The 144,179-nt window shown below is 38.4% G+C and overlaps 8 protein-coding genes, 1 long non-coding RNA gene and 1 other non-coding gene across 23 annotated transcripts in view; 3 read left to right on the top strand and 7 right to left on the bottom strand.

Moving 5' to 3' along the window:
* The window catches only part of tg (thyroglobulin), a 43,424-nt gene extending 42,940 nt beyond the window's left edge, over window positions 1–484 (bottom strand). Inside the window, exon 1 of the mRNA XM_017477977.3 lies at window positions 1–484. This exon is cut by the window's left edge and continues 552 nt beyond it. The gene's annotated coding sequence lies outside the window, so the exon portion shown is untranslated.
* A 101-nt stretch (window positions 485–585) lies between these two features.
* phf20l1 (PHD finger protein 20 like 1) lies at window positions 586–19,980 on the bottom strand. 4 transcript variants are annotated; one of them, XM_017471957.2, is made up of 24 exons: window positions 19,827–19,980; window positions 18,649–18,782; window positions 18,393–18,564; window positions 17,840–17,935; window positions 16,555–16,645; window positions 16,381–16,469; window positions 13,809–13,974; window positions 13,584–13,709; window positions 13,388–13,440; window positions 13,026–13,248; window positions 11,697–11,831; window positions 10,834–11,019; window positions 10,571–10,630; window positions 10,154–10,444; window positions 9,651–9,863; window positions 7,276–7,332; window positions 7,080–7,181; window positions 6,504–6,647; window positions 6,220–6,404; window positions 4,160–4,259; window positions 3,792–3,987; window positions 3,005–3,254; window positions 2,550–2,715; window positions 586–1,963 (listed from the first exon to the last, which is right to left on the bottom strand). In XM_017471957.2, the coding sequence occupies exons 2-24, from the start codon at window positions 18,729–18,731 to the stop codon at window positions 1,821–1,823; spliced, it is 3,327 nt and encodes a 1,108-aa protein (XP_017327446.1). In that variant the 5' UTR covers window positions 18,732–18,782; window positions 19,827–19,980; the 3' UTR covers window positions 586–1,820. The 4 variants fall into 4 exon arrangements, with proteins under 4 accessions (XP_017327446.1, XP_017327474.1, XP_017327456.1 ...); XM_017471985.2 differs by having other exon boundaries at window positions 13,809–13,971; XM_017471967.3 differs by lacking the exon at window positions 19,827–19,980 and adding an exon at window positions 19,288–19,670.
* A 6,630-nt stretch (window positions 19,981–26,610) lies between these two features.
* On the top strand, window positions 26,611–29,484 carry LOC108267707 (cortexin-2). Its single transcript, XM_053682360.1, has 2 exons — window positions 26,611–26,945; window positions 27,964–29,484. Exon 2 carries the CDS (start codon window positions 28,062–28,064, stop codon window positions 28,293–28,295), a length of 234 nt encoding a protein of 77 aa, XP_053538335.1. The 5' UTR covers window positions 26,611–26,945; window positions 27,964–28,061; the 3' UTR covers window positions 28,296–29,484.
* A 2,327-nt stretch (window positions 29,485–31,811) lies between these two features.
* tmem79b (transmembrane protein 79b) lies at window positions 31,812–38,490 on the top strand. The gene is made up of 5 exons (XM_017472041.3): window positions 31,812–31,965; window positions 33,426–34,146; window positions 34,742–34,936; window positions 35,154–35,370; window positions 36,195–38,490. The coding sequence occupies exons 2-5, from the start codon at window positions 33,537–33,539 to the stop codon at window positions 36,394–36,396; spliced, it is 1,224 nt and encodes a 407-aa protein (XP_017327530.1). The 5' UTR covers window positions 31,812–31,965; window positions 33,426–33,536; the 3' UTR covers window positions 36,397–38,490.
* Window positions 38,491–41,096: 2,606 nt separating this feature from the next.
* On the bottom strand, window positions 41,097–48,612 carry cct3 (chaperonin containing TCP1, subunit 3 (gamma)). Its single transcript, XM_017472007.3, has 14 exons — window positions 48,471–48,612; window positions 47,829–47,890; window positions 47,685–47,735; window positions 46,863–46,925; window positions 46,673–46,769; window positions 45,141–45,258; window positions 44,778–44,964; window positions 43,972–44,121; window positions 43,749–43,881; window positions 43,547–43,628; window positions 43,260–43,440; window positions 42,896–43,141; window positions 42,561–42,692; window positions 41,097–41,512 (listed from the first exon to the last, which is right to left on the bottom strand). Exons 1-14 carry the CDS (start codon window positions 48,496–48,498, stop codon window positions 41,420–41,422), a joined length of 1,623 nt encoding a protein of 540 aa, XP_017327496.1. The 5' UTR covers window positions 48,499–48,612; the 3' UTR covers window positions 41,097–41,419.
* Window positions 48,613–50,551: 1,939 nt separating this feature from the next.
* On the bottom strand, window positions 50,552–58,200 carry pdia7 (protein disulfide isomerase family A, member 7). Of its 2 annotated transcripts, XM_017472020.3 has the most exons (13): window positions 57,885–58,200; window positions 56,281–56,359; window positions 55,887–56,004; window positions 55,668–55,775; window positions 55,080–55,209; window positions 54,856–54,969; window positions 54,490–54,615; window positions 54,173–54,355; window positions 53,684–53,792; window positions 53,441–53,569; window positions 53,275–53,354; window positions 53,104–53,161; window positions 50,552–52,718 (listed from the first exon to the last, which is right to left on the bottom strand). In XM_017472020.3, exons 1-13 carry the CDS (start codon window positions 58,040–58,042, stop codon window positions 52,629–52,631), a joined length of 1,482 nt encoding a protein of 493 aa, XP_017327509.1. In that variant the 5' UTR covers window positions 58,043–58,200; the 3' UTR covers window positions 50,552–52,628. The 2 variants fall into 2 exon arrangements, with proteins under 2 accessions (XP_017327509.1, XP_053537642.1); XM_053681667.1 differs by lacking the exon at window positions 54,856–54,969.
* Window positions 58,201–61,779: 3,579 nt separating this feature from the next.
* Window positions 61,780–88,068, bottom strand: gon4lb (gon-4 like b). Of its 8 annotated transcripts, none has more exons than XM_047156165.2 (31): window positions 88,052–88,068; window positions 85,392–85,600; window positions 83,959–84,063; window positions 83,609–83,838; window positions 83,394–83,468; window positions 83,225–83,275; window positions 83,079–83,129; window positions 81,700–81,798; window positions 81,473–81,595; window positions 80,967–81,134; window positions 80,433–80,646; window positions 80,088–80,195; window positions 79,913–79,953; window positions 79,683–79,795; window positions 71,848–72,049; window positions 71,523–71,609; window positions 70,664–70,838; window positions 69,622–69,772; window positions 69,245–69,395; window positions 68,898–69,014; window positions 66,433–68,652; window positions 65,862–66,195; window positions 65,529–65,692; window positions 65,195–65,392; window positions 64,740–64,883; window positions 64,229–64,525; window positions 63,967–64,080; window positions 63,417–63,591; window positions 63,017–63,344; window positions 62,581–62,683; window positions 61,780–62,422 (listed from the first exon to the last, which is right to left on the bottom strand). In XM_047156165.2, the coding sequence occupies exons 2-31, from the start codon at window positions 85,591–85,593 to the stop codon at window positions 62,309–62,311; spliced, it is 6,654 nt and encodes a 2,217-aa protein (XP_047012121.1). In that variant the 5' UTR covers window positions 85,594–85,600; window positions 88,052–88,068; the 3' UTR covers window positions 61,780–62,308. The 8 variants fall into 8 exon arrangements, with proteins under 8 accessions (XP_047012121.1, XP_017327405.1, XP_017327413.1 ...); XM_017471916.3 differs by lacking the exon at window positions 88,052–88,068 and adding an exon at window positions 87,270–87,356; XM_017471924.2 differs by lacking the exon at window positions 88,052–88,068 and adding an exon at window positions 87,163–87,228 and having other exon boundaries at window positions 63,444–63,591.
* On the top strand, window positions 86,513–89,230 carry LOC108267649 (uncharacterized). Of its 2 annotated transcripts, none has more exons than XR_006982695.2 (2): window positions 86,513–87,125; window positions 88,151–89,230. It is a non-coding gene; the product is annotated as an uncharacterized LOC108267649 (long non-coding RNA). The 2 variants fall into 2 exon arrangements; XR_006982694.1 differs by lacking the exon at window positions 86,513–87,125 and adding an exon at window positions 87,433–87,474.
* Window positions 89,231–92,012: 2,782 nt separating this feature from the next.
* Window positions 92,013–92,084, bottom strand: trnaq-uug (transfer RNA glutamine (anticodon UUG)). Its single transcript has one exon. It is a non-coding gene; the product is annotated as a tRNA-Gln (tRNA).
* Window positions 92,085–93,654: 1,570 nt separating this feature from the next.
* npr1b (natriuretic peptide receptor 1b) lies at window positions 93,655–142,609 on the bottom strand. 2 transcript variants are annotated; one of them, XM_017482935.3, is made up of 23 exons: window positions 142,176–142,609; window positions 141,739–141,982; window positions 139,358–140,155; window positions 128,297–128,484; window positions 127,032–127,145; window positions 118,985–119,120; window positions 109,599–109,693; window positions 107,109–107,244; window positions 106,801–106,885; window positions 106,551–106,671; window positions 106,345–106,419; window positions 106,096–106,173; window positions 105,673–105,777; window positions 103,777–103,848; window positions 103,357–103,516; window positions 102,124–102,279; window positions 99,224–99,392; window positions 98,833–98,979; window positions 97,175–97,298; window positions 96,871–96,939; window positions 96,452–96,626; window positions 96,104–96,202; window positions 93,655–94,704 (listed from the first exon to the last, which is right to left on the bottom strand). In XM_017482935.3, the coding sequence occupies exons 3-23, from the start codon at window positions 140,118–140,120 to the stop codon at window positions 94,556–94,558; spliced, it is 3,216 nt and encodes a 1,071-aa protein (XP_017338424.2). In that variant the 5' UTR covers window positions 140,121–140,155; window positions 141,739–141,982; window positions 142,176–142,609; the 3' UTR covers window positions 93,655–94,555. The 2 variants fall into 2 exon arrangements, with proteins under 2 accessions (XP_017338424.2, XP_017338495.2); XM_017483006.3 differs by having other exon boundaries at window positions 141,892–141,982.
* Between the last annotated feature and the right edge of the window lie 1,570 nt (window positions 142,610–144,179).

The raw sequence follows: 144,179 nt of genomic DNA, 5'->3' as shown, positions 1-144,179 counted from the left end.
ATCTAAAAACAAACATTCACATAAACCTATTATCCAAGAAGCACCCAATGAGTTCTCTTTAAGTCCTTATTATATGCATATTTTCCCCTTGTCCATGGGTATTATTTTAGTTAATGCTTTTATTATTTTTATTTATTTTAATTTTTTTTTGCTTGCCCCAAATTACTTTTTCTGTGATCAGTGTCATTAGTAGAGGTCACATTTTGGTGGCTATTTCACACTAACCTGGATAAATCCTACTGTGCCTCTTTATTTGTATGTTTAGTTACTGATTTTAGGATGTTTTATCATGACATTCTGCATGTTCCACTCATACACATTATACCACAATTTTCTTTTGATGTTTTGAGGCCCAAAAAAGCACCACATACAAGGAATAAACCGTATTGGATTAACAAAATGGAAAAAAGCATATACTGTATATCACTGTTTAGAATATCCAGCTCCTGCATGTGCACTTGAATGTATTGTCAAGATAATGTGAAAAAGCAAATCATACAAAACAAGTTCCTCAAATGTAAAGGCAGTCAGTAAACTAGAGCACAGTGAAGCTGATATGCAAATAGTGACAATGTCATAACAGTGAATAGTCAGAATATCTTTTATTGAAGTACATAAAGTTAGTTGCATCAAGATTTTAAATAAACTCTAATGTACAGCTGGTATCTCATCAAAATCAACTTCAGATTTTACAAAATCAACTTCAACACTTTTATACAGATTAATATAAATGTTGAATAAAACAGACATGTTCAAGTATATATTGTCCTACTATGCCTCGTTTTCTTTCCTGTTCTTTACAGTACATAGAAGCATGATAGACATTTAAAATAAAAGCCACGCTAACATCCTTGTAAAATATATTTGCCTTCAGCTCCACACTAGCTTACTGCACTGGGGACAATCAAAATGACAAAGCTTTCAGAAGCAAAAAGTTGGATAATAAGAATATAACAGAGGAGTTTGGGGGTGAAGAGACGTATACACCCATTCTGGACTAGGTGCCTGGACCAGATTACTTGTTGGAATGGATTGTTCAGCAGCACATCATCAGGATCAACTAGTACTGCAGACAACCATCTGAATAATTTCAAAATTATGTGGACACTGACACAGAAAATGTCCGAACCGGACAATCGACATATATATTGTAGGTTTTTTCATCTCAATTTTAATCTGTGGTGGTTTATCCTGTGTCTAAGTAAGTGTTATAAGTAACAATTTACTCCTCAAGTGTTACAAACATCACTTTCGCCCAAATACATTCATTCCAGTAACACAAACACATAGTATTTAAGAACCATTCTTTCTTTAACTTCTTCAGATGAAAACTCCAATGATGAATCAATTCTAAATATTCTGTTACAGCACAACTGGTGTGCCTTTTGGTGATACATTATTCTGAGAAGCATTTCTAACAAGAGATAAGAAAGAAAACACCACTTTGCTCATGTATTTTTTTATTTTTCAAAGATCGTTTCAATTATTTATGATTGCGAGTGGTGCAAGTAAACACACTATGTTGTTTTGAATAAGCTGAACATTGTCCTCATCTTCATGCGTTGTTGAGACAGCAAGCACTTGAACGCTGCATGGTTTAGACCTGTATTAGGAGCACAGCTCTTGCTCGTCCTGCAATTCTGTTAATGCACGGTGGAGGAACAACCACTGCGCAGGATCATCATCTACACTCTCTTTAATTGTGTTCTTTAAAAGTATGCACTGTGCATTAGGTTCTACAAGTATGTGCTGTTGTGCCCTAAAGTTTCTGACAAATACACACACAGCCCTTAAGTGTTTGCCTCCAACCTGTGACCATGTCACACAGAGCACATTGTGCTCATCTGTTGTACCTTCCCCAAGTCCAAAAGCAGCTGTTTCATTCGCCATTTAAGCTGAGGCAGTCTGGCCAGAGGATCTGGAGGCTCCAATTCTCCTGTGAAATCCAACCAGCTCTCCAACACTGAAGCCACAGCAGGAGCAAGATCAAAAACAACAAAATATGTAGTTAGCCATTGTCAAGAGTAAAAAAACAAACAAAAAAACCCCCCATTTTGCATGGATGATGTGCATGAAAAGAAACATTTTTAACAAGGCAGAAACCACATAAGCCAAACCAGTAGTGGACTGTTTGTGCATAAAGTGGGGCAGTGGGCCACATAGTTGGCCAGAATGATTACTGCACCAAAAAAACGTCATATTTAACATGCACCACTAATAAGCACATTATTCATTCTTTAATTTCATCTTTATCCTAGGCAAGGACACTGTGGATCCTGGGAACAGTTGCTGCAGGGCAGGAATACACCCTGGAGTCAATCTCAGGGAATCACACACTCGTACAATCTTTCATACCTCGAGTGAATTTAAACTAGCAATCCAACGGAAACGCAGGGAGAACATGCAAAACTCTGCACAGGCAGTAAACAAAAGATCAGGTTCAAACCCTGTCCCCTAGAGTTATAAGGCACCAGCAGGATCTGCTCTCCAATCATACTGCCCTAAGGAGAGTTATATAGTTATAGTAGAAAATATATTGAACAAATCACCATCTAGCTCTTTCTCGATGAGATCCATGCGGCCAGCCACCTGGTTCTGAACATCTTCAATGTGTGTGAGGAGGTTCATCTGCCATTGCAGACAGTTTCTCGCTGGCTCCACCTGCCCCGAGCTGCTCTCACTCACACAGCCAGACAATGAGATAGCACTGCTCACCTGCACCCAAACATACAGAGCATCAGACACTCATTTTGAACAGCAGAATCTTCTGCAATCTGTACCTGATACAATACAAAGTTATGAATTGAAAAAAAAGATCATCACTAGGACTTGGAGAGAAATCATACTGTGTAAGGGTGTATAAACAATTAACTCTAGATAGCTTCATAGAGGTTTGTTTTGCCATGGAGGCTGGTCTGTGTTATCATATCAGTGCTACAATAGAATGCGTTCCCCTAATTCTCCTTTACATTCATTTCTAGCCCACAAGCGATGTCAAACTAACCTCCTCCTCCTTTGGTATAAATGACAGTGTCTGAGAGGCAGTCTGGAAGCCCTGCTCATGTTTGTGTTGGTGGCCCACGCCAGAAGGCTTTTGGTAGCTGTGCTCACTGGTGATATAGGTCTCAGGATTTAAGTTCTGGCTGACGCGCTGCTGAAACATGATGCAGTCTGGAACTCCGCCCATAGGCTGGTCCTCGTCCGAGTTCACCCAAGAACGAGCCCACAAGTGTAAACTGGGATTGTGTTTATTCCTTTGGAGTAAAAATAAATAAATCGATGAATAACTAAATTAATACATATAGGATTGAAAAGTAAGAAAAGTTTCAAGCATTGGTCTGAGAGTAAGCAAAAACCACAAAAACAGACAAAACTTTCTCTCTAAATGCTTTCCAAATCTGTTTGGAAATGCTGATTAGTTAAGCAGGGAGTCAGAACAAGAACAATATGATAAAATGAGCAGTTTAATCAATTGCCAGAAGAAGTGCAACACTAAGAATTTATACAACATGCAACACTTTCTACTACAGACAAACAAAAGAATTTCTACGTGGTTTCCTGTACATTCTGCTTTGTAACATGACACGTAATGTGCAACTGATGTGTAACAGTGCATATGTTCACATTATGTGTAAGAGGTGTCTCTAGAACATCTACACACGATGAGCACACATGCTTGGAGAAATACAGACAGAACTATAAATCAGCCTTTGCTGTTCACAAGCTGTTCTTTCTCAGTTTTATGTGTTTGCCTCTCTCATTCACAGAGACTCAGTAATAAATCCTCTTACTGTAAGATGTCCATCTTGAGCTGTAGGCCATGAAGCACCTTTTTAACACTGTACACATCAGCGAGTAACTGATGTGTAGACACAATCTTCTTAGCGTTCTGATGCGAGTAGTTCTCCGTCAGTAAAGATAAGCCATACATTTGGCCCTTATATAGCCAGTCTTTATCATGACGATATTTGGCACTCCATCTCTGTCCTGATGCACAAACAAATTAGTTCACATTATTTTTAAAAAACAACAACAACAAAAAACATTAATGATGAAATCCAGAAGCAGTCAAGTGGTGAATTTTGTCCTAACTTACTCAGTGGTAAAGTTGCCTTTAAACTAAACACTAGTTGTGCATGCTTGTGGGAAGTTTATTTACCTGGTGGGTCTCTACAGATGTAGCAAATATACTGCTCAGGTATACTGTCCTCAAGCAGTCCCATACACACACTATGCTGCCAGCACATACACTCCTCACACTGAAGGGGAGAAACAAACATCATGCATCAAAGTGCACAGAACTGATGTAATTATTCATTCCCTTCCAAGTCAAAGACACCACATTTTAGCCAGAATGAAAATACTTAACAATAGATGGTCCAAAAGGAAAGACCTAGTGTGGACTTAAAAGCCTAATGCTCAGACAATTTTCCAGGTCATAATTAGCTAACAAGTCGGTGTTCTGTTCCCTATGGACAGAGTCAAAAACGGCTCGTTCAATGATCAGCTCTACAGGATTCGTTCTAAACTCCTCCTTTTAGAGCGCATACTCTGCTCTGATTGGTCAGATGTCCCTGTTGTGATTGGTCTACCACTGTCAGCGTGTGACAAAAAGGAAACGCGCACTACCATAACGAGTTTCAGCTCAGACTGGTCGCGAACAGACGATGAAGACCTGAGGTGGGGCTTTTTGTTACAAACCTACGTAGGCTAGGTTCAGCTGTTCAGGATCACTTCCTTCTTTTGGGAATCAATAACTCGGTTTGTTAAGCACTTCGATTTTTTAAACTTTACAGTTGTTTTTATATTCACAAACAGCTATGTATATAACACACTACATGAAAGGTAATATATGAAAAACCATAATAGGTGCACTTTAAGTTACATTATTAGATTATTAAGTTGAAGTGAAGTGACCCCTAACTGTTGAAAGTTGGTACTACAAGAGTCCTTAACTTGTGATGTGAAATGTGCACCTTGTTTCAGCACTGCAGGGAAAGCATGTGGTCATGGCTGCTGCTCTTCTTTGATTTTAGTTGTTTTTTAAGGCATTGTCAGTATGTTTTAAATAGGATCACTTTATAATTCTATAATGAAGATGTATCTTTAGTTGTTGACTATTTCTGTTATGTTAATGTGTCAAATTATTTGCTTCATTTTGTGAATTAGCTCTGCTGTTTCAGGGGATTGGAATTTGAGCTACATTTGATGTAAAGAGCATCCATTAGATTTAAATGAACATAATTGTTAACTTTTCCTATTTAGAATCCCATTTTTGTATTGTATTGGTTTTACCCGTTCCACTGACATCAGTAAAGATGTTAAACTGCTTGCTTGTAAGGCATTTGAAGCAGAGGACAGAACGGAGTTTTTAAAAAATTCAGGGTGGATCTTACACTATGGGCTTAGATCTCCCTCTAGAGACTATTTTAAATGAGAAAAAAAATCTTTTCCATAACCTGTTTGCAAGGACCTGTGACTCCCAAATCTGTGACATACAGTTAAATCGAGAATTACTGGATAGTAGGGGTGGGGGATATGACAAAAATATCATGATACATGAGGACATTTCGACGATACATGACATGCATCACGATATATCATTTAGCTAACAAACGGCCTGCAAAACAATAGTAAAATATACAAAAAAAGTTAAGCTGAGTTTGATGATACTTTACTTTAATGCCTACAGAGACAAAGAAGAATAAGTTAAAATTATGTCAAATTAACAGCATCCATTCAGTACCATTTAATTTGTAATTATTAATAGCATAAAAAAAAACATATCACCATACCAAGGATATCTCAAAAGTGTATCGCATAATCATTTATCACGATATCGATATTATATCAACATAATCACCCAGCCCTACTGGACAGGGTCACAAATATGTGTTGTTTTTGTATACTGGACCTTTTCCTGTTTCTGTGGCATTGTTTTAATAAGAACAAGACTTGCTGGTGACTGTCATCAGTTTACCTTACGACTGAGATGTAAACCAAATATACACAAATTATTTTACCAACTTCAGTTGGTTATTTATACTACTAAAATAGTTTCAATTACAATTTCAAATAGTTTCAATACCTTAAATTTCAAACTCAAAATCTAACTTAATAAGGCATCTAAAGGTGTTTTTGGTTATTCAGAGTAAAATGCTATGGGTTTTTTTTTTTTTGCTACAATGTGCTCTGACCCAAGACTTCACACACACCCACCTGAATCATGAAGCCATTCTCTTCATCCATTTCACAAATGCAACGGACAATCTCATTAGCAGACTCGTCCTCCTCATCCTGGAAATCCTCCATTGTGAGAGAGTCCAGATCCTGGTTGTATTCATCACCACTAAACAGCAAAGACTCTGTGGTGGAGTCCTCTAAGAAGTCAATGTCTGATAGGTCTGGCAAGACATAAGTAGTGATTAAGAAAAAGCAAACATTTGTTAAGCACCAGAAGACTTTCTATTTTTATTTTTTTTGCGTTGAATATGAATACTCACTCTCTCCTGTGAGATCGACCGACAGTATGGCACGAGGAAACTGGAAGGCTGAGTGCTTGGAAAAGGAGCTAGAGGAAGAGCGGTGAAGTAGATACGCTGGTCTCTCCAAGTAGGACATGGAGACATCTTCCATATCAGAGTAACCTGGGTGAAGATGATGAGAGTTTCGATTCCTAATTCTTGATAAGCGTATACACTGTTTAATGAGGTGACAGAGGGCTCAAGTGCCTCACACTGCAAGGCATGTCAGCAAAACCTGAAAGTCCTTCATACAAAGAGCTGCCTTGGCTTGGAGGTAACCAAAATGTAATGGTCTCTGATCAAACCTTTGCACTGTAACTCTCCCCAGCTGAAACGATTTATCAGGTTGAACGTGCAACAATTTAAACTGAAACATTCTGATGGTACTGCTATAGAAAAAAAAAAGTGTGTTGTTTTTTTTAGTCAAGCTTCACCTGTGCATAATATACCAAACATTTCAAACTATTTTCTTTAATAAAAACAATAAAACTGGGACACTGACAAACAGAAAATCTAGACTTCCTTTAAATGCTACAGAGAGATGCAATGTCTTACAGTACTGCTTCGATTTCTTCTTCTTCTTCTTCTTTTTCTTCTGTTTGAGTTTGAAAGGGTCTTTTTCTTTTCTATCTCTGCGTTCTTTATCCCTCTTTTTCCCTGACAAAGGAAGCGACATTTCATTAAATTATGAAAATGTGTGAGAAGATCAGTTCACTCAACACACAAAACACTGCAGCCCAAAAGAGCTTACCAATGAGCTGGCACTTCTCTTCAATTTTGAATTTCCTTTCAGGCTTCATACATAGTCCTGGGGGAAGAATAAGAAAAAAAGTTTCACATACACCTTTTAAGAGCAGTCTTGAACAGGTGCTTGTGTCTGTGACAGCTAGATACAGGGATCATACAGATTCTACATAATGAAATTCCAGGACTTTCAAGGACTTTCAAGGACTATACAGGAGGCGTGCATCCATCCATCTATTTCTGTACCCCCGTCGCAAGGAGCCTGGAGCCTATCCCGAGGTGGGGGACACCCTGGATAGAGTGCCAACCTGTCGCAGGGCACCATCACACTCTCTCTCTCTCTCTCTCTCTCTCTCTCTCTCACATACACACTATGTACAATTTAGAGATGCCTACAATGCATGTCTTTGGACTGGGGAGGAAATCGGAGTACCCAGAGGAAACCCCCGAAGCACGGGGAGAACATGCAAACTCCATGCACACAGAGCGGCGGCAGGAATCGAAGCACCTACCCAAGAGGTGTGAGGCAAACATAATAACCACTAAGCCACCGTGCCCCCCACAAGAGGTGTCAAACATTATTTATTTTTCGTTTTTAAATTCCAAAAGAATTGATTAAAATAATAATAATAATAATAATAATAAAACAATGTTTTTTTATATGGCATATTTCCAGCCATGCTGGACTAAATTTGCATTTCCCAGGCATTGCTTTGTCTTCACCATGATGTCAGTATACTCCAGGTGAGAGACAGCATCAGTGTTGCCAACAAATTTCCACTGAAAGTTGCTAAATGTCACTAGATGATGTAATGCACTAATTAGCATATTCAATACATATTCATTCAGTACTTTGTGCACTCACAAACTGTATTTTAATACAGAAGCCAAATTACCAATAAAGTTTTCATATATATATATATATATATATATATATATATATATCTGTTTCTGTTGTCAGAAAACGAAATGAGTATGAAATAGTGACTGAACCGCAGCCCATTAAGAGACTACATGTTCACCAGCGTTCACTTCCAAGTGGTTTACAAGTTGCTGCTCAGCACTGCTAAAATCCTTTTGTCCTCATCTGAAAAAACCACCATACACTTAAGTTAAATACAACAGCTGTGATCTCAGCTATATTTACATGTAAAATGTTCACTCCAAGAAAACTGGAAGTGAAGTGAATGTGCTGCTCCTCTCCTGAACAGAGTAGCCGCAAAGAGAGGGAGAGAGCTGTACCTGCAGCGGGAAAGCAGGACCTTGTGCTCACGGGGCACTACTGGCCACTCTCTTCTATGAGAAGTTGGCAAGGTTTACCCAGTCGATGTGTCACTAGGTGCTTTAAAAATAAATAAATAAATAAATAAATAAATAAATAAATAAATAAATAAATAAATCGCTACATGGGTCTGAGAAGTGGACTGACAGAGCTTCCTCTGTCGCAATGAGTGTGCCATGGTCTCCCCTTTAGGCAGCGCGCTTGTCGAGCCGGAGGGCGCGTGCACAAGTAAGGTACGCAAGTGCCCGCTCTTCGAATGTGTACAACCGTGACATTGTTGACTATGGACACGTAGTGGGGGGGGTGTTTGATATATATACCGCTTGCCTCCCAGTACACGGCACGGAGTATTAGAGATAGTTAGATAGTTAATATAGTCAGATTGATTTAGTTAATTTAAACATTAGATTAGTTCACTTTGTCCACACTGGCATTTTCCACTCCCAGTCTTAGGTTCCTGTTTCGTGTTCCATGTGTATGAACTTGTTTCTCGTTTCCTCGTCGTGATTTCTGCTTAGCCCAGTTTATGCCTGTTTGACGATTGCCTGACCCTTTGCCTGTCTTGACTATGTTTTTGGATTACGATTTGGATTTGTCTGCCTTTGTCTCCTTTAATTTAACTGTTTAACTGCACTTGCATCCGTATCCTACTCCCTTATGTCTCGCGAAGTGACAGAGTGAGTGAATAGCGGGAGGAGGGGGAGAGGCTGCAGCTGGGTTTCATATTTTGAGTGAAAGGATGTATTAGTGTTCTATCAAAAATAAACACTAAAGTTTTTTGCAATTTCATATTTATTGATTTGTTATAATTCAGGCACTTTTTAAGCACCACTATATAAAAATAAATTATTTTCAAGGTTTTCCAATACTAAAATTTCAACAAGCCAAATTCAAGCACCTTGTACGAACCCTGTAGATAGTAGAAAGACACAAATTGTTATAATAGTGAACGGAGTGATATCCCAAATAAGCAAGCTAGTGTTCTTCAACCAGTACAATTAAAAATAAATTAATCTGTATGTTAAATCGTACACATTTCGGATCTGGCAAATTAACGTGTGAAGTTTTCACACAGCTTGTAGTCTATATTTAATACTTACCTTGATCCAAGTGTTTATCTTTCTCAGTGACCCTCTTGAGGATCTTGTCATTAAAGTTCTCAAAAGTCTTTTCTCTGTGTAAAGGGGGCAGTGAGACTTCAGTGCTGTCAGAGCTGACAGAGGCAGACGAATGCTTCTTCCTACAGAACTTTGGGGGCTTCAGACAAGAGCCAGCACAGTCCAGCTGTAACATGTGGCCCTGAGAGGACAGAGCTGTAAAGAGGGACAGCAACGTTAAACTTGTAGGGTAGGTCGAGCTCATGCCTTATACCATACTGAATAGCGATAAACAACCTCTCAGAAGTAAAGTGTTGGAATCAGGATACAAGTTTTATGTGCCGCAAAAAATAATAATTAAAAAAAAACTTCTGCACTGTTATGTATTCTGACTACAAAAGGCATATGTAGATAAAGCTAAAAGAACATTTATTAGATATTTAGCTAAATAAACGGACAATGGAGTTCAAGCATATATTAAACTATGCAACTATATTTGCACATACAGGAGGAGGTGGAGACTGTCCTGCGCCTCTTGCTGTCCGGTATCTCCACTAGGCTGCTGGTGGGTACAGAAGTAGATGTGGCCCTGGTGCGACCTCCTCTTTCAGGTGAACACACTTCACTCTCCAGCTCTTTTTCATTATTGTGGTAATACTTCAGATGGTAATCTAGCAGCTTGGCTTTCCGAAAGGCTTTAGAGCAGCCTGGAATTTGACACTTGAACTTATTATGGTCCAGGTCAACCAGAGACTCATTAGGAGACATGGGGTCATCAGATCGCTTGGTATTTATTACTAGAAGAGAAACGGTGAAGAATCAAAATTAAAAGTACTATTCATCCTCAACCATCTTGATGCAAGAGAAATGATCAAATTGACTACTAAAAAGTTTTACATTAAATGTAAGGTCGCATTACATACTGGGCTCTCTGGCATGTTTGTTGGGTTTATGGGTCCTGGAAGCAGTTTTTGGACCAGTAGCTAAGGTGAAAGAACAGAGAGAGAACAAGAAATATAACTGTAAGTAAATTATAATCATCGGATATTTGTAACAATATAACCGACTGAACAAGATTTTTACTATTGAACCAATATTTACTATTAACTCGTTTAATCCAAACCACAGTGATTCTAAACTGAGAAGCTAGGTATTACACCATTCTGTGGTATCAGCACAAGCTTACCTGCTACAACAGCTGGCAATCTCTCTGCCACTAACGTATGACTGACGAGCAACACGTCAGTCATTCCTTCCTTCTCAGTGACTGCTGATTGAGCAGTTCCAGGAGAAGGAACAGACGATGGAGGAGTACCAGTGACTGGTTTGCTTAAAGAGGGTTCAGCTTTCACCAAGCAACTATTATCAGCATCTGAAAAACAGCATACTTCAAGGTAATTACATGGATATAAATAACAGAACCAAAACATTTTGGAAAAGCCCGATCCAGATATGTTTTCCTTATCCACCTCATTTACCTACAGAAAGCAGCTGTGGGTAAATACGCATGTACAAAAGTAAGATGAAGAGTTAACAGCTAAAGAAATGAATAACTACTCTTCCTCTTGAATTCCATATCACTCGTCACTTTTTATCAGCTCCGCAATATTAGATATCTGTGAAACTTTAATTCATGGCTTTGTGGGTTAAACGGAGTTTGAGAGCCAGACTTTATTACACTTCTGGCACTGGACATCTAGCTGTCCCTGGGCACTGATGAAGGTAAAATTACACAGGCAAACTTATTTTCTACTATAAAGGTTAAAACGATCGAGCACGGGTTTGGCATCAGTGCTGCTCGACAGAAAGATATAAACTCATAATAATGAGGAAGCACTGGAGAGGATGGCTTCGTAAAGGCAATGGCATGAATGTAGTACAATAAATTTGGGATTTGAATTGCCTGATGCAATGATATAAAACTCTAGTGAGGGTTTTACTGCATTTAAATGGAAATTTTCTGGTACTAGTAACGTTAGAGGGCCTTATTTGGCCAGATGGCCATCACTTGATCGTTGCTTTTGTGTGCCATGATTTTGGATCTTGTACCTGCTCTCTGACTACTGTCAGTCTGTGGCGTGGTGGGGTTGGAATCCCGGCTAGGTGGTGAGGGTGGACAGGTTGGGTCTAAGGAAGTCGCAAGACGCTGAGATCTTCTGCGCCTCTGAGGAGAGTTTGAAGTGGCTACACTCGCATGCACAGAAGAAGAAGATTGGAGGTTATTATATAACAGCATAGGGGGACTAAATCTGGAATGCGATGTTAAAAAAAAGAAAAGCACATGTAGGTGTGATCGTCAGGAATCCGGAAGCTTTTGTCCATAGTGTACATGCAATGAATCTCTCGCACACAATTAATAATATTAGTGAGACAGTCAGGTATGGCTCTTTTTTTTGTTGATGTTTTCAGTGTTTGTACTTTTTAATTTTGTTTGTTTAAAAAGAAAAAAAAACTGTGAATGATTGTTAGGTATGGCACTTTTCCACTGCATGGTACGTCTCGACTCTGTTCGCTTTTTTTTTTTTTTGGGGGGGGGGGGGGGGGGGGGTTCCCCACTGTGGATAGTACCTGGTACCTGGTTATTTTTTTAGTACCACCTCGGTCTCTCGGTCTCACTGTGCCTGAATAAATGTGTGTCATTTAATACATACTTTGTGTATGATGATATTCTATTAATCGAAAATTATTTATAATTTTCTCATTACAGATAAAATTACAACAAAAGGTATTGGTCATAGATTTTCACATCTCGCTTGTTACTGATTTCCAAACAGGCATTTATCGAAGTCACTCCTGTCACGGCTGAATCTAACGTAGTCATATCGAGCTCGATGTTGGTTCTAGAAAGCCGTTATTTTACATCCTTAATAGGGTCCATGTTCAGTGAACAGGAAAGGCGTTTGGAATATGGCCTGATCGTGTATTTGTACAGGGCTTTGATAACATTATTCCTGGCACTACACTGCAGTGGAAAAGCAAGCTCAGAAAAGTAAAACGAGCTGAGCCGAGTCGTACCGTGCAGTGGAAAAGTGGCTTTAGTGACGAACTATTCCTGGCAGACTGGCAGAAGTAATTCTTTGCTGGCTTTACTGGTAACATTATGGTAAACATGGATTAATGGGGTGCTGCATAATTAATGATCCTGTATTACACAGCATTTGTGTATATTATCAGTGTCACACTAGCCTAAAAATATACAGACAAATGTGGAGACTGTCCTGAGTCTCGTGCTCTCAGATAGTATATTTTTTTAATTGTCACATATTTCATATTGTCTCATATTTCCATATAAGCAAAACAACTGAGGTCCCTGGACATCTTGTCTTTACGTTTACGGTTAGAGCAATAAGCAGAAATAGACTCTCTGGATTTACCCACCTGTGTGTGCATCTGAGAGGGTGTGAATGGAGCTGGGTGAAGGTTTAGACTCTGCTGCTGTACTTGTGCTCAAGCTGCTGATAGTCGACTCTCCTGAATCATGCTTTAGTCTACAAGAGCGAGAGGGTCCTGGAGGTGTGTTGGAGAGAGATGCAGGATGCCTTTGGGTTACAGCAGACTGCAATGGCTCATCACCAGGGCAAGTTTCAGGTGCCGGACCACTCTAGGAGAATGGATACAAAAAAAAAAAAAGGCTAAATTATTCAAAAGCACACTGCCACAGCATTGATATTTTAAATAATGGCCTAGCAAAAGAAGCTTGGAATCCATCGTATAAAGATCAACTCGGTTGTATAACTCACCTGTGATGCCATGGGAAGATCTTCTCTGCAGTCACTGTCAGTTTTGGTACAGCCTAAAATAAAAAGTGATCCAAAGCATAAATGAAATAACGTTATACTTTACTTAACAGAAACACATGAGCTGTAACATTATCTGATAATTCAACATTAAAATTGGATATAAAGTGACCAACATATTTAAGTTGAGAAACTATACCTGCTGTTTTGTTGAGGCGCGCTCTTTTCACATTGTTAAAACTACCTGGTCTGCTGCTTCTTCTTTTTCTTTTAGCCATTTCAAGCTCCTCAGAAGATGGCTTGCAGTCTTCCTCATCAGAAGAGCCTTAACGAGGCCAGAGGACAGATGCATGATTATATGTATAATAAGTTATGAGAGATAATCACAGTTCATTTCTGGTAGATTAATAAACACTGTAAATACCAAGTCTGTCCGAGTCAGCGTTGTTATCCTCATCATTGAGTTCATCAAGCCTGGGCTCTGTTCTGTCCTCTCTATCTTTGTTGCTGTTGGCACTGGTGCGAGGCCTACAGCCTCCTTTACTCTTGGCTGCAGCTGTGGCTGCCTTTACGAGGGCAATCCAATCCTGCTTCATACATATAACATGTCGCTGGTCACGGCAAAGAGTAACAGGTGCAACAAAGGACATTGGGGTGGTTGGAATTTTTTTTTGGGGGGGGGGGGTGGGGGGGTTACTGGGGTGGACAATAAGACAGCAATTATGTCACGGTCCTTGAAGGCAGTTCTATAATACACTATGTATTTTATATATTATATACATATGTATGTTACATTTTTTTTTTTTTAAAGTTGAAAATCGTGTACAAAAATAAATAATTTAACACTGGGAAGGAGGAAAAAGAGTAATCAAAACACCAATAAAAAGACAGGTTATTAGTCCACTACTAACTCACAGAGCACTTTCTTAGGAATACCTATACACCTACTTATTCTTGCAATTAGTTAAATCAGCCAATCATGTGGCAGCAGTGCAATGTATAAAATCATGCAGATACGAGCCAGCGATTTCGGGTAATGTTCACATCACCTATCAGACTGGGTAAAAATTGGATCTCATTGACTTTGACTGTGGCATGATTGTTGGTGCCAGATGGGCTGGTTTGAGTATCTGTATAATTCAATTCAATTTTATTTGTATAGCGCTTTTTACAATAGACATTGTCTCAAAGCAGCTTTACAGAAATATCAACATGGTATATAGATATTAAAGGTACGAATTTATCCCAACTGAGCAAGCCACTGAGCGGCGACGGTGGCAAGGAAAAACTCCCTAAGATGTTTTAAGAGGAAGAAACCTTGAGAGGAACCCGACTCAGAAGGGAACCCATCCTCATCTGGGTAACAACAGATAGTGTGAAAATGTTCATTATGGATTTATATGAAGTCTGTTTGGCCATAGAAGCAGCCGTAGCCCCAGCAATCTGGAATTGGAGTAGATGAAAACTCCATCCAGAGGCAGGACATACGAAACGGATCAAATATATATAACCGATCAAACGGACCAAATAGATGCAACTGCTGATCTCCTGGGATTTTCAACACAACAGACTTTAGAGTTTACTCAGAATGGTGCAATAAAGAAAAAACATCCAGTGAGCAGCAGTTCTGTGGACAAAAAACGCCTTTTAGATGAGAGAGATCAGTGAAGAATGGCCAGGCTGGTTCGAGCTGACAGAAAGGCTACAGTAACTCAGATAAGCACTCTGTACAATTGTGGTGAGCAGAAAAGCATCTAATAATGCACATATTGAACCTTGAGGCTACAACAGCAGAAGACCATGGCAGGTTCCACTTCTGTGAGCCAAGAACAGGAGCCAAGTCTGATGAATCTCGATTTCTGCTGAGGCACACAGATGGCAGGGTCAGAATTTGGCACCAACTCCATGGACCCAACCTGCCTTGTGTCCACAGTCCAGGCTGGTGGAGGTGGTGTAAATGGTGTGAGGAATGTTTTCTTGGCACACTTTGGGCCTGTTAATACCAATCAATCGTCACTTGAATGCCATAGCTTATTTGAGTATTGTTGCTGACCATGTGCATCCCTTCATGGCCACAATTTACCATCTTCTAATGGCTACTTCCAGCATGATAATGCACCATGTCATAAAGCAAAAGTCATCTCAAACTGGTTTCACGAACATGATAATGAGTTCAGTGTTCTTCAGTGGTCTTCCCAGTCACCGGATCTGAATCCAGCAGAACTCCTTTGCGATGTGGTAGAATGGGAGATTCACAGCATGAATTTTTGCATCTGTAAAATCTGCAGAATTTGTGGTCATGCAATCATGTCAACATGGACCAGGATCTCAAAGAAATGTTTCCAAAATCTTGTGCAAACCATGTCACCAAGAAGTGAGTCTATTTTGAGAACAAATGGAGGCCCTACCCTGTATTAATATAGTGTTCCTATTAAAGTGTTCAGTGAGTGTATGAAAAGATATTGCAATACCACCAATATCTCAGAAAAGTGTATCGTGCCATAATGTATCACATTGTTGAGATTATATCATCATATTGCCCAGCCCCAGGGTCAACTTTATATAAAAGTATAAAAACACACAATATTATCTTCACTGTCAAAAGGGTTACTCTTCTCTCTAAAAACATTTCAGGTAGTTGAGCAAATCTAACAAATGATATGGAAAAGGAATAACACAATAACAAGTGGCCAAACAACAAAATAACAAAAATGCATGGATTTTAAATATTTCATGCAACAAAGACAAAAAGCATTTTTAGATGAAAGGCTGTTTTTTGTTTGTTATTACTTAATTCACCAATGATCTGATACCTTCTGAAAAAGGAGTGATGGAAAGTAAAGCTAATTTCTAATTAAAGAGTAAAAACTGTATTTCTCATTATGTAGCATTTTAACTACATAAAGGCACGTTCCTGAAAATGATTTTAAGGAGTCAAAGTGTTGCCTTGAATACAGGACATAATGAGGGAATGGACACCTTAAAAAGTCACTTACTTGTCCTTTGGCATCCTCTGGCATGGATTTTATATGGATTCGTTTCACACAGCGAATCACCCCGTCATAAAACTGGACTGTGTAGGTTCCTGTGAATAAAGACGTTGTTTTTAGGCAGGCTCTAGTACATTTAGTTGATGAAGGTAATATGACACATATGAAAATGAAACTTGCCCTCTTTGTTGACACTTTCAATCTTGGCAGGATAGTAGCGGCAATCTGTCCATCGGGCAAGAACTTCTTCCCCATCTTTCAGTTCCTGTAACTGAAGCAGACATACATGATTACTTAAAGAAACCACTTCATTGTGTTTCTTAGCACATATTATAAACATTCACACGTTTTCAGCAAGATCAGCATGGTTTTTTTGGTTTGCCAATAAAGTTTGAAGGCTATGATATCTGGATATCTGTGATGAAGGTAGAAACAGCAGAAATAGTTCTGATTATGCAAATTCTAGTTCTTCTCATAACAACGGGACACTAAACAGTACCCATAATATTATCTAACATTATAATATAGATTATATATTAGTCTGATTATATGTACAGAATAATCGGATTCTAGATGATTACAATTAATCTTATCAAACAGCTGCTATCAGTAATATTTCTAATACACGCACAAGGAATCTAAAAAGGTAGACTATCTGATTGAATATGGAATAATTTGTGGCCTGTACTTAGAGGAGTCCTACTGAATTTCTTTAAGGGATATTCCACAGCTACATTACATGATTTTAATGCAGGATGTGGTGGCAAAGAACCACCTGCTGCGAAGAGGAGTGCATAAAAATCATGTAACGTGCATCTAGCCATGGATTATCCCGCTTATACCAAGGTCACTTGCCAGCAGTGACAATTTAAAGCTGTCACTGATGTTTGCAGTGAAAAATCTGACTGAAAGGATCAAAACAACGCTAGTTTTCCCTTAGTTATATTATATATGCGGGTCGTTAGATCTAAAATTCTGCCCGCTCTAAATCATACACAGAGATAAAGCAGTGCGACAAGATAAGTCTATTATAATTCATTCAAATAAATGTAAATAGTGTACATGCATGAAGTACCTGCACCTGTGCTGCGTGTCTACTAATAATGTTACTATGGTTACGGTTGTTTATAGGTAGCGCATTAATTTAGAACGGAGATTAAACTGACTGGATCTACCTGTGCATTCAAACCGTATAATGCACACCTTCCAGCCAGTCAGAATCGAGACCATGGTATAAATTATATACATCACTAGGAACAAGCATCTCCATGCAAATTCAAGGCCACTACGGATCAATGTAATGGCATAGATCAAATTCAAACAAATCACCCCAACCTCAATATTTGTTTCTACAACAACATAATTGATGGAGGGGGGTTTTATAAAAAAAAAAAAAAAACACCCCCAAACAGTCATGAGACGTGCAGTTATTAGAAAGCCAGATCTGAGCAGTTGATGTGTGTACTTGTCTCTGTTGTGGCATGTCTTTTTGGTCCTCTGTGTTCTCTGTACAGCCAGGAAGCTCACGCAGGCGAGATGATCTCATCTCACCGAGTCTCTCCTGGTAGAAACGTTTGGAAAAAAAACAATATCTCAATTAACAATCTCATTAACAAATGGTTAATGAGATTAAGGAACACATTCTCATCTGCATAAGTAAACCGCTCATTTAACTCTTATCCAATTTTTGAAAAACCCCTAAATTTCCACCAAAAAAAAAACCAAAAAAAAAACACATCTTTCAAACTTTCACAAGAACATTCTTCGTGAGTGTACTGCACGTTTTGCGTAATGGAAACAAATATCCACTGTCAGCCCACTGTTAGAAACAAAAACACTAATGCAGGCTGGTTGTAAGCAAGGAACCAACAAGACCAGGTTAGCTTCTCCAGTACGTTTTTTGCTAGTCAACAAGCATGGTCATTGAATTCATCTCGGTCCAAGCTGATTTTCTGCATTTTTTTTTTTTCAGTGTGATTTACAGTGCATACACATTAATTTACTTTACGAAGACCTACAGTCACATCCTCCTCTTCTTTCAGCCCCTCTTTACGTAGTGTGGGTCGCTCTAGTGGACGTAGCCTGTTGCTGTCCCATAAAATCCACTCATCATATCGATGGCTCCAGCGGTCAAAATGGACAAGCATTTTCCCTTCATCGTAGTCAATCTTCTCTATACGTGAAGGGTACCTAAAGGGGGGTGGGGGTGGGGACATGTAACCTATACATAAAACAAAACTGCATAATTTGAGACTTTTTTTCTCCCCACTTTACCATTTTTGTAAATAGTCTTGAGCTTCCACTCGGGCTCCAACTTCAAAAGTAATTCCAGGCCTGTTAGGAGGTTTCTTACTCATGTTCAAGGTGATCTGCTTAACGCTTTCTCAGGACACACACACTCTCGCCTCCTGTAATTAAACAAATAATGAGGGTTGGGTTTTTTTTTTTATAGAAAAAGGTGAAATCTTACCCTTGATCAAGCAAGCACAGAAAAATGACACTGCAGTCGCAAAAAATAGCAAATCAAACAAACGATATATATTTTGATTATTATTATTATTTAACTAGACTTGACTAGATACTCCACAAAATGTCAACTCCAATAATGAATTAACCAGCTGTCATAACTGAAAAGTTACTCACTCATTTCAGCTGAGCAAACAAAACAACCCTTAACGTTACTTTCCACAAAGTTTAACTTGCACTATAAAGTTAATCTGTCGATCCGTTTATCAACTGAGCTGATCATATGTGCAGAATAATTTCACGTTATTAGGACAGCAACTCATTTTATCCAACAGCTTTGTACACATACGCGGAAAGTTTGCTAGCGAGACCTTATAAAGTGGCTAGCTTACGCACGTAGCCAGGCAGCTAACAGGACTTAGCATACTAGCTCTACTGCATAATTACCAGCGTCTGCAGAGAACTGGGATTCATTTTGGCTGTAGCTTCTGTCTGTAGTCAAGCTTAAAAGATTTCAAGTACGTGCAGCAGCATGGGTGTATTTTATAATCGCCCGCACGGTCTGAAGCGAATACAAAGGCATATAACCCCGTCCTGGGTCAGGTTTAGCTCGCTAGCCAGGAGCATTAAACTTACCAACTAGCTAGCTCGCTAACGCTAGCACTGCGGATATATGTTCACTTTTCCTAGCCTGTATTCGTAATTGCTAGTCAGTTAGTCAGTGATCTGCCATAGTTACAGAAATATAAAATATCAACCAGGAAAGTTTAGACAATCCAGTGAGCATCCTGAGACCGCAGCAGCTGATCTGATCAGTGGTGCTGGACTAGCGGAGGCGCTTCGAGGGGATTAAAATAACATTATGTGCAAAAATGACAGGCCAGTTTTTATACTCATTCATTACACAATAACGTCGCCTAGGAAAACCATTAGTGGTTCTGGCGTGCTATATACATATAGATTAAATACAACGCACTAGACTTTACCTTTGAAACTTCATTGAAGGTTTAGCTAATATTCCCTAAACTGCTGTCTCTTCATTCTTCTGTTCAGAGACATTTTAAACCAGCTAGCGAACCCAAACAGGGGGCGTCTACACGTACGGCAACCTCTGGTGTGACGCAATACGCACAGGTCACGTGAGAACAGACGCACGTTTATACCAGCGCCGTTGAAAAAGGCAGTGGATCGTACCATACTTACTTATTCGGGCTTTATGTTCTGTTTTTCTGTTTTTACACCTAGTGTGTCATACTTACATATATATGTATATAATCACTATATGTCTGTATGTATGTGTGTATCTGTATATATATATATATATATATATATATATATATATATATATATATATACACACACACACACACACACACACACACACACACACACATACATACATATATATATATATATATATATATATATATATAAAATCGTGCTGTTGAGAAATCATATATATAAAATCATATATACATATAAACACTATTCTATATATATACAATACAATTATGTTATAATTATATTATATATTATATTATAAAAATTAAATGACTCAATGATCACAATTATATATATATATATATATATATATATATATATATATATATAAAATCGCGATTGTTTTTTGTTTATTTGAGTGTAAGTAAATAAAGTAAATAAACTCAGAGGAATACTCCCCCATGAAACCCATCAAATATATGTATATTGAAATATTTGTGATCTGTGTAGTGATTCTGGTGTTAATTTGCTGGTCGGTCTGTATTTTCATTATTCCCGTGAGAAGTTAGCAGTTGTGTGCAGAACTGCCGTCACAGGGAGACATTACTAACACAGGTACGATGCCGATTAATAGGAGAGAAAAAAATCACTGTTCTTAAACATAAGGGTTAATGTTAGGATTAGTTTTGGTTGTTAGAGTTAAAACAAAAGAGCAAGAACTTTTCTCACTCACCATGATCCAGTGACATTCACTGTTAAATTAATGAGAAATCCAGACCTGAAGAAGTGGAAACAGCAAGCACCGGACTCAAAGTTCCAGAATGCAATGCAGCTATACAACATAGTTGTGCTGAGTTATAATTAATTTAGTTAGCTATACAAGAGATGACCAGCACAGTGGTGTCGATATGAATGTTGACGCTGTGGAAGCGTATCTGAGCAGAGTTTACAGATGAGGAGGTGAACGACAGACTATAAATGGAAAAAAAAATGTTGCTGCATCTGTCTCTTTATTCAGACATGAAACAAAGCCTAAATTCTACTGGCATCACTATCAGAAGGTAGTCGAATGGCATTGTAGGTAATGTAGAAAAACTGTTAAGAAAATGGGCCAGATACACTTTCCAGAAACTATGTAGCTATTTTATGGTATATATTGTTTTTCAGGTGACTTTGAATGTCAGTGCAGACTGTCAGCAAGTGGGAAATTACAGTAGGGTTGCACTGCAGAAACCCCTCATTAGAAAGACGAATGCACATTTAAGGGTTCAGTGCAAATGCCAAACACACTCTTCTACAGAGATGTAGACGAAAGTAATATTGTCAGATGAGTCATTCTTCACCATATTCTAATACAGTGAGTGAGTTCATGGAAGTTGTACACCAAGAGAACAGTAAAGGCCTGAAGGTTTAACCCCGCTAATGATTTTACAGTGATTTTTATACTGTGATGGGCATTTTAGACTGATATGTCAGACACAGCTCTCTCGCACCATCATCAAAACACCAACTGAAAGAATACTGTATCTTTTAGAAGAATGATATTATCCCTCCAGTACAGTTCCAGAGACCTGGATCTATGCCAAGACACATGAAGCTGTTCTGTCACCTGCCTGTACACTGTACCTCAGCAAACAAAGTTACACAGTGCACCAATTTGTCACAGGGCGTTGAAGATCTTGTAGATGATGTGCCCTCCAAATAAAGGTTCGGCTCTCTCAATGTCAGTCCCACTGATTATTGCAGCAACACATTCCCTGTCTCTGCTCCTGAATTTGACAATCATATTTCAGGTTTTGTCAACACTGAGAGGCACCATGCTGTGAGGAGTTTAATCTGTTTTAGTGTAGTCATATGCAAACTCGATGATGTTTGATTCATGTTGTGCAACGGATCTGAGCTTAATGATGGTGTTGAATGCTGGAAGTCAATAAGTGTCCTTTTTTTTAGTGCAGTACCCAAATTGGAATAAGTCTAGTGATTCAGACATGCTGCCCTTTATGTATGCCATGGCAAGTCCCTTAAAGAGGTGAATGATATAGGGCATATTGTTTTGAGATTGAGATTCGCCTAGTTACCTTCTTGTATGTGTGTGCACATATGTGTCACACATATAGAATCATTTCACTGTATTTGATACAGATACTGTAATATGGCTAATGTTTCCTCTTGTTCTTACCTCACAAGACCTAGAAAAAATTATACATGCTTTTATGTCATTTTGTTTAGATTACCGTAACTAGCTTTATCTTAGTATCAACAAAGCATCTGTTTATTAGTTAGTAGGTTAGTACAAAATGCAGCTGTGAAAAGACTCATTGGCACCAAGAAAAGAGACCACATTACCCCTATTTTAGCATCCTTGCACTGGTTTCCTGTCCACTATGGGACACAGTTATATTGTTAGTTTTTAAAACTCTTAATGGTTTAGCTCCCACCTACATAGCTGATCTGCTGTGCCAATGCTCCCAGGTCTATAAGGTCTTCAGAGCAGTTGCTATTGGCTGTTCCATGATCTCGGTAGGTTGTGGAACAGTGAGATGTGCTCCCTCTGTTACAGTTTTTAAATGAAGACTCAAAACGCCATTTACAAATTAGCATTTTGCTCTGTTTTGGTTGTGACATGCTTCCTTTTTTCCTCTCATTTATATTTCTTTCTTTTATTGTTGTCTATACTTATTTTTATGTGCTTTACTTGCTTCTGTGTAATCTTAACACATAACCATGACTAATGTACAGCACTTTGGTTAATTTTGGTTGTTTTAAATATGCTTTGTAAATTATTTACTACTAGCCTACTTGCTTACTTGTACAGAAGTAAGACCTCATGTCCACCTTGAGGTTATCCGCATAATAGCCTGTGACTATAGTGAGACCTACAGGTAACCTGTCCACCAAAGGTGGCAATAGCTATTATCTTCTATTCAGCTCAGCAGACTAAGACAGGGGTTCCCAAACTTTTCCAGGGCAAGGCCTGCCAAATGGCATTAACATTTGACCGAGGCCCCCCTTTTGCAAGATGTCTTTAAAACACATTAAAAATACAGACTTCTGAATATATCCCCCCTTTTTTAAAATGAATAATTACATTTTACATCTTTACATTATATTACATTAGGAATTGATTGTGTGTGGTTGTCTGAAAAAAAATCATGTAAAAAAAAAATCATGTATTTATTTTTCACACCAAATTGTTGAGGCCCCCCGGGCGCCCCCTGGCGGCCCCCACTTTGAAAACCACTGGACTAGGAGATACTCCTTAATGCAAGCACATTAGTACACAGTTCTTGTATGCTCTCAGGTGGAAACTGATCTGTAAATGGTGTACAATCTATCATCTGGATCCTGGCTTCCCCAAGAGCCCTGTGTGGAATCTCACCATTTTTCTGGAGTCCCTTAAATCCTCTCCATATGAGACCATGTAGGATGCCAAACTGAAATTCATCTCTTGAAAGACTGCATTTTCTTCTCGCAATCACTCTACCAAAAGTAGCAGGAGAACTACTGTACGTGCCTTGGAAATAAGTTCACCTTGCATGTATTGTCAGCCAGAGGACTGCACACTGACCGTGTAGTTGAACCCAGGATTTCTGCTCAATGTCATGTGACCTACTTTTTTTGGTTGTTTTGTTTTTTAACTAATTGATTAACGTCTTAGCATTCTGTGATGGGAAATCTGCTGAGTGTTCCTTGTTATGCCTATGTGGCCTACAGAGAGTGGGTATTTGGTCAACAGACCAACAGTTCATCTACCACAGAGGGAAGACACAAGGAGCTCCTGTGTTTAAATAGAGACTGGTTTACTGGGTTATTGATGTAATCTATTTGGGCTACAGGCAGGCCTCCACCGTGAAATGCCACATTACAAGGAGTGTCTCCACCTCAGGGGCATTACTTATAGATGTACCACACCAAAAATTCTGCACTGCTGCTGCCTGGACACCTTCCCCATTTTCTACTGGGTTAACATTGCCTTTCCCAGTGGTATGAGTGTGGCTGTCATCTCCCAATGCCTGTCCAGTCAGTCCTAAGGTGGATTGGTTTCATGACATGTGACATATGCTATCAAGTTGATATTTACCATTCCTGTAGGTTAGGATGGGTGAAGTAGAACACTAGATCCATATTTACCTATGGTTCTATGAACACTGGATAGTCACCAGCGTTCCCTGTCATTCAGAACCAGCACTGAACAGACGGGAACTCTGCAAGAAAGTTGCAAGAAAATCAGTTGCTATATGACAATGGTATTTATATCAAATATTATGCCATACAGTCAATTTGAAAATTCTTGACCTTGAAAAGGTCTTGGCATGCAAGTGCATAGGAGCAAGAAGGTATCCTGGTGATTCTGACCAGTTCTAGGGGTTATCTGGTGTTAACAGAGCAACAATTACATACACTAATAAGCAATTTCATTTCACCGGGACAATAGATGTAGTCTTCAAGCAGGTCAGGACAGCAGTTTGCACCAGACATAAATTGAGTGAGATTGCTAACTGATAGTCAGATGGTCTGTGTGCACAGCCTGAAATGCCATAATATCCAGCACCTATCTATGGACAGTGCAATCCTCTGGCTATTGATAGGTGCTGTGACACTCTGTTTTGCTTCTTGTTTTTGCTGTGTGCATCTGGCAGCCAGAAATTATTGGTTGTTACACTGGTGGCTTGGCTTGTGATGGCTGTATTTTCCTGTCACATGCATTTATAGATATGAGTTGTTGCTGGAATGGTTCCCTATCTTCAGTTTGGTTTTGGATATTTAATCCCAGTCTGTGGTTGTTTCTGTCTGCACTATGTGCTACCTTCTTACCTGATTTGAAAGTTGTCTGAAGCAACTGAACCTGATCCAGGGTTTTGGTTTGGTTGTGTGCATATCTTATTTAGCTACACTGACGTGTTTTATGATGTACTGCACTACAGATTCCACATTTAGGTGAGTTGTTTAGACGTGTTGTTTATATTTTGAATAGGTCCCAGTCAGCACATTGAAACAGTCCTGTAACACTGATTTGCTACCTCTGGTTATGACATACCAGATTCATTTCATTCCCAGTACAATGGTAGCAGAAAGAGTAGTATAGTAGGGTTGTGGGATGGCCTTATAGGCCTCTTGGATATTTGTGTACACTTCATTCAGCTTATTTTCATGCTTGTTGGGCAGATGTCATGCTGATGAAACTTTGGAAAACATGAAAAACTGAACAGTGTCTGCAGGGTTCTTGGTGCTCGTTGCATCATGGTGTCAAGCTCAAGTATTATTTGTGTGCACGCTGTATTGCTGACTATTACAGCAATTCAGTCTTCTATTTTTCCCATATAGCACTAAGAGTTACATTAGAACGCAATACAGTATGATCAGATTGCACTCTACTCTCTGAGTATACACATTTTCTTAGTATAGGTGACTTTAGGGATGGCAAGCTTTATCGGGGACTCAGAACATCCCTATATGTAAAATTATTTATTTTTCTCACCAAAATTTTTCTAAGAATTTGTTTTCACAGGAATTTGTAAAAAAATAAAATAAAAACATAATAATAATAATAATAAAAGCAACCCTTCCGGCCCTGTTTGTTTTATACTTGTAGAACCTGTCTTTCTGGGATTCATGTGTTTATTTATCTTCAAATAACTGTAACATAATCATCTACCATCATAATAACATTTTCAAGATCATTCTATTTTGTAGCTATTTTGGCTTCAGGTGGCACTTAATGAAACCTCAATGTTCACATTCTTAGAATGTGATAAAGCAATCACATGCAATTTTATTATCATAAGTGACAGAAATGTTCTGCGTGTGTGCCCTTTGTAGGAAGTGCATGTGAAGATAAAGCTCTTTCTGTGACATGGGGTAAAAGACAGGCCTTACTTGAACACAGCAATAAATATCATCTTCCATTTCCAGCATTTATAATCATATTGTGTTTAAGATATTAATCCAGCCTGTCAGTAAAGGAATGATTAAAACGATGATGTATAGCACAAAAAGACTGTAAACGTAAACATGTCGGGTTGGCTTTGACTTATTCTACTTCAAAGAATTCAAGCACTCTTGAATTTGGATAATAGGTGATGTTACAGAAGTGCTCAAATCATAAAATCCAAAACACTGGACAGTAGAGGAATTTGACTCTGTTTACTTTCACCCTGGTTTCGTGTGGAATTTTATCCCTTTAACTGTATTAAATTAAAAAATGCCATTTGTATTCACAGCAAATTAATTTCATACAAAAGTTATTAACAGGATATTAATAGCTATAAAAGATCAATGATAGCTCACATTTTGATACAATTTTGATACAAATCATTTTGATATAATTCTGTGAAGCTTTGTTTGCTTTTCTTTGGTCACCAGAAAACAAAGTTGAATTTTACTAAAATATTATATGCTACTAATATCTGAGACATACCAAATGAAAATGTATTACTATTCTGGCCATGGCTCCGGTCAGAGATGATGACTATGATGTGTTGATATGACACAATCCTAAGCCCTTATTGAATCTTCATGCTTCACTGAAACAGTGATTTGCACAGAGCCTCGGCTGGATCACGCATCACTCTCACTCGCCCAGCGTTCAGTGAACACACTTTGAGGAATTGCTATGGCAACTGGTTGCTATGGGTGATATGACACCACCACACACTCATCTGGTAGGGGGGAGAGGGAGTTGCACAACAAAAGCCAGGAATACAAGCAAGGAACAGAAGCTATTATTTTGATTTCTGAATTAACTAAGGGACTGTGTTAAAAAGTTGAGAAAACGTATGGTTTCAGGCAGGGAGTCATAATGGATGCCAAGACTTTCTCCGTTTATTTTTGGCTTCCATCAGCTTGCTTCTGACGGATCTATTTTAGCTGCTCGTCCACAACAGGTAAGTGAATGATTGCATTGCATTCCAAACTGCTAGTGACATGGAACACGAAGCTCCCATCTACACAACTCCATAGATGTATGAACCAGAGACAGGTTTATCTTATATACAGTAAAATGCACATTTATAATACTAATCAGTATGAAAATATACACGGTAGGACACTGCCCATATTCCTGCATGTACAATATAATTATGTATATATAACATATAATGAAATGTGAGTGAGTTTTCTGGATTTAAAAAAATAAATAAATAAATTTGCTTTGTAAACATGTGTAGTCATGTTAGTATGTAGAATTAAATTCAGAATAATTTTCCTCTTATAGATATGAAATGAGTTAAATATCAATAGTTAGAGTTACAGGTGCGACACATGCAAAATGCTCCTACATTATGAATTCGTGAAATTTCACAGGGAGTGCCGGGTCTATTATTGGGTACTGACATCAAAGATTGTAGGGTCACCACCCTCCAGTGGAGTCGGCAATTTTAACATAACATCAGCTCGCCTTTTCATGCTATTCCACTCAATTTTAAGCCGTATATTAAAAATGTGTTGAAGTGTTTCCTGATTGAGAGATTAGATGTGAACGGCTAATTGCAATGTGGATATTTGTGCACAGAGTGGAACATGATTATAGACATATGTATTTTTCTAATATATACTAATGATTTGTAGGGTTCACTATTCAAAGCATCTAAATTCATGGCTGTACATGCTGAAAATAAGCAGGCATATGGCATTAGATATGAAGCCTTGCGCTTTCACTCAAAGCAAATATTTATTTGACATGTTTCCTATGTTATTTTTAAACTTGCAGTATTGTTGTAAAGAGTACAGCAGTAAGGAGGATGGGGTATGACATGACACTGTTCTATTTTTAGTTACAATTATTTTATTTCTTTCTAGAATCCTCTCCCAAATTAAACTCCTACCATGTTTTCATAGTGCTTAGCATTTTCTGTTTGAAAAAATAAATGACCCTAAGATCATTTATTAAAATGCTTCTGACAGGAAACTTGTTGAATCTGAGGCTCGACGTGATGGCTACATGCCACTGAGGCCGTAGTGAGGGAGGCTTGTGGGTTGTAGAGTGCATTGACAAGCCGAGGATGGCGGAGCACCTCCACAGCAGCACACTGTCTGCGTCTGGGGCCAATCAGCCCATCCCTTTTCTCACCCTTGAGCAAAAGGCAGCCTTCGTCTTTGTGCTGCTCCTCTTCATTTTCCTGGGCCTGCTGATTGTGCGCTGTTTCCGCATTCTGCTGGACCCCTACAGCAGTATGCCTTCTTCCACATGGACAGACTATATGGAGAAAGACACATTTGACTACCGCATCGCCTGAGGGACTTCCTGAGCTTGGCTGGTCATGGCGCCACATGATGGCTACCTCACGGTCTCCACCACAGAGTCAAATAACACCTCTATGCTGGTGGTGTACATATGGTGGCATGATGTCTCATTTTTGAAAAAAACAAAACACATGTTCTACTATACATTTCTTCCATTTATACTTATGGGATAATTTACTGCCAGCACAATACCTCACATATTTCACCACAGCTGATGTCACATCCAGGTTTCCTGAAAATTATTAGCGATGACACACCCAGAGCTAAAACTAGCCAATTACCTGTCATAAGCAGTTTGGATGAGCTATTTATCTCATGCTGATGCGGTGTACATTATTAATTCTCACAATGAGGGTAAATCCTTTACTGAATTTATTACTCCACTACCTTTATAGAACTTAAAGTGCTTTGGGTTAGGGATGTAAAAATCCTCTGAGCTATTTGTTGAGAAAGTCCTGAGCCTTTGGCCTTATGATTCAGTGTGTTTACAGAGCTGCCAGGAAGAAAAAACTGGCCTCAATGTTATTAAGCTAAATGTCAATCAGTGTAATGACCGAGCTGCCTCCTAAGGCATCCGGATGAGAGCTTTGACAAGTTCCTCCTCTCTTTCTGTTTCTCTCTCTCTCTCTCTCTCTCTCTCTCTCTCTCTCTCTCTCTCTCTCTCTCTCTTTCTCATTCTGTCTTTTTCTCTCTGCAGTGTGCTTTAATAGGGTGTGTCTGATGTGGTGCAGATCGTTCAACAGTATTTCCTAATTACAGAAATGAACTATTCATTCAAATGATGTGAATTCACTGTTGTGCACAAGCTATCAGTGCATTATTGATTTCGCAAATGCTCTGGTGCAAAGCTGTGATTTGCTTAACTACATGTTTTTAGATCCAGCTCACATAAACAAGAAATGTGTCTATGGTGTGCAAAAGATATGAATTGCCATTTCAGTGCCTGTTTTTATTTCATTTTACTACCTGCTATTGATTTATAGTCTGTATAGTTGAGATCGCTCTGTTTGAAACTGTCATTAGAGGCAGTTATTGCCACAGCACATTAAGCTCTAGTGTCAGGAATTACTATAGTCATTACAATGCACATTGTGTGTGTGTGTGTGTGTGTGTGTGTGTGTGTGTGTGTGTGTGTGTGTTTAGTATATTAGGTACTTAATACTGAGACACATTTCAGAGAGACCATGTGCCATATGGTTTACAAGTAGGTCTTGCATTTGATGTGCTTTTTATATTTGTTTCCAAATAAATATAAATGTATTTCTTCCAAGTTACTAAATGATAAGTTTCTGTCAAATTATTTGCTATGCTACATGGGATATAAGCAGGTGCTATCCTAAATTTGAGATATTTCTTTGTTAAAGCATAATGCTGTCAGAAATGTTGTTTTTTTTTAAATTACAAATAGTCTTGAATTTGTTACACAAGATGTGTATTTTATGTAATTAGTTCCTGAATAGGAAATGTCATAGCTCCCAATCACCAATATTACAGTTATGAAAACAGATATTAGCCCATAAATTTATTTTCATTTCTTTATTATACAAGGTGCCCCCAAACATCTAAATACATAGGGGACTATGTATGGTACCACCTTGATTATGCCTTCGTCTGTGGATGCTTGTGGACATTCTCTGTTGATCAGCAACACTTCCAGTCTTTTCGGATTGGCTAATAAGTTTGGCAGTGTAGTGTGTGGTGGTGGACAGTGTTGTGTGTGTGATGTGCTTGCCATGTTTCCTGTTAAAGTCCACCTCAACCGTCTCAACCGACAGCTTCCTGATCCAGCCATGAGAAGGATTTCAATATGTTCTTCTTTTGTGAAAGTCATTCTTAAAGGTGATCAGAACGAAATATATAATCTGAACTAAGTATGAAAATCTTCGGAAGACATTTTGCTAAAATGTGTGATTTCCCCTATGCATGGAGACTTTTGGGATCACCCTGTAGAACAATTGAAAATTCACCTTTTCTGATTTAATCACAGAATTACTTTTAGGAGAGAACATTTCTATATTTTACCACTGTCTGATTTCACCGAATCAATGTATATGGAACAGCAGTGGTTATGTGCTAAAAGGTTATGTGCTTAAAGTAATATTTATACATTACTTGCTTAATTGTAGACATGAGAACTAAAACTATTATCTCCATTAATAAAAATATAAGGATATTAATGTAAAAATGTAGCAAGAAATTCAAAGCCAGAATACCTTTTTCATTTCCTTATATCAGTATGTACAGATGAGCCTTCACTTCACATAGAGAGGAATGGTTTAAAGACGCACAGGCCGGTGTGACATTTAGCACAATATTAGCAGTGTCGACCAGTCCATTTAGCCATATTAGGACAGAGAACACATTATGATACAGAGCTCAATTTTTTTTTAAATGTATTCTTACATTAACATTGACCAGTTGTGTTACTAAAATGAAAAACAGTCAGCATTTTAATATGTTAATTATTTTAATTATGAAAATGGTGATGATGAAGATGATGGTGATAATGATTATTATTAGCATTAGTATTAGTATTAGTATTAGTAATATACATCCACCTATCCATTTTCTATACCGCTTTTCATACAGGGTCACAGGGAACCTGGAGCCTATCCCAGGGAGAATCAGGCACAAGGCGGGATACACACTGGACGGGGTGCCAATCATAGTAATATACACATAGCCAATATTTATTTTAGTCTTTCCTTTTCATTAATCAATCTGAATTCAAATGTAAAGCAATAGACCAGTAGTTAACAAGCAACTGCCTGCTAATTCAGTGGAACTATTTAAACAACCATAATGGAATTTTTACCATTCAGGAGTAATTTTAATGTGGGCTATCTAGAGAGAAATTTCTCCAGGATCAGAATATCACCACCTGAGAACATTTTTAAAGCCCTCTGAATAAGTTGGCTAATGCATGACACTAACATACACTGTAAATAACTACAACAACAACAACAAAACAATAATAATAATAACTATAATTATTATTATTGTTGTTTTTTCATATAATTTCACATTTTACTGAATTAATCAAAGTATGATGCCCATATTTTCTGAAGCAGTAAAGGTAGATCTGCCGTTTATTTTGGGGTGTCATACACATACACATTTGGGGTGAATTCTCTATCTTTTTTTCAGGATAGACTCTGGATTTACTGTGGTCCGGACCAGAATAAAGTGAAAATGAATGAATAATGATATTAATATCATCATCATCATCATCACAGCGATCATTGACAATGAAAAAATAATAAATGAAATATTAAACTACGAGTTCTGTGTCCTAATGAGGCTTAATGTAACTGCTTCACAACAACAACAACAACAACAAGATTCATCCGTGTTAGCCTTTTGCCCCCACACATAGTGGCTTTAAGTCTTTATGTGGGAGATAGTGCTAGGGAAAATTCCAAAAATAGGTCTTTGTGGGAGAAAAAGTCAAACTTCAAATGAGAGGATTAAATCCGACATGTGGGTTTACATTGCAAATGTTCTACAAGCGAGACACAGCCAGTAGAAGGCGCATGGAGCCACACACACGCACCTGGACACACCTGAAGTTCCACTTCCGGAAAATTCCTAAATAAGACCCGGAGCATGTTTCGCTAGGAAAACTGACCAAAACTCCAGGAAATCTATTCTACTGAATTTTGGGTAAGTGTACTGGAAATGTATAGTACTGATTTACACCTAACTTTTCACTGGTGTCAAATTACTGAGTTTGCTTGTTGACTTCCGGGTTGTTCTGTCAGTATTATCAAAAGACCTGTCCGTAACATTAGGCTATATAGCCTATGGGCCTGTGACTATTCTCTTTTTAACTAAAAGTATGTCTGTACAGAGCGATTATAATAAAGAGGGTCGCTTGCTTTTTCTCCGTTTTAATGTTTAATGTTGAAGATGTTGTAATCAGTAAGAAATGAAAATGCGTGGCGTGTCGAGCTGTCGCACTAGCAGACTGAAAGTTCCTCAGTCTCGCGACGCCGAACAGCAATTTGCTTATGGTGTATCAATATGTTAATACGCTTAAATTAAAATACTCTAATATCATTATTACAACCTAATGTCACACTAATCTTGCGTTTTTAGCTCCTATCCAATCATTTTTCACATTTGGTTAATGACTTCAGAGTGCACTCTTGGTCAAAAATGTTCCAGATAACTAAAAAGTCCTTGGTTTTATAATAGTTGAATCTATTTGGTTCCCTAAAAGGTTCTTTTAAAGAGCCACATACAACAGGTCCCATATTCTATATGTCTAATGTCTGTGTGTGGGACCAAAACAGTAGGAAACGATACCATTGCATTGTTCTTCGTTGCATTGTTTGAAATTGGACTTCTTCTTCTTCTTCTTCTTCTTCTTCTTCTTCTTCTTTTTAATTTTTTTTTTAATTTAATAAATTTGATATTGACATTCATGCTATCATACCTGATGTTATTTCGACTACATAATAGACACAGTTACATGTTGTTATCTAGGTGAAGATATTAAAATACAGCTGGCACATGTGTTGCATTCCACAACAGTTTCACATGATGATGATGATGATGATGTACCATAAACAGAAATATGTTAATATAATAATTAGGAAGTGGATTTTTAATTCATCCATTAGTTTTCTGTTGTTAAAGTTTCACAGATTTTTGTGTCTGAAGATGTGCATCATGGTAGTAAACCTAAGTGCGGTTTAGTCAAAATCAGCAATGTTAATTTACTAAAATATCAGTTTAGATTCCTTTAACTCAAAAATATCCTTAACAAATATTTGGCATACCAGTTTACTGAGTTTAATGAGTAGATATTGTTCACATCATTTTTAAGTAAAATTAATTATTTATACAGTTGAGATGCAAGGGAGAATGTAATGACTGACCCTTTGGAGGCAAATGTCACATAATTTGAAGTACACATAAATAAATATTTTCTGAACTGCAAAAAAAAAAAAAAAAAAAGCTTGGAGACCTTTGGAGAACACTCTTTTCTATGAGTGCAGTTCAATGTGACTTCCTTAACAGTTTGATTTAAAAACAAAAACAACAAACCTTTATTGTGGTATGTTGTTTAAAATATACCTTACTGACCTACTGCATTTTTTTTTTCTTTCTCTTTTCAGAAAGGAGAACTTCAAATGTGATCCCTGTTCTGAGAGATGACCTTTCATGAACACTGGGATGGTATTTAATGTGCCACTACATAATAAGTCTAAAATATTTTTTAATTCAAGATGTCTGAGGATCTTTCTACGGACTCTGTGCCAATTGTCAAAGCTCCTCTAGTTCTGACACCAGAACCAGCTGTTCCTGACTGGGAAATGGAAAAGAAGATAAATACAGACATGAAAAGAACAGAAGAAAAGATCAGTGATGCGGATACGCAGTCAAGCACACTGCCCTGGTCTGGAGACAAGGCTGATCTCAAACTAGAGAAGAGCGGAATGGATCTTGTAGGAGAGAAAGAGAGCGAGAGATCAGATAGTGGGTCCATCCGTGGAGGAGTAAGCAGGACGGAAAGCGAGAGAGAGTTTGGTGGGCGAGAAAAGCAGGCAACGTGCGAAGACTGCCTGGAGGGAAAGCAGCCTGAGCTAAACGAGAAGGCTCCACACTTGGAGATTGAGGTGGAGGAGTTGAACAGTATGCCAGAGAAAGCAGCCGGGGTCTTCAATCCGAGTGTGAGCGTCCTTCGCTCTACCAGCTTGCCTGATCCGCCCAAGTACAGGTCAGAAATGTGGCCGGAGGAGAATCATGCCTTGATTAGACAGCAAGAAACTGTTCCAGATGGCTACCATGATTTCCATGACTACCACGACTATCCCAAACAGAGCAACTTGCAAGTCTGTGAGTGGGGGGAGAACAACCCTTTTTTATTTTTATTTTTTAAATTTTTTTATTATTATTATTTTTTTTTATATAAACGATTTGTTACTATAGGTGTGTTGAATAGGCTGACACAAGCATCCAGTCCACTCCCAAATGATTGATAACCTTGAATAGAATGGGAAAACTAATATAAAATAAAGATTACACGCAATTCTTTGAATTCTTAATGTAAACAAGTGGAAGAGATGTTTCTTCATTTTTATTAGAAAAAAGTCTCGTAAGTAGGCCTGTTTGATTCCCGTGTCTTCTGAATAATATTTAAACTGGGTTTTAAAAAAACCATATCCTGCTTTAACTAATAATGTGTCTCTCTCTCTCTCTCTCTCTCTCTCTCTCTCTCTCTCTCTCTCTCTCTCTCTATATATATATATATATATATATATATATATATATATATATATATATATATATATATATATATATATATATATATATATATATATATATATATATATATATATATATATATATAATTTTTATTTATTTTAATATAATAAAGCATTCCAGTGTCTCATGGCTTTTTTTAAATTTATTTATTTATTTTCCTTTCAAGGTTCATGTGCTGGGACATATCGTGATGCGCTGAAAATGGCCGTATCTATACTCATGTCAGCTCTGGTCTTCCCTGTCCTGGTCTGGGGTGGCTATACTTTCTTACCCTTTGATGCTCCTCTGCTGGATAACGCCCCTCTAAGATTGGTCTACACGCTGCGCTGTTCAGTCTTTGCAGTTATACCGATTGTTCTGGGTAAGGAGGAAGTTTTCTGTCAAGACATTGACTTGATCACTGGTGTGTGTGTGCGTGTGTGTTGTTGTTTTTTTTGTGTGTGTGTTTAATTTTTAATTCATACTTGTTGCCAGCACCTCTTTCCTGATGATGAAGAGACGATCTCTTGTATAGTGTTTACCAGGTGCTGTATGTCTCAGCCTTGTATTTGAGTTAGTGCTGATCTTCACTCTTTCAGGTATGTTGGTGCTGGGTGTGTCCCGTGTGCGCTACCGTTCTCTGAAACCTCATTGTGAGGGAGAGGTTGAAGAGGTGAACATCCACCGCCGCTACGTTGATGACTCCGTCTCACTCTTTCTGCTGTACTTCCTTCAGCTGGGTGTCATGGCTGCTTATCTGAACCAGAACCTTCTCAAACTGGTGCCTCTCCTCACTATCATCTTTGCCACTGGCAGGTAACATAATCCCTTTATCCTAATTAATGTATACTTTGCCGAAGATGTGAGGGTGCGCAATACCCATGACTTTTAGGATTTGTTTTAACTGAAGCTGCAACTGCTAAAATATTATTATTATTATTATTATTATTAATAATAATAATAATAATAATAATAATAATAATAATAATAATATAGATAAACAAACTAGTAACTAACATTCACATTGGGAAATGTCTCCTAAGAGAAAACTTCACCATATCAATGATTATATGCTCTGTCTTTGTTAAACAATTTATTATTTTTTAAAATCTCATATAACATAATATATTAGTTTTATATTAATGAGCTCATTCTATCATTTATGTTAGGGTCATAACAATTGACAGAGCCGTGCTTTAATAGAAAATTAATGAACACCTTCTGATTTGAGAATTATCTGCACTGTGGTATAAATCAGTGTAAGCAACACACATTCTCTCTTGAAAGATAAATGATTTGGGTGTGACACTGAAGCTCATGCCACATGTACGCTGCATAAAACTGCTGCACCCCCATTGAAATACACCTTCCCATTCCCTGTCCATTGGGTAACACTTCACAAGGTTGTAGTTGAATATGTCTAAATGGAAAATCCTTTAAGTCTGGGACTACAACGATACTAGATATTAGGAACTAGATTTATGTTTAAAGTAGATACAGAAGAAATGTGTAGCATACTCTCATCCTGTTGTTTGCTTTTCATGCATGACATGTCAGTGTGTGTGTGTCTGTGTAACTCATTCACTTGGCAGGCACACATAAACAGCAATGGCCTTCAACAGTGTTTGTGTAACCCACAGGCTGGTGTACTGGATTGCAGCAGCGTGGGGAAGCAGCTTGAGGGGTTTTGGGTTCGGGTTCTCCTTTTTGCCTATGCTGACCATGTTGGTGGCCAACTTGTACTTCATCTTCATGGCTGATTCTGCTGGCTCAATCTTTGCCCAGGATGACCAGGAACAACCCAACCCTCCTCCAGAGTACAGGAAGAGGCTGTGGGGATAGAGTGAGATCAGATACCCCAACAATGAGGGAGAGTTTCTTCAACTGTGCCTTTGTATATCTCTCATTTTTGCTAGCTATATAGAACACTGATCAAATGCTTACATACATGTAAAATGTAGTTTTGAGGCAAATACATATGAATTGTGCATGGAGCTCATGATGTGATTTTGCCATTTAGTTTAGAATGATTGTCACAAGATTCCACATCTGCAATTTGGCTTGACAGATTATATTGGATAAAGGGGTGAAGAGACTATATATGGTTGCCTTATTTAAGACGTGTAGTAAGAAGATACCCTACTGTGATAGATCAGTCTATGTTGTTAGTTATGTGAATAGTAGTGCTAATGAGTAAATTCCAGAGTGTAATCGAGCAATATTTAAATATTTAAAAGTGACAGCAGGTTGCTTAAAATAAATGGCCTATGAATGAAACAAAGGCAGATGTGGAAAGATTTATTTTCATAGACTACTTATTTTCTTTCTAATGCCAAAAGAACAGGCTGAATATTTCTTTTCTTGCTGAATGGAGTTTAAAAATATGTTGAAATAACCTTATAGCATGTTTTGTGTAGTTTGTATTTGTGTGAATTATACAGTCCCTGAAGTGGGTCCATTCATTCTTCATTAAAATGGTAGTAAGAGGGAGGTCTTCCAATCCTTATGGAAGCTTGGTATGGATTATTTGAATGTGTGTGAGGGGAGGGGGGTGATTGAAAGAAATGTCAAGGACAGAACAAATGTGTTAAAATGTCTTAAGTTTGAATGTTATTTTTGGATACTTTTGTATTAACTCTTGTAAATAAGATGATCAAATTTCCATTTATTTTCTCTGAAATCATGTCATTATATCCTAAGACACTCATAACAGAAGACTACATGCACAATGGGGGTTGCATATGATTTGAGTAGAGCACTACCAGGACAGTTTCCTTCAGAATTAGTGAAGTTTTCCATTTGCTTGTTTTATATAATGTAATCTAGCCTATAAAGGGTCCCCCTGCTCCATCACACTCATTCTCTGGCTGTTCTCACCAACCGAGAGATCCAGGTGGTCCTGTTAGTGTACACTTGTAGAACTATGGTTGCTATTCTTCCTTTCATTTCTGACTGGCAGGGTGGTTTCTTTCAGATGTAATGGAGGCTGTGTATCAAAATCATCACAAGGGTTTATAATACAATCGAATCGTGCACCCTGCTGGACAATAACAGCCAGGATTGATAAATAGTGCAAATATCAGACAGAATCACTCCGGTGAGGTGCAGCATTCTCAGTTTTACAAGTGTGAATGCTGTTGCCAGATGTAGAAAGTCTATTTATGGGTAGTGTGTGATGACTGTGTGATAACTAGTCGTTTTCTTTAATCCATCACAAAAGCTTGCATAGCCCATAAGATTCATGCCCATGAGCTGCACAGTTTGCCCATGTGTCATGGCTCTTCTTGTATTTGTCTTTCAGTGCTAGAGCTTCCACATGCAAAATCAGGAGCTCTGTCTGGTTTGTAACTAGCTGATGGGACTGTCCCCACACACAGCCCGGTGATCATGCCTAGTCCTTTCCCAAAACTGCTTTCTTGTGTGGGTTTATATATATATATAGTGTGTGTGTGTGTGTATATATGTATATGTGTATGTATTAATTTTTTTTTTTTTAAAGAAATGAGGCCTCCTATAGGCTAAGATCATGTTGCAGCATTATTACCAACATTGTTACCTATTATACTTGGCAAGGAAATAAGCAATTGGAAAACTCCACTAGTTTTTCTGAAGGAAACAGTCCAGTCAGTCTGGAACAAAAGTAAATACAACTGCACCTGCTCTCTTTTTGTTTTCTAGAAACCTTCCATTGACTGTTTCTATTTATTTTATTTTTTTATCTCTGCTGAATAATGTAGCAAAGAATGCACTGCATTATAGTTTACATGATTCATTTGTTCCCAGTGTAATTCTATATTATAATTCTGTATAAAATCCAGACAAAGAACAACATGTATAAAAATCTCTAAGTCTGTTGAGTTTAAGTTGTATTGTGTATTTCCTTTTCGCACTTATATACTGTGCACTAACCTTAATAAACTGGAAATAATATTTTTAGCTTGGCCTATGCTTCTGTAGATTTTCACAAGTGACTTTCTCACGTTTTCATGCTGCTACTGTCACTGTTTCCAACACAGCAAAGAATACTGCAACTATGACTGTGTTACCGGCATGGCCTTGATCCTGCAAAACGTGTTAAATTTGTCTATTTACTTTTGCACTAAAAGCATACAAACTTGACAAACATGATAGGAACCAATGCCAATACAGGGTTCTCAAATGACACTTAAATATTTAACATAAAACTATTGAAATAGTTTTGTACTAAGTGTTCTCACAATTTCACTACTTATATAGTCCTCATATTTAATATTTTATAGTCTGCTAATAAAAAGCTTCAATTTGAGGTCTGCAGGATTTTTGATGCAGCGTTACATTAACACTAAGTCTCTGCATTCTCACTCCAGTAAATGTTATCCAATATAATTTTATACCAATGCCGAGATTGTGTTGCATACTGTCTGCTATGCAAGTAAGTAATACTTTAATACATGGAATTATGTCATTTTCATTGGTTATATAAACGTTTGGATTGAGTCAAATCTCTGGCAGATGTGACTCAGATAAAAACAGTGATTCAAGATCTGAGACCATACACTCTGGAAGCTTGTCTTTTTCAGTAATCTTTCTAACAGTTTAATGGCCAGCCATCCTTCTTGCCTTTTGTCATGGCAATGTAACAATGCAATGACTACCACTGCATCTGGGAGATTCTTCCAGTGTGATAATGATCACAATCCAAATAATATCTGGTCACAGCTGGTCTCTTTCCAGTGATGGAAAGAGTAGAGGTCTGTTCATAATTTATGCACATTAGCAGATTAACTACAGTAAGTAACTGCACACCTCAAATGCACCTATAGGTTTACCTGAGTTAGGACTGATTTTTAATACAGCCTGCTGTATGCAACCAATTCTGTATACACTCACAGTCCACTTTATTAGGAACACCTGTAGACCTACTCATTCATGCAATTTTCTAAACAGGCAATCATGTGGCAGCAGCGCAATGCATAAAATCATGCAGATACGGGCCAGCAGCTTTGGTTAATGTTAGCATCTTTCATCAGTGATTCTGACTGTGGCATTATTGTTGGTATCAGTTGCGCTGGTGTGAATATTTGTATAACTGCTGATCTGGGATTTTCACACAACATTCTCTAGAGTTTACTCAGAATGGTGAAATAAAGAAAAAACATCCTGTGAGCGGCGGTTGTGCAGAGAGAAATCCCTTGTTGATGAGAGAGGTCAGCAGGGAATGGCCAGACTGGTTTGTACTGCCAGAAAGGCTACAAGAACTCAGATAACCAATCTGTACAATTGTGGTGAGCAGAAAAAGGTCTCAGAATGCACATGTCGAAACTTGAGGCAGATGGAATACAACAGCAGAAGGCCATGTCGGGTTCCACTTCTGTCAGCCAAGAACAGAAATCTGAGGCTGCAGTGGGCACAGACTCACCAAAACTGGACAGATGACGGCTGGTCATCTCGATTTCTGCTGAAGCACACAGATGGTAGAGTATGAATTTGGTGTCGACAGCATGACTCCATGGACCCAAACTGCCTTGTGTCACCAGGCTGGTGGAGGTGGTGTAATGTTGTGGGGAATGTTTTCTTGGCACAATTTGGGACTGTTAATACCAATCAATAATTGCTTGAATGCCACGGCCTGTTTGAGTATTGTTGCTGATCATGTGAATCCCTTCATGATCCCAATTTACCATCTTCTAATGGCTACTTCCAGCATGATAATGCACCATGTCACAAAGCAAAAGTCGTCTCACACTGGTTTCATGAACATGACAATGAGTTCAGTGTTCTTCAGTGGCCTTCCCAGTCACAGGATCTGAATCCAACAGAAAATGCACCTGAAAAATCTTCAGAAATTGTGTGATGCAATTATGTAAACATGGACCAGAATCTCAAAGGAATGTTTCCAACTAGCACTTGTAGAATCCATGCCACAAAGAATTGAGGCTGTCTTGAGAGCAAAGGGAGGTCCAACCCAGTATTAGTATTGTGTTCCAAATAAAGTGCTTGGTGAGTGACCATCAAATCACAACTATATAATAAATAAATAAATAAATAAATAAATAAATATACACAACTACTAAAGCAGCCAGAATCTTTGGCTGCTGAATAGTCAGTTGTGTACTTCCTGTCCGAATGATGCACCAAAAAGTAATTTATTTTGATTAATCATAGAAGGAGAGAAACTTAAGATGAAGCTATCACACAGCAAAAATCTGGAGAGTAAAATCAATCAAAGATCATGAAGACTGGCTTCTGCTGATGCATTTAGATAAGGCTTGGCTGTTCATGCACATCAAGATGCTGTGTGCACACTTATCTGGGCTGCGGTTAGATATTTAAAATTCAAACCCCGCACCTGTTCTGTTGATTTCAGACCCACTACATTTTGTAATGTGCATTGGTGTAAACACCATCTTGTTCAAACGTGTACAATCAGGGTTCCTGCATACTTAAGAGTTAGATGCTTAATTTGAACTGTACAATTCTGGAAAGCAGGTGCAAACATTTCAAAAGGACTTTTTAATCACAGTGGTGGGAGGTAGTCAGCGTGAAATTTAGAAGAGAAAGGCTGAAGGGGGGAAAAAAATTGTTTTATCACCAGTAGCAAATGAAAAGTAACAACCCGAACCTCAGCAGTTAATTATGGAGTGAAGCATCAGAGTGCATATACACATTGACAAACGTAAAACACATATCTAAAGGCATGTTTAATTATTCCTCACACAGGGCTTGAAAGCAAAGAGCCAAGTAAATCTTTACATAAGCAAGGCCTAATGGTAGAATAAAAGCCAGAGAATGTGTTTAAGAGGTCAAGTCTATCAGAAATCACTGTTAACTATTTTAGACATCCATCTTGGTGATCTCCTGACCCCCTTGCTTTCTTCACTTCTTTTTACTCAGCTCCCTGTCCTCCCCCTGTTTTCTCCTCTCCCTTCTTCTTGTGCCCAGACACGATGTCGTCGATGCGCAGGAGTAGGATGGCAGTCTGCAAAGACAAGAGTACAGCTCATTAACGGTGGAGAAGAAAATAGGAAAAAGCAGTGTCAGAGGACTGTGGAAAAAGAAGATCATTAAACATGAAAATGGGTGATACTGTAGGCTGGAAAACATTTACAGTAAGTTATACATTTTTATATTAAAAACATTTACAAGAGAACCAGTTTAAATAGGTCAATAAATGGTCAAATTGAAATAAATAAATGAGGTTATTCTTTTCCATTAGGACTGCCAAAATGAATTTCACTATTTGAACTGTATTAAAATATTCAAAAATATGCACATTTTGCAAATTGAAATGCAAATAAATGTGATTTTAAAAAATCCCCTTGTACTTTTAGTTACTTAATACTTCTCTACTGAAATGAGTTTCCTAAACATTTTAATCCCTGTGTCACTTGGTCTAGGATTAAAAGGGCTAATTTAGATTTATTAGACAACATGCCCTTGACATTAGATGGGCGCATATAACTTACAACACACACTTATCACAAGTTGGATCTCAAATAGTTTTCAACTGAGCATGTAGGTACCAATGCCTTAATGTTATACCCTATGTAGTGAGCATTTATTGTTAAGGCCGTTTCTGGATTTGGCCTCAGTGGAAATTCCAGTTTAAAAAAAAATAATAAAATAATTATTATAGGTCATTTAAATTTTGGATTAAAGGAATACTCCTTCCTGGTGACTTTCTTTGCTTTTATGACATAAGCACTGCATAGTGCTACCGCTAATGTGCTCTCCATCAGTGGCAGTATATAAAAAAAATAAATACTCATGCCCTAGCTGGTTTGTTTTCATCACTCATGTTTAACATTGCTAACATTTTTTCAATAACATTATAATAATAATAATATTATCATTATTATTATTATTATTATTATTATTATTATAAGTGTAATTATGACATTTTATGCATTAGTGCTGAATCTTAAGAGAGTGCTGCAATGCATTTAAAAGTTGAGTATTTTCCTATTTTCCTAGACTCATATACACAGCAGAATGAGAGAAGAGACATATGCTTTAAGAGTGTATACCTCTACTGCTGTCTTGTATGTCTGGGCTTTGACAGCCAGTGGCTCCAAGATTTCCAGCTCACCCATGTCCGCCAGAGTGCCCGTCTCTCCGTTAACACCCCATGAGGTGTTGCCCTCTTGAGTGTGCTTTGCCTGGAGGAGTACAGGAGTTTCAATTTAACACTTAAAATGTGGAAACCAGCTAGCATGCCACAGTCACACAGAATGAGAGAATAGAAGAAAAAAAGAAAAGTTATTTACATGCAGATATCCTTGAGTAACACATGCACATACTGTATGTGGTCAGAAAATAAAACTTGCTTAGATACAAACATGCACACAATTCACTCACTTACCCTAAGGGACGTGAGCACACGGATGGTGGAGGCTCCACAGTTCTGGATGAGAGTGCGGGGGATGACCTCAAGGGCCTGAGCCACGGCACGGTACGGCCACTGCTCGACGCCAGTGAGGGCTCGTGAGCGCTCCATCAGCTTGCGAGACACAGCCATCTCTACAGCACCACCACCTGGCAGCAGACATGGCTCCAGCAGCACGTTACGGCACACCTGCATTGCGTCCTGCAGGTTACGCTCCACCTCCTGGGACACAAAGCACACGCATTTCAGAACATCACGACTCAAAGGGGAGCCAATCAAATTTGATGCATCGCCAGTTCATGAATTCTTTAGTGAAAATGCCTTGTCTAATGTCTCTCACCGCCAGGATCTCTTTGCTGGCTCCTCTCAGCAGGATAGTGCAAGCTTTGGGGTCTTTGCACTCAGTGACAAAGGTGAAATACTCATCACCGATTTTCTTCACCTCAAACAGGCCTGCCCCTGTTCCCACATCTTCCTCACGTAACTCATCTGTCCTGCTGGCAATGCGTGCTCCGCAGGCTCTGAGGGACAGAGGAAAAACTGTTGAATGATGCCAATTCATAACAGAAAATCCTAATAACAAATAAGAGGCGGGGGTAGGGGGGACTACTGTAATTCCAGTCTTACCTGGCAATGCGGTTGTTGTCTGTTTTACGGACACGACGGATCGCAGTGATGTTGGCTTTCATCAGATAGTGCTGAGCAAGATCTAAGGTGGGAAAGAGATTTAGGAGGAATCGATCACATCAAAGTGCTAGTACTGTGGATCACAGCATGTAAGAGTTCTGTGTATGTGAGCTGCAGAACATGTGCGTGTTTGTGTGTGTACCAGAGACTCCCTTCTCAGTAAAGACCAGGTCAGGTTTGATGCGGATAATATCTTCACAGATCTGCTGGATGTACTCTTCCTCCATCTGCAGGATTCTGGAAAAGTCTTCCTCGCGAGTAATTTCTATGTCCGTCTGGAGAGAGTGAAAAATGTTCCGTAAAGTTTGGCGGAGTTGCACAAGGCTGGAAATGTGAGTGTATATTATTTTGCTCCTATGGTTTACCTGGCTCTCACCCTTCTTGTACTCTAGGGAGCAGTCCAGGAGCACAATACGAGGGTTTTTGATGAGACGCCGCATGCGGGGGTGCGTTACATCTTTATTGAGCATCACTCCCTTCAGCACATACGAGTCTTCAATGAACCCACCAGGCACCTACACACAGCCAAACAAGCCTTTGAATTAGCTTATTTCCTGTATTTTATGCTGAATCACTATACTGGCACAAAGCCCACACTCTATAGTAGCATTGTTCACATAAGTCTAAGGATCCCAATATAAATGTTGTTTCCTGATTGTAGTCATTTCCACCTGCAAATATTTTCTTTTTTCTTTAAACCCCCGCCGCAAACAAACATCAAAACAATGATTATATCGTATGCTACATTTCATATGAGGATTTTATTTATTTTTTTTACCATATTTGCTCAACTTTATTTGTTGATCAAAATGTCTATGCAGAAATCTATACATATTTTTGGCTTCAAATTGAGAATCATGAATCTTTGACCAATTTTGTAAAGAACAATATGTATATTTATGAAACTTTTACATCATGGTAGCTGTGTCCCCCTAGTGGATGCAGCTGACTGCATCCACTAGGGGGACACAGTGGATTATTTAGAACGGCAGTCGTTATTTAGAACGACTGCCGTTCTAAATAACATTTCCCAGCATATAAGCATAAGAAAGCACAACCCAGGCAATTACAGCAATTTGAGATATTTAAGAATTCAAACAGTATTCTTCAATGTTTGTTTTTCTGACTTGCTTCTTATCCTACTAAAAGCGAAATCCTGTGTGACCCCTACCTTTTCCACCTTGGCATACTTTTTAATATCAATTTCTTTGCGACCGTTCTCCTCCAGCTCCACGGTGCGCACTGCATCCAGCGCAATGTTACAAGCCATGCTTGACCAGCGACTCAGTGCCTTGGTGTTGATGGCCGAGTTGATGACCTTCAGCATCATGTCCCGATCATTTGGGTCGACTGGAGTGCTGTGGGGCAAAAAGAACAGCTTACTGAACACGTCATCATACAAATCCTGGGTGCGAATGCGAATCATGTGGCTTGACATTTGTGATTTCATGCAGGCAAACGAATATGAATGAAAAATCCCTCCAACACTTTCAGCAGACTGAGTGAACTGAGCATGTGTGGAAAGAGACACTACCTGATCTCTTTGAGGATGTTGAGCATGTCATCCAGAGCCTGCCTGTAAGCACTGATTACCACAGTGGGATGCATCTGCTGCTCCAGAAACTGCTCCGCCACTGACAGCATCTCTCCAGCTACACACGAATACAGATTCTTATTATACTGTGACCACTGATATCTGGTCTGTACAGGATTTCACAGAGCCTTTTTTTGTGATAGTTGAGGCCAAAAATGCTTGATTTTTATGCAAATTTTTTCAAAAATAGCTATTGCAAGAATTTGTTTTGCAGAGATGTTTGTACACCCCAATTCCAACAAAGTTGGGACTCTGTGTAAAATGTAAATAAAAACAGAAATGCAATGATTTGCAAATCTCATAAACCAGTATGTTATTCACAATAGAACATATCAAATGTTTAAACTGAGAAAAATGTACCATCTTAAAGAAACACACATCTCAAAGTTGGGACGGGGCAACAAAAGGCTGGAAAAGTAAGTGTTACTAAAAAAAGAAAGAGCTGGAGGTTAACTGGCAACAGGTCAGTAACATGATGGGTATAAAAAGAGTATCTTAAGAGATGCAGAGTCTCTCAAGAGATGAATCAAAATTTGAAATTCGTTTTGGAAACATGGACACCACCTCCTCTAAACTCAAGAGGACTAAAGTGGAGAAGGACCATCTGGCTTTTTATCGGTGCTCAGTTCAAAAGCCTGCACCTCTGATGGTATGGGGGTGCATTAGTGCCTATGGAGTGGGCAGCTTGCACATCTGGAAAGGCACCATCAATGCTGATAGTTATATATAGGTTTAAGAGCAACATATGCTTCCATCCAGAATCCATCCCATCTTTACTTCTGAGAGATTCTGCCTCTCTAAGATACTTTTTATACCCAATCATGTTACTGACCTGTTGCCAATTAACCTCCAGCTGTTTCTTTTTAGTAACGCTTACTTTTCCAGCCTGTTGCTTCCTCTTCTGAGATATATTGCTGCCATCAAATTCAAAATTACCTTATTTTTTTCTTAAAATGGTACATTTCCTCAGTTTAAACATTTGATATGTTTTCTATGTTCTATTGTGAATAACATATGGGTTTATGAGATTTGCAAATCATTGCATTCTGTTTTTATTTACATTTTACGACAGCATCCCCACTTTTTGGGAATTGGGGTTGTATGTAAATGAGACCTTTTAGCAGTACTTATGTTCAATGTACATGAAACAAAGTGTTTTGGCTGAATACACGTTGTGATGAAGTCACATGATGCATCTTGGCCCAAATCTGCAGAAGATCTAGGGTAATTTTTGACAAGAGAGTAGGAAAAAAAAACAAACAAAAAAAAACATTCAAGCTCCTCCAAATATTGTGGAGTTCATCTGATTTTGCGTTAATTTCTGCGATTGCAAAATCCTGGAGGGACTGACTCCAAACAGTACTTTCAACTACTTTCAAATTTAAGAAACTGTGAAATATTCCCAAATCAACAAAGTGGTAGAGAGTTTAGAGAGATCATAGATGATACAGATGGAAGAAAAGCCCACTCACCCAAGATAATGACAGAAGTGGTGCCATCTCCCACCTCCTCATCCTGAGTGCGGCTGATCTCAATCATGGACTTGGCAGCAGGGTGCTGCACTTGAATCTGCAGGGAAAAATCAGTGGTGAATAAAGCCATCAACCAAAACACACCCAGAACGCACAATGATCAGTCAGACTTCTAGAAATGTTTTAGTACCTCTCTCAGAATGGCATTGCCATCATTGGTCATGACAATTCCTCCCATAGGGTCCAGCAACATCTGCTCAAAAAAAGAAAAAAAGGCAATATGATTAAAGCCCATTATCACTTATCAACAACAGTCTTTAGTGATGTGATCATAACTGGACAGACAATGTGAATAATTGATCACATGGTCCTTCGATGCGGTCCACATTGATACACTGGACTCCATTTAGACCTGTCCATTTGAGATCAGATCAGAGATGGGTGGATGGATGGATGATAAATCAGTCCATACAGGATTTCACAGAGGTTTTTTTTTATGATTCCAAAAATGCTTGTTTTGCTGAGGCTTTTCAAAAGGGTTTTTTTTTTTGTTCTGCTGAAAACTTCTTGAATTGGCGAAATTGCATTAAATTGTTTTTCGCAGTGATATTTGATGGTAAATGAGACCTTTTATCTGTACTCATTCTCAATGCATGTGAATCGAAGGGGACTTTGGCAGATGAGGTCACGTGACGCGTCTTGGTCCAAATATGCTGCAAATCCGGAAAACTGCAAGCTATTGCAATTATCACGGCGTTTCCTTGATTGTGTGTTCATTTCTGTGATCACAAAATCCGGGAGGGACTGGATAATGCCTTAGTTCTAAGCATAAAACCTTTGTAATGGGTCAGGGGTGCAGTGACGTGTCTGATTTTTGAAGGCAACTGGGCATTTCTATTCAGCTAGTAATAGTAATGTGGAAGGGTGTGGCCCCCAGTTATAATTCAACACCAAAATCAACTGAATTACAGCTGATGCTGAGGCCAAGTGAAAAGCATTCGTCGTTACACACCTTCATCATAGCTCTTGGTCCCAGACATGTCCTGATTACGTCTGCGATGGTCTGAAAAACAAAAGAAAATATCTTAGTCAATTTAATACAAATACAGGTTTGTAAACCAAGGCTGCACGAGTCCATTATAAATAAATGACTTACCTTAGCTGCATTAATATTTCCTAGCTGGACCTTCCTGCCAGATTCTCTTTTCATATTCTGGCCTAAAATAAAGATGAATGTTGTAAGTATAACAGAAACAGCTGCATGTTCTTTGAGACTGTAACCAGCTGGGCGGGTCGCTGAAACTAATCCATCATTCATACGCAGTTGCGAATGACTGGCTTTATGGCTAACTAGACTTGAGTAATATCACCCCCAACTAACTAGCAACTCTAGCTACAGTTCCCTATAACAGAATATACTGCCTTGTAATGGTTCATTCGGTAACTAGGAAATGACTGTAAGCGACAGATTACAACATTAGCTAATGTTCTGGAAGCACAGCAAGACCAGCATGCTAATTATCCTCCTCTTTCCCATTCACAGAAATAATCATTCACGTTATATATAGAAAGACAGATAGACAGTCACAGACTGACAAGGAAGCTAAGCTAAGCGCCGTATAAGCTAGTTAGCCGGTGACCAAGCTAGGCCCATGCCATGCCCGTTAGCCTGTTAGCATCATATCAATTACTAGGAGAATAGTCTTAGAAACGGCCATTTTGAGTTGACTGGGGTGCCGTTTATACAGCAGCCTTCAAGTACTTGTTCAAACACATAGAAATAAAAAAAAAATCTCACTAAGCACGAGAACCGGTCTCCCCATCATGTTTGCGGCGTGGTTCGTTAACCGGCACAGAGATCCGCACGCAGTGTGGCGAAGAAAGGAAGACTGAGGCGTGGCCGGAGACTCACTGAAGCTGTCCACCAATGAACGATCAAGAAATTATGATAGACATTATTTTTTGCCAATCACCGCAACGATTTCGTCGTTATAGAGGAGATAGAGCGGATCCAAGCGTGAGAATGACTCGTGTTGGGGCGGGCTTTAGCTGAACGTGCCAGAAATTTCCTTCTGTTGAACTTGCCGCGACTAACGGTCCATATATTGGCATAAAGTCGGTTTGACGTCGGACGTTCGATATTCGCGGATATGCGGAAATTAAGGGACCGTCTCTAAAGTTACATACGACATTGTTAAACACCATTCTAACTTCAATAGCATTTGAAGGGATTGACTTACAGTCGCATAACCAACTGGAAAGTGTTCATGTAGGTGTCAGATATAACACACACCTTTTAGATATTTAACAAAATTAACTATTAAGTCATATATAAAAATTGCCATATATTTAATTACTGCATGGGCTCATACACAAAATATACCATCATTTAAAGCTCAATAGCATTTGAACGGATTGTACATGTTTAGATTGTGGATGGGAGCCAAAGGAATTCGAAATTATTTACATAGGCAGCACTTTCAGTCAACCTTTTGAGCCCTTTTGAACTGCTACTCTGACATAGAAAGGCATGCCACATGAAACCACTTCTTGCAGCAGTGACATTCAATTTGAAAAAAGATAATATAATCTTACCAAATTGCTCAGTAATCGATTAGTTTCTCTTTCATTCACTCACTCTCTTACACACACAACATACACTTGTAAACAAAATGGTGTTCCCATAAAAAATGTTATAATCATTGCTACATTACCCACCCAAAATGTTTTTGCACCACCATCCAGGGGTTTTGAGGCAGCACATAATGAGCAGTAATGTCCCCTCTTGAATACTGAAAACATGCAGTTATATGTTAGCTCTGTTGGCAAATGGTACACACTGTAAATAGCATTACCATATGTTTACTACTTAATATGATGTTACAAAATGTGTGGTTTTTCTGTGATAAAAATCTATACTTTATAACATAGTCTAAATGATAGGCGTTATTGTACAAGTAATAAATTACCTGAGGCTTTCAGAAGTTCCTCTGCCATTGTCAGTCGCAGATGTTCCATGTGATCCTTGGATGAGTTTATAGTCAAATGGCAAGGGATATTTGGAAAAGCACCAACAACTACTTTTTCCATGTACATAAGACAAGATGAGTTAATGTTTTTTTTTTATTGTCCAGGGGAGATTGTTTCACCACAGCAGCCATACATACAAACAAACAATCAAACAAAACACATGCATCTAAATCCATGAATCACATTTAGTACACTATTTGCATAAACTACATTGAACAAACATCGAAGAGCCTGAGCCTCCACACAAAGTAGAATTTGCTCTGACCCTTCCTCTGTGTAGCCTCAATTTACCCACTCCATTCTGGTTTGTTGTCTAGGTACACTCCAGAGTTCTTATAAGACTGAACTAAATCAACATACTGCTCCACAAATTTATAAGAACTGTGTCAGAGTTTATTATAAGATAAACTCTTTGTTTTTCTTTATGTCGTACAATTTACTGAGAAAATCCAACCTGCATGACAAACACTCCACAGATGTACCAGTCCTGTTGTGTGGAATGGTTAATTTGTCCTCCATTCCATTTTATGTCCACCCAGTCACATTTACTGAGACAGCTTCTTCTCATCTTGAAGTACTCTCTAGGCAGTGTAAATAAATAAAATCATGAACATACTTCATGTAAATAACCTATTTATTTGTTAATTCATTGTTGAGTCTAAGTGCAGAGAAAGGTGACAAATCAATTGCTTCTCACCTATAGTGAATTGTTCGTTTCCCAGCTCATAGGGTATTTCACCCATCACACCCCCACTCTTCTATCCTATATTGCCTTGTCAATTTTCTACTATCCCCACCTCAATAAAAAAAAGGCCCCAAAACCAATAAAAACACACTCTTTACAGGCCATATAAATATAATTATATTATTAGAAAGGCAACATTATCCATTTTCCTTAATGCATAAAACACAAAATGTGTGGAAAAAAAGTGTGCTAAGCAAATCAAAATGATTGACAGGATAACATTAAGCATTAAAATATTATTGCCTACTAATTTCCTATATACAGTATACAGTATAATTTCCTATATACTATATGCATCCGGAAAGTATTCACAGCGCTTCACTTTTTCCACATTTTGTTATGTTACAGCCTTATTCCAAAATGGATTAAATTCATTATTTTCCTCAAAATTCTACAAACAATACCCCATAATGACAGTGTGAAAGAAGTTTGTTTGAAATTTTTGCATATTTGATGCTACAAGCTCGGCACACCTATTTTTGGGCAGTTTCTCCCATTCTTCTTTGCAGGACCTCTCAAGCACACTTGAAGTATAACACTCGCTGTGTAGTGATCTAGTATAAAAATCCTGTGTCCCTGGTCTCTGTTACTCACCACAATTTGAAAATAGCATTGGATTGTCTAAAAACAAAAGATAATTTATTTTTTTTAAAATTAAATATCAAAAATCTAAAAAGGTGTGCGTGATACCTGACAGCTAGATGAACACTTTACAGTTGGTTGTGTGACTGTAAGTCAATCCCTTCAAATGCTATTGAGCTTTAAATTATGGTATACTTTGTGTATGAGTCCATTCTGTAATGAAATACATGGCAAAATTTACAGTATCTCACAAAAGTGAGTACACCCCCCACATTTTTGTAAATATTTGATTATATCTTTTCATGTGACAACACTGAAGAAATGACACTTTGCTACAATGTAAAGTAGTGAGTGTACAGCTTGTGTAACAGTGTAAATTTACTGTCCCCTCAAAATAACTCAACACACAGCCATTAATGTCTAAACCGCTGGCAACAAAAGTGAGTACACCCCTAAGTGAAATATATATATATATATATATATATATATATAAAAAATGTATTATACATACACCCGCACACACGTCCATTCTCTATACCGTTTATCCTACACAGGGTTGCAGGGAGCTTGGAGCCTATCCCAGGGGACTCTTTGGATGTGGTACCAAAACCTTCGCAGGACACAATCGCACACACATGTCTGGGGAGGAAACCGGACTACCTGGGGGAAACCTCTGAAGCACGGGGAGCACCTCTGAGAGGCAACAGTGCTAACTAAGCCACCATGCCCCCTACATAATTAGAATTATCTTAACTGATGTTTTTGGATTTAAACTAGCAAACACATTAAAATGAACACATTAGTGAAGTGCTCAGCGTAAAGAAAAGGACATTTAACTGTTGGCTACTTGTTCATCTAGAGAAGGGTTAAACAATAAACAGTATATTTGTTCATTAACTTTGACAATGACCTTTTCAATACGGATATCATGGAAGACCACACCATGAAAATGAGCAGTCTTATAAACCATATCCAAATAGAACATTGGCCTTTTGTTCAATGCAAAAGTTGAAAAATAATTTAAAAAAATAAATAAAAATAAAAAAGAAGAAAATAAATTGGTCAAATGAATGCAGGACAGCATTTACCTGTAACACATTACATATTCACCAAATTCCGTTAATATAATTTAGGGCATTCCACAGTGGCAATGTGGTCACAATATGCTGGTTTTGTCCATATTCCTTAGTCTTCACCTAGACAAATATATATATATATATATATATATATATATATATATATATATATATATATATATATATATATATATACACACACACACACACACACAATTAAAAAAAAAATGTTTAAGTGTTAGGCATTTCCTTGAATATGCACAATACAAAGAAAATTGTGGCCTCCAACAATAACAAACTTTATAATAAAAACTGCAAAAATACAGGTTCAACCTATTATATGTGTAATCCACATGTGCAGTAGTGGAGAAGCTTCATGTAACCCATTTGGTAATTTGGACAGGTATCAATATTATAAAAAACAAAACATTGCTAAATTGGGGACAAAATAACACGTGTTGTCTTTTTGTCCACAGTGTCAACAGATATCATCTGCTGGACTTTTCTCACTGTCAGGTCAAATTCATAGGTCATCCCTTAGATTGCCAAAGACCAGTGGATTTGTAGCTTCCTTCTTCAGGTAGCTGATGAAGTCACTGACCTCACGTCCACCCTAAAGGAAGAAATATTGACACATAAAATACAACTTCAACTGATGTGAAACTCCTCCTGCTGATGATGATGATGATGATTATGATCTCTTCATTATACGGACCCTTAAGTAGCACAGTCTAGAAATCTCCACAGCTGCATCAATGAATTGTAAATTAAGTAATGATGTTTATGAAGCAAGATATTTAAATGTTTCTAAAAGAAAATGCTCATAAAATATAAAATCTTAAACAGGAACTCCTAGTTATACAAGTTATATACACATTCCTAAAAGACTGAAATCAGAATAAAATGCTTCTCCAGCTTAGCAGTGGAACAAACTGTGTGGATTATTAACTGTATGTTGACTGCTCTTTCAGATGTTTAATTCTTTATAAATTTTGTACCTCATAACGCCTTGGCTGGTCTTTTTGTCCAGCAGGAGCAAAGTAAATTGTTGGGAAGCTAAAGCACAAAAGTGATATCCAAATTCAGTATAATGTAACAACACAAACGAGAAATTATGTAAAGTTTAAGAACTTGTTCTTAAAGTTCAAACACAAAGATTTCAGCTTTACCCTTGTACATCATAATCTGGAGGAATATCATTGGCAGTGGCATCCATCTTAGCAACAACAATGTGGGAATCACCAGACAACTGAAACATTTGATGATAAAGAATATTATACGGAGATCAGTGAGCACCTGACATACAGTGACATACAGTCTCGGAATTTCCCATACCTTCTCTCCAAGCTCAGTATATGTAGGCTCCAGATTTTTACAATGGCTGCACCATGGAGCAAAAAACTCTACGAGTACATCCTTCTCTGGATTGTTCACAATCTCGTCAAAAGTGTCAGCCACCACAACCTGTGTTAAGGAAATCCTAATGACTTGACTTGACTGGAAACCAAAACATTTTAAATTAAATCACGAGCAACAGAACATTAATAATCAAATGTGCAAGAGCTCAGTGTACACAACCTTGACAGGACCATCATTTGTTTCTGGTACAGGCTCAGATTTAATGTATTTCTTTAAGTGATCGGCAAAATAATCCTCCAGGAACCTTTCCAAAGATTTACCATCTCTCCTACGACAAAAGAGCAGTAAATTTTTTTAAAAAAAGTCACAAACATGAGCACAGTAAACGCAATAGCATCTCACTAGCTCAACAATGCCTCCTGGTGGCTGAAGAGCGCAAAATAGCATACTCGTCTTCACTATTAGCTCTTCAGTTCAGTCATGGGGAACAACTGAATCAGCTCCAAATCAGCTTGACAGTTTGCTGATTGAGGCATCTTTTGTTAAAGCAGTGGAATCACTAAAATGTGCAAAACATGGGGTCCCTAGAACTGAAACTGCAAAACATGAAGTGCTTTCTATTACAATTGTCAAGAGAAAGGGAATAACTATACTTATCTTTTGATCAGGTTCTGTAATCCTAATTATCATACTTTTAAGGCAACTTACGTGAACTCCTCCCGCATGATGTACTTGTGTCCTGCTCTGGTCCGGATAGTAATAAGGGGCATCTCTCCTCCATCAGACAACTGCAGTCCAAACTCCTCCGCCAGCTCCTCCTGAAACTCTTCCTGGTCAGCCACAGCAAAACTCAGCCCACGAGACAGGAACTGAGTCGCCACCTTCATCACCCTGAAAAGAAGAACAAAGTTAAATTTTGTACTAATAAACCAAAAAAAACAAAAAACAATAATTTAGGTTTTTATAAGTAAAAAAATCTTACAGAGCTTTAAACACACACTGTAGCACAAACCGGCACACTTCACCTGTTTCTCCAATAATTTGTACCCTTTGGATTCCGCACATAATCAACATCATAATAGGCTGTAAGCAGATCTCTGGATCTCAGACTGTCTCTGTTCTCAGAGGTCAGGTGAGGACAAAGGCCAAAACTGAAGGAGAAAAAAAGACAACAATCTGAAACTCTGAAAAAGTTGAGAGTGGGAAATTGATGTGGATGAGTCAATCACATACAGATATAGGTGACATTCTTAACATTTTATTTAAATAAAGTAAATTAGAGTGTTGTTTTGATTACTCAAAAGGTTCTCTCAATGTTTGATACTCTGTGCAACTGAAAAAAGCAAAGCAAAATGCAATAAATGTGGACTGGCACAAGAGCAGGAACAGACATGTTGTCCATGAGAAATGTGCGTAACGTAGAGGTTGAGACAGAATCAGAAAACTTCAGCACACTATCCTCAAACACGTTGCTCATGTGTGGAGGCCGAAAAAGCAGGACGCACCTTGAGAGATTTAAGAAAACATACCAAAAAGCATTATCATCACCACAAAGATCAGTTTACATTTTTTCAGTCTATGCTCATGTTCCATTTTAAAGCCATATACAACATACTCTCTGTCCACGCCATGTTTTAGTCCTATTCCCAGGTCTGTAGCGTGGGCAAATCGATAGCTGTCCCTCAAAGCACTGGCGGCCTTCAGAAACGCAGCAAGCTCCAGATGATCACTTCCTGAGAAAAAGCCTGGAATACAAAGCACACTCCTTTCAACTTCACTGAAATCTATAAGTGGCAGAGTCTACATTCTCCTTAGAGGTTTAAATGGCTGTTGTATCGGGTAGCAGGGGAATTACTGAAGCGTGCTGGTTCCTACTGGTCAATTATTGATGCTAATACTATTTATCTACTATTACTATATACTATAACTAGAATATGAATTTAATTTAGAGCACCGCAGTATTCCCAGGAATTACTTCTGGACATAGTGGTAGGCAAGATGCCATAGGAGCTCCATTTTACATTTAGTCATAAAAATTAAACGTAGATCACTGAGCCAATCAATTCAACATACTGACTGCAGTGTCACATTGCCAGCCATCTGACATATGAATGCATAGACTAAACCATTGCTGTCAGAACTTTAATTGTTTTATTTATTTCTCCAATAACACAATCTGGATAATAACATGATAAGAACTCACCTACAACACTGGCATCAAAACCATTTATGAAAGCATCCAAATCAGCTTCACTGTGTAGAGCTATAGAGCTTGGGCCAGACTGCTTCTTCATATAGCTCACAATGCCATCTATGAAGATCACCATTATCATCAAATATCATCAAAAGCATGAACACATAACCAAAGAGTAAAAAAAAAAAGCACTTGATATGGATTTATATTCACATTAAAAATACACACCTGCTGTCCGAGGACCATCGTATGAAGAGGCCACCTCGCCATTTCGAAAGATTTTTAGAGTGGGATACCCATTCACCCCAAACTTCATACATGTCTCAGAGTTTGCAGTGCAGTCGACCTAATCAGAAAAAAAGGATCTAACTATGCACATTGTGACAGGCCCACTGTATAGAACGGGCAAACTTTTGAGACTGTTTGAGAAGGTAAAGACACATGACTGGTGGGAGCTGCTTTAAATGAAATATTTCTACACTCAATAAACCCCAGCTAAAAACAAATGTGAACTTAAACTTCCAAGCAGAACTTGATCTGAGTAAGTACAAAGTTCCATGATCAAGTCTGGACATGTGCTTTAAAAAGATTATTGCTGTTCGTGACTTGCACCTGTGCTTACCTTTGCTAGAGGTACTGTGCCCTTTAGCCTGGTAGCAGCAGCTTCATATTCAGGAGCTAACCTCTTACAGTGACCACACCTGTGAGTGCAGCAGTGAGAATGAAACACTTTTAGCGTTCAAGTTTCAAGAGAAAACAATTAGAAAGGGTTCATGGAGTCAAGCATTAACAGTGTGAACCTACATCTCATGAACATACATTTCTCATCCTCGATGCCGGATTAACCATATATGGTATTGGGCAAGTGCCCTGGGGTCCCAAATGATTAAGGTAATCTTTAAAATATTTGCCATATTTTCTATATTACATATAAAATTTACTGGAAGAGATGCAATTTACTGGAACATATACAAAATTAACAGTTAATACAAAAAAAATTATATATATCAAGAGAGAGAAAGAGAGAAAGTGTAAGTTTCGCTGCTGTGCGTCTCTGTGGTGCTGAATTCAGATGTTGATATGGGTGCTTGCAATAGTCTTTCATGGGTTTTCCTTATTTGGTATATTTGTGCTATGATTTTTTAAAGATATACTCTAATGGTTTTGCATGTAGTCCTCAAAAAGGCCATTTATGATGGAAACAATGATATTTAATGACATGTTGCATTGGCATGTGAGTCACATTTGAGCATCAGTGCTGGAATAGCATTTGTAGACCCATGTCTATCTATGGTGGCAGTTTTTTTTTTTGTTGTTGTTTTGTTTGGGTCTTACATTTTTTCAGTAGTACTTTAGGTATAAATTCATGTAAATCATGTAAATCGAGGTCTGTGATTTAAAGAAAATGTGTTAAAGTGGTGGAAATCACAACCCACACTTATTAAAAGTTATATTTAATATTGAACTTTTATAGTTATCTGCTTTCTTGCCTGGTCACTGAAATTAAAAGGGTTTAATCCAAACCTCTGTTCAAAACCAAAACGGGCTATAAAATAATGTCAATTTGAACCAATTCAGTTCAGTCTGTGAAAGGAAGGAGAAAAATAAAAAAAGGTCTACACATCCAATAAACAACCTAAATATTATTGTACATATACACACATGAATAATGAGCAAAATATTTGAATAGTTAAGAAAATAAATCTGTATTGAGGGGGTCAGTTAAAGGGGGCCCTGGGTACAAACACTCAGAACCCCTGCTCCAACTTCACTGTCCTGGTGATGCTCAAGAAGCTAACCCTGCGCATCAGGATCCAGTTTCCAATTTCAGAAAACCAAAGGAGGAATTTATATGTTAAAAGCTCTTACAAATTAGGCAGCTTACTAATATTTATATTTTAGCTGAAGAAAATTGTTATTTCCATTTAATGGTCAATAAATTCGTATAGAGTACATTAGGTGCATACTTCTTCTTCTTATTATTATTATTAATAATAATAATAATAATAATATACTCATGAAAGTCGTTGCAAACTCCCATGGATGTAAAATGAGCGTTCTTCCACAGCGACCCCTTCACCGATAAGAACAAACACGAAACACAGGGTTACCAGACTACGGCTACTGAGCAACACAAAGGCATGCTTGCACTGCGAAAACAGTCTCGTTTTAACGACATTTCCAAGCTGTGTAGCCATAAGGTGAACTTTAAGAAACCTAGCGTACCACGGAGCGAAGAACTCCACGAGCAGGGTCTCATGCTCGGCTACACGCCGCTCAAAATCGGCGTCTTCGAGCTCGAGCACGTCGCCGCTTCCCTCCGCGATCACCCCCACTGTGTGTAGGACACCGAGGCAAAGAAGAGCGGTATATGACAAACGCATGTTAACAATAAATAATGTCGACAGGACAATTTCTTAAATGGAGCCAACGCTACAAACTTCCTATTGGACGATATGACCAATCCAGCGCGAGCGAGTTCAGCGTTACTGAGTTTACAGAGCAGGTCGCTGATTGGCTGAGAGGCACGAGAGCTTGAAGACCGTGTTTGGGAAGAAGCACCAACCCTCTTTATCTCATAGCTGCTTACTATATACAGCGCTACACGAACACAGGTGCAATCAAAATTACTCAGCCTTCCATTTGAAGAAGGCGGTTGGAAGAATATTATTGAACTGGAGGCCATTGCTCATGAGGAATGGGATAAGATTCCTCAGGAACGCTGCAAGAAGCTGTACATCTCGCTTGCAGCAGGTCATAACAGAAAAAGGGTGCTCTACTAAGTACTAAAGATGCTTGAAATGAAGGGGTTGCATCATTTTGAAACTGGAGAAGTCATTATAAGAAGACATTTTCAGTTGAATTTGGGGAAACCTCTTGAAGCATTCGTTGTGTTTAACTATTTCAATTGCTTTTGTTTGATTTGTTCATTGCAAACAGCTGAAAGTCTGTACATTTGGACCATAAACCTGATTTGCAATGGGGGTTGAATCATTTTGATTGCAGCTGTATACTTTGTATACTACTTCAGTGGTTTTCAAAGTGGGAGCCGCCAGGGGGCGCCCCGGGGGCCTCAACAATTTGGTCAGAGCCACCAAGCCCATCCCTCCCACTAGTATGTTTTCTCTTTTTCACTCTCAGACAACCACACACACACACACCCACAATCAATTCCTAATGTAATGTAAAGTTGTAAGATGTAATTATTAATAAAAAGAAGTTATAATACAGAATAATAATACAGAAGTCTGTATTTTTAATATGTTTTAAAGACATCTTGCAAAAGTGGGGCTTCGGTCAAATATTAATGCCATTTGGGGGGCCTTGCCCTGGAAAAGTTTGGGAACCCCTGTACTACTTAATACTACTCGTAATGTTATGCAGTACAATAAGCAGTATGAGACACGTACCATTCAATACTAGTTAGTTATGTGACTAATTGTTCATAATGTTTACTTGTGGAAGAAGTTACCTCAGAAGCTTACTGTAATAACTACTGCTTGGGCATAGGGATTCCTCACAAACAACTGACTACAACTGAGATAAAGGAAGTCTTATACGTATAATTCATAAAATGATTATAAAAATGAATATTAAAAATGTTATGCTGCAAAGCAATTTCGTAACAAAATTTAGGGAAGAGGCAAATGTAAATTTCTGTTTGCATGGTACAACTACAAACTGTGCCTCATTTTTGATGTCAGTGTAGTTATAAAGTAAATATGGCAAATATCTTCATGCTTTATTCTGATTCATTACTTTGACTACTATTTACTACTTTGGATTCTTAAACATCACAAAACAGCGCTAAATAATACATGATTGATTTGATAATTGATTTAGCATTTTTTTTTTATATAAGCTAATAATTAGACTGTCTTTTGTACTTTTCTTCATGTGTCTTAAGAATACATGAACAGTACTAATTCTAAAAAAACAAAAACAACAAAAAAAAAAACAACCTTTTATTGGTGCTAATTTATTTCAATTTTTTTATATTACCCCCTGACATATTAGGAACTATATGCTCATTACTTGAGATTTTCTATATTTCATGTAATAAACCATTTAAAAACAACATGCCCCTCAGAGCTATGGTAGATAGCTTCAACTTTTTTTTTGTGCAGAATCAAAAAAAGTGTCACCTTTTTTTGGTTAAATCCAAACATGAGGAAAGGAGATGGCAGAAAATATCTTGTTGTATTGTGAGGTACAGTACACCATGAAGATACACCATCAAGAAAGCTCACACTGCATGCTTGAAAATTCAGCTAGGATAGTACATCATCTATTTGTGTTTGACGTACTGGATATAGTCGCGATCACAAACTACATACTATAGACTGCGCTTGGGCTTGATTAAGTATGTATAGTATGCAATTTCTAATGCAGCCAACTACACTCACAAAGTACTTTACTGGGAACACATGTACACCTACTAATTCAGGCAATTGTCTAATCAGCCAGATGTGTGGCAGCAATGCAATGCATAAAATTATGCAGATACGGGCCAGCAGCTTCAAGTACTTTTCACATCAACCATGAGAATGGGGGGGGGGGGGGGGGGGTGTGAGTGATAAATAAGTTTGACTGTAGCATGATTGTTGATACCAGAGGGGCTGGTTTGAGTATTTCTATAATTGCTGATATCCTGGGATTTTCTCACATACAAGTCTCTAGAGTTTACTCAGAATGGTGCAATAAAGACAAAAACACCCAGTCAGTGGCAGTTCTGCAGACAAAAATGCCTTGTTGATGAGGGAGATCAATGGAGAATATCCAGGCTGGTTCGAGCTGCCAGAAAGGCTACAGTAATTCAGATAACCACTCTGTACAATTGTGGTGAGCAGAAAGCACAACACATCAAACTTTGAGGCGGATGGAATACAACAGCAGAAGGCCATGTCGGGTTCCACTTCTGTCAGCCAAGAACAGAAATCTGAGGCTGCAGTGGGCACAGGCTCACCAAAACTGGACAGATGGAGACAAGAACTTTGCAGCCTGGTCTGATGGATCTCGATTTCTGCTGAGGCACACAGATTACAGGATGAGAATTTGGCACCAACAGCATGTAACCATGGACCCAACCTGCCTTGTGTCCAGGCTGGTGGAGGTGGTGTAATGGTGTGAGGAATGTTTTCTTAGCATGCTTTGGTCCCACTAATACCAGTCAATCATCACTTGAATGCTACAGCCTATTTGAGTATTGTTGCTGACCATGTGCATCCCTTCATGGCCACAATTTACCATCTTCTAATGGCTACATCCAGCATGATAATGTATCATGTTACAAAGCAAAAGTCATATCAAACTGCTTTCATGAACACGATAATGAGCTCAGTGTTCTTCAGTGTCACCGGATCTGAAGCCTATAGAACACATTTGGGATGTGGTAGAACGGGAGATTCGCAGCATGAAAGTACACCTGAAAAACCTGCAGGAATTGTGTGATGCAGTCATGCCAACATGGACCAGAATCTCAAAGAACTGTTTCCAACTAGCAGCATCTTGTGGAATCCATGCCAAGAAGAACTGAGGCTGTTTTGAAAGCAAAGGGAGGCCCAACAACAGTATTAGTATAGTGTTCCTAAGAAAGTGCTCTGAGAGTATATGTCCCAAACAATATCCATTAACCATGATGTACTATTTCTGCATACTATTTTGCCTCTTGTTATGAGAGAGAGTATGCATCGTGGAAAGTAGCCCTGAACACAGCTTACAGCATCCTCTACTTTCCGTCATGATTATCACTTCTGCTTCAGATAGAATAACTGCATTCATCATCCCAATACACTGACAGCCCAGCTTGAAGTTTTGTTTACTTTCAGCACACCTGAAAGAACACTTGATAACTAGCTCTGTGTTAGTAGCTGAGAAAATCTCGACATGTGCAGATCAGTAGGTGCCCAGAACAAGAGTTGATACTTAAGCACCACATTATGAGAATCTTATCTGTATCTTACTACAGTCAGTATATTATAAAAATATTGAATCAGCTTATCGCCGTTTCTGAAAACACCGATGGCAGTGCAAAAGTTCCCCAAAGTTCTCAAACATAAAAATAGCATCAACAAAGAATATTGCACTGTTTTTCCCCCGTTATATTGACACTGAAACAGTGTTTTTCTCTTAGATTTGTCTTTTATTTTATTTTTATAGACTAGGGAACTTCCTACTTTTTCATCAAAACCTAGAACATATCTGAAAAAAAATTCAACGTCTTATGTAAAAAATACTGTACATATTTAGGACTTGCCCAATCTATTTACAATATATACAATATGTCCACTGTGAAGCAAATATATATATAAAAACAACAACAACAACAACAACAACAACAACAACAAAAAGTCCAATGTAATAAAACAAGTAGCTGCCATTCTCAGTTCATGAGCTGGTGATAAATTAGTTGAATTTTTGAGCCTCATCATCTTCATTTTCATAACTTCCATAACACCATGTCCCTGATGTGCAATCACACTGATGACAGTTTGTGTAATAAATTCAGCTACGTAACTTTAACATGTGAGTCCCATAGCTCATTGTGTTCCCACTATTATTGTAGCCATGTTGTCTACAACTGTAGCTCAAGTGTTTTTAGCTGGTCTGATGTGGTCTAGCTGGTGTAAGCTTATTCTCAGAGGAGTGCGTCAGTCCTGCTCCTCGTCAGTAGCTGACTGCTGTTCAGTGGCCTCCTCATCTGAGCTGACCTGTTGAGCTGACGTATGAAATAGACGCATCAGGTCCCGAAACCTCTTGGCAACCTACAGAACGTAGTAAATGGTACAAAAATAATCATATTTAAACCATATTTCTCAAGTATTTTTCCTGACATATTTTTGGCACATAATTCTAGGTCCTTGAGATTCCTTATCTAGTGCCCTTATTAAAATTATGGAGTTCAAAAAAAAGTAACAAATACCTCACTGGCAGTTTTGTTGCCAAGCTGTGTTGATACAGACTGGAAGGTGCTCTGATTGGCCCCTTGCTGCTGACAGGCTGTTAAAATGACCCGATCTGCCTCTCTGGAAGCAGGGGCAAAAATAACCATTAGAGATTAAACTGTAAGCAGTAGAGTAATGTATTTTGCCAGTTTAACAGATTACATTGTTTCAATATTCAAAAGACAAAAAACTCGTTCAAAAAGTGTGACCAATACACAAAGGACAATGGTCTGCAACTCGGCATGCCCCACACCACCACCTCAATTGTTCTAATGACCCAGTTAAGATTCTGTTTTTATATACATTACACACAGTGTCCCAACTTTTTTGAAATTGGGGTTGTAGGTAAAGAATTATTGAATATAGGTGTATTATCGAATGTAGCTGTGAAACACTGTCTATGTTGGTGCTGACCTGGTCCAGAGCACGACTTTCTCTCCACTTGGAGTAAGGGAGATGTTCTTGGCACAGACCGGTGTTTCAGATGAGGGACTCTGCCAGCTCTGCTGTGGCATCTCCCTCTCACCTGGCTGAGGAAGAAGAAAAGTGTCCGAGTGTTCAGTGACTGGAACCTCTTCTTCTCTGACAGACTTACTAGGAGAGGAACACTGTTCCTTCTCTCCCTCCTTCCACTCCTCTTCTTCCTCCTCTTCCTCCTCCTTATCATCCTCCTCATCATCCCTTTCTTCAGGGATGGCTAAAGGTTCTGCTTCAATGCACTCCCACACTTGACCTTCTGGCTCTGATAGAGAGATAGACAGATTAGTTAACTATTACTGTAATGTAAAACAAACTGAATGGTAGCTGCACAAACCATGATGTGGACTGTTTGCCCCGCTACCAGACTCGTCTTTAATTTCTGTCTCTGTCTCTTTCTCTTCCTCTACTCCTTTTTCTGATTCATCTCTTTCTTCCTGTTTCTCAGGTAGAGGGTCTGCTGTGGGGAACGAGTGATCGCTAGTCTTCAGCGACTTGGAACCATCAGTGCCCTAAAGAGCAAACACACACACACACACACACACACACACACACACACACTTTAAGCTAATGATATAATATTGATATCATGGTAAATTATACCACAATACACTTTCCTAGACAGCACAAATATCACACTTGTATAACACTGACCAACACAATTATTACTACCATATGGATAAAATATATTTTATACACAAAATCTTTATCTAATTTTCCCCATGTTATATAGTTGTAGTCACCTTTTTAAAAGCACTTAGTTTCCAAACCTATTACAATGTGATGTACATCATTAAAAAAAAAAACTAAATGGCAAATAATTCAGAGGATTATTCACTAGTGAATTAGTAAATAAACAAATAGTTAATACGTAAAATAAGACACACCTTGACGCCATGGCAGCGGGGGCAGCCTTTCCTCTTGTGTCGGCGATGTTTAGCATCATGAATAGAGAAATGGCAGTGGCAGGGGCAGTGCTTCTCTGGCCAATCACAAGCCTGCTGATGACACCACAATAACACTTCTGGCACATCTTATAAATGAAGAAGTGAATAAAGCAATGAAACTGACTGTGTGGTTTTGGGAAGTGAATAAAGACCACAAAAATAAGTGTGTGTCACCACCGGAACGCTCCACCAGCTTGCTCACCTTGTAGTTCCTGTGTGTGCCTAGCTCTTTTCTTTTCCTGCTCTTTCCTGTTATCTGGGGAATTTTGGGAGTTTCTTCTTCCTCGTCCAGATCAGGGAGTGTGACTTCCTCAAACCCTCCACTCCCCAAACTCACTCCATCACCTCCTTCTGTCATGTTCCCTCCATCCTCAGGCCAGATTGCTTCCTCAAACTGTCCTGGACGTGCTGGTGGTGGACGGAGCTCGTCAAAAAATACAGAGAACTCTCCCTGCAGGTGTGTGTGACCTTTAAGGAGGGTGGCCATCTGTGTTTTTAACTGAGACACCAAAAGAGAATAGCATTATTCAGATTACAAATGCACTCAAACAGTTAGTGTACACTTAATACAAGGGAAATCTTTTAAACCTTCTGTGCTCGCCATAGTTATGGACTGAATGGTTTAGCCTTTTTAAGAACAAATTATGTTTTGTCTAAGAATAAAATAGCTTTTTTTTTTTGTGTACGCCTCTTAATTTCATATTGTTGCTCACCTCTTCTACCCCTGCAGGAGTGGGGGCAGATGCAGCCTGAAGAGCTTTCACAATCTTCTGGTAGTGAGAAGAATTTTCCCCAAAACTGATCTCCAACTGCCTTAAGAACCTCCTGCTACGCTCAAAAGCCTGCTGCTCCTCAAACTACGTATTAAAAAAAAAAGAATAATCTGATGTGACTGACATTGGGTTTCAATTCAGTATTTACTGTAGCTTGCTGTTACATTGAGCCTCATTCACCAACATGAATTCTGTAATGTTTGCCAGACAATAACAGCCAATGTCACTACAGTTGTTTCAACAGATTTTGAAACATCTGTATTATTAAACCACGTAAAGCCCATTTATGAGCAAAAAGTTTCCATTAATAAAAATCGTATGAGATCTCTATAATCTTGAATAATATAATGAATGAATACATTGGTGAATTACTGAGGAAAGAATGAATGCTATACCAGGCCACACTCCAAAGCCTGCTCTGGAAGAAGAAAAGCAGCAAAGTCCCTCAGCAGCTCCGGCCAGTCTTTGAGCAGAGGTTTTAGCTGACAGAAGAGCTCAACTGCACTACGACTCTCGCTTCCCTGCTCAAACTCATACAGCAGACTCAAGAATTCCTCCACCTTGCCTGGAGAATCCTGCAAAGCCTCCTTCACCTGAGAAACATTAACAGGGGGAGAAAGAATAAATCCAGGCTCGGGAATGTAGCTGATTAATGGTATGTACATCTCATTAAGTTGTTATCCTGCAGATGTTTAAAAGTTTACTTTTAAAGTTGAAAAGTCCCCTGACCCTGTTGAGGTAGGCTTGGGCATAAGCGATGTCCTTGCTCTCCCTCATCGGATCGTTATCCAGGATGTGATCATCGCAGAGCAGGAGTAGTTTTGAAGTGTCCTTGCTGCCCCGTTCCTGTCGCCGGCTTTTCCTAAGACTGCGGGGTGGGGGGCGACCACGACCTATCAAAAGTAATGAATTCATACATCTGTGTTCTAATCTTTTTAGCAGCCATAGGAATGACTGAGCAGCACATTCATTACTCACACATTAAAAATAAATAAAAAGATTTAAAAAAAAAAAAAAAAAAAAAAAAAAAGAGAGAAACATAAGCTCATCTACTGAACGGACCTCTACCACGTCCTGCTGCTTTCCCACTGTTCTGTGGAGGGTCATCCTCCTGAGGGGCATCTTCTTCAGGCAGTTTTCCTCCCTCTCCTTCTCCCTCTGCCTCTCCCTCTGCCTCTGCTTCTGCCTCTCCCTCTCCCTCTCCGGGCTCCAGCTCTTCACCCTTCAATGCCCCATCCTCCTCATCTTCTGAATTCTCCTCCTGTGAGTTTTGAGAGATTGGCGAGGTAGGGGAGGTGGGAGAGTTTGGAGAGTTTGGAGAGTTGTCCTCCTCAGAATCCCCTTCCCCACATAACCTCCGCTCTGATGCCAGCCAAGTCAGCTTCTCCATCGTCTCCTGAAGAGGTAAGGAAATGAAATAAATATAAAAAGATAACACACACACTTTGAGGGCCTGAAGCATCCCTGCACTTCTGGCCAGAGATGGCACATGGCTGTCCTGAATTCTATCCAAGTTCATTTTTGATGATCATTTATCCACTGTAAAGCTTTAGGGAAAGTTTATGTTCACACTTCTACCAATTATACCTAATCGAAAAAAGTATCAACAAAGAGTTAAAGATTCAGAACAAACCTGCAGTTCAGGCACTGAGAGAACAGATTCCTCTGATGCTGATGACATTACTTCCTCCTCATCTTCATCTTGTGTGAGCTCATCAAAGTCCTCCTCTTCCTCTTCACGCTCTCCATCTCCATCCTTCTCATCATCATTTCTATCCCTTCCTCCATTCCCCTGCGTCTCTCTGCCACCATCCCCATCTCCTCTCTTCTCACCTTCATCATTTGCATCCCTCTCTTTACCTCCTCCACTTCCTTCATTCTGATGACCATCTCCCTTTCCCTTGTTCAACCCCTCTCCTCCCCCAGGAGGTTCCTTGTTTTCAGCACCAGAAGTAAAAGTGAGCAGTCCTGGTACTTCACCTGCACTGTGAACTTGTTCTTCACTCCTGTTTGAATTAGCAGGGCCATGAGTGCTTCCACCACCACTCTCTTTCCTGAAGTAGCTGCTGTGCTGTTCTCCAGTGTTTGGGCTGTCCTCCATCATATTCTCTAATGTCTCTGTACTGCTGTCCGTATGGCTGATATCGGAGTCTGGGCTACAGGAGGACTCGGACAGCATAAGGAGGGGGCTTGTAAATAGAACACATGCCATATCTTCTCCACCTACCTTTGCTCCTGCTTCCATATCCTCTTTCCACAACTCATCACCACCCAGATCTGTACTCGGCAGATCTGGTGCTTGGCTCGTAGCACCATCAAAAGGCAGTCCAACAGTAAGGAATGATAAATGATCTTCTCTGACATTTGGCATGCTCGATGTAGAAAAAGTCTCAGAGCTGTAAACTGTAGTTTTTTGCTCAGGCACTTTGCTTTCACCTTTAGAAAAATGCAACTGAGGCTGATTTGGGATCTGCCTGGTTTTGGGCATTAGAAAGGATTGTGGTGTGCCCACCTGTGAAGCTGCTTGAAGTAACACAAACTGAGAATTATTTGCAGGTACATCAGAGTGAGTCAAGAGGCTGGTGGTGGGTGGTGTAACTCCAATACTGCTACTATTGGGTGCCAATGAAACACCTTTGAGATTTTCAGTGCCTATGCTATTAACTACAGTGTCTGGCAAAGGGTTGCTTCGGTGATTTGACACTAGTTCATCACATTCAAATTCATCTTTCAATGTGGGCCAGGACTGTTCCTGACCACTCACGCTTTGCATGCTAGGGCTTGATTTGAGGCTTTCAGTCACGTGAAGTGGAGGAGAAGGGGTGTGTGAGAAAAACACAGGACTAGACTTCAGTTTAAACTCACTGTCTGCTGGCTCCTTCTTAGCGACTGGGCTTGACATACTGACACTGCTGCGAGGCAACAGTGGCCTGGATTGTGTCCCTGGGTAAGGTTGACCACTGACTGGTTGAGAAAATGAATCCTGAGGTGGTGTAGTGCTAGAGGACTTGACCAATTCTTGTGAGTGTACTGGTGGATGGACATAAGGAGTATCTAGTAAGGAGGAAGGCTGGAAGATGACCATAGGTGGTGAAGCAGCGTTTGAGCTGTTTTCTATAAATTTAGCAGACGTGACAGTTGGCGCAGTGCTACCTAGTGTCACACTAACCGGGGTATGAGGGATTAGCTGGGTTGGAAATGGGGAAGGCGTAATGGAAAGCAGTTTTCTAGGCACGATTTGTTTCCTAGGCACTTCTGCTCTCATCTGCAAAACGTTTATGCACTTCTCTACCCCGTTAGGGGGGACAGGTCTATCACAGTCTACAGCTAGAGATGAAGGTATCTGCACCGGGGGCAAACTAGCTGGAGGCTCTATGGGGTTAACACAGCCCTGCTGTTGAACAATATACTGGAAGTTAACAGGACCAACAGAGTTTAATGGCACTGTTGCATGAGAAGGGGTTGAGGTTACCTGAGTGACTGGGAGAGCCTCATTCACTGGAATTAAGGGGCTCTGAGTTAACAGTATTACTCCTTGAGAGGGGAGGGGTGCTGGGACTGGGGACAATAAATTAACTGTACCGACAGGGCATAGAGGAGCCTTTGCTAACGGTGTGGATGCAGGACGTGCAAAACCGTGCAGAGGACGGGGCTTGGAGGGTCGAGCAGAACCTTCACGCCTGGCTGAAGGATGCAATGGCAGAGTTATACCTTTAGGGAGGGACAGTGGATACTGTGTTCCCTGTGGAAAAGTGGGGAGAGAGGGTAAAGCAAGAGTTGTCCTCATATCAGATGGTGTCTTCTCTTCTGATTGTCTCTCACACACTGCTTTATGTATGTGTGGCAAGCTTTTCTGTTGGAAGAAAATATAATATTAAGACAGTTAAATTTATTTGGAGTAAATTTAATTTAATGGGCCATTATTATATTTTTTAAAGTAGACAATTCAGTGTAAAAAAGAAAGAAAGAAAGAAAATCCTATTTCTGACATGCAAAACAATACAAGTAAACTCATACAACACCACTGATCCATCACACTGAGAATTTGTGCCAAAATTATAGTTTAAATTTTTCTAAAGAGGACTTCTAGTTCAGTACCAAAAGCCAGTTCGGCATGATGTTCTTCTCTCTCTCCACAGGTGGGCGTTCTTCACCTGGGAGAACTGGACAGCAGGCTACAGGTAGTGGGGGAACAACATGGTGCTGACAGTAAAACTGAAGAAAAGAACAAGTCCGCAATGTTAGCAGCTCTGATGAAGAGAGATGGCAATCCTTTACACTGAAATGAATTCTATTTGAAGCCAGAGATATCTCTCTCAACTTATTAATAGACATGAAAATAAACACAAGCATGTAACACATTAAGCCTATACAATGTAAAATCATGCATTAATCATTCATTTAGGCATCATGTAGGTATAAGGAAATAGTTCAAGATGAGGCACCTTGATGATGTTGTCTGTAGCCCTACTCGAGGACATGTCTCTTACACGGGTACGTAGCTGCTCCACCCTTTTAGACTGAATGAGATACTGACTCATTAATTTGTGGGGGAATTCGGTCTGACTGAAATGCTTCAGCCCCAGAACAATCAGACTAGAGACAGAAACAGATGAAAGAGAGCGGGAGAGAGAAATGGGGGGGAAGCTAGGATTACTGTTCACTGCACCAGTTAATAAGATTCCATCTGTGGAACACATGGTTGTATACCATAAATGCTTTTGTTTTATACTTAGTAATAGGCTTTTTAGGCATTCATTAGTAAAATACACACTTCAAAATTTCAGCAAATAAAATGTAAAAGGGGAAATGATTAGCATACCCATCCTCTCCTTTCGTGTAAATAGTCTTGCTGCGTGAGGGTTGCACGGTAGGGTCCAGGCTGCAGTGGGGCAGTAACTCTGGGTACAAGAACAATGACCTAGTGGCAAACAGCCAGGCCAGGTGAGCTGGGAGAATCGGGTAGCGATGAACTGCAGAGACAGATACACAAAGACTTTTTTGACAACAGAAACCTTTTGTTGATGTAATCTACCCTCAGCTACATGCATAAATAAAATATACACGATAGTCTGGGAAAACCCAGGGTTGAATCCTGAATCCCAAATATTTTTCACCAACACAATGTGGGAATATTTTATTTATATTATGGGATTGTGGCTTCAGATAATGATGTAGAAAAATATGGATGATGCTGATAATCAAAGTGATGAACAATTTTCCACTGCAAACTTATAATTCTTTAAAATGGACAGTAATGCTTTCAACAAGTAGATAAGGTATAGTAATGTAGAGCTAAGTAGAGCTAGGCCAGCTCTTTGCTTGCCTGTAAGTTCTGGATAATATTAAATCAATATAAAGTCCAACTGAGATAATACAGGTACGAGTTATCAAGGACTCTTCAAATACTTCATGATATTCATAAATATGATCTCTAATGAATTATAATATGCATAAGAAGTCATATTATTAAACATATAATTGTCTCAATAGCCTGCCAGTCAGTAGGCTAGAATATAGTAGAATAAAGGCTACATTAAAGACAGAAATATTTTTCATGGTCATGTTTCTTTGTGTTGTGTTGGTATCTTTCTGTGGAACTGAAACGTAATCTTTAAATGCATTTTTCTTTTTTGAGGACGAGCAGAATTTAAAATGTTAGAGCTTTACTTGTGATTATGATATTTACAAATAACACCAATTTCAGTTTAGGAAAAACTGATAGTTTTGATGATTTTACATATTATTTAATGCCACTTTTTAAATTACCACTTTTGAAAGCGCACACAGAATTACATAAGGTAAAGCTCAAGTTCATGAAAATAAAATACAGGAAATGATGGACCCCCTGCAAGGCGTCTCACCAGCATGTGTGTGTGTAGTTTTGGGCCGAGGAATGGGTGGAGAGGTTGTTTTCTCCAGCTCTTCCAGCAGGTCCAGAGACGGTTGCAGATTACACACCCGGAATGCACTTTTGAAGCCAGGCTCGACCACCGCTCTCATCTGCTCTGCCCGCTCTGCAAATGACTGCAACTCCGTCTAAAACACAGCACAGAAAACCAATACAGCATTAATACTGTTCATCACAGATGACAAATATTGTAAATACTGTTCGGCACAGATGACCAAAACTAATTTATCTGCCTTAAAATGTTATTTGTTGCAAATCTGCTTTAGGTATATTTGTACAGATGCAGTGAACAGGTGCATTGGTGAAGCTTCAGCAAGAGCTGTCTAAGAAATAATTGGTTTCAAGTGATTTATATGGACCATTTAAAAGGATATTAGGAACAGTACCCATGTTGCACTGATGCTGGACTGGTTTGGAGTTTAAGTGTTGACTAAGGTTTTTCTTGCCTTTTCATTTGGAGTGTAATGCTTTTAGTTTTCAAGAAAAAGAAAAAAAAAAAAACAGTAGCAATTTGTTGATTTAAACTTAAAAGTTTTCATTTGTAGGCTGCAATTTCATATAAAAAAATACTGTGATGTATACCATCATTGTCCCATACTTCTGAAAATATATAGAACAATTTGCATATAATTTTTTTTTATACAAGATTATGGCTATAATGCTCACCAATTAGAAGTCATGAAATAACATCTACTACAGATTCTGTCACAGTTTTAGTGAAACACCCAGAGAGAAGTGAGCCTCTCCTCCCCAGATATCTCCTTAACTCTGCAGTCAACCACCTTTTATACTAAATAGTCTTTGATATTTACCAAGAAGAGTTTGGTGGTGGCGGCCTGGCTCTGTAGTGCCTCAACGGGGCTACACAGCATGTTCATCTGCGTCAACAACTGGACGTGCTGTAACAAAAACACATGCATACTCAACAAATTATGAGAGGTAGTATGGCTTACTGTTACATCAGGACTTCAAAGTATGAAACTTCTGAAAAACGATGAATTCAATAAGTCACAGATCCACAGTGTCAAGTGATGATGACAGATCTCCATTTACCAAATAACTCCGACCATCTTGGGACCAGAAATCTGTCTGCATGTTGTCTCCTGTAAATCTAATACCAAGTTCCCTTGTGCTCACCTGCTGGATTTGCTGTTGCAGCTGCCGTTTCTGATTAGGCATCACCATCAAGGTACAGGGAGGAGGGATGAGGAACATGGCAGGCCCTGGTACGTTGTGGTGAGGTCGGCTCAGGGGTTCTCGACGCTGCTGGAGAGCATCTAGCTGCTCACGGACTGTACGCCTGCACGCGGTCAACATGTGGGCCAGTGGCTCCTCAAATCTGGGCACACACCGAGAACAATTGTTAACCTTTGTAGTTGCATTTTTAGGAGATTCAGGAGGATTTGAAAGTTGCCATACTTTTTCCTCATGCTCATGACTTTCCTGTTTCTGCTATACATGCACTGAATTTACCAAAAACGGTGCAAGCTGATTGAGCTACTTCAAAATTATAAACCGTACAGTGGGTTCAGAAACAACTCATACCCCTTCGGTTTTTGCCTAATCTGTGTTTTAGATTAGATTAAAGCGATAAGTTTTCAGAATTTCTAGAAGATTCATTAAAAACGTTTAAATTTAAATCCCTCATTGACATAAGTATTCAAACTATTTATTCAGTACTTTGTAGAAGCACCTTTGTCAGAAATTACGGCTTTGTGTTTTCCTGGGTAAATCTTGACAAGTTTGCACACCTGGATTTTAGCAGTTTTGCCCATTCTTCCTTAAAGTTACTCAATCAGGTTGGATGAGGAGCCAAATTCAGGTCTCTTTGCAGAGTTCCAATGGGGTTTAATCTATCACAGAGGTCTACAGAAAATTTCTTGGACTTCATATCTTGGTTTTTGGTCAGGCATGCACTTTGAATCGTGGGTCCTAATACACAGTAGTGCTCCTTTCGAAATCACGTCGAATCAATTGAATTTGCCACAGGGGTATCCAGTCAAGTTGCTCTCCCCTCTCTGAATGACAGCTACACCAGGCATTGCAGTACAAGAGCTGCTAAAATCATCAGGGACTCCACCCACTCTGGTAACTGTCTGTTTTGCCTGCTGCAATAAGACAAGCGTCCAGTAATCTGATGGCCAACACTGAGTGGCTTAAGAGGGGCTTCTTCCCTCAAGCCATCAGACTTCTCAACATGGACATGTCCTCCGTAAAGATTCCTTAGGACTCCATAAAGGACTAAATAAAGACTCTATCACTCGGCACTCTATTGACATTTTGTACACTGTACTTTGCATCGTTACAATATGCAACATGCTGCTTATTTTGTACACCCTTTTTTTTTTTTTTTTTTGCCCACTCCTGTACATATATTCTATCTCCTCTCTTGTTTTTTTTATTATTATTTCTATTCTTTTACATTTTGATTTAGTATTTAATGCACAGTCTAAAGAGGAGTAGGCCAGGTTTTCAATTCACTGAAAAATATACTGTATATAATTGTGTGACAAATACAAACCTTTAAATCTTTAAAATAATTAAAAAAAAATAGCATGTGTCTGAGCTAATTTTGAGGTGCCTTAGCCAAGGGTCTAAATACTTACACTATATGGCTAAAAAAAAAAATTGACACCTGATTATCACACTCATTTGTGGTTCTTCACCAAACTGTTGCCACAAAGTTGGAAGCACACAATTATATATAATTGTATAGAATGTCTTTGTATGCTCTAGCATTACAATTTGCCTAATATGTTCCAGCATGACAATGCCCTTGTGCACAGTGTGAGGTCCATGAAGGCATGGTTTTCCAAGGTTGGAGTAGAAGAACTTGAGTGACCTGCCTCAACCACACTGGACCCCTTTGGGATGAACTGGAATGCCGACTGCACCCCAGGCCTCCGCGCTCAACATCAGTGCCTGACCTCACTAATGCTCTAGCGGCTGAATGGGCAAATCCCCACAGCCATGCTACAAAATCTAGTGGAAAGCCTTCCCAGAAGAGTGGAAGTTATTATGACTGCAAAGGAGGGACTAAATCTGCAATTGGATTTTCAACAAGCACATATGGGTGTGATGAACAGGTGTCCACATATTTTTGGCCATATAGTGCAGCTAAATGAGAGCCCAGAATTTGTTTTTAAATTCATTGGCAAATCTTTCTTACCACCTTTTCATTTTTCTCTTATTGATTATTGTGTGCAGATTAATGGCGAAAAAGTCAACTTGATCCATTGTAAATCAAAAATCTATAACACAAAAAAATGTGCAAAACGTGAAGAATATTTTGGGAACCCACTGTACATACCCACAAATAAAAATGCATATGCACAGGAATAATCATACTGTAATTTTACCATGGCACTGTTTATGGATAAAAAGCACTGTGCGACCAAAGAAATATTTGTTACGCATCATAAATCTTTGCTTTCTTAAGTGCCATACCTGGAGAGGAAAATAAATAAATAAACAAACAAACAAACAAATAAATAACCCATACCCCACACTTGATTAAACAAAAAATGTAAACACAGAAAGCTCTTTCTAACCCTTATAACAGCACACATGAATACATCCACATGAAAATACACACACACACAGCTTTATGTCGTCGTGGAAACAAGAAACACAGACGTCATTACAGCTCGTTAACATTTTGAGCTTCAATCCAGGCAGGAGATAAGCGTATGTTCCCAGAGCTACGTGACGCACAAACACACACACTCAATTACTGATCACTTACTCCTACTAATGGCACATAACCACCTGACCAGCACTTATCATGGGCAGGCAAGGGTACAGGTCTCTCAGGCTGCACAAGACTACTCCTGTAGCATCATTATATTTTTGAGAAATCATGGCATATTATGCTTTGGAAAAAAAGGATCAGAGGGTGTAGTTAATTCAACGTATTATACTGCATTAGAATTTGATACTTAAGCGAAATATATAAAGAAAATCCATGTAAACAAATTTAATCAGTGTTTGAAGATTCAAATTCAGGGTTAATCATGGTATATAGTAAGAGCACTGGAGCCCCCAATTCTAAATGAACGAAAATTATGGGAACAATGGTATCTAAAAGTGTGTGTGTGCGTGCGCATGTTTGTCATGTACACAGCTGCCATCTAACCCAGTAAATAAGCTCTATTCCTGTCTTCTTTGCCTGGATTGACAGACAGACCTTTCAGAGGACAAGTCACAAAGAGAGAAAGGGAAAAACTCCAGTAACTAACATCACCCAAGACCCCACAACAGTGTTCAAATGACACTCTGGCCTTAACTAACATAATTAAATGTGACCTGGCATTAGTTTTGCATTTTAAGAAATTAAGCATTTTATCAAGTGCTTTCTTTTTCATTCGTGAGGCTGACATGCAGTACTACATGCTCGCTTACTGATAACAGATTCTACAGAATTGAACAATGTTCCATATAAATAGCCAATCACAAAACACATGTTCAATGAAAGACACTCAAGAGCTCAGAGGAAAATCAAACACTGAGGAGTAGAAATGCATTATAATTATTAACAAGTTCCTCGATAGCTGAGCCACCATGGCTTTTGAACAGGAGATATACTGCCACTAAACCACACCTGGAGGCTCTCACCAGAAGGTAAACAACATCAGGGCCTAGGTGAGTTTGAGCACGTATGCGCTGTAGCTCAGTGTTCACACCTTGCTCTCACTCTGCTACAAGGCAGGGGACACTTTGAGCACTTTTCTTTGCCTCCCTACCCAAACAGACACAGCACATCTTTGCTGCTCCGTCCCAAAGGGAGGACTATGTGTGTGTGTGTGAGATTATATTAGAGCTGCAATAACTAATCGATAAAACGATAATAAATCGATTGTGAAAATCATTGTCAACGAATCTCACTATCAGTTAGTTGGTCTGCGTGCGACAAGGTGGAGATTTACTCATTACGTTACTTTTCTTCCGAAAACACGCTTCAGAGAGTAAATACTAAAGTTGTGTCCCAAATGAAGTACTGCGCACTTACACTATAGACTGTGTACTCTACCATCTAGTGTGTGGATTTTAGAAATGTGATATCATCTCAAATGGAACACTAGTGTTTTTTTTTACTAACCGGAAGTATAAGCCGCTTCCTACATGACGTCACACGCACGTAATGCGACGGCGTCGGCTTTTGCCTAGTACCCAGAATCACCGTACATGACTCTCTTTTATCTCAATGACCATCAGACGGAGGCAAAACCGTCAAGTGACTGAGGAAGAAAATGTGCGACCTCCAAGTCCTCTAAGGCAGTGGAACATTTTATATTAAACACCGCAGAGAAGATTTATAAACTTTATAAAGCGGAGTTTGTGTAGCACCAGCACGACAGTGATGCTGTCACGAGTTTTTAAAAGGTTTAGTTTAATTTAGGTTTATTGACATTATATGCTGTATCAGTGTAACTTATGTCCTTTATTATAACAGAAGTGATGTATTAGTAACGAGGCCGCGTTGCTCCTCACACGCAGTGCAGACGCGGTGATGCACAGTGTAGCGCGAGTAAGATCTGTAATGTCTAATTAAAACATTATGATCAAAAGCAAACACAAGTAAAATAATATGTCTAAAGGCAGTGATTAACAAAAACTACAAGGTGCAGTGAAAGAGTTTTTAATTATTGATTTAGGACCGTAGTATAATTCAGTGCTTTTTGTGCATCCATAAAAAAATGCATAAATACTGATGTATAAGTATTTATGGATTATGCATTAAGTATATGCATTAAGTATATGCAGTATTTATGTATCAAGTATTTATGCATTTTTTTATGGATGCACAAAAAGCACTGAATTAAACTATGGTCCTAAAGTAACAATATATATTCTGGTGTGTGTCTATGTGTATATTTAGACAAACAGTTGTGTAAACTTTTAGTCTAAAATTTACTTTTGTAAGACTCAGTTTGTGGATTTAATTTTAAACTAACGAAAAAATGGTACTGAAAGTTTGCCCCGCCCCATCTGATTAATCGGAAAAAATAATCGGCTAACTAATCGATTATGAAAATAATCATATATATATATATATATATATATATATATATATATATATATATATATATATATATATATATATATATATATATATATATATATACACACACACACACACACACACACACACACACTGTGTGTAGGATTTCTTTGTTAACAATGGGGAAAAAGAACGCATGACGGCCAGCTTTATAAATGGGAGGTGATTCTGTGTTTCTCTGCATTTTTGTATTTCAAACTCGGTTATATTGGGTGATCCAAGTCATTCAAGGTGTCAGCTTTCCCTTAGTGTGTGTGTATTTCTCCATTTCAGCAAGCAAGCTGACATTATCTGGCTTATGCAAAATGTGTGACAATCTGGATAACAAAATACACTGCCTATAAAATAAGAGCCTATGATTGGATCATTATTGCAGTGATTAATATGTTTCAGTTGGCAACAATTCTTTTAACCCTAACTGATGCAGTTTCTCATGTCTTAAACAACCATGTCGGAAGTTGCATCCCATGCTCGTGGAAAAGATGTTACTGTGTTTCAGATGGGGCAAATTATTAGCCTAAAGCAAAGAAAACAACTGAGGAGATTGCTGAAATCCCTGGAATTGGGTTAAGAACTGTCCAACACATTATTAACACCTGGAAGAAGAGTGGTGTACTGTCAACTTTGAGGAAGAAATCTGTTCGGAAGAATGAATGTTCAAAATCTTGAATGATCGTGATCTGAGATCTTTAAAACGTTTGGTGAAGTCAGTATGAACAGTTTGAATGGACAGCAGAACTCATGGCTATGTTTAATAGTGAAAGTAAGAGCATTTCCACATGCACAATGCGATGTCAACTTACAGGATTGGGACTAAACAACTGTGTGACCTAATCAATGTGAGGATAATCAGATAAAAACGACTTCAGTTTGCTAGTGAGCATAAACATTGGACGGTGAACCAATGGAAAAAGGTCATGTGGTCCAGTCCAGATTTACCCTATTCTAAAGCGATGGGTGTAGCAGGGTAAGAAGGGAAGCACATGAAGTGATGCACCCATCATGCATAGTGCCTTCTCTCCAAGCCTCTGGAAGCAGTGTAATGGTCTGGGGTTGCTGCAATTGGTCAGGTCTAGGCTCAGCAACATTATGCAGCAATAAAATGAAATCAGCCGAGTACCTGAATGTATTGAATGACCGGGTTATTAGATAAACGGATTTCTTTCTTCCCTGACAATGCCAAGATTCATCGAGCTCAGATTGTGAAAGAGTGGTTCAGGGAGCATGAGGAATCATTTTCACACATGAATTGTCCACAGAGCCCTGACCGTAAGCCCGTTGAAAGTGTTTGGGATGTGCTGGGAAGACTTTACGGAGTGGTTCGACTCTCCGATGCTCAATACAAGATCTCGGCTAAAAATTAATGCAACTCTGGATGGAAAAAAATGTTGTCAGGTTGCACAAGGTTTCAAAACAATGCCACAATGAATGCACGCTGTAATCAAAGCTAAAGATAGTGCAACAAAATTTTAGTGTGCGTGAATTTTTTTTTTGGCCAGGTGGCGTACATACATTATATAATAAAAACACAGGGATCACACAGCAGAAGCAACCAAAAATTTACTGGGTTTTGTTCCCTATGCAGTATTTTAGCTAGCTAGCGCAAGTGGGCTAATGTGCATCTATTGGCCGCGGAGATGTATGAAGCCACCTCTGATGCGGATAGAAGCGAGCCTACACTACAACATGTTTGAGTCACGAACATTCAGGCCTTGTCCCAAACTGCATACTACCATGCTAAATAGTTTTTTCAGTATAACATTAGTGCCATTACTATTTAAGCATGTTACTTCTTGTTATGTAGTTTGAGGAAAATAGCACAAAATTCTCTCTCAATGTGCATTGACTTGGAAGTCATACCCTACATTAATATGCAGCAGCGGAGAACACAGAACACAGCACCACCCATGTTACAAAAACATTTTTTTCCTACCAGACTGAGCAAACTTTTAAAATATTATTCAGCAGCTTTAAATGGTTAATTTAAATATAGCGCAAGAGTGGTAAGTTCATTAGGTTAAGGTGTTAAATTTCATAAGAGATCAACTGATGCTGGATTCTTCAAAGTTCAGTACCAGTTTGTGGAAGCCAGGGCCTGTTTGAGCACCTGTAATGTGAATGGAGGGCGGAGTTGGGAAAAGTGAGTGGTAAGGAGCTATGTGCGGGATTTGTCTAACATGTTTTCTGTGTTTCAGCGAGCAGCGGCAAGGATAAAAAAGGGAGAGACGAGAGCCACGAGAGAGAGAGCTAAGCAGCACAGAGCTGTGTGTGTGTGCATGCAGAGAGAAAGATAAATTGCTGAATAGCTAAAGTAATAGATTGAAAAATAAAAGATCCCGTTTTTTTTTTTTTGTCCAAAGCCTGCCTACATAGTAAAACCATACTTCATCTCTTCCTAGCATTTCAAATGCGGACATAGTCTGAAAAAGCTCTGTACGGTGTTTGGGTGGGTACGCACCAAATACTGATCAGTATCAGGATTTACACTGGCTTGGATAGAATTTGATATGCTTTACGGTCCAACCCGCTGATGAATGATTTGATTATACTTTGATAATGTAGGGTTGACTACCAAAACAACTTCAGTAGCTTGAGAAAAGCAGGCTTGATTACTGTGAGGATGTCAGTCTTGCCTCAGAAAATTGTAAAGATATTGGTATTGGTTGGAAGTGGGGCATCCCTTAATTTCAGATGGAATAAACAGCTCCTGGTGTAATGCCATAATGTGCTCTATGAGTACGTGCCCTGTGGCACCTTCACTGAATCGCAGACATGGAAATGGAAAGTGAAAGAGACCGAAATAGACGACAGACAACAGAGACAGAGAGCGTGTGTGTTTGTGTTAGAACAAACAGTTCTGCCTTGTTAAAAGTGTTTATACATGTACTAGACATGGACAAATATGGAGTACCGAATGGCTTGGGGGACATTGAATTTGGCAGCACTTTGTGAAGACACTTTTCCCCGCTCCTCATCTTCCTCATTGGCTTCTTCATCCTCATTTACTCCCAAATCATCCTGGAACTAAGAATAAGACAAAAAAAAAAAAGTCAGTTAACACAGAGGGATGGAATATAAAAAAGAATGATAATAAAAGACTGCTTTTTTTTTTTGCAAGTGTATTTTGTAAGCTCATTTTACCGTCTCAAGTAGCTCCTCCATGAGCTCATTAACTTCCCTCTCTGCAGGAAAAGCGAGAAAAAAATGATAATACTTTAAACCAAGCAACTTGTCTGATCTGTGCTGTCTACATTAGAGAAATATGGCATCTTGTACAGAAATGCACAAATGAGAGTTAGGACCAGACTGAACTCACTAGTAATGCGAACTGCACGGTCGTTGCGGTAGTCCTCTAAATCAGGCTCATCAAGATCATCAAGAAAATTATATTCAGGATCATCATCATCATCATCATCACCCTCTTCTGAAAAGAAACAATAAAAAGTGAGAGGAGAGAAAGTAATTAGTTCTCACATTCACTGGGGACTGAAGATCAACAACAATCAAATGAAAAGAAAAAAAATATCGAAATTGAACAGATCATTCCAACACAAATTGTAAAGTGTTCAATCACTTAAATAACACGTGTGAGGCTTTTCATGCTGGATGCGTAGTTAAATACAAAGTAAAGTGCAGCTCTATCAATTGTTGCAGATCTGACCTTCGTTGTCCAGGTGTGCTGTCATGAGGCCTTGCAGCCAGTGGCTCCACTCTTTGTCCTCCAGTGCTGAGACACAATCATACATGTCCGGCGTGATGTCAGGAGCCTTAAGCTCAGCCTCCAGCTGGTCCAACGGAACATCCCTCAATGGACGCTTGGATCGTGTCCGGCATGCCACCAGGCTTTCCTCAGTATTCTCACCACTACTCAGAGCCTGTGGGAGGGAATCAGACGGAGTTCTTCCAAATTCAAAACTCTCACTGGGCGGCAGTAGGCATACAAATAAACAATGTTATTGGTAACGGATAACTGGTGGCTGCCAAGAAAAGTTCAAGGAGACCTATGCTGCAATGTGTCTTGCTCACTTTATGTAAATTTACAAATGCACAAGACAGGTACAGCTGCAGAGTCTAAGTTCATGTTCTGATGTTCTTGGCTTACAATTGAGCTACTGTTGTGACAAAAAAAAAACTGCTGATTTAAGATGGTACCATAAATAATCTAGGATAATCTATTCTCCAACAATCTCTATACCTGGTAAGGCTCCATGCAGAGGGGACTAAGCTCCAGCTCTTCATCCACAGCATGCAGTTTCTCCATAAATGAATCAAGAGCCCTTGAGGGCCGAGAAGGCACACCAGACAGGGAGGGTGGAGCAGGAGGGCCCATAGGCACTGCTTCTACTCTCAAGTGCCTAGTCTTCTTAAAACGAGAGAGAAAAGGAAAAATAAAATCATGTGCTTGTTTAGACTCAGACTAAAGATGTACAACATTGAAATTTAATTGAAGTTCAAATCTAGAAAAGCTAGTTAAAAGGTATCAAGTGTGGACCATCTAAAAGATCTAGTTGTACAAACGTTTGGCTTTGAAAACATTTTATAGCTTTTTTGGTCCTGTCATGGAAGTGAGTTCCCAATTTTAGCTTACAAAAAGGTCAATTACACAGACACTCAAACCCACTGTCCCAAACATTGTCCCCAAATGTTCTAAACTCTTATTGTGAATGAACATGAAAGTGCTGTAAAACTGTTGCATGGTACCATTCGTGGACTGCTGCTTCTTTCTTCATCACACTCTGAGAGCTCTATGGGTGTGCAAGAGCAAGCTCGTCTACTGATACGTGGTGATGATGCTATGCTATCCAGGTCACTCTCGAGGATAGTCTGTGTGTCACAAATATACAATCAATTGCATTAAGATTGTCTTCAGAAATCACACATTTTTTCCTCAGAAAATAAAATATCATGAATGGGTGAGATTTACACACTTCTTCTGCAGTCTCATCCTCTTCATCCTCATCAGGATAATACTCTTCATCTGAAGAGTCCTCCTCATCCTCAAGAGGAATGTCCACAAACTGAGGAGGCTGGAAAGAAAGAATTGACAATCTTTTAAAGTTTGAATAAGATGCTGGAAAATAAGATGTTGATGGGACAATGTTGGCTCAGAGGTTATGATTCTGTGCTGGTTAACAGAATAGCTGTGATTCTGTGGCAGAGTCTCACTATAGTATGCTTCTTCATATCTACTGGACTGAATCCCTAATCCTTCATTTAGTGATTGCTAAAACAACACAGAAGTGTTAATAATACTAAAGATAGTCACAGCTCGCAACATATACATATAAACTCCGCAAAAAAAAAGAAACATCCTCACATTCAACTGCTTTTATTTCCAGCAAGTTTCCTAACATACGTAAATATTTGTATTAACATAGTAAAAAGATTCAACAACTGAGACATACACTAAACAAGTTTCACAGACATTTGATGAACAGAAATGGAATAATGAGTCCCTGAACAAATTGGGGGTCAATATCAAAAGTAACAATCAGTATCTAACGTGTCCTCCAGCTGCTTTAAGTACTACAGCGCATCTCATCCTCATGGACTGCACCAGATTGGTCAGTTCCTGCTGTGAGATGTTACTTCACTCTTTCACCAAGGCATTTGCAAGTTCTCCATCACATCTGGTGGGGATACATGGTTATATGTAATTTTCCACTGCAAAGACGATCAGCTGTCCTTCCTGTAGCACTGTCTTAGGCGTCTTACATTACAGACATTGCAGTTTATTGCTCTGGACACATCTGCAGTCCTCATGCCTCCCTGCAGCAGGTCTATTGCATGTTCATGCAGATGAGCAGGAACCCTAGGCATCTTTCTTCTGGTGTTTTTCAGAGTCAGTAGAAAGCGTCTACTTTAGTGTCCCAAGTTATTGTAACTGTGACCTTAATTGCCTACTGCCTGTAAACTGTTAGTGTTTTAAGGACTGTTCCAGAGGTGCATGTGCAATAATTATTCATGGTTCATTGAACAAGCATGAAAAACATAATTTAACCCCTTTCCAATAAAGATTTGTAAAGCTTATTTGGATTTTACAAAATGATCTTTGAAATACAGTCTCCTGAAAAAGGAACGTTCTTTTTTTGCTGAGTTTATATCTATTTTTATTTTTAAAGCAGTCATCATACCAAATATTGCCTTCGTTTCGTTTATTACTGTTTACCGCTCTTTATTGTTTTTTTTTTTAAATGTAGAAACATTTCATTTCATTATTTTTGCTATACAGCATTTATTTGCATGTGCCCAAGACTAAGCCTTTTGCACAGTACTGTATAAGACAGACAGATAGAGTAAACGATACCTTTATTTCTTTTGATTTCTTGATAGGTGAGATATTCCAATTGGGAATTGCCTAAAAGAAAGCAAAACAGAAATTTCATATAATATCCAGTGGTCTACACAAGCAACGTCAACCAATGAACAATAAAATAAACAGACCAAACTCACCACCCCTTTCTCAACAACCTCTTTGAGCTTTGAACGTGTCATTTTGGGCTCCTGAGTTGACAGAATAAAATAAGTATTATAAATGTTCCTTACACATACAATTATACATTACACATACGATAACTTATAATAGGAAACATTCACTGACAAACAGTGAAATGACACGTACAAACATGGGCATGTCCTGGGTGTCTCTGATAGCAGCTTTCATCATTTCTACTACATGCTCATTGGTGATCACCTCCTACAACCAAAAAAGGCACAAAAGATAGGTCATTACACCTTCACTGTTCATAATCGTGCTTCTTTAAACAGACAATCCTCATATTAACTAAACTATTCAGCACGAGTCAACACCGACGTCAGAAGCTCAGCAGGACCTACATGAATGATGCTGCGTACGTGGACTGAAGTCAGGTTGTGCTGTTTAGACTTGATGGCTAAGTCCCGGTCCAATTTTCTGAACTCTTCCTCGCTGTCCTCATCCAGATCGGATGCTTCAGCATCTCTCTCATTATCTGCCATTGCACTATTATCATGTGCTATCAATCCTTTTATCAGTTTTTCTCCACTCTTTGTCTTCAGCTGCTCTTGTTCCCCAGTTCCCTCTTCATCTACGCAAGTAACAAAAACAACTCATTACACTTTTACCATGTTTTGTACGCAGACAATCCAAAATGTAAAAAAACAAAAAAAAAAAACAAACCACCACCACCACCACAGACTTAACTGACCCAGTGTGATGACCAGCCCCAGCTCTGTGTCCACCTCTGACTGAAGGGGGGATGACTCCAGAATGCTAGAGGACCGTACCATGTCAAGCTCACTCTCAGCATTACCTAAAAGGAAGAAAGAAAGAAAAAAGAAAGAAAGAAAAATGTCACCAATAATTCAACGTGTTGACATACACTTAAGTAATGTGTTAGTCATGAAACTCCACTTCTACATATCTCTTTCAACAGACATATACAGATGGGTGAAAAATTAAAGGACAACTCTGTGGCTCTCCTGTGTTGTGGGAGTATGGGAGTATTTGAATGGCATGGCTTGGGTCCATTTTACTCCTTATAGGAAAGGGTCACTGCAAACAAAGTTATTCTGACTGATCATCTTCTGATGAAACATTTCCATCCTGACAGGAGCGCTCTCTTCCAGAATGACAAACTGTGCCCTTTCATAAGCCATGAGGGGACACAGTGGTTTTATGCGTGTAAAAATTCTGTCAACCATATACTATAGCTGTCACAGTCATCACATCTCAGCCCAATTACACACCTATAGAAGATTTTAGACTGAAATTAGACAACCATCTCCACCACCATCAAAGCAATGTTTGAATGAATATCTTTTAGAAAAATAAATAAATAAATAAATAAATAAATAAATAAATGGTGTTCATCCATCCAGTACAGTTACAGAGACAGAGAATTAATTCCAAGGTGCACTGAAGCTGTTCTGGGGCTTGTAATGGCCCAGTACTTCATTAAGAATATTTATTCCTACTTTTTCCCTTTAATTTGTCACCTGTCTATATATGATAATGATACATACTTATAAGGTAGAGTCACATTCAACAATTAAACCTAACAAAGAAGGACATGATGAAATTTTCAACTTAAAATGTCCTCTTGTGCATTTTATTATTACGGAGTCACTACTGTAAAATAAATCCAAGACCTGCACTGGCATAGAAAAGCAAAGCCTCACAAATATCAAATTAATGATATTCATGCACAGAATAACCCAATTATTGGGATAAAATCCAGATGTCTTTATTGGATTTAATGAAATTGAATACAAGATATTGTATTATGCTGTTTATGTGTCCATTTGAAGGTCTGGCAATTACCAAAATAAAATAAAGGATCATGTTATTCATGTCAGTGTTAAACTTTACTGTTTAGTGGCTGACCTATATACTATGGGCTTTGGTATGGTACGCAAAAAATATCAGCGATCAAGATCCAGTCATTATTATATGCTTTAGTTTTCTATTTAACATTAAACCAATTAACTGGTTTGACATGTTTTCAGATTGTACAGCCTTTAACATGTGTAGATTAAAACCTCTGCAATGGGAGTAGAAGCAAAGGTCCAATAAGAACTTCAAACGATGATCACAACCAGAACAACTACAATAATGCCCTTCAAGTTCTTCATACTGCACCTGGTTCTTGGCCATGACACTTTAATCTAGATGAATGCCTTCTGGGAGAAGATGTATTCCAGACTTTTCTCTTGCTAGGAGTGAAAATCTTCTCTGGACTGAAGGTCAGTCTGCCTTCAGCATAGGATCTTGGCTCCCTCTTGGCAACTTTTGCATGTGTAGGCTCTGGAGAGCTGGACTTCCATTTCCGGCCTGTTTTCATCTCGCTTCTAGGAGTAATGAAAAGAGACAATTACAGTAAATGTGCTGGTCCAATTTAATATACTAGATGGGTATTCTAGTGGTGAATTCACCCAGAACCTGAACCAGCATTTCACTGACAAGAATGATTTGACATTACAATGATGATGAACCTCATTATTACATTGATAAACAATAGGCTTCAAAATCACTGTTGTTGGTTTAATACACTCAGGAAGGGCTGTTAAAGCGCACCTATTATGGTTTTGAAACGTGCCTAATTTTGTTTTAGAGGTCTCATAGAATAGATTTACATGCATCCAATGTCAAATTTCTCATAATTTAAACTACAGCATTATCTTTTTTCCCTGTGTCAAAATGACTTCTTACAATAATAGGTAACTATAATAGGTGCATTTTATAAGCTGATTAGTTATTAGTAATCAGGTGAGTTAGAGCAGAGAAAACATTGAAATGTGCAAGACAGGGTCGGGGACTTGTGGTTTAATTAACAATGATCAAAATCACAGCAAGATGTTCATTTAAACAGAATCACTGACAGACACTCATTCTGATCAAGGTACCTAGTTTTTTTTTCTATATTGCTTATGGCTTATTACCAAATGTTAATTTTCACAAAATAATCATTTACATCTCCATACATGTTAAATTCAAAAGTTAAATAAAAGGTTAACATAGGGGCACAAATCCCGCTGCTTCAAGCTCGGAGGAGGAACACTGGACAGGACCATTAACAACAGGGTTGCCAGATTGTGCTATTTAAAAATACTCCGCACCCTCCGAGATTTACAGTACAGCAAGTAAACGGAATTAAGTCCAATACATTTCAGCGAAAGGAAGTGTAAATGCAGCTATGTCTATTATGTAGATCATTTCTGTTGTACGATATATTGCGATAGGAAAAGCGGACTATGGACGGTCTGTAAATCAGAAATGGGGTCGGAAATTTATTTTCACGCAAAGACTGAGAAAAAATATGAATAAAATACATCTCTTTTCCAATTCCCAGTTTCAAGTCGTTTGTGTGGTTTATAAAATATAGCTGTGTGGAAATTTGCTGTGACCTGGCAACCCCAGTTAATTATAACAATAAGAACTGCTAGTCTGTATGTTGGATGACTTTAGGTTTCTCTCTCACTACTTGCCACGGGTTTACACTAAACATTCTCTAAATAGTAGCCTATAGCTTAAGATAAGTGTGATAGCCTTTCGACTTTTTGAGGCTATGTCTTTCGACTAAGAAAATCTGTCGGATTGTCTTTTTTTTAACCACCACAACAACGTACAACTCAATGTCCATTGTTAAGGACACTGAGACACAAATACTGTGGTTAGGCAGATAAGCTAACTGGATTCTGGTTTTTCTTTAACTGACTACAATTAGTTAACGAAATCGCTAGCTTAGTGTTTTGGCAGCAGATGGACTGTGAAATAAAAGACAGGCACATTAGCTACACGTTTTTTCTTGATAGTACAGACCTCCGGTTCATCGATTTGCATCTGGTTTTGACTGAAATCCAGCAGTGCAGCTTGGTTAGTAAACAACATACACAAAGCTACCTAAACTTACCCTACACAGAACATTTCTACCTCAAAGTTTGTTTTCAGGAAATGGTAGCCTCTCTCTAATGTGTAACTGCTTTTAATTCATTAATTTTAAAGTAATAAACTGCTTACCCTTAAGCTGGTATAAGTAGCCATCAGTAGCTAGCAAACCCAGCCACAACAAAATGACGTTTGGCGGGTGTTACAATCATTTCCTTCCGCGAATACTACAGGCTGAAATAAACAGTACCGCCCCCTGCAGGATAACCTCTTACCACAGAGCGCAGGACCAAGTGTACGGACTGAAGCTAATTTACTGTCAGGGCTGAAAATGCCAGTAGGTTTATATCATTATGTGATATAACTATTATCGGCATTTTAATATCTTCCATAGATTTGATGTCTAAATATTATGTATCAGTATTATGTATTATGTATTAGGGGAGCATTACATAACGTCAAAAAGGTTAGGATCTGTGAGTGCCTGCATGAGTGGTCGTGTTGGTTATGCAGAAATCAGGGTTTCAAGATCTGGATTGTTTCCAATCTTGTTACAGATTATCCATCTATTTTCTATACCACTTATCCTACACAGGGTCACGGGGGAGCCTGGAGCCTATCCCAGGGAACACCCTGAATTGGGTGCTACCCATCACAGGGCACAATCGCGCCCACATTCACACACAACTATTTCAGAATGCCAATCAGCTTACAACACATGTCTTTTGACTGGGGGAGGAAACCAGTGTACCCAGAAGAAACCCCCGAAGTACGGGGACAACATACAAACTCACAGATCAGAGGCAGGAATCAAACCCCAAACCCTGGAGGTCCGAGGCAAACGTGCAAACCTCTAAACCACTATACCCGCTATCACGGTTTAAATTGTATTAATTTGCCAAATTACATCTAACCTAAATGATGTTTGATTGTTTCCATCTCAGTGAGAATAAGTTGTCTTGGTTTAGGAGATACGATCCACTTTCATCTTTTAAGTCATTCTCTGGTTACAGGTGGAGCTGTGGGTGGAGTCTGAGCCAAAAGCAGCTATATTTCTCCTTCATTGTAATTTTATTCACCTCTCATCGGTACAGTCCAAGTGGGATGGTGAGAACTCTACTGAATTCACTCCACAGCTTCAGTAAAGTGTTTCAATTAGTCAGTTTCATTCGTTTGAATAGTAAAAATCGTCACAATCGACAGGAGGAAAAGGAGAAATTATCTGGAAAGCCCAGCAGACCTGGAGGACTTCACAGAAACATCCTGGAGACATGTCCAGAATTTATCAGCCTCCTGGTTTTCCCACAAAAACATTCAAGGCAAGCTCCCGGGACAATCAGCCGCCGAGGAGGAGACACGTTACACTTCGTGACATGGCGCTAACTCCAGACACTGTGCCGCCTTTCACTATTCCTCCGCTGTGTGTGCTCGCGGTTCCTCCGGGTTGTTCTCCGCCGAGTTCATCCTCACTACCGGAGCGAGGTCTCCACCGCCGTCGCTGCCTGCTGCATGAGCTCCCGCTTACTGACGAGCTGCACTCCGTTTGCTCTCCATCTGACCCGGCCATGTCTTTACTACATCTCGCAAAAGTCACCACTTCATACGGCTTCGTTACTTTGGCAGAGAGGCCTCGAGTTCGCAGAAGGGAATCGCTATTTTTCGACGATAAAATGACCCTTATACCGAGGAGCGACCGGACAGGACAGTATCAGGACAGCTGATGTTTATTTCCGGTCGATTATCGGCGGTTGACGGTACCTACCTGTCTGTAAAAAAAGGCTGCAGCTTGCCTGTTTTAGTCCAAATATATAGACGAGTTTACATACAGACTTTTTATTATTATTGATTATTATACGTAACAAATTTTCCCTTGAATAGGGGGATGTTTCTTCTGAAAATGTTTATTCAGTGAGAACAATCCATTTTTAATGTAAATAGCTCTTCAAAATACTGGTTATTTACAATAACTAGATGTAGTAATTGGAAAGAGATGACAATTAATAGTAAGATCTCTACACTGTTGTCCAAAAACAGTTTGTTGTCACAATTTCTGGGCAAAATACAAGAAAATAAAGAACGTGCTCTGAAGGAAATAGTCTGATGTCTTTTATGTTGAGACTGGCAAAACGTTTTCAATAAGTAGAACATTTTAATGCCATTTTCTTGCAAAGGACCTTCTATCTGATATGTATACTGTTATTATGAACTCAATTCACTGTCACATTGTTAAGGAAAGAAATGAAATGAAAAAAAAAAAACCCCTTACCAACGTTGTGAAATTTCATATTTTCAAGGTGAAAAATTCAATGGTGTTTTCTTGCAAAGGCCGTCCTATACTATACTATAATTAATATTCTATACTATAGCTATATACTGTACTGTATACACAGTTATTATGATGGACTGAAATGAAGTAAGTGCAACTCAAGCTTTTATGTTCTACTTGGATAGCTAGTTTTTTTTTTCTTCTTTTAAGCACTTAGTATATGCCCAAACCTGTAATAACAAAATAATAACATGATAATAAATCTGTATGGTAAAAACACAATGATAACAGAGTTATTATGTAGTAATACTTATAAGCAGAATTTATTTTATTATAACGAATATGGCAACATTCACTCTCATTGTGTGGTTTTAAAACCTTTTTAGGTTGAAATTGGAATTGTCATCTTGCAAAAACTGGAGCCAGTGTCTGTGCAGTAGATATGACCAGATAGGCAGTGGGTACAACTCTCAGCCAACCATACTGACAATGGACATGGTATCTAGATATTATAGTTCATATATAGTTCATAGTTAATATAGTTCATATAGTAACTCAAAGCACAGTGTTATTAAGTAATATGTGAATGCTATATTGAAGTTGTTTAATTTTTGTAGCCATATTGATTTTATTGTTGAGAGCTTTGAGCCATGACTGACTAAGCTAGTGGTTTTCAAAGTGGGGGCCGCCAGGGGGCGCCCGGGGGGCCTCAACAATTTGGTATACCCATCCCTCCCACTAGTATGTTTTCTCTTTCTCACGCTCAGACAACCACACACACACACACAATCAATTCCTAATGTAATGTAAAGATGTAAGATTTAATTATTAATAAAAAAATTTTAAAAAGGGGGATATATTCAGAAGTCTGTATTTTTAATTTTATTTTAAAGACATCTTGCAAAAGGGGGGCCTCAGTCAAATGTTAATGCCATTTGGGGGGCCTTGCCCTGGAAAACTTTGGGAACCCCTGGACTAAGCTACCATTTACTAGTGAGCTGACATTCTCCATAATGTCAATTTAAGTAATGTAGCCATTGAAAGGTACCAACTGAAAATACAGAGTTAAATGAGTCAACATTTAGATTAGAACAAAACCTGTTTCTAAGGAAAAGAATTGCTGCGCTTGATGATTTTCCTTCTAGCTCTCAAACCTGCAGAAACCTAAGTATTATTTATTATAGTGTAGGTGGCATATGGTATTACAGGCACTATCATTTCCCCAGACCTGTGACTGATGCTTTTATCTGAATGAGGCAAGAGTACTGGCCAAACATAACCAAATTCAAGCAGTTGTAATGTAGGTTCTACTGAGATTTGAACTTGGATCACTGGATTCCAGAGTGCTAACCATTACACCATGAAACCCCTGAGCGCAGATACTTTCAGGAAATTTATCGGCATGGAGGAATTGTTAATTGCAAATATTATCAATACTACAAACAAAACTAAAAAATCTATTTTATTGATATGGTGTATTTAAAATTTGTTTTGTCACCGTTTTATGAAAGCATTAAGCCACTGGAGGCCATGGGTTACAATGTTTTTCTGATGGGTAAGAGGGTTTTATTGTTATCACAGTTAATCACTTATTATACAGTAGGTGGTTGATGGTATAGGCACTATCACATCTTGAGTAGGCTGACGGCTTCAGTTACGAGGGCAGAGATTTGAGGCCATTGTTTACATAGAACTCCATGTATGAACTCCTTTGCTGCATTGCCAAACTCATCCTCTCTGTGTAGAGCAGCTCATCTGAGGCTATAGGTTGCTAGCACCGGAGAGGGGCTGTTGCCAAATACGTGGACCCACATCCGGTATTTGACCTGTTCATGTCCAAAAACGCATCAGAACTCCCAACAAACCATTGTTCAGGGCTGGTGCAGTCAGCAACATATCATCAAGAGACACTCCAAGAGTCAAACATGAGTCGGCTTTGACCTGGCTTGTGGGGGTGACAGTCAAAGATCTGTTGCCTGAAGGCAATTCATCTCTGCCTTTCATTCAAGAGTACGACAAAGAGAGTTAAAGTGACTCCTAGCTTGCTCTCTGTTGTTAGGCAGATGTGATCTTGATGTGTGGAAGGAGAGTGGGGCTACCCAGCTGTTTCCTTCATCAATGAGCATCTCCTTATCCATTTGCTTGATGAACTGCTTGTCCTATATAGAGGGAGCAACCTTGTTGTCATCCTCTGTGTATTGGAAGATCTTTCTCCCCAAGGAGTCATCTTCAGAGCATGGTGCTGGAACACAAGTGAGCTGTGAGCCTTATAGGTTGTAGAGAGTGCAAGAGATTTGACTGTTCACAATGAGATGAATCAGGCAATTTATGTAGTGAGAGTGGTGGCCGTTCTTGCTTCCATCTTTTGGTCTGTGAGCAAGCTGCATCTAGACAGGCTTCACCAATGATAACCAAGCCGAGATCCAAGTTTTGGGTATATGGCGCTTCAGTGAGTCCATTTTGCTGGTCTCTCACCTTGTGGACCTGTAGGAGAAGTAGGATCAAAGTCCAGAGTGCTAACCATTACACGATGGAACCACTATGTCAGGAGATCCATCTGCATCGACCATAGAAAAAGCGGAATAACTTTACTACAAGAAACCATGTATAGGTTCCACCAAGACTCAAACTTGGATCACTGGATTCAAAGTCCAGAGTGCTAACCATTACACCATGGAACCACACTGCAAAGCCACCTTCAGGAAATTGGCATCGACACAAGACAAAACTGAATATCATAATGAAAATGGAGTATGGATCAGTACATTTGGTTGGAAATACAATAAATAAGACGTGTGGTAAAAGCGAAGAACAAATGTCTCTCTTAATGTCAGTAGAAGTTTTATACCTTTTAGAATTTCCCGTTAATCTCTTGTACTTTGCCCAGTAAATAATGCACGTTCTACCAAGATTTGAACTCAGATTGCTGGATTCAGAGTCCAGAGTACTAACCATTACACCATGGGACCACTACACCTTAATTATTTCAGGAGATCCACCAATATCGATCCCAGAAAAAGCTGAACATCCTGGAAAAAACGGGGCTTGGTGGGACATACAATAAATAAGACTTGTGGTAAAAGCAAAGAACAGACGTCTCTCTTTATGTCAGAAGACGTTTTAAAACGTTTATTTAAAAATATTGGAGTAAAGTTAAAAAACTGGACTAAAGTCAGCCACTAGAGGACCTCTGAGACATTTAGACTTCACTTTTAAATCCCTGTTACACTGTCCAGCCCCATACAGTATTTACAGTCAGTAGCTGAGTCGCTTTTGATATACTCACTTAGATACAGTTTGACTTGTTGCAGCACATTAAAATAGAAGTTGAAGAATTGTTTATTGTGAATAGTTTATCATACATTAAATTATTTATTGAACATAAATAAATAATTAATTGAACAATAAATATGTCACCCAAGGAGAAGTAGAACTGAAGTGCTAACCATCACACCATGGAGCCATTGTGTCAGGAGATCCATCTGCATCAACCATAGAAAAAGCTGAATATCTTTACTACAAGGAACCGTTTAAAGGTTCTTTATACTTTCAGGACAAACACTGTATTTTGTTAAAAAACTGTTTTTTTTGTTTTGTTTTTTACTCATAGTCAAGGACTCATACAACCAACAGATGGCAGTGTAGATCATGTAAATCTATCTCAGCATATCGTTTCACGTATCAGTATGTCTAGTGATTAGTGGATATATATATAATTGACCAGCACTCGTATTAAATCAAGTGCACTAGCATATATTTCGCAATCACATATAAACAGTGTGTTATTATGACATGTTGTATATTATTCAGCATAGTGTACAATAACTAAATTGTAGTTACTACTTAGTGCACTTGGTGTTATGTGGGCGGTTAATGTTCAATTATAAATCCACAAATTAATACTTATTACAAAAATACACTGAATATCATTGGAAAAATCTCTGAAAAAAACTCGCTGAAAAATACTCCGACTATTCGAGGCCATGCTAATATACTAGAAAAATAAATATTTAAAATTAAACAAAGATTACAATATTTTTGATGCCAAGTTCTCCCTCTTCTGAAGGGGGGATTTTAATTGGCTAACAATGTAAATGCCTATTAAAAATCAGGGACATCTTGCATTAGTAAAATACGATCAATTTATAGGCTGGGATTATAATCTGTGTGTGCTGAGTTCCATTTGGAAGAAGTATCACTTTTGTGATTTCTTTTATATTATCTAGAACAGACTCAACTCTGAAACATCAATATTAAAAACATATATTGCTCAGCATTTATTTATTTTTTATAAAACAAATGACACTTTGCAAAACATTGTATGAGTGTTTCGGTATTTCAGATGTATATATATCTAAACATTTACTAACCATTTCCCCCAAAGCACAAAAGTTAAAACTGTGATTAACAGTGTGCATTTCAAATGAAAGTAAAAAAACAAATGTCTTTTTGGCTCACTGTGTAATTATACACCGTGTAAGCACTGTCAAATGATTCTCTTACATTATATGTATATATAATCTCAAAAATTGAGTACTGACAAAAAATGAGATATGGAGAATTAATTTAGATTTACTGTCAAAAAAAGAAGAAACAATAGCAAATCTCAACAGCTAGATGCAATGCCAGGTGTACCCTGTCATAGAAAATAACCACTTGTACAATCTTTAAGAAAATACAGATGTTATTCATGTGAATTCAGATGTTATTCATGTAAATTATATAGTAGTATAATTGATCATTATTTTCACATTACACAGTTGAATTAGGACAAAATCCCAATAAAACTGAACAGAATTTCTATCCTGTAAGTTATAGTAATATCAATTTTCAGACTCAGATGGCACCCATTCTCTAAAACACCTCAAAATGTTGAGACACATATACACTACTAGATGTGTTTAATGGGATTACATGTGCACTCGGGATCTTAATGGCATTACATGTTTAATTTATAAAAGCCAAATATCAATAAGTGGTGATCACAGTGTATAAAACATCTTAGTTTCTCCATCAGTAGAAAAGCTAGAGTTCAACTCTAATAATGCTGCATACTGCAATAGAGGTGAAGGACTGTGCACACGGAGGGCGGACGTCCTGGCAGCAGGGATTTAGGTGTACTGTCTGGGTCCTGTTCAGCACCTGACTCCATTCACTCACTGCTTTTTGTCTCTCCCAGCAGCCAGTAGGTCCTCATCTTGCCCTTGCCTTTCATTTCCACATCTCCTCTCAGCTCCAGATGGAAGCAGTTAAATTCCTGCAGCACATCATGTGTGGCAGATGACACGTGGATCTTCAAGGCTGCCAATAAATATGTCATTAGTACAATATATATTCTTACTAAAGTATAATGAAATATTGAAGCATATTCTGACTACATATTTGAATGACAATAAATTTCCTCAGTTTGGCTCAGAATGAAAACTCAAGTTTAATTGCATTCATCATTGTGGTATAATAGCACTGACAGAGAGACTTGGGCAGCTTTTGAAGCTTTTATTCAAATACAAATACAGACTCTAAAAATGTTTTCCCCCACTATGCATGGATATGTTTTTTTGGCAGTTAAGCAGTATTGGCTTCAAACTGAAAACTGAAATGACATTTACCTTATTATGCCATTTCCCCTCTCCAATAAGGCATATGAAATCCCATTATCAAAAACACCATACAAGAAATAGATCAAAATTGAGCCATAACATTTCCTCACTACTGTGTTGATTCTGTGACAAAACAGACTTAAGATGCTCCTGAGTGGTGCAGCAGAAGATAGTTTGCCCTATGGTCAGGAAATCACGTTAATCATGCCACAGCCATTCCTGGATTTGAGCCAAGTTGGTAGCATGGGCGGGAGCCATGGGGGCAAAATTGGCCACGCTCTCTGGGTGGGAGTGGGTGGCATACGTGTTTGACTCCACTGTCAATAACAACAATCAATTTTGGGCATGTGTGAGCTCATATGTGGAAAAGAGTAGATGCAGCTTTCATCTGAGTGTGTTATGCTTCCCTGTGATACAGCATGAGCAACAGTTTGAAAGGATTTGGTTGGCTGGCTTCATGTGTCTTAGAGAAAGCATGTGTTAGCTTTCAACCCTCCCTAGTTGGTAGGGAAGAGCTGGCTAGTGGGTGGGAATTTTCAAATGACCAAATTGTGGAGAAAATTAGTGGAAACAAAGACTGTCATCATTTTCACAGCCTTTCACCTGTCAATCAACCCATCAAAGTGGGGCTACACCATGCTTAGCAGAAAGGTAACTTTACTTACCTCTCATATGCATGCATTTGATGGAAAAAAAATACATTGTGCATTTTTATTTAAATAAAACTATTTATTAGTCGTCCAAATCTCAAATAAGTCTGCAAACAACGTGCATAAAAAAACAAATACAAGTATTTCTACATGGTTTACATGGTTTGTTACACCATGTAACACCATGAGTCATGGTCTTGCATTAAAAGACTTATGCCAAGTTTCTTGGCCGGAGTGTTAATAATCATCCTCTCTTTCTGCAGTTCTATCCATCTCTTAACACAGGGAGAGGAGCTCATTTTATTTCACTCCAAATAAAATCACAAGCTTTAACCATAAGAGTAGTTATAAGTACTTTTATTTCCAGAAATTTTTATTTGTTGTGGTTGAACAAAATCCATGTACTTTTTTACATGGAGATTTGGAAGCTCACAGTATTACATAACTTACGCTCGCCGTTGGACTCCATGCGTGATGATGTGTTCACTGTGTCTCCAAATAAACAGTACCGAGGCATCTTTAGGCCTACTACACCAGCACACACAGGGCCTGAAAATACACACACACACACACACACACACACACACACACATGCACAAACTCATGGATTTAAATAGTGAAAGGCAGTTTGGGGTTTGTGTTTTAGACAGCTGACCTATACTGGGGTTGATAGTAACATAATTATTCTATTAATAAAAAGCTTTAGCAAGCTCTACCCAAACCAGCATCAGTCCAAGTCATGGATATAGAGCTTTACAGTAAATTCTCAGCATATACAGGAGCTTGTATTATGCTCACCACTGTGGATGCCAATGCGCAGTTTGAGCTGCTGGTCCGGTCGGTGAGAAATCTTAAATGTTTTGACAGCCTCAAGCAGAGCAAGGGACATGCGGCCAATCTCACATGCATGTATCTTCCCATTACGGACTGGCAGGCCAGAGACAACCATGTAGGCATCACCAATCGTCTCCACCTACAGGACAACCGACACTTGGAGTCAAGAAATGCGGATCCTGCACATTCAATTAGACAACATGGGAAAAATTCCCTTTTCTAGATAATTAAATTATCATTATATCACACAGTGGTACAAAATATTGAATGCTGCAGTTCACTTATAATTTTGTGTACTTGTTTGCAGAAGAATAAATCCTAAGCAATTTGAACATTTTGTCTGTAAAATGTTTGAAGAAAAGAGAGTGGTGTGTCAGAAATACCTTGTAAACATCAAAGTTGTCGATAATAGCATCAAAACAAGTGTAGAGATCATTTAGGAGAGTCACTATCTAAATGAGAAAAAAACAGCAAATCATGATACATTTTCTTTACAGCTTTTCATAACAGTGGATAAAATGATTCTTATATATTATGATTATTCATTCTAATATTCACCACTTGGATCAATAAAGAATAATACATGTTATATGTACATGCAGTAAATATGATAATGAGTGACATTGAAGGCAATAATAATAGACATACAGCTTAGGGAGGTGTGTAACTTCAGTGTGAGTTGTATACCTGCAGAGGTGTGCTTTCAGCAGACAGGGCAGTAAAACCCACAATATCACTGAAGTATATGGTGACTGAGTCGAAAGCCTCAGCCTGCACGGTCTCCCCCCTCTTCAGCTGCTCTGCCACTGAACTAAAGGAAAAGAGACAACTGAGATTTTATACACAAGGATCATCAAACACAAATATTAGTACCACAGCATATAATGCAACATCTCACCCACACACACATTGTGTTATATTCTAGATTTTGCATCAGTGTGTGATATAATGTTAATGATATATACATAGGGTTATAGAGGGATTTAGGGCTCACCATTCTTTTAATAGATGCTAGCCATGTGGAAAAATACTGTTGATGTTATTGTAAGGCACTTTCCCCACTAACATGGAAATGCAATTAAAAAAAATTTGATATATCTAATTCTGCCCTAATCACTTTCTTGAACTAGTAGCCAGGCCTTAGGGCAGGAGTCTTCAACTGGTGGTACTGGGCGCTCTAAAAAACACTAACAGAACCAATCAAAGTTTAAAAAACCGGCTATAATTTAGTGATTCCAGTTTTCTACACAAGAACCATCATGGCTTCCCTGTTGCAGCTAATTACATGCATTTATGTCAATTATTTATCCAAAGGCAACTTATCGAGACAGGTAAAAGTTTCCATAGATGTTCATATACAGTATTTACCCTCATTTGTCTAATTAGTGAAGTGACAACATGGCTCAAAAACAAATTTTGCATGCATTCTTCTCTTAATGTTAAAACAGATGTCTCATCTATTCTAAGTCTGTGGCGCTAGATGTAACGTAAAATGCCATATTTTATATAATCATTATGATTGTCACAATTACACTATATGATTTGCATTTCCATCACAATATAGTACTAGAACTCAGCATCATTTGCTGAAGCTAAAGGAGCTCTGTTCATTTTATTTGCCCTTGCTTCTAACCGATGGTTTTGTGCAAGGTGAATGAATGCAAATTACAAACCAAGCCCCACAAATAAAACCAATTTTATTAAATAAATTATGCAAGCTTACATTAGTTGGTCGCAGGACATTTAATTCTTGTGTAGCTATGCCCCAGTTTGTCTAGTGAACCAGACCAACATTATGATCTGGCTATGTTTCTTTTATTTTTCTTTCAATTTGTACTAATGTACAACATTTTATAACACTAAACTTTCTTAAAACATTTAAAATGTTTTAAATGTTAAAACTGTGGTAGAGTATGCATATACTACGCTTATCTATGTTTTCTTCTTTCGTTAATGAAATGTATTTTTTCATTCATCTTCAGTAATCACTTTATCCTGGTCAGGGTCAAACTGGGTCAGGAATCTACTCTGGGAACACTGGGCAGGAGGCAGGAACACACTTTGAATGGGAGGTCACATTTGTGCACTCATTCACCTTGGGGCAATTTATAGTCACTAATCAATCAATATACAACACTATGTCACCTCAATAATATTGATTTCTGACATTTTAAGATAAAGTGACACATGTCATTTAACCAGGATTTGTTCAATACAGTAATGGCATTATTAGGTGGAGCAATATTATTATATGTATATATGTCTCTTCAATGGTAATAATGCAAAATCAGGCTGTGTATTTTCCTGCTATGGTTATGTATGTGATAACTGTGGTAATGACTAACTGGGGCAGTATCTGGTAGAGTAGGGCTTCTGCCTTGCGCTTCTCTTCCAGGTAAGCCTGCGTCCTCTCCTCCACCAGCTCCTCCAGATTATTAGCATACTGCTCCATCCGAGACAGCAGGTTATCCAGGATATCCCTGCTGTGCTCCCTGAGACAAAGAAGAGAACAACAGGGAAGAAGGTGAGCACCAGAGTCATAAACTGAGTGTTATGTGTGCTATGAAGATGGTCAAATGTGAGTGACTTCTAATGAATGTAAATATATAAATATGAATATCAAGAACAATATCTTCTATGCAGCTGGAATGGCAACAAGTGAGTGAACTGCAAAATGTTATTTGAGATCAAGCAGACTAAATGAATTGTGTGTATGTATAAAAATGAGAGCAGTACCTGTTCTGTTTACGCAGAAGTACTTTAATGTGGCTGAACTCTGGCCTCTCTGCAGGCTCCTCTGCCCAGCAGCGCTGCATCAGGAGCCCCAACTCCTCACTGTGTGCCTGGGTGTTAACAGCTGGCCGCAGGTACGGCCACTCACCCAGAGCAACACGGTCCACTATCTCTACACAGAGATAGATAGATAGATAGATGGATAGAGAGAGAGAGAGAGAGAGAGAGAGAGAGAGAGAAAGAGATCAAACTCCAAGTTGCATTTCTTTTTCTGTTTTTCCTGAACTCTATGATATAACCGACAAGCTGAGAAAAATGTCCAGACTTTCATTCACAGCCAAGTCTCAGACAATATACTGAAAGTGAAGTGAATACATGAACAGTTATGGAGTCGCAATGTCCCTTAGAGAACATTTTGCTAAGCTCTCACATTTTATTTTCATACCGAATGCAACATTTTCATCTGTTTCATTTTTTAATTGTTTTTTTTTTAATATCATTTTCCAATCGTTCTATCCTCTTAACCCACGTAAACTGTTTCATACAGTGTTCACAGCCTATCATTAAGGTAAGAGGAAAATGGTGTCTGAATGGTGCGATCTTATCTTAATTAATTTAGCCCTAATTAATTGTTACTTCTAAGTAGATTTTTTTATTAAAAGGCTGAAATGCAGTGAAAAGTAATAAAAGCTCTGTGTCTTCACACATTTAGAAATGGTGCTATATTAGATACGAGAGCGAGTCTCAGCTGTATGTAGTCAAAGCTCTGAATGGCACTGGGAGTGCAGCGACAGCCTCTTCTCACCCGCTTCTTGTGTATTTACATCCGTCTCTCTCTATCTTTCTATTTCTCTGCCATTTTATCAGCATCTCTGCCTTTAATACCATTATTATGGGAAGCATATGTTGTTGCTGTCAGCCTCATGGAGGAAATTTGTATGACACATTCAGGTGTGTATAATGAGGAGCACTGGAGTGAACAATCATTATCTTTGCTCCTTTGCTCCCTCAGTAATAGAACCGCACTTACATATGATTTAATATGTATAATAAATATGTGTGAATGTGCATGTCAGAGTCTTGGTGTGTGTTTTACACTAGTAAATGTTGAGCCTCACTGACTGATAGCATCAGTAGAGCGTCAATGTCAGGGAGGGCAAATAGCTGAAAGCCAGATTTAGCACAGGCAGCTGAACCTAATACTCTGTTTTCTTGCAGTAACAGGGAACATGACCTTTCTGTTTCACAATGACATTTTAAGAATCAAGACACTTTCTGAAATGCTTTAACGTGTAATTTTATCTTTTGAGCATAATATTAGACTGGAAAATCATCCCTTTACCCACATAAAATATATAAAGGGAATACTGTTTTGGTTGTTTATGGACTATGTTACTGTTGAACAAAGCCATTTTCAGCAGACCTGGCATAACTTGGTGTAAGAAACACATACTGTAGTTTCACATGTTCCTCCTTTGTCAACTTGGGTTTCCTCCTAAAAACATGCCGGTAAGTGAACTGGCTACTTAAAATTGCTCGTAGGTGTGGGAATGAATATGTAGGTTTGTAATATCCTGCGATGGCCCGACCTCCAAAGAACAGTCCTGCCTCGGTCAGTTTTCCCAGGTTCAGGCTCCACCACAACAATGAAAACAATTACTAAAGATGAATGAATGGAAGGATATAGTGTTCACCAAAATGTGATCCTGAACTCATAGATTACAAAAGATGCTGAGTTTTTACTCTGCGTCACTTTATTCAAACTCTGAATCAACCATACTTTTAGGGATGGAAGGTTCACATTGCAACATTGTTGTTTTTTTTACCTTCTTAAATAAAAAAGAAAATTATCTAAAACTGTAAACTTCAATATGGTTTCTGAAACCAAGCAGTATAATAATTCTACAGTGCTAAATAGTCTTTCTATATAAATAAACTGATGTGTCATTGTTCCCTAAATTACATCACAGCTACAGTGAATCTAGTAATTTAATTATATTTCTATTTAATTATGTACTTATAGCCCCAGTGCTAAGATGCTACGTCTGAGTACAATCATCATATTACCAAGCAAAGATTTATGATCATTATTATCATGTTACAAAGCAAAGATTCTGGAATGAGGATTTGGTAATGACGTTTTACATAATTTGTAAATTACAGTTGTGATACACAACTGCTGTAATGCAGCAGGCGGCTAAACTGACATCCTCCCTCTGTAGATGACTAAGAGGATGTTTCTGTGTAGAGCTGTATCATTAGATGCTAGAGTTGTGGTGAAGGAGTAAATTGAAGCTGATATATTTTAATGTGTGGGCATGTGTTTTTGAGTGAGTGAATCATGACCTCCCCTTATGGACAGGAAGCAGACAAAGCTCTTCTCCATTAGTGCACTCTTCAAGTGTAATTGGCAATAGAGCCAGAGACATATGGTCTGAGAGACAGAAGATCTAAGAGAGGAATAAAGCCTATAATCTGAGGTGAAGATGGAGACAACTGTCACAAAGGCACTGTGGATAACAAGCTGATAGAACGGCACTATTTCAGTCGCTCTTAACCTCTACCCAGCTCGACAATGAACCCATATCAATTGCTCTGAAATGTAATCTCAGGAAAGACAAGCATGTCACTCAGTAGATCCATTACAGATGCCAAATCACTAAGCTTTTTCGACATTTGAGCTACTTTTATAGAAAATAATCAACCTAAAATAGCATTAGGTTGCTAACAACAAGACAAAAGCAGATAAGCACAATACTAAACACGTGTTTGTTAATTCAAGTATTAGAGAATGTCTTGATAGTTTTCTCAAACTCGATTTGTCTTCTCTTATTGTCTTAGTTGTAGATTTAGATGTATATAGTTAAAGCTTAGGATTTTAGGGTCTATATGGCAGGTCTGACCTTTAGAGCTGAGTGTCTCGCCCTCTATGTAGAAGACGCCTCTGCGCAGTGCCACCTCCTGCAGGATGATGCCAAAGCTGTAGACATCTCCTTTCTGTGTTCCGCCTGCAGGAGGGCTGCCCATCCTCAACAGCTCCGGAGCCATCCACAACTTCCCTACAATAAGGTACACAAACATATCACACTGGTGCTGTTACAATCTCCTATACCTGGTATGAGATAACATGCATTATACCAGCGCACTGTTGAATTTTCAAATCTGTTAAACAGTGCAGCTCTGATATTAGTGCACTGGAAATGTCAGGTTTATATTAAAGTGCTCTCGCATTAGCATTTCTACAACTAATTTACAGGGAGTTGTATAGCAGATGCTTACCATAATCTAAGACTAACAATAAATGGATTTAAAAATTTTATTACTTAACAAATAATAATTATTATCCTTGTATCAAATAATCAAACAGTTACTCGTTAGGTCACATCAGACCATCCCAACATTGATTGCTTTCGTATAACAGCATGTCCTCTTGTGTTTTATTCCTTAGTTAATTGTGCCCTTTTCATTGAACAAATAACAGAGGTATAAATGAAGTAATGACAATTTCCATAAATGAATAAATTAATAGGGCAAGCAGGAATATTCCTCAACAGCCAGTCAGGCTACACCAGTCTTGTCTCTCACTCACTGATTTTAGCCCATTTGAACTCTTTCTCACAGTACACCGGTGTTCCATTTTGGTGGTGGAATCGACTTATCGACATTTTCAATCAGTATAAACAAATGAATTGTTTTATTGCCACAAGTCTGTTATAAGACTAGTCAGGACATTGTTGGGTTTTTCTGTGTGTAGAGTATTGTGATGCTGTTGAGCAAGGCAATTGGAAAAGGGTGGGATGTGAGCCCCATGCGGGGCAAACAATTCACACCTCTCCACAATAACACTGTTAGAGAGGCAAAACTGACAGCACAACTAAAGCTTTTTTGATAGTAAAACACTGTATACTGATACTGGTACAATAAAATTATAACATTTAAACCTAGTAGGCTAGGTTAAAAAAAAAAACACTTATGAAAACTGCAACTCATTTCTGTTCTCTTTCTGTTTTATTTAGCTCCTTTTTGTTCATTAATCTGTTGTTCAGTGTTTATTATAACGTGAGAGAAAGAGAAGTTCTCCGTGAAGGCAGTTCAGAAGAATTTCTGGCATTGTGTATAACTACATGCAGACTTACGTGCGTTGTAAGAGTGAGCGTCCTCGCTGTTGGATTCAGCCCTGAAGCTTGACAGCCCATAGTCAGTGATTTTCAGCACAAAGCGGTTATCCACCACACAGTTTGAGGACTTCAAATTACCATGGGATACAATCACACTGTTATGAAGGAAGGCCATTCCCTTTAAAGAAAAAAAAAGAAGAGAAAAATGCTGGACCTTACAGAAAGGGAAAGAAGTGCTCACCTATTATTTGAAACTGTTCTTACATGCTAAGGCTGATAACTGAAAAAAGGCTTGTGATATTGCACAAAGGCATCAGCTTACCAGTTCATCTAAGCTACTCAGTGCCATCTGTGAAACATATTGGCTAGTCTTGAACAATAGGATGAACGAATGAAGAGAGCAATAATAAAAACAAATAATTATGTCTACACACGTACCTTCACAATGTCATTGATCAGAGAGTATTTAAACATCCAGTCGAGTGTGATGCTTTCATTCTCCAGAATGTCCTAAACACAAACAAACATATGGCAGGGATGACTGTTCATTCATATTCTGTCTTTTTTTTTTTTTTTTTAAATTAAAGTTCTAAAATTTGTAATATGAGAGTCAGTGGTATCTGTGAAGTCTAGTAGAGGATAGGCAGATAACCATCGAAAAAGCATGCCTCTTTTCAACAATGCAATTTGTTCTATAGTTAAAGTAGTGCAAGTCCCTTAAAAAGTACACTGGATGACAGACACATGACACAATAATGATTGTGAATCTTGCTCTATAGCTAATTAGTAGGACTGGGCCAAAAGATGATGATGTAATCAGATATCGTTGATAATTAACATGATTGGCCCTAATCCTTTATGACCAAATTATGATATCAATAATTTTCTGAAGGACAATAGATAAAAAGAGAGAATATTTTTGTGACAGCTTGTTATATAGGCTAGTATTAACCAAAATCATATTTACAGTTTACTTACTTTTCTTACAAATAAGAAAAGTAACAGTAGCTCACTAAATATTCAGAATGATCAATCTAGTGATTAGTACAGGCTATAAATAAACTAGGCAGCTATAATGGATCACGTATCAGAAAGAAAAAGACGTGATGTTGGCTATATTATTAAAACATTTTTACTTGAGGCATCTCATTACTACAAGCTATAGAACCACTCTAAATACAACTAAAAGAGTTACTTATTCATGAGAAATTTGGATAAAATAATTCAACGGTGTACGTCTGTGTCTTTCTTCTTATTTTTTTCTGAGCTCTGCTCTGGCCAGGATTTGAAATGTGTGGGGGACGAGGATGGGAGCAGGATGGATAAAAATAGGAACCCAGCACCACCAGTGATCAAAAGGTTACCATGACGACCCTGCGGTAAACATTGGATGGGGCAGTTTGCTATTCATTATAAGTATTTTCAAATATCGGAAATCCCTGGTTAGAGCAAAATAATGCTTTTAATGTGACAGATAAAGTATATGATTAATTCATGATTTTTTTCTGTTTAATTAGTGACCATTTTTATTATGTCATGCAAAAGCTTCACAACTTTAAAATACATATATAATGTATATAAATATGTAACTTCTGTCACTGCTCTGTCCCAATAAAGAAAGAAACAAACAAATAATATTTTTTTAAAAACAGGTTTCATCCACATTCTCCAGTTTCATCTGTTTCACCAGTTTCATCCGCTTTCATCTCCCAGAAACATACCAGTAGGTAGACTGGCTACTCTAAAATTGGTCCTTGGTTTGAATGAGTGTGCGAATGTGTGTACATGGTGCCCATTGATGAACTGGCCCATCCAAGGTCTATTCCTGCTTTTTGCCCAATGTTCTCAGGTTAAAATAGGCAGCTGATTGGCATAACTAATTGCATTCATTGCATAATTTATGCATGTTATCTCTTCTTGTTTTTGTGAGAGTTCATTTATATGTAAGCAATCCTGGAGTGTTTCTGTGGAGTGTTTATATGGGCTATTTCCACATCTCTAGAATGGCAATAAATTTGGCCAAATAAATAAAAGTTTTAAATAGTTTAATCAGAAAAGCAATGCTTGCACTAGTACAAAAAAGCTCATATGCTTAAACTGGGTTCCCATTACTTTTGTCTGGGAGAAGTCACTGTAGAACATCATTTTCCACCACTGTGCGTAATGATTATTGCCTGTGCAGACATTTCTCCATTTAGTGCAGACGACATGGTAACCATTAAACTGATAAACAGCATTAAAGGACTTGTGGTGAATGTATGGAGCACTGAGACCTGAAGATGTGTTTTTTTTATTTCCTGCATTGTGAAACGTTTAGGGGAAGGCTGGCTGTACCTGCAGACTGCCTCGCGGGCAGTACTCTGTGACTATGCAGATGTTGGGAGGATCCATGCATGCCCCAATAAAGCGAGTTAAATGATCGTTTTGCACATCCCGCATCTGAAGAACAACAGAGAGAGACCGAATTAAACTTTGAGAAAAGGTTATTATGATGATGATGATGATTATTATTATAAATAAGACACATATAAAATATGAATAAACACAAGTATTACATGCTTAGAAACAGAGGTCTAGGACTTGATTTGACATTCTGGGGAAAATCTCAACAGTTGTATGTAAACCTGAGGATTTCTCTTTCATAGAGGAAAGGCCCATTTAGAAAGCTAGAACCCTGACTTATCTAAAGTACCACTGGGGACCCTTTTTCTCTAACATTCTAATCCCCATAAGCAAAATGTCTCTTTCTTGACTCACATGCTTCAGTTCAAACAGCACTGTCCTGGTCAGTTCAATGCGTTTCCTGTTGACAAATTTGATAGCCACAATGTTTCCCTGGGGATGTGATAAACATGTTGAGGATCAGCAGTGGCATGTACCCAAAGGTTAACCCCAGCAGGGTAGTAAAACAATTTTGAAACAGAATTTATATGTGTGTGTGTGTGTGTGTGTGTGTGTGTGTGTGTGTGTGTGTGTGGGAGGGGGGGTGTGTATGTGTGTGTGTACCTTAAAGTAGGCAGTCTTAGCAAACATCTGGAAGTTGTCGTCAGCAGTGGGTAGAGAGCCGTAGTTTGAGCCTCGCTTTGGGGAGAGAGAGAGAGAGAGAGAGAGAGAGAGAGAGAGAGAGAGAGAGAGAGAGAGAGAGAATCAGTCTTACAGATGATCTTACAACCTTCCTAAACTGGTTTACTGAACACCACCAAATCACTCACCAGGGAGAGGGTCAGTTTGCTGCCTGCACTGCGCAGCACCTTCTCCAGATTGCTCATGTGCAAATCCTCCCAAAAGATCCGCCAGAGCTGAGCAGCCAGCTCCTTCTCTAACTTCAGCTTCCTGTGTGGGACAGAGAGAAGACGATAAAGAAAGTGGAAGTGATGAGACAAAGTCAAAAATTGGCAGAACTTTCTGAAGATATGTTTGCACAGAGCTAATATCACTCACCAAATCCCACATTGCACTCACCTATATATGAAGATGGTGACATTAAAGATGATGACAAGAATAAAGAACATAACAATTGACACCATCTGGTGCATTGTGATGGTCCCTGAAAAAACCCCAGAAACGAGTGTGTGAGAAAAATACTTTCTTTAATGAATGAAATTTAACACTAAAGAATGGAGAAGAAAAATCTGCACTAAGAATATACGAAAACCGCTGATGATGATGCATACTATGAAGGAAAAGAAAAGAAATGTATGCTGAAAATGGTAATTAAAAGACATCATCGGTAAAGGCTTCATATAAATGGGGAAAAGTGCATTACTCACGTGCAATGCAGGCAGGGTTATCATTCTTGAAACCACAGAAAGGCATGTCAGGAGGAACACTGCCTCCGGGCCAGTGAAAGGCCATGTCAGGCAGCGTCTCCATCTGTTTCTTAGTACCATTATACACAGCAACAATCTGGACAAAAAACAGCAGTAATGAACTGACAGACGGAGAGCTGATGCCATGAGGCGACTGAGCAATTATCAAGGCTCAATATTATGTTTCTGTTATAAACATAAGAAAATGGATCTACAGTAAGTACTGATGATTTAAATATTGATTTATTTTTATATTAAATAATCTATGCTACATGAATTGATATTATGTTCAGCATTGGCTAATACAGCTAGATACTAGGAATCTGAAACAAAACTATCAACGGAAACAATTTCAGTGAATCATAGTCTATAAATCTGTATGAAGTGTTTTTCTCTAGATCTATGCATTCCAGAGACTATAGCTAAACACATAGCTAACATTCTTAACATAGATAAAAACCAAAGAAATTATTATCGACTTTAGGAGGAAAGCTCCCCCTCTTCAGACTCTTATCATTAAAGGGTCTGAGGTGGAGCAAGTTTTCAGGCCTTCACATGACGGTAAACCTGGGCTGAGCTGATAACACCATGGCCATAGTGAAGAAAGCACGGCAGAGGCTTTATTTCATCAGGCTGCTGGGGAAGTCCGGACTCAGCCGTCATCCCCTCACCCAGGCTTACAGAGGACTTATTGAAAGTGTTCTCACCAGCAGTATTACCATATGATTTGGAAATACTGCCCAGGCTAAGAGATCACTTCAACGGGTCATTAAAACTGCAGAGAGAATCATCGGCTCTGAGAGAATCATCGGCTCTGAGCTACCCTCTATGGAAATATTAGACACACAGTGTTCCAGGAGAAAAGCCCAGAGCATTCTTAGTGATCAAAATCACCCAGCTCACTCTTTTAATAGGTGGAATAACTCAATATATAACCTAAGACACCAAAGGCCAATGAGGATTGACACTCATAAGGCATGTTTTCATAATAGATTTTTTTTCAACCAGACTGATTGCAAAAGACATTGAGGCTGCAGGGAATATTTCACCTCACATCTTACTCATAGCAGGGACACTTAATTCATACACTTGACAGTCAATGAATGGGTTGTATTTTTATTATTATTATTATTATTATTATTATTATTATTATTATTATTATTATTATTATATTACTGGCTATGCCACATAGAGTTTTTATATAATAATTTATTTTAAATTTGCTATTTGTTAAATTAAATTAATATGTATATATAGATTTTTTTTGCAATGTTGTGGTTCTTATGTCATTGTTGTAAAATTTGACTCAAAGAGTTATGCACAGAAATTCCAATGTACCTGTACTGCTTTGTACTTGTGCAAATGGCAATAAATTTAATCTAATCTAATAAATATAACCAGCTAATTGAGGCTAGGAAATGCAAATGCTAAGGGAAAACGCAAATGATGTAACGCGATGCAAGATGTCGCATAATGGTTCTCTAAAGTGCAATTCTGATAAGTGACCTAAATAACGGTCTTGTGTCTCCCACATGTGGAAGATCATCTAATGTGAACATCATAAGTTTAATTTTCTGTGTATAAACTTAACAAAGCACAAGTTCATCCTATTATTTTATTTTTGTGGCCATTCAAAAAGAAATGGGGCAGGACTCATAAGGACTCCTCTGCTTGAAATCAGGAAAATATGAATAAAGTGCAAAAAAAAAAGGACAAAAAAACTTGCAGCTAACCAAAACAGAAACTCTGGCATTACCCAGTAAATTACACTTGTGTCAGCAATGAAATAGAGTCCTAATCATTTTTGTCTATTTCTATTAAATTACATCATTTGCAATATGAGAGGACTAAATATGTAATGCAATGCTGGATTACCTCAATAATCTATCCAACACTTTCTCAGTCTCTCTCTCTCTCTCTCTCTCTCTCTCTCTCTCTCTCTCTCTCTGACACACACACAAACACACACACACACACACACACACACACACACACACACACACACACACACACACACACACACACGCACACGCACACAGAGGGAGAGAGAGCAAGAAAAAAGAGAGAGCACACCCTGCCCCTCCACACATGCATGAGTGCACCAAGAGATAACAATCTGTAATTAACTTTCTAACTGGTGGACATGGGAGAGAGAACTGGATTGCTGGATTGAATGCAGTGAGGTAATTACCTTGTATTACCTTGTATTTGGATAATGGCAGTTCCCTGAGAATTCATTTCACACTGTTTATTCATTTCACATCTACCTGTGTGAATAAGTTAGATAACATAACACCTACCTAAGAGACCCCCCCCTCTCTCTCTCTCTCTCTCTCTCTCTCTCTCTCTCTCTCTCTCTCTCTCTCTCTCTCTCTCTCTCTCTCTCTCTCTCTCTCTCTGTGTGTGTGTGTGTGTGTGTGTGTGTGTGTGGTGTGTGAGAAAAGCCCCTACCTCAAAGATGCTGGAGTTGGTATCAGTCATGTCCCATAAAGCAAAGTCAGTCTCTCTGTCTCCCTTATCATCTATCTGCACGAGTCCGGTCACACCTGCAGACCCCAGAGTGCAAGGGCAGTTATAAGCTTATAACATCCAGACATTCATTTACACAGCTTGGAACTGATGTTGTGATTCATATTTGATTTGCATTTGCCTAAGAGTTAAGTCAAATACAAGCTATGCAATGGCTTGCCTTTCATTATTGAAATGTATAAAAATAGATTTCTAATATAGTATAATAGATTGAACACAATTTGCGAAATCACAAATTATGTTCAATGGGCTTGGCCCACTAAGCATCTAATGTGCAAATTAACCTAAATGTTTTAGCCACAAACCTGTGTGCTGAGCTAGCTAGCTAAATAACTTAGCTAATATCAGTGATAAAGTTCTTATCATTGTTACTGTATATTTTGACAGTTTTAACCACACTTATATAGACACTTGAATACTGAAATTCTACCCATATCTAGCTATGAGAACTTTACTAGCAGTTAACTCGCCATGAGGGCTAGTATAAGGACACTCTGAGGGCTAGTATAAGGACAGGGGTTCATTTTCAAATAGTATATTCATGTATACACTTAGATTCATTTGAAAATTTTGTTCATCATTTCATAACTTTTTGGTTTTTCAAGTAAGACCTTTTATCAAGTAGGACCTTTCTTTAGTAGTGAACTAGAACTATATATTAGTATTAGATTTAGATTGTAGATACATCAACGTTATTAAATATAACTACTGTATGTCTGCCTGCTGTGGATGAAACAGTGGGTCATGTGAAGAGGCCATGGGGCAGACTTCTCATTCCCTGCTCGATTGGCCTTGGCACTATTAAGGTGTGAGAGGAGCAGGCAGAAGACAGACGCTCCAGGGAAACCAGCACTGACATTTAAACAGATATGAAGAGCTTAGCCATTATCGGCTTGCAAATGTCAACGCCATAGAGGGAAAAAAAACTGGATTGACAGAAAGAAGGAGAGCAAGAGCGAATAAGAGACACAGACACTTGAACAAGGTAGAGGAGATGTGGACTGTGATACTCTTATTAGGGGCGGTGGGCACAAACGTACTCACTCCCTCACCCAGTCTTTTCTGGTGAATCGTGAACATTGCATGTAGCATAGTAAGAAATGGATGTTGAGTGAAATAAAGGAGGGATAATAGTAGAAGGGGGACATTTATTGTTAACATAGGGCTCTATTGTTGTGTCTGTGCAAGCATAATTTGCTGGATAATGGGGGTGTTAAAAGCGGTGTGACATTCAAAATGCACCGGTGCAGCCATTTCTACACCCATTCTGGTACCAAAAAAGACCCCCTTTTAGCACAGACACAAGGGTACAATGGTGGTTTCCTGATTTCCTTACTGCAAGCACCACTTTCAAAATATGGTCCCAAAATTTTATAAATATATGACCACAATTTTATATTTATTTTGTTTACAGCATATTCCACACTGAGTAGAAAACATGTGTGGGAATTGTGTCATTCTGATCATATCATTTTCTTGTTTATATTATTCAATCTCTTCATTAGCCTGATATTTCTATAAGAATATTATTAATAATAATAAAACCCAAAGCAACCTACAATTGAGATGGGATACAACAGCACAGTTAAAGGTTAGGCATCTTAGGAACAGTTAAAGGTTAGCAGTGCAGGGAACTGACAACCTTCTTAGCAGAAGCCCAAAACTTTAACCACCAAGGTACCACTGAGATTTACATTTATGTGCATTTACATTTATTCATTTAGCAGACTTACAAATGAGAAAATACAAGCAAATCTTGGATTGTTGGTATTCAAAGAAAAATGCATGCTCTTGAATCCAACATCTCAAGTTTGTGACACTAAGATATTAACATATATTCTAGTGATGAAAATATAAGGAGATATGACTAAAAAAAATATGTTTGCTGTATATTCTGTCAGCTAGCTAGTAAATTCTACCACTGAAAATCACTATGCAAGGCTCCTGATTGGCATGAGTTTGAATCCTGACAATGACACAGCTATCTACGGCTGGGAGCCAAGGAAGCAAAATTGTCCATTCTCGCTGCATGGAAGGGAATTCATATACTCTCTCCCCTAGACAACCACAGTCACGTCTATGAGCTCATGTATGTGGAAGAGGACAGATAATGCTTTCCTCTGAATGTTACGCTGCCCTGTGATGCAACAGGAACAGCAGTTTGAAAAGATGAAATTGGCTGGCTTCATCCTGTACTAGCGATGTCTCATCTCTGCAGTTTGCACTAATGGTCATTCTGGAAGTAATGTTTTTCTTAAATACAGTGTGGGCAAAGGCAGCAATCTAAAAAATTACAGCTTATGACAGAAATAGCACTCAGACGTAACAGGGAAGTGAGACACTGCTGCTAACTAAGGCGGGAGTGTGGCTTGCCTTTGCATTTGTAACCTTTCACAGTGAAAGATGTGCTGGATTAGTCATCCTGCTAAGGGTGAATGTCATACACACAGGTTAGTGGATCATTTTAAAGATCAGTAGCTGTTTCAACATCTGCAGCTGGCAGAACAAACAGTGGCATATGCACACACACACACACACACACACACACACACACACACACACACACACACACACACACACACAGACAATTTATTTATATCCACTCAGCAAAGTAGCAAAAAAGGCCATAAATAATAGCAATGCAGAATGCAGAAAAAAACCATCATTCTAGAATTAAAACATGTACTGTATCAAGATTATCAAGTGCATGGCCACTCACTGGCCTCTGTTAGTCATAGCTCTCTGAAAAGTCCTTAAAAGTCCTTATGAAAGCCATCTCATTAGTTAGTGTGTTGTTCACGGACAAGTCATTAAATCAAAATCCTGATCGATGTTGATCGAGTTATGCCACACCAGTTTTTGATTGTCAGTGGTCTGATGTCCAACAGTGCACTCTATCCCTAATTCACTAAATAATTCCTTGTAAAAATAATCAGAAAGATGTAACTGGTTTCATATACAGTGAGGGGAAAGAATTATTGAACACGTCAACATTTTTTTCAGTAAATATATTTCCAATGAGGCTTTTCACATGAAATTTTCACCAGAGATCAGAATTAACTCAAGAAATCCGGAAATATAAAGAATTCACAACATTAAAGTCCATAAATAAAATTATGTGTAATAAAGAGGAATGGCACAGGAAAAAAGTATTGAACACACTAACGGAAATATATTTAACACGTAGTGCAGAAGCATTTGTTTGTAATGACAGCTTAAAGACTCTTCCTGTATGAAGAAATTAATTGGCTGCAGTATTCAAGTGTGATTTTGGTTCAGTCTTCTAAATATATTGTCTTTAAATCTTGTTCAGTTGGATTCAAGTCAGGTGACTGACTGGGTCATACTAACGCCTTGATTTTTTTTTCTCTGAAACCAATTGAAAGTTTCCTTTGCTGTATGCTTTGGATCGTTGTCCTACTGGAAGGTCCACCCACGTCTCATCTTCATCATCCTGGTGGACGGCAGCAAATTTTTTTCAAGAATCTCCAAGGTAAAGGGATCCATTCGTCATTCCATGTGATGAAAAACAGCTCCACATCATGCTGCTTCCACCTCCAGTCTTCACTGTTGGTATAGTGTTTTTAGGGTGATGTGTAGTGCCATTTCGTCTCTAAACATGGTGTGTAGTATGACAGCCAAAAAGTTCAATTTTGCTCTCATCTGACCAGACTACACTCTCCCAGTATTTCATAGGCTGTCCAAATGAGTTGTAGCAAACTTTAAACGAGCTTTGAAATGCCTACTCTTCTGACTATACTTCTGACTCCCTGGTCAGAGATCTTGCGAGGAATTCCTGTGTGTGGCCGGTTGATGACGGAGTGATGTTGCTTCCACTTGCGGATAATGGCCCCAATGGTGCTTACTTGAAGATTCAGAAGTTTTGAAATACGTCTGTATTTGATTCCATCAATATGATTTGCAACTAAAAGGTTGTGAAGGTCTTGGGAGAGCTCTTTGCTTTTACCCATCACGAGATGTTTCTTGAGTGACACCTTGGTAATGAAAAGCCTTTTTATAGACCATTAATTTACTAACCCAGCTGATATTAATTTGCACAGATAGGAGGTATAATTACTTTCTAACTACTTACAGATTTCAGCTGGTTCCTTACCTTACCTTGGAGAACTGTTTTTTCTTGTGTTCAATACTTTTTTCCTGTGTCATTCCACTTTATTACACATAACTTTATTTTTGGGCTTTAATTTGGTGAATTCTAAATATTTGTGAATTTCTTGAGTTAATACTGATGTCTGGTGAAAATTTCAGGTGAGTAGTCTCATTGGAAATATATTTACTGAAAAAAATGTTGACGCATTCAATACTTATTTCCCCCACTGTAGCAGTAGTTCTCAAAGTAGGGTCCAGAGACCTCCATGGATCTCCACCGTTTGATGTAAAACACAATATGTCACATAGAAACATATGTTTTGGGCTCTTAATACACAAAAAACATGGAATGCCATTTCAGGCCACTATTAAACACATAAATGCAACACTATTAATTAATTAATAATATTGTCCATTTAAAATACATGAAAAGTTAAAATGGTAAGATGAGTGCAGCGAATTAACAAAAACATTGCAAATCCTTGCACAATAAAATAGCCCACATCCCATGCACACATTACCATTTGCAACCTTGATTTAGTATTTTGTGAACACTGCACATGACCAATTATTCAGACAATATTTATCACTGACCTTCTACACCTTTTCTATTGAATACCTTTCTATCTGTGTCAGCCTGATGTCCGCATATTTAATCCATTGCTTAGTTTTAAAAGACTTTTGGTCTGGTGATTTTTGGACTGTAGGCATTCAAATTTTAAACACACTGTTAAAATAAAGTGTGCATATTTTACAGTAATTTACTGGCAACAGGGTTGCCATTAAAGTACTGTAAAAATTTACAATGAATCACAGTAAACATATTTGTAGTAAAGCATTATAGAGTATAAAATAACACATAATCCAGTACAGTTGTTCATTTGGCTGACACAGGATATAACTGAGCTGAAGGCTAAGGGTCTTGTAAAAGAACCCAACCATAGCAGATTGTTGGTGGTGGGATTTGAACACATAACCTTATGATCTGTAGTACAAAGCCTTAATAATTAAGCTACCACAACTAGCTCACCCAGTTGAATCACCCAACCACTGAATTTACTCATACTAAAAGATTTCATTGAATCAATGCAAAGTAGCTGTGTTAGTTGCAGTGGCTCAATTGTTAAGATTTGGAGTTAAAGTTCAGAAGGCTGTGTGTTCAAATCCCAGCACTGCCAAATTGCCACGGTTGGCTCCTTGAGCAAGACCCTTAACCTTCAGATCAGTTGTACCTTGCATCAATTGTAAGCTGCTCTTTTAAAAAAGCAACATCCAGTAAATTACTGTAAAATTTACAGTCAATTTTATTATTATTTTTTTTTACAGTACATGTACTGTGACATCAACATAGGACCAGATTTACACAGGAAAGTTAGGCATATTCAGAGATGTACTAAGCACCTAGTTGATTTTCTGGGTGCACCATGCAGATTATGCAAATTACATGCATGTAGTTCATATCTCTGAAGTTGCCATATTTTTCTTAAATAGAATAGAAAAGAGACAGCATCTAGACCACCTCCTCTAAACACATGCATTTTTCTTTAAGCCAGATTTAAGATTCGGCATAGAACATACAGACTGGTTTCAGTGTAATACAATGTAATATAATAGCAAATAAATAAATAAAGACTAATTTGATAATATAGTATAAAGAAGATGGCAGGTATTGAAATAAGCATCAAATGTGAGTCTAGTATAATGCCAATATATTGCTGCATGAGTAGTCCAAGTTGTAATTATCACAGTAATTCCTGAAATTTTGGTTAAATTTAAGAATATTCATAATCTAGCTCATAAAATCATACTGTATGTGCAGGATGTAATCTATTTTATCATATTTTTAATTTTCTATTTTGAGTTGTTCAATTCACAAAAGTAATGACAATTACTACACTTATGGCTCATGTTAATTTAATTAATACGTTTATCCATAAAAAAAAAATGATAAAAGATTAATTCCTCAAAATAAACATTGTCTTTAATTAAGATGCTGATCTCTTTTTGTACATTTTAAATGGAGGATCAAATGTTTATATATTTAATATTGGACTCAAATAACAAATTATTTTTAAAAATGTATTTACAACATGAATTTCAATGTGACATATTGCCGTTACATCAAACTGTCAGTCAGTGATGCTGGACTTAACACTCGCCTCCACTCTGAATACGGCCCATAAAATATAGTAACAGCAAAGACAGAAATATATTGGCTGTAAGTTCTGTCAGCCAGCTGATTATTTCTACCACTCAAAATGTCTATAAAGTTTGAATGAGACTAATCGTATGTCATTACAAAAACTGCACACAAACTCTTTTGATGGCATATAATGACAAAACAGCCAATCACACATCTTATTAATATACTAATTTTAAACTCAACTGTTACAATTCCTGTTGTCTTTTTGAAATGCACCGCAACTACCAGAAACATTTAGAGTGCAAAACAATCACATTTACATATTGTTATCACCTGCAACACAGCCTTTTCTTGTGTGCGCAAGTTATCCCACTGCATATGCAAATAAGCACTTAAAATACCCAATCATGGCCTCTATTTCACCATCTAATTCTATCTTTTAACAATACCTTTTAACAATTTGGCAAACATACACAAATCAGCTGTGATCAGCTGCGCTGTGACCTGCATGGTTATCTGGTGAATTACTGAGCCTCACTCAAAGCAAAGATGAGAAAAAGAAACAATAAACAGCAATAAAGCTATCTATTTCATCTCTTCTGCATGTAGCACACAGAAGGTGTAATTTCCCCTCTGTGTTTAATAAAAACATGTCTGAATAGAAAGCATGACCCTACATTCTGCCAAGCACAGATATACAGCTCTGATGGTGATATATGGATCTGATTACTGTTATCTAAATTACTTGGCTTGACTTTTACAACAAGGGAAAAGGGGATGAAAGGAAAGATAGATGTGATACGTCAGTTGCCAGAGAGTGGCAAAAAACAAAAAAGCTTGGTGTCTTTAGCTTTGTTGTATTGTTGTGTCTTTCCATGTGAAGAATTATGTGTGGAAATGGTGGCTCTCCCATACTGTGTAACTGTTAGACATAAAATATCACTGTACTGTAGTTCTGTAACAATATCTGCTAATACTGTACATTAGTATGTAAGTATGTAAAATACTTTTCCATAATTTCCATAATACCTATCGTACAACTAGTATAATAGTGCTAGAGCTAAGCTCTATGATAAGAAAAATAAATCTTTACAAAAACAAAGTGATGTGGAAATGAAAGTGTTACAGCAGCATGATAGTAAGATTATGATGTAAGAATATTTTATTAGAATATACATATTAAATATGACAGTAGTAGTGTGACAAGAACACAAAAATAATGGCAGTAGCATGACATTAGTGTAGTAAATGAAGAGCAGGAACTGTGACTGTGAATCACTGTGAACTGTGATTTCTGGTTATAGTCAACCATTACCAAGCACAGCTCTCCTCTTATCAAGCACATCGAGAGCAAGATTCACAAAGACACTATGAGGAAGGCAACATAGAATGAAGAAATAAGAGTTGAGCCTGACAAAGTGATTAATGTAGGGAAGTCAGAGAGGTAGGAACAGATGCATCAACAGAGATAAGTAGGGAAGGAGACAGAAAGCAATGTTTCAAGGAGACAGTGTCAAGGCTGAGATACACCGAATGAACTGATTAGACTCACTCCCAGAAGAGAGATTCATGCATTACGCATTCATAATGAATGAACCATGGATCTCTTCACGAAAAAGATTAAGAACTAAACATGTAATGCGTTCTAATCTGTAATGCCCTTCAATCAAATATATTGTAAAGATGGAAATACAGTCAATTTGATTCTATACAAAGCGAAAATGCTTTTCACTTGTATGTGTACAGAAATGACTTTTAAGAAGCATCTGTACAACTTAATATGTGGCTTCTAAAAATAAAAAACTTGTCCTCAGTATGGAGAAAATATCTTGATGTGTGTTTTCTTTTCATGTCTTACTAACTCCAGCAAGTCAATGTTCTTCTTAGTCTCTGACCCAGTGAACTAGCATGAGGATATGTTTTTTGACGTCTTAAGAATGTACAGTGCATCTGGAAAGTATTCACAGCGCTTCGCTTTTTCAAACTTCTTTCAGGTTGTCATTATGGGGTATTGTTTGTAGAATTTTGAGGAAAATAATGACTTTAATCCATTATGGAATAAGGCTGTAACATAACAAAATGTGGAAAAAGTGAAGCGCTGTGAATACTTTCCGGATGCACTGTACATTTAGCATAATTAACTTTCTAGCTAGCTTTGATGTATAGTGAATGATTTAAGAACAAAAAAAATTCAGCAAAAATTCATAAAGACAAATAACAAAAATAATGAACTGCAGATGACACAGAGCAGCTGCCACTGATCTGAAGGCGGGTGAAGCTGACAGCATGTAACAGGTGCAAAATAGCCAATAACCTCACAATAATTCACTCTGCTCTGTGGGGAGAGCACAACTTGGAACACAAAACAATCAATCAATGAAGAAATTCATTCAAAAAGAATCTAAAAGATATCTGGTGTGTGAGTGGGATTTTAAAGTCTCAAAGTAAGGTAAAATATGCACTTGACAGTGACAATGAGAGGGGTAAGAGAGCCACAAGGAAAGAGAGATTGGCTAAGGGCACTAGAAAAATAGCTTTGAAACCTGACAGTTCTCGAATATGTCATGCAATTTTCTCATGAGATGCATTTAGATGGGTAAACAGGAAAGTAATACCATGCCATAGTTTCAAATCAAACCATTACTGTTGGTTGGGCTATCTCTTAGATCACACCAAAATTAGATACAAGTGATTATCGGTATGATTGCTGATGCTCTGAATTTGACAACTAGTGAAATCATACAAGTGGAAAGTAAAAAAAAAAAAAGAAAAGCAAGACCATTTGTAAACAAATGCATAAAACTGGAAGCCATAATTACAAAATATCAAAACCTATTATTATTATTATTATTTCTATGACTACTAGGCTTCTTTTATCTATCAGATCAATGGGCAACAAAAACTTTACAAACCCTGTGTAAAGATAAGCAGCCTGTACAAGATTTATTAGATACTTTTCCCAGACCTAAGATAATTCTGGACTCAAGGTAAAGCTGACCCTGTGTGTTCTATCAGCTTTTAGCACAAATAATGAGGTTATCATGGAGTAGCTCACCATAGTATGTTCGGTTCCACATCCTTTTGGTGACACTTTCTCTTGACAGTCGGCCCTGACTGTCTGCTAAACTCTCATTTAGCGCGTGAGCATACAGCATTAGGCCATCATAGAAGCCTCCAGATATTATGTTCATCTGCAAAACAAATTTATAAATCAGTAAATATATATATATATATATATATATATATATATATATATATATATATATATATATATATATATATATATACATACAGTGAGGGAAAGAAGTATTTGATCCCCTGCTGATTTTGTACGTTTGCCCACTGACAAAGAAATTATCAGTCTATAATTTTAATGGTAGATTTATTTGAACAGTGAGAGACAGAATAACAACAAGAAAGTCCAGAAAAACGCATGTCAAAAATGTTATAAATTGATTTGAATTTTAATGAGGGAAATAAGTATTTGACCCCCTCTCAATCAGAAAGTTTTCTGGCTCCCAGGTGTCTTTTATACAGGTAACGAGCTGAGATTAGGAGCACACGCTTAAAGGGAGTGCTCCTAATCTCAGCTTGTTACCTGTATAAAAGACACCTGTCCACAGAAGCAATCAATCAATCAGATTCCAAACTCTCCACCATGGAGAAAAGACCAAAGAGCTCTCCAAGGATGTCAGGGACAAGATTGTAGACCTACACAAGTCTGGAATGGGCTACAAGACCATTGCCAAGCAGCTTGGTGAGAAGGTGACAACAGTTGGTGCGATTATTCGCAAATGGAAGAAACACAAAAGAACTGTCAATCTCCCTCGGCCTGGGGCTCCATGCAAGATCTCACCTCTTGGAGTTGCAATGATCATGAGAACAGTGAGGAATCAGCCCAGAACTACATGGGAGGATCTTGTCAATGATCTCAAGGCAGCTGGGACCATAGTCACCAAGAAAACAATTGGTAACACACTACGCCGTGAAGGACTGAAATCCTGCAGTGCCCACAAGGTCCCCCTGCTCAAGAAAGCACATATACATGCCCGTCTGAAGTTTGCCAATGAACATCTGAATGATTCAGAGGACAACTGGGTGAAAGTGTTGTGGTCAGATGAGACCAAAATGGAGCTCTTTGGCATCAACTCAACTCGCCGTGTTTGGAGGAGGAGGAATGCTGCCTATGACCCCAAGAACACCATCCCCACCGTCAAACATGGAGGTGGAAACATTATGATTTGGGGGTGTTTTTCTGCTAAGGGGACAGGACAACTTCACCGCATCAAAGGGACGATGGACGGGGCCATGTACCGTCAAATCTTGGGTGAGAACCTCCTTCCCTCAGCCAGGGCATTGAAAATGGGTCGTGGATGGGTATTCCAGCATGACAATGACCCAAAACACACGGCCAAGGCAACAAAGGAGTGGCTCAAGAAGAAGCACATTAAGGTCCTGGAGTGGCCTAGCCAGTCTCCAGACCTTAATCCCATAGAAAATCTGTGGAGGGAGCTGAAGGTTTAAGTTGCCAAACGTCAGCCTCAAAACCTTAATGACTTGGAGAAGATCTGCAAAGAGGAGTGGGACAAAATCCCTCCTGAGATGTGTGCAAACCTGGTGGCCAACTACAAGAAACGTCTGACCTCTGTGATTGCCAACAAGGGTTTTGCCACCAAGTACTAAGTCATGTTTTGCGGAGGGGTCAAATACATATTTCCTTCATTACAATGCAGGAAATTTATAACATTTTTGACATGCGTTTTTCTGGATTTTCTTGTTGTTATTCTGTCTCTCACTGTTCAAATAAATCTACCATTAAAATTATAGACTGATCATTTCTTTGTCAGTGGGCAAACGTACAAATCAGCAGGGGATCAAATACTTCTTTCCCTCACTGTATATATATAAACACATTGTCTGCCTTACACCACCATGAACTATACTTAGTAATTTTTTAAAAACATTTAACCCTTTTATACAGTATACAGAAATAAATATAGAACAAAATAACACATTAGGTCCTGTTTAACAAATGTCCCATCCCCATCATACAGGAAAACTCAAATAAATCATATTGTACTCAAGGTCACAATACATTCATTCTTTCATTCTCCATCCTCATCAGGGTCACGGTGGATCCAGAACCAATCCCAATAATACCGGGTGCTAGTCAGGGCAGTCATTCACACCTAGGGGTAATTTAGCATAGCCAAGCTGCCCTTTTTGCATGTTTTTGGACAGTGCAAACATGTGAAGAACATGCAAACATTCACACAAACTAGGGATGCACTGAATGTTTGGCAACCAAAATTATTCGGAAAATAGCAAAAATAGCATTTTTGGTGTTCGGTGAATAAGTGAAAAGGCCAAATAAATTTGACCGAACAATGACGTGTTTGATAACGCGACAAAATAGCCTAGCAAACAGAGTGAGACGCGTCACGACCTCGATGAGGGGGCACGAGCATGCACGAGCTACGTGCACGAGCTCTGTGCCCTTCGGATGTTTACTGTGGACAGTAAACGTGCGTGGACGTGCGTTTGTTTTGTTTCTGTTCTGGAGTATTCTGTCACGTTGTGAGACATAAGGGAGTACAGTACGGAAGCAGGTAAAGACATATTTATTTAAGGGCAGGCAGACAAATCCAAATCGTAATCCAAAAAACGTAGTCAAGACAGGCAAAGGGTCGGGCAATTGGCAAACAGGCATAAACAGAGGAAAACCAGGAATCAAAGTCGCGGTCACAGAAAACAGGGTCAAAACACAACACAAGAAACATGAACTAGTACTATGGACTGGGAGCGGAAAAACCAGCGGGGACTAAATGAACTAATCTATAGTTCAAACTAACTAAATCTATCACGGTACATAACATTAACAACGTATCTAACTATACTATATCTACTATAATACTCCACGAGGTGTACAGGGACACGAGCGGTCTATATCCCCAATATAATTAGCCGTATAGAACCGAATAGAACCATTTTTTTACACTCTTGTCAATGCACCTTTTAATGCACGTTTTTAGTTGTAGACTACAGAGTGTTACATTCTTTCAGCAGTCAGTTATAGGCCTAACATAGGCTATTCAAGGGGGGCTCAAAGATGACCACAGCAAAATATTTTTATTTTACTCATTTATTTATTTAATTTATGCAATGGTGAAAAAAATGGCAAAATAGATGGAAAAAACGCGAAAAAACGCGTTCGGTATTCGGCCTTCGGTTTTTGGCCAAGTTTTTCATTATATTCGGTTTCGGCTTCGGCCAAGAATTTTCATTTAGGTGCATCCCTAACACAAACAATAACCTGAGCTCAGGAATTATACCAGGGACCCAGGAGCTGTGAGGCTAATAAAACAACACAGATATATTAACAAAGAATTCTATAATTGAAAATGTTGTTCCAACATACACATGGCATTTTTATTTTAATCAGCTGGCAGGTCAATGCCCAGCAGTTTGTGTTCTTTGGGAAGCACCTTAAAGGGGCTTATAAAGTAAAGCATTATGATTTGAGCAATTCCTATCTTGAATAAACATGAGTATCAGCAAAAGGTATCAATGCTATCTGTTACTGTTTGAATAATCTGAATGTATTATGTGAGGACTTGGATATATAGCATTCACTGCACTTTGAAAGATACCCTCATGGTCTGGAACTAAAAAAGGAGAACAGAAAGTTAAGTGTGTAACTGTGGTTCCACAACTGAGTGAATGACTAGTAGGGCCACCACAATTCAGGTTAATGAGAAGAACCAAAGTCCAAGTATAACATATCAACAGAGGTAGGTAGTTACACACCACATTTAGTTTGTTACATGTACTTGAGTAACTTTTTTAAAAAAAATTAAGAGTAAGTTTAACTGGCCATACTTATACTCTTACTCAAGTTAATTTTTAAACACAGAAATGTACTTTTACTTCGCTACATTCTTTGGCATTCCTCCATTACTGTTAAATATGAATGAATATGTAGTTTTAATAATTAGTAATATAAATAATAATTTATATCACGTATAATGAGGTCGCGAGTCTCGCAATATGCTGCATTGGTCTGAATGCGGACATAACAACCGCTCACTTTTTTAGTGGTCTCAGTCCGGGAGGTAAGATAATGGCTGAAGTGAGCATCGGAGGCAGGACACACACACACACACACACACACACACACACGCACACATTTTCTCTTCTATGTTCCATAGTCTGTTCTTTTGTTCTCTGTCATCTTGATTAAATGCAGATGCTGACAAGTTTGTGTTGTTAACACGGTGCGAAAAAAAGACAAAAAAAGTAAACTGTTGGGAAAATGTTTGTTTTTGGGGTGTATGTGAGATTTTGTGTTGAAAAAGACAGGTTATGTGTTATTGTACCCATCATATGCTGCATCATATTCATCTTGAACCCAGTTTTATATCAAATAAACAGAACAGACAGACTTTCATGGTATAACGAATTGAGCCTTGGGGCGGATACAAATACAGTTTAGAGTTTTATTAAGAACATGTAATCCAAAGGGCAAGGCAAAAAACAAGACAGGCAAAGGTCAGGCAATCAGCAAAAGGGCATAAAGCAGGCAAGACAAAGCACAAAATGAGAAACTAGAAACAAGATCAAAAAACCGGTATAGAGAACACAGGAGAAAGTCTTGGTATGGTGAGAACACTCAATACTTTGTTCAATACTTTGAACAAAGACACATGAGGGGTTTAAATACCAAACATAATCAACGGGAAAACGTGCTGGTCTGTTTTTGGCTTTGTAGGTAAACATCAGTGTTTTAAACCTGATGCACAGCTACAGGAAGCCAGTGGAGGAAGCAGCGTGGGTTAGGGTTCGGGTTAGGTGGCAGTGTGGTGGTGTGGGAGAACTTAAGAAGGTTGAAAGACAGTTATAATAGCCTAAATAGTTGTAAACAGTTATAAACAGTTATAAGTTATAAACAGCCTCAAAATGAGAGAAGAGACTGAATTAGCTGAGGACAGCTGAGGACAATGGAAATCCTAACACATTCGTTTAAATCAGATCCAAAGTAACTGGTAACTTGCTACTTGATTAGTATTCTCATTGGATACTTTATTACGCTTACTCAAGTAATTATTAACATTATTACTTTTACTGTTACTTGAGTAATTATATTTATAAGTAGTTTTTCTTGGACTTGAGTAAAATATTTGCCTACTCTACCCACCTGTGCACATCAAGGACCTTTTATGGACTGCACACCTAAGGTCATGATCATGAGGTGACCAATTTGCTATTGGTATTCAGTGCTGAAATAAGCAAATGGGAAAACTGCCAGTCCTCCACTCAGTCATAGAGCCTTGTAACCTTCCGTTTTTGTGTGTTGTTTGTTCATCATGGCAAGTTCAGTTCTCCCAAAAGAGTCAAACTGAAACAAACCTTTCCACACATGAATATTTGTTGGTACAGTGTGAATAAAAAACCTTTTCACAGTCTGTATTCAAATCCTCTTGGCATTAGACGTGTGAATGTACAGCAAATATCTAATATGAAACCTACTTTGCCACTGTACTCTTAAGTCATGATTTTAAGAAACCTTTTGATCATGTTGATATGCTGGGGCATCATTTTGATAAACACTCATTATTAAAGCCTAGCAAGCAGTGTAATTTTGTCTTTAACTGGTGGGGCACAGGTGCGGGTGTAAGGCCTAGGGTCAGTGTGGAACCATTGCTGGGAACCTGGGAATTTCCAGGTCTAATGCCAAGTGGGAGCATTGGTCCGGATACCAGACATGCCACAGGTCGTCCATGATCAACCTGGGACGTACCGTATACCGGTGAGTATTCAAGGGGGGTACATACCTCCCATTGGTGGATTAACACTGTAATCAATCCATCACTAGCCATCACTATCTAATTCTGGGGACAAAACCATTAAATAGAGCTGGTGGTTATTCCTCATCTCACCTATCCACTGATTTTGGGAACAAATTAGCTGGCATTTCAGACACTGTTGAGGGCAATGTGTGTGGATGGGCCCTGCAACAGTGTACCATGGTATGGGATGAGCATTGGCTGGGGAGGTGTGGCCTGGCCTGTCAATGTCAGCTCAGTGTCAGGAAGGCCCTGCCCCCTTGACCTTCAGGAGCAGACACAAGACAAAACCCTCAGGCATGCCTTAGTCCAAGTGAAAGTAATTGATGGTCAGTGGGTTCAGCTCAACCTTGTACTCTCCTTCCCCTATTTCGCAGTTATGAAAGATGATGCAAGACATCATCAAAAGTTATGCAGGACACTCAGACAAAAGCAGAAATGACCCAGTAATTGGTCCCAAAGAGTCATTGGGAAATGTTACTACAGACAGCTCATCATAATCTAATGGCCAGGCATTTGCGGCAATGTTTGCAGGCGGTGTGCTGCATGTCGCAAATGTCAGCTGTTGAATCCAATTGGCTACCCCAAAAGCATTACTGTGCCCTCTTCCACTAATTAAGGTCCCCTTTGAAAGAATTGGTATGGACTATTATTTGGTATTGGAATGGAATGCACAAGGGCATCACTTTGTGTTAGCCCTGGTAGATTACTCAACATAATATCCTAAAGATGTGCCTCTTGGCAAAATCTTAGCATGCAGATGTGAAGAACCCAATAGATCATACTTCCCTTTTGCCAATATAGACCTCATTGACAAGCATAAGCTATTGTATGTCCATCATAAACATACTTACTGTGAAATACTGTTCATTTATATTATTTGTTATGCTTATAATACATTTGTTCATTTCTCAAAACTCAAAATGCATGAGTAAAGCAGGCAATCCTGAGCATTACATTTGGACTTAAGTTCTAAGTCTAAGGAACATGAATGTGCAAAATGTTTATACATGCACCTTGTAATGTGCTCTATAGATCAGGTTTTGTTCCAAAGAGCTATGACCATCCTGAGCCAAGATATTGAGATTTCTGTAAACAGCTGTATAACGGAAATTTGTTGTGTGCCATGAAACAAAAACGAATGGTTTTGCAGTGGCAATACATAGAGGCAATCACACACACACACACACACACACACACACACACACACACACACACACACACACACACACACACACAATTAAAAACGGTCAAGCAACCAACTTTATAATTATTGGACCACTTGAGATGGACTGACCCAGCCACAAGATAACCTGTCAGTTTCACTCATAACTCATAAAGATATTTTGTTGTGTGTGACATGTATATTATTTTAATTAACTGAACTAAATGTCAGCAGTGAGCTCAATCAATTAAGCATCCAATAAAAACCTAAGCTTATGGAAAACTTTCTAATCACCCGAGTCTAAGTGTGCCTAATAAAAATCTAAATGTAAAGCCCTATAAAAAGTGTGCACCCAAGACCTCTGTCTTGATCTCTCTGTCAGACTTGCTGACACACACAAAACACTCCCACTCACAGCTAAAGCTAAAGGCTAAACTCTCAGGGCATGTGGTAGTTAGGCAATCTTATGACAAAAGCACAGATGGTGTGAGGAGTGACATTGATTTGACAAGAGTATTGAATATTTATGTATGTTTATGTATACATATTTAGACATGCATAGCATTTATCTGTCTTCTGCATGTTCATACATTTGCACTTTGCACTTAGTCACATATATGACGTACACGATAAATAGAATTATGAGTCATTTAAAAGATCACAGCCATTCTCATATTTGTCAGCATGATGAGTCATACTGGGTTACACTCACTCTCACTCAATCACTTTCAGTAAGCACTTAATCCTGGTCAGGGTTGTGATGGATCCGGAGTTTAACCTGAGAACACTGAGCATGAGGTGGGTACAACTGGGTAATACATCGCAAGACACCATACACACACACACACACAGACAGACAGACACACACACACACACACACACACACACACACACACACACACACACACACACACACACACACACCCACACACAATCACACACTCATTCACACCGAGGAGCAATTTAGCATAGACATTCCACCTACTGGCATGTTTTTGGGAGGTCGGTGAAAACCAGAGAACCCGGAGGAAACCCACACAGACACAAGGCTTCAAATATTTCATATTCAAATCCTGATAGCTGATGTAACCTACCAGAGAGTCCTCCACTGTGAAGTTGAACATCTTCTTAGCATTTGCTTTCAGATCAGTGACAAAATCTTTGTACTCTGGATTCTGTGGCTCTCTGTACGTCAGGATTTTCACACTCTGAAAAAGAAACAGTAGAGTCCCTGATAAAACACTTGTCACATGGACGACCCAAAGACTGTTCAGTCATATCTTTGATTTTTAAAAAAGGATATCACAGACAATGTCAATTGTGGTTTCATCTTAAATACATCTTTTACAAGCACTTGGCCACCAGGAATTCAGCAGAAGAGTGAATGAACACACTACAGCGGTACAGGAGGAGGAAGGCAGAGAAAATTTGTCTTATACAGCTTCTAGTGTGGGAGATACAGTAGTTGATGAATAACTAAAATAAACCTATATCACAAAATGAATTTATCAAAAAGCCTCCTGTGCTACTTTGCCATTACTTCTCCAGAACTCCTCCACTGTAAAAACAGAAGTGCTCAAGCAGAATCCACTGCTGAAACTGATGAAATTAGACCCCATTAACCCTTTCTTGGACCTCACATAGACTAGAAACTAAAGGATGAGGAGCCAGTGTGATAGTCTAAAGAATTGTATATTAGTGACTAACAGTTGTACATGAGTTTTGCTCCAAATATGCCAACAAGCAAACCAGTCTTCCTTAAAGATTGATAGATTTACACTAGTAGGTGTTCTGTGCCTTGTGTGGAAAAAAGGAAGCACTGTAACTGGCACTGGTCAGTCACACGTGTAGCATCAGGTGCGAAGCAACAGGGGAAGATTGCCTGGATGCTGATATACTTCCCAAAGGAGAACACATAATGAGAATACACACAATGCATAACGAAAAACGCCATATGACCAAGCGACTTCAATCAAATTGCAAATTCATCATGAACCATCATTAGGTGCAGATAAAATTCCTGCAAAGCGCAAAGACATTTTTTAATTCAAACAGAGACAGAATTTATATTTCACAAAGTTTCTCTTTCACTCAAGTGGCTCTTGTATTTTTGTTGTATTGATTATCCAATGTTTGAGAACAAGTTCTTTCTGATTTGCTCATAATTAAAGTAAGAGCTGCAAATCCCTGATGCTGAACCTGCTTGCTGCTGTGTTCTCTTTCCTGTTTTTTCTCTTCTCTCAATCTATCTTTCCCTTTTTTTGTCCCAATGGACTTTTTCCACCTTGCACTCTAAAATAAAATTTGATACATTGCAGGCACATTGAATCTCTCCTATGAAGTCTCTCCTCAAGCTTACCTGGTATGCTTCTTTTGCGAGGTCATCATCAGGGTCTCCTCTGGCCCAAGGCCGGGCAGGTTGTGATGCCACCGTGCGTCCAAAAACATCAATGTAGATGAAGACAAACTCTTCCTGAGGAAGATTTGCCTTACGGAAGTTTACCATTAGCTGTCGAAAGATATCCGGAGTACAGCATGCAAACACCACTACCAAAAAAAAACCCAGAAAAAAAAACAAGAAAGCAAGAATATAGGTTATTAAGCACAAAATATAGGCAGCATTTTTTGTGACCCCCAATTCTGTATATATGTCAGACATAATATCATAAGCTTTACTTGTTTCTATCACTAGACTAAATATAGACAAGTCCCATTAGGCCCATTTCCTAGCACTGACTGGCTGTTCAATAGATTAATGAGATTACCTCAGCATACAGCAAGAGCAAAATGTCATTTTAACACTATTAGTTTGGAAGTTGTGGTCTGTGTGTCTGCATGCATATGTGTGCACGCCCAAAAGTAACACATATGGACATGTCAGTCAAAGAAAAAAAGCACTTCTGATGATTAGCTTGCCATGTATGATCTATTAACATGCTTTATTCAGACAGAGATGCTTAAAACTATGAAAGCAGAAGACCAGCAGTGCAAATCAATCTCTCTCTCTCTCTCTCTCTCTCTCTCTCTCTCTCTCTCTCTCTCTCAAACACACACACACAAAACATAGCGGGAGTGTGAAAATGTCCCTGTCCGCATAGTCTCTAAGTCTGCTTAATGCCATAAAAGGACAAAAAAGTAATAATATACAATTACACACGTACATACAGTGGCATCTATAAAAGGCTCCACTAAAGCTGCATGAACAAGAGAGTGTGATTCCAAGCTAGGGTAATCATTTCAAGTTTGGAAGCAGGTTCATTTCTGTACATTCACATACAACTGCCACATAAGCAACACAGGACTGCCCTATGAAAGTCAGTGAGGCTTCCAGATCCACAAGCTCATACCTTAGAGGTCATACATGCTTCAAGGTCATGCAGGAGGAGACAAAACAGAGCATTTTTTCACCCAAACAGAAAAACAGAGGAACAGAAGTTATTCAGAAAAATATAACAGAACGTTAACAGATAAATAGAAGTTATGTTTTGAAGTCCCATTTATTTTTAAGTACACTCGGAGAGAGCAGGATACACTTTGTCCATAAAATGGTTTTAAAATACACTGACACAGTGATTTTCCGTTGAAATTCCGTGATGGAAATACTACAGTAAGCACTTATTTGAAAGGTCGTTTTCATACCAGTTGCACAGTTTGACTCCTTTTTTAGCAATTATAAGCAATATTTGATTAGAGGTCACAAAGCAATTTAAGCTCTAAGATCCCTTTGTGCCTAAATTATGAGTACAGAGAAATATTTCGAATTAAACGGCACAAAAATGATTTCTGCATTAATCATTCATCGAGGTCTAAACTGCTCCAAGATTGTCAATTATAGTCTGCTATTTATTTATTTAAAGAAGAAAGAAAGAAAGAAAGAAAACCTAATAGCTGTGTGCTTCATTAGAGCTGCACCATTATGTTCAAGGCTGAAAGACAGACAGACAGACAGACAGACACACACACACACACGTACACGCACACACACACACACACACACACACACACACAGGCTGCAGTTGTCAAATCACAAAAAAGGTAGAGAGATGTGTGTGAGCATATAATATATAACATTTTAAAGTGTGGGTGTTAGGGAAAGGTTAGTTGTAGTACACACATGAATCTCAAGGGATGATTTTCTTTTGTTCGTTTGTTTGCACTTAATAGATCTCTGGAATTACTGTTAAATCGGTTCTTGGATGAAAACATTTAAGAAACACTTGGCAAAATGATCTGAAAGATTGATAAGACACGCATTATGTCCATTTTATACCTAATTAAAAGCAATGAGCAATAGCAAAGTAATGTGTGCTAGGGGAAAGTTCAACCTCTTTCCTCTAAAAGCAGTCATCTATCTAAAATTTCCTGGAAACCAAGAGTCCATTAGAGTAGTAAAGCTCTTACAAACCAAACTAAAAAGCACACAGCGAGCAGGGTGCATTTTTAAAGCTTTCACCAACAGGCAAATAATAAAAAAGCAGTAGATAGACAAGAGCACTGTCATGAATGAATTAAAAAAATGATGAGAACTTACAGTAGTGCTCCCGGTTACTAGGCATTATCATTGTGATCTGATCTTGTTTTAGATTTCAGATAGTTTGGATAAACAGATTAAGTTTAAATATTCATTGGAAGGTGAATAACAGTTTCTCACTGTATTCCAGTGTTAGAATCAACTACACAGTGGAGACACACAACTGCCTGAATTGGATGCTGGGTAATCAATATTCTGTGTCTTGACTGGAGACAGAGAAAATGAGTGGGAAATAAGAAAAGAGCGAGTCTTTGCAGTTATGCAGAAATACAGTAGCTGTAGAAGAAGCACAAGCTGCAATGAAAGTGTCAAATCTCTAAATACAGCTGCCGCTGCTAGTGCTGTTACTTTCCATATTAGAAACATTTTCTCCTCATTAAGGACCAGTAATCTACTGAAATTAAGCACAGAAATTTCATTTTTATTTCAAACAAGCTGAACTCGATGCCGACAGTGTCAACAAGGATGCCCCCACCACCAAGGCTACTCATTCTTGTTACTAAATTACATGCCAGAAATACCATTAAAATATACTTCAAATGTGAAAGAATCTATTGAAGAAAGACTATTTCAGACCTTGCTGTGAACATCACCCTGTTTGAATCAATTCCAAAAGCTAATCAGTTCATCTCAGGGTTACAGTGATAATTACAAATAAATCCTACAAACATTCAACCACTCATTCTTGAGATATCGGGTTAACGAGAATCTCTGGTGAACGTACACAGAGACACTGATGGATGGACGGACAGATGGACCGATGGCAAAAATTCTAGATTCCAATCTTGAGTTCCTGCCCACGACGATGTAAGCAACATCTTCGTATGACAAACATGAAGGAAGCTATTGAAGACAAACTATTTCAAGACATTTGACCTTGCTGAGACTTCTCCTCTCCTGGTTAGAGTGATAATTCCGTATGAATCCTACAAACATTCAACCACTCATTCTTGACATACTGTGCTAACGAGAATCACAGATGGACAGATAGACAACACAACCTAAAAACATCATGCATCCAAGTAGATATTAGACAATCATACAACCTCCAAGTGACACAACATTACCAGTCCCAACATCAATTATTTCTCTCTCACACTCCAGCTTGCACACATGCACGTCTTTGCCCAGACACAGCTCATTGACTTCTCCACTAACTGTGTAACTACCCAAGTGTTCCAGAGTCTGAATACTGCTAAATCTTCATCTTCCCACTCTATTTGGTTCAGCGATGTATTCAGTTTAGTTAGTTTCATTTCTCCATTTTCACTTTAATTAGCCATTTTCTTTAAAAAACAACAACAAAAAAACCAAAACAACCCCCGCAATATCATTAATGAGTGATGTGGTATGGATGTAGCCACAGGATGATCCGAAGTTCGTCTTGAAATCAGTGACATGAGTCATTTAAGTGCATTCATTTAAATGATTTGCTCAAATGTGCAGCTTGATTATGCCAGAGTCTGATCCTGTTGTCACTTGTAGCACAGTCTAGTTATTTTAGTTTCTGATATGACATGGTATTTAACAAATTGTATACACTATACTATAATATTTATACACATGACTGTTATCTCTGTTTAAAATGTTATTTAAAATTTCAGTTAAACCTAGAAAGACATTAACAGTTCTTTCAAATGTGAGTGAATGGGGGCCTAAATGCAGGAAGGCACTAAAGTTGTGAGAGTTGAGATATTAGGGCCCATAGTAGTGATTCAAGTAATTCTCTGGAGCCAGTCTTTTGGATTTACAATATCACACCTAATTTGCATATTAACTCAAATGTGTCTTGTCTCGGTCAATTACATCTCCACAGTCAGCTGTCCCTTTGTTGCTTGTTAGCGTAAACACAAGGAAAAGCAGATAACAACCTTGAAAGCAAAAAAGGTTAATAATCCTTGCAGATTTTTAAAATAACATACTTCTATATCTGTCTTTAAAAGAAAATATTTCCACAAACTGAAATGGTTGAAATCTCGAACTCGGATCGAACGAGCTTGATGGGAATTCACTGAACATGTCTCAACTGATCTGCTAAGCAAGAGAAGAATGACTCTCAGGCATGACTGAAAGATTTGTTGATACTGACCAGCAGACCATGAGAGGATGGTCATGATCTAACAATTTGCTTATTTAAGCACTGAAAGGAGTGAGCAATGTCGATCATGATATATGAGGAAAGTAACTGTTTCACCAACTGTTTGTCCAGTACAGGCAGTTCTTCAGCAGATTTCCTCTCATCAGCACATTCCTCCTCTAGCAGAGACATATATGTGTAATGTGCATGACTATTCATGCACATCTACCCCCTCCTCCTCTATTAATTAGAGGAACGTGTGTTGTTCTCCTTTGTGTCCCCATGGTTTTCACCAGTCCAGCTTAATTTTTAACTAAGGCCAGATGGATTGGACATATGTAAGCAGAGCACATGGGAACGCTTAGCTCAGTGCTGTGGCCAGTTTAGTTCAGCATGGGTGCTCCTCCAGCTTGAAACCATGGTGATGGCAGGGACTGAACCTACACATAGGGGCATAAGCAGTCTTCCAAGAAGACCAAATCAAGACATCCTGTAGAGTCTGAGGGTCTTTCGAGACAAATCTTCTGCTGGTAGACTCATTCAAGATTTAGCGAGCACTTTCATACACACGGATTATATATATATATAATTACTCAGCAACTATACCTTAGCCCAAGACTTTTTAACCTTTACTTGTGGATCAAATGCAGGAAGTTCTAAATTGCCAAAGATATCTAATCTGAAATCTAAATTGTAAATATTTATGGAAAGCACACTTATGGAATCCATACTTAAGTCGAAGTTTAGTACACAGCTCCGTGTTGCAATTTAAAGCTAATTTGGTGGAAACGTAAAAATGGGTGGGAGGTTTCCCTGCCGTGTGCATGTCTATGGAACAAAATACCCTTCTAGTGCAGCAGTACAAAGCTGAGTGAGAATGAAGTGATTTGAAACAAGACAAGCTTAAATCTGAGAAGCATGATGGGTTTTATCAATAATGTGTGTATGCATAAGATGTATTGATGTTGAAACTCATGCTGATTCTTGGCTATTAGCAGCCCTGATGAAAAAGGAGCTCTGCTACAAACCGACTTAAATTGGGACCACAGCAGCAGGGTCTATCAATCAATGTATTCTCATGCTCTTTAAAAAAAAAACACAGAGGTGAAAGATGAGAACATTAGACCTCATATGAGTACTATTATTGTGTGCATTTGGTTTTAATGTCCAAAAGGTCCCAAGATTTTTATACAGGTATTTTTTTTTTTGTTTGCTTGAAAACTAAACAAGTCAAAAGATTTAATTTGGGTTGCTCTGATTGAAGACAGGGCTGATCAATGATATCGATTGAGATAGATGATTACTGATAAATGTATGTGCATATATAAAGAAGCATCTGCCCTGTGTCCAGACATTCATATTCAAACACAAATCACATATTTCTAGAACTATCTCTTCCAGACATGTCACTGTGTCACACAATGAACACAGATTACCCTAACCCAACCCTAACCCTCTGTCTTAGGACTGATATAATCATATACAGTCATAAACAAGAAACTAGGCTATCATATATTGGCACTTGAATATTATAACTGTCACTTGAAATAGTGGGTTATTTTGTGTGGTTTTAAATTATATGCTTGTAAAATAAAATAAAATAGTCATATCTAGCTCAACACAAACTACTACTGCAGGCACTGAAAAGCTGGAAAACTCCAGCTCAACCCGAATGAGAATGAAACACTAAATGAGAAAAAAGCTAATCTTTCTTTCATCAAGCATGAGTGAAAGGCCTACTGAATGAAACACTGATCCACTGAATGAATGAAGAACAACTCTTGGTCACGACTGAAAATTTAGCTGATTCAGGCATTGAGTGCAAGGGGCAATCTTCATCATGATGTTTCCACTGAGAGAAGTAACTGTTTCAACACCTGCTTTAATCCAGTACAGGCAATTCTTTTAACAGATTTCCTCTAATTAGCACATTCCTCAGTGATACATTCAGTGATATAAGACCAATACTATAAGACCAATATATTTTATCAGTACTGGTAATTGTCATGATACCATAATGATACCATGACATGTTGTGTCACAGAATCATTTTTACCAAGTGTACTCTAGTGCTATGTTTAGTGAAGTTTAGCCATGGGGTCCATAATTTTTTAATATTGTTACAATTGTGGAAATTACAACCCATCATTATTACAACATTACTACACCATTATTACACTGGAATCTAATGACAATTCATTGATGGAACGTTAGAAAACAAAAAAAGCTTTGGCTGCAATAAATAGCCAAAATATCACTGTACACATTTAAATATTTTGAAAAGTTTGTTGGTATAAATGAAATCTGTACCTTGGGGGTTTGTGATATATATTTTTTTTACGGTTACGAACAGATCCCTCATGAGAACTGATCAAAAATGAAATCCAGTTCTAAATTAATGTGTCTGATACTGTCACCATCACTGTCAACATTGTTGAAATGCAACCACAACAAATTTACAAAGGAATAGTTTACAGAACTTCATAGGGTCCAGTCTACCTGTGTGAATGTGTTAGATAAAATAACACCTACCTAAGAGACCTGTCTGTGTGCGTGTGTGTGTGTGTGTGTGTGTGTGTGTGTGTGTGTGTGCGTATGTGTGCGTATGTGTGCGTATGTGAATATGCTTTAAAATGGACAAAACTGCACGAGAGGCCCTTTATGAAGCTATAGACTCATCAATAGTCTGTCATTATAGAACCTCTTATAGGGAATCATGTATGTCAAGTGGCATTTCTCATAATATCAGAGAATATGATTTCTTCAAGTATTATGGCAGCTGTTAATAACGCATCTCATAAAACTGATCATAAAGCATGTAACAAAATATATACTACCTAGCGGCACACTTACCAAAAATGAGCATGTGACAGTTCGTAAGCGGTTATGACATTATACATTATGGCAGCTATCATCACAATTAATGGCAATATACTGTAACACTTCTATACACCTAGAAAACGAAACTGTCCTGAGACAAAGGTTAAGTAAAGTCTTACAAAATAATAACTGCGAAATCCACAGTTGACGTTTTAAGACTGAATAGCTTACAGAACAGAGAACATGGAACATTTTGGAGCAGAAAGGCGGGGCATCTCTTGCCCTGTTCCTGCAGATGTGAATGTTGTATGTATTTCATGTGCCATATTGAGAAGTGTTTCTTGTCAGCCGAGAATTCTGTTCTGAGCTGAGGTTCTGTTGCATTGCTTGTATGTGTTATAGAGTAAATCACCTTTCGTGAAATAAAATGATTTCTTATGGAAGGTCCATGATTTGCCTGTAGTACATTTCAAATTCACTAAACTATATAATTTTTAATAAAAAGAGCAAATACTCTGACACTGCTGTCTAAAGGCAGAGCTCTACCGTATGTAATTCAGCTCTGCCTTTACAGCATGAAGCAGATGGCCATAAAAGTGGGATAAAGTTGGCAAATTACGAAGTCTGTTTTCACAGGAAATGCCGATGGATCTGATACAAAGTGCTATACTTCCTTATACGGTGACCTCTCATTATAAAGGTTGAGTGGATATTTTTATATTCTTTTGGGACCAAAACAAAAGTTACACAGTCATCATTAAAAATCCTCTTGTTGGGTTATGAATCTAATACTACATCTAAGGTTCACAGATGTAAGCTACACTGAAGCTTTACTGAAACCAACTGTGGAAGCTACGGTATATGATCCTAGCAGAATGACAAGGCTTCTTAAGCTAAGTACCTGCAAGATGTAGACCCTAGATTGTCAGATCGTCAGGGGATTGCTGGCATGGTTACTTTTGATTCTGGCTAATAAAAAGGGGGTGAAACTGACACTGGCTTTAAGTTTAGTTAAGATTTTGCTTTTGATTCATGTCTAGGACTTATGTACAGGTCTTATGTACAGGTCAGGTCTTCACTTTGTCAACATCATCAGTGTACGTAATTGGAGTTCTGGCACCATTTGGAGCAGGGTCAGAGTCGGTTCTCTTCTCATGATGACCTTGAATAGCACCACCTTACTGTATTGTGAAAAATGTAAACGTTTAAATATTATATATATATATATATATATATATATATATATATATATATATATATATATATATATATATATATATATATAAACAAACTTTCATTATGGAATTGTAAATAAGAGTGGTAGTGATATCATTTGAAGCATTCATAAGAATACAGTGTTTTTTTAAAAAAAAAGTATTTAGATTATTTGCATTTAAAGATCTCATTATTAAATCCTTTTATGCAATATATCGCAAGCAAAAACAACCTTATTTCCAATATTTTATGCAAATGATATGAATCATACATTAATCATATGATAACCAAGATTCCATGAGCAGTGTGTTCTCCCCAGTGGAGAAATAAATCCTATTCCAGTGTACAGCTGTACAGCAAGAACAGTGACAAATTAGATAAACAGAATAAAAATGTAACTGTATGCCAAAAATGGAAATGCACAAAGCATTCGAGGAGGATACGGTGAGAAAAACCAGATTCAAAAGGGACCCCTTCCTTATAATTATTGAATTCATTCTCTGAAATATTGGTTTTAATTCCGAAAAAGGAGTCCACCATTTTATGAACATACAGTATTCTGCTTTCTCTGATTGAAAACTTGCTAGTTAGTCCTGCATTGACTGTGTGTAAAAATACACAATGGGGCTTCAAAACATATCTTCTATCTATTGTTTTTCTTTTCAAATGTGTGTGTGGCAGTGTAAAATGCTTCATTTTGTCTCATCTTATAGGCATGACCTTGTGGATCTGGCAGCCTTACAGATTTTGCAGAGGGCATTCTTGGGTCCTCCTACTGTACTATAACCTACAACCTTTAGAATTAGGGGAAATAAATCAAGAAATTCCTTGAAAAACTTCATGTAAACATCCAAGTCTTTGAGTCACAAAGTCTTATAAATAACCCTATAAACTCACTTCCAGTGAGTTCAGCCAGTCTTCTGTCTAAAATACATTTTCATTTTAATTTCAGTATAGTTACTCAACAGTTACAGTAACTGTTATTGGATAATATGTTAATTCATTTGGATTCATTTGGATAATATGTTAATTCATTTATTCAGCTTCAGTAAATGCATGTCTGAAGCAGGAACACACCCTGGATGGGTGAACACATGTTCACATCTAGGGGCATTTTAACCCTTTCAGGCATGAATTATGAAATCCTGATCATAGATTTTTCCCTGTGTTTTTTACTCTTCTTTAAGCATAAAACATAATTTTACTTTTACACACTATACATTTTTCAAAAAGTTATTGGTGCATGCGTTCAAATGAAGAATTAGTGTCCACTCTGTTATGCAGTTGTTCTACTGAAATCCTTGCAATAGCCAGAAAATGGCTTTTGAATAGCTGTCCACTGTAGGGACCACTATGCATGAAGGGTTAATGAAGCCAATCCGATGCAGATGCATGGTGTGTGTGTGTGTGTGTGTGTGTGTGTGTGTGTGTGTGTGTGTGTGTGTGTGTGTGTGTGTGTGACTATTGTGTGTGTGTGACTATCAAACTATTGACACTATGAACACACACAAGCTAACACCAGTGCATTTTCAAGTTTCCCTGTCTGAAAGGTCCAGAGGCTGGATGCAAACAGTGGGCTGAGGAAGATAAGGCTGTGGAACGGGTACGAATACTCAACACATGTGCGTTTCCTGGATCTCAGCAATGACCTGACTGGCTTTCTGTAAGGCCTGCAGCATGTCTGTGATCTCCTTGCCATGCTGTGCCATGTCCTCTGACTCAGTGAGCAGATCGTCCAGCATGCCTGATTTATACAGCTGTCCTACCAGCTCACTCTGCAGACTGTCCTTCATAGTCAATGATACACACAAAGTGCATGTTCTTGCGTATGATGAGGAAGAAGGACTTAATGAGCAGTGTTAAATGTGTTGAAAGGATAGTGTTTTGTGCCATATTTGTGCCCTGGTTTCTATACAACTACAGAGAGTTTTATGGACATGAATAGAAGATATCTAAGGATGAGTAGTGTGGGGCAATGCTAAAACTAAATTATATTTACTAATCATACTCAATTGTATAATCAAGGATAACAGAAAAAGGCTGTACAAAATTTGAATCTCTCTCTCTCTCTCTCTCTCTCTCTCTCTCTCTCTCTCTCTCTCTCTCTCTCTCTCCCACTCTCTCTCTCACTCTCTCTCACTCCCACTCATTCTCTCTCTCTCACTCTCTCTCTCTCTCTCTCTCTCTCTCTCCCACTCATTCGCTCTCTCTCTCACTCTCTCTCACTCTCTCTCCCACTCATTCGCTCTCTCTCACACACTCTCTCACTCTCTCTCCCACTCATTTGCTCTCTCTCTCTCTCTCACTCACTTATATCACTGTCCAGAGGTACGGTTTGTTGTGGGGTGACAGATATTAACTTTGTGTTCTGGGATTCTGAATGACCAAATCTCACTGTAAAGCACTGCATTATAGTTTTCTATCTAGGAAATACAAAACAAGTCCGTAATTATAGATAACAGACTACAAATTAAATGTTGTTCTAAAGTAATAGGATGGACAAAACAATCTAAAAGATTTAGGTAAATGCCGTAAAACAAATATTTTTCCTAAAAGTTTGACACGAGCCATTAGACTACTTGACTGCATATGAGGTATAGAAACTTTAAGAAGGATAACATATCCCACTGGAAAGGAAATCATGATTCAGTATTAGGTTTGTAATTACATAACTTCAGTTGAGTCAACATGTAATTCGTATGGAATTGTGTCCAGAAATTAAGAAGTTAACAACACCTCACATCTGCTGCTACAGAAGACAAATCAGAGCCACTCACCTCTGCCCTCTTCTTTTATCTTATGCAGATGCTCAGAGTAGTTAATGGACTTGCTGTCCTCCTCAAACACAAGGTCCACCGTGGTGATGTTGGCTTCGTGCAATTCCACGTAAAGACCCTCGATGGCAAAATAGCACTCACGCTCACTCATTTTGCTGTCTCCAAACATCAACAGGGCATGCTGGACCCAGCCAAAGTGTCTACACAGATGAAGGCCAAACTCACCCAGCTTTTTGTGTGTAGGGCCTGTGTTAGTAATAGAGGTGTAGACCTCGGCGCGGAGGAAGCCTACTGCTGGTGCCCCTGCCGTGATCATAGGTAGACCCCAATGTGTGGTGAAGAGGCCCACTGGAGAGGCTGTGTAGTCACAGCCTGGGCCAATGAAAGCCCATGGCTCATGAGTGAACTTCAGGTACACAGCCATTTGGGGCGCAACAGACTCAGAGCAAATACCATCAGCATTCTCACTGTTGTTAAAAACGTGTCGCAGTCTGTACCCAGGCAGGAGCAAAGAATCGGCGTTGATGAGTTCTATTGCACGCAGTAGGGCAGGTCCGACACGTGGCCAGGCCCATGGGTATGAGGTATTGTCCTTAGGCAGAATAACAGCCAGTGTAATGTTTTCCTGTTTGTGCATGGGTTTGTGAGGCTCGTGGGGATAAGAAGATCTGGGATGGATAGAAACAGAAGGACAGCAGAGCAGGAGCAGCAGCAATGGGGTTACAGAGAACCTGCCTCCCTTTAACCAGCACAGCAGCCTCATGGCTCCACACTTCACTTACCTAAGAGTCTGAAACACTGTGCACACACACACACACACACACACACACACACACACACACACAAATCTTTATGCCAGCACACAGGGGGTAATCACTACATCTCCACATATGAATGCTCCTTTCTTGAAATATTCTGAACGTATTTGAATGTAATTTTCCTTAATTTTATGTTGTGTTCTCAATCCTCATTTTACAATTATGCCAAAAGATGAACTGGAAAAAAATTAAATGAAATGTGAATAAATGGAAAAAGGAATTGCTTTGCTGTGAATTCAAAAAGTGTGTGAAAATAACCATAAATGTCAGAGTTGAACCGAATTTGACTTGAATTCCCAGTATACATAGGCAATTTAATCGAGTGATTAGGTAAGAAAAAAGTGGCAGTAAAGATGCAGTCTGTGAGTTGACGCTGTACATTTAGCTTTTAGTGACTAGTCTGAATGCTGGATAGTTTAACATGTATATTGAAAATAGGGTACACTATATTTGTTTTGAATTTTGTATGTGTTATGATGCAAACCTAGCAACACGGCTAGTCCTGAAATCCGGTCACAAGCAGTCATGATTTTTTTAAAAAAAGAAACTCGAGGTGAGAACAGTTATCCATGTCTGCTCTCCAGCTTGAGACTGAATCAGACAGATGTCTGAACAGAGCCCGTAATAATTACACATGCTATAAAATTTTAATAGTAAACACAAAGCCATACCAATTATTCACTGTTGATAATGGCTCAAGCTTGACTACCTCATTACATATTTATTCCCCGTGAAGAATATCCTTTTGGGAAATAACAAGCTAGGTTAATCTTGTAATCCAAAAAGAATTTGATGGATTTGTGCAAAAATTCATTTACCATAGCTATGTTTGTTTCAGTTTTCCTTACTGTCCCTATCTGTTATTGCAAGTATCAGTAAATAAAATAATACAAATACAGCATATTAGTTAATAAGCTATTCCCTAAACGTGACTGTAAAATTCTCAAGCTGACTATAACAGATTCCTGTAACTGTGACTGACTGTCGCTTCTCAGGGGCACAACGACACAAGATTTATTGTCGAATGCAACTTCTACACTAACAGGCTCTTTAGAGGGATTGATCCAAGAAAAGCTTTACTGAGTTCAGCCAACAAAATGTGGCATATGTGAAATGTGAAACAAAAGTGAAAAGCATCATGGCTATTGATAAATAACTTCTGGTTTTTAATATTTAAATTTCAATTAGCTTAGATGCAATATTTTTAAGGTACATTAAAAAATATTACAGGAAAAAAAAATAGCTGCACTAATCTTAATCTGCAGTTATTCTTTTTGTACATCTGTCATTCAGGGTTAAAGATTTGCTGGACAAATTAACAACTTAATGTAGAAAACCTCAGTATCATTTCTAATCAAAAAACAACATTCTAAAGCCAAGGATGCATGCAAAAGAAATGCAAAATGTGATCACTAATCAAACAACTGTAAATGACTTTGAATAGTAATGTCCTGAAGTAATGGTGTAAAAGAATGTCTAAAAGCACTTCCCTATCACTACAGTTCCATCATCTTAGCCTTTTATCCATCAGCCAATTCAATCCAATTACAGTGTACCACTTACCCGCATGGGCAGCTCTGAGGAGAGTGTACACAGCACATTACAGCTTCTCACTAACTTTCAGACTGTTCTATTGCTCTGTGTGTGTATGTGTGTGTATGTGTCCTTCCCAGGCAGAGCTCTTAAACCAGGGTTAATTTCTTCAAACTACATTACCTAAAATAAAGCACAGGTTATCTCCATGTCAGGCTGTACTCTGTGCAGCAGCTGGGGGGGTTATGGCTCTCCACTGCTGCTGTCACTACAGCTGGTGAAGGAGAGAGAGAGAGAGAGAGAGAGAGAGAGAGAGAGAGAGAGAGAGAGAGAGGATCAGATGAGTCAGTGAATCACAGCGGGGGAGTGGTCCCACATTTCAGAAGTATACACAGTTGTCGGGAGAATCCTCCTCAGACACATAAGAGACTGAAGAATCAAGTAAATGATCCATAGTGAGGTTTCACCTGTAGCATTCAAGTAAGCTGGAAAGAACAAAACTGAGTGTGTTCCTTTGGTAGTAAAGCACTCCGGTGGCTCGCACAATGACAAACACCTCCAAGTGTAAGAATATGCTTCTAAATCATCCACAGGAGCCAGTAAATCCATACATCCACACAAGACATACTGAGAGCCAAAGAGTCAATCATTCATTATGATCATGGAAGATCTGGGCTAAATGCTCTCTCATGCTGATAGCATTCCTGCAGCTCCAGAGTTGAAGTAACAGCATTGAAAACACTTCATCACCTGCAGTAAAGACCTGGGGCAAAATCTTCAACACGGCTATATACTATAGTGATGCAGTGAAATGTTGGCTCTGCTACAAGCTGGAGTATCCTGACTGAACAGCAGCCTGGCGTCAGACTGAGAAAGAGATGCCTGAGTAATACTGTAAGACTGAGAGAACGCGCGCACACTGTGTGTGTGTGTGTGTTCACCTAAGTCCACATATCTTTCCCTCTAATGTCCTCTCTCTCTTTCCACAAGAGGGAGGGAGAGGAAAAGGGAGAGAGGTTGTGAAAGAGAATGACAAATGAGCATTCTCTATGCTTCTGCTCTGTATCTTTCACATCAGCTAAACACTCTAGGACAAAAAAAAAAAGAATTCTCACTGCAATTTTTTTAATTTCCCACTGTGGCTATGTTTTCTTTACTCCTCTGTATGCAAGTCTGAATTGTGTAAAATAAAGTAAGCCCATGTTGTGTATGTGCAAGTGTTTTAAGAGATGTTATATGTGTAAACTCTTCCCTCAAGCTTTCTCGGTCAGTAAAATGCTAAATATTTTTCTTTTACCCGGAAGGTGTTGTCATTCTTTCCATCGAAATCCTTCCCTCTTGCTCTGCTGTTAGCCACTACACATGGCATTTACGAATCAATTAAGTAATAACTAGTGAGCCATAAAACCATTCATTTGTGAGAGCAGTTACAGTGGAAAGATGGCATAACCCTAGGGTCAGATCCCTAAACTAAAACTCCTTAGATTCTAAATTGACATTGACCTGAGCTCATATATTTCTCCAGATCAAAAGGCACACAAACAACACTTGGTGAACGTCCTCATTTACTGCAGCTGAACAGGGCGAAGTTTCCTGAAAGCATAGTTACGATCTCTGGTTAATGTGTTTGCTCTACTATTAAATGATGATCTTTGTGCACAAGTACGCTCCTCCTCTCCTCTCCTCCATGTACATTAGAGAAACAAATGAGAGAAACAATATATTAAATTTGTAGTGGCACGGTAAAAATTGTATATGGTACTCGATTGCTCCTTCTACTGCACCCCTAAACCTGATATACCTTTGTGACACCTACATGCAATAAACAATACAAAGCAGAGATGCACCGATACCAAATTTCTCAGCCGATACCAATAACCGATTATTTAGAGTGATATCAGCCGATAACTGATACCGACAGTCCTGCCTTTTATACCTTCTTTTAAATTAATAATAATTAATTCCACAATTCTGAAATAATGCATATAAAATCTTTATTCTCTCCATTTCAACAAGTTGTTTCACAGTAACTGGTCTCATAAACAGAAAACATATTACTCACATTAACATTAACACATGAACTACATTCTGAAGATGAAAGTAAGATTCTTTAACTTATTGAATGTTATTAATTCATATTAACATTGACTGAATTCTAAAAAAACCTCCTGATAGTCTCACATTCACTCACCACAAACAAAAGCATTTCTACTTCATCGTTAACATCAAACCGGTAATATATAATATCAACTTTTTTATATATTAACATTAACTGGATATGAAATACACTACTCTACAAATATATTTTTCTGTGCAATATATACTTTTGTCAACTCATCCCTATTTAAATCTTTCAACGGTGTACTGGTGCTTTAATTCAAGGCGAGCAGCTCGAGCAGCGCAGCAAAAAAACAATCACTAAAAATTTGACTTGACACCGAAACTCCCGCTTCACTGCTGCACACGGTGTA

Source organism: Ictalurus punctatus, chromosome 1 (assembly GCF_001660625.3).
Source record: "Ictalurus punctatus breed USDA103 chromosome 1, Coco_2.0, whole genome shotgun sequence".
NCBI lineage: Eukaryota > Metazoa > Chordata > Actinopteri > Siluriformes > Ictaluridae > Ictalurus > Ictalurus punctatus.
The sequence above is the reverse complement of the archived record's forward strand: the minus strand, read 5'-3'. Positions and strand labels throughout refer to the sequence as shown.

Bases quoted from the DNA above. Each gene is read 5' to 3' on its own strand.
- npr1b (XM_017482935.3), bottom strand. From the start codon at position 140,120: ATGAGGCTGCTGTGCTGGTTAAAGGGAGGCAGGTTCTCTGTAACCCCA. The intron at 109,694-118,984 runs GTGAGCTACTCC...TGGGGTCTGCAG, and splicing joins GTGGAACCGAACATACTATG to GTGTGACCGGACTCGTGCAG. The intron at 96,203-96,451 runs GTGAGCATAATA...GTGTATTTTCAG, and splicing joins GCGCATTGGCATCCACAGTG to GCCCTGTGTGTGCTGGTGTA.
- pdia7 (XM_017472020.3), bottom strand. From the start codon at position 58,042: ATGCGTTTGTCATATACCGCTCTTCTTTGCCTCGGTGTCCTACACACA. The intron at 54,970-55,079 runs GTATGTTGTATA...AAATCTCTCAAG, and splicing joins AAACATGGCGTGGACAGAGA to GTGCGTCCTGCTTTTTCGGC. The intron at 54,356-54,489 runs GTGAAGTGTGCC...TCTTCTTTTCAG, and splicing joins ACAAATTATTGGAGAAACAG to GGTGATGAAGGTGGCGACTC.
- tmem79b (XM_017472041.3), top strand. From the start codon at position 33,537: ATGTCTGAGGATCTTTCTACGGACTCTGTGCCAATTGTCAAAGCTCCT. The intron at 34,147-34,741 runs GTGAGTGGGGGG...TTTCCTTTCAAG, and splicing joins ACAGAGCAACTTGCAAGTCT to GTTCATGTGCTGGGACATAT. The intron at 34,937-35,153 runs GTAAGGAGGAAG...TCACTCTTTCAG, and splicing joins AGTTATACCGATTGTTCTGG to GTATGTTGGTGCTGGGTGTG.
- gon4lb (XM_017471879.3), bottom strand. The intron at 79,796-79,912 runs GTAAAATGAGCT...TCTTATTCTTAG, and splicing joins TGGAGGAGCTACTTGAGACG to TTCCAGGATGATTTGGGAGT. The intron at 64,526-64,739 runs GTGAGCAACAAT...TTGGTGTCTCAG, and splicing joins CTCCTGCAGGGGTAGAAGAG to TTAAAAACACAGATGGCCAC.
- phf20l1 (XM_017471957.2), bottom strand. From the start codon at position 18,731: ATGAGTAAGAAACCTCCTAACAGGCCTGGAATTACTTTTGAAGTTGGA. The intron at 7,182-7,275 runs GTAAGCTCTTTT...TTCCTTTGTCAG, and splicing joins AGAGAAGTGCCAGCTCATTG to GGAAAAAGAGGGATAAAGAA. The intron at 3,255-3,791 runs GTAAGAGGATTT...TTTACTCCAAAG, and splicing joins CTCAAGATGGACATCTTACA to GAATAAACACAATCCCAGTT.
- cct3 (XM_017472007.3), bottom strand. From the start codon at position 48,498: ATGATGGGGAGACCGGTTCTCGTGCTTA. The intron at 46,770-46,862 runs GTACTAAAACAT...TTTTCCCTGCAG, and splicing joins GCAATGCCATTCTGAGAGAG to ATTCAAGTGCAGCACCCTGC. The intron at 43,142-43,259 runs GTGAGAGACATT...TTTGTGTCCCAG, and splicing joins CCAGCAAAGAGATCCTGGCG to GAGGTGGAGCGTAACCTGCA.
- LOC108267707 (XM_053682360.1), top strand. From the start codon at position 28,062: ATGGCGGAGCACCTCCACAGCAGCACACTGTCTGCGTCTGGGGCCAAT.